The 106,185-nt window shown below is 45.0% G+C and overlaps 6 protein-coding genes across 6 annotated transcripts; all 6 read right to left on the bottom strand.

The window, feature by feature from the left end:
* Positions 1 to 38,262: 38,262 nt before the first annotated feature.
* LOC136472027 (germin-like protein 12-2) lies at positions 38,263 to 39,306 on the bottom strand. Its single transcript, XM_066469770.1, has 2 exons — positions 39,121 to 39,306; positions 38,263 to 38,958 (listed from the first exon to the last, which is right to left on the bottom strand). The coding sequence occupies exons 1-2, from the start codon at positions 39,236 to 39,238 to the stop codon at positions 38,390 to 38,392; spliced, it is 687 nt and encodes a 228-aa protein (XP_066325867.1). The 5' UTR covers positions 39,239 to 39,306; the 3' UTR covers positions 38,263 to 38,389.
* Positions 39,307 to 42,556: 3,250 nt separating this feature from the next.
* On the bottom strand, positions 42,557 to 43,600 carry LOC136472026 (germin-like protein 12-2). Its single transcript, XM_066469769.1, has 2 exons — positions 43,415 to 43,600; positions 42,557 to 43,252 (listed from the first exon to the last, which is right to left on the bottom strand). Exons 1-2 carry the CDS (start codon positions 43,530 to 43,532, stop codon positions 42,684 to 42,686), a joined length of 687 nt encoding a protein of 228 aa, XP_066325866.1. The 5' UTR covers positions 43,533 to 43,600; the 3' UTR covers positions 42,557 to 42,683.
* Positions 43,601 to 56,036: 12,436 nt separating this feature from the next.
* Positions 56,037 to 58,797, bottom strand: LOC136472025 (probable ubiquitin-conjugating enzyme E2 33). Its single transcript, XM_066469768.1, has 6 exons — positions 58,648 to 58,797; positions 58,491 to 58,545; positions 57,368 to 57,406; positions 57,199 to 57,262; positions 56,969 to 57,030; positions 56,037 to 56,889 (listed from the first exon to the last, which is right to left on the bottom strand). Exons 1-6 carry the CDS (start codon positions 58,702 to 58,704, stop codon positions 56,744 to 56,746), a joined length of 423 nt encoding a protein of 140 aa, XP_066325865.1. The 5' UTR covers positions 58,705 to 58,797; the 3' UTR covers positions 56,037 to 56,743.
* Positions 58,798 to 71,517: 12,720 nt separating this feature from the next.
* On the bottom strand, positions 71,518 to 72,006 carry LOC136469062 (uncharacterized mitochondrial protein AtMg00810-like). Its single transcript, XM_066467397.1, has one exon. It carries the CDS (start codon positions 72,004 to 72,006, stop codon positions 71,518 to 71,520), a length of 489 nt encoding a protein of 162 aa, XP_066323494.1.
* A 1,768-nt stretch (positions 72,007 to 73,774) lies between these two features.
* Positions 73,775 to 74,973, bottom strand: LOC136469060 (uncharacterized). Its single transcript, XM_066467396.1, has 2 exons — positions 74,581 to 74,973; positions 73,775 to 74,371 (listed from the first exon to the last, which is right to left on the bottom strand). The coding sequence occupies exons 1-2, from the start codon at positions 74,971 to 74,973 to the stop codon at positions 73,775 to 73,777; spliced, it is 990 nt and encodes a 329-aa protein (XP_066323493.1).
* Positions 74,974 to 99,540: 24,567 nt separating this feature from the next.
* Positions 99,541 to 100,517, bottom strand: LOC136472024 (putative germin-like protein 12-4). Its single transcript, XM_066469767.1, has 2 exons — positions 100,403 to 100,517; positions 99,541 to 100,246 (listed from the first exon to the last, which is right to left on the bottom strand). The coding sequence occupies exons 1-2, from the start codon at positions 100,515 to 100,517 to the stop codon at positions 99,678 to 99,680; spliced, it is 684 nt and encodes a 227-aa protein (XP_066325864.1). The 3' UTR covers positions 99,541 to 99,677.
* Positions 100,518 to 106,185: the final 5,668 nt, after the last annotated feature.

Raw genomic sequence — 106,185 nt, 5'->3', positions numbered from 1 at the left:
GTGCTGCTTCACGAAGAACATCATGATATTCTCCTGTGCTTCAGATACCCATCGTCCTTGACAATAATACCGGTTTTGAATACGATATAAGGATCAATGAAGCCAACACTGGTGTCTTGTATTCTTTGGAGCTCTGACATCTGGAATCTATATAAAATATAAGTTACATGTGAGGATAATTATATACACGTACGCATGGAAGTGAGTTTATTAAATAAAAGTAAGAATCACTTACAAACAAAAGGAGCTAATGATTGATTTGTCCAGAGCGTCCAAGTGGAATAGTTGATGCAATTCTTCGAAACTAATATGTAAGATGTCATCGCCACGGAAGTAATGATGGTCTCTAAATCTGACAAAGATCCACTGCTCACCCCTGCCACACGCCTGCATGTACCACTTGTTGAGCAAGTACATTTGCGTACCCAATTCATTCAGAGCCACAGGGTTGTACAGACTTTTGCCATATTTATAAGTCTTCTAGGTATCAACTTCCAGGTTCTGGATTGGAGCTTTGCCCGTCAATTGATCCAAGGTTAAACCAGTATCTTTAAAAAAAGCATTAAGGGCTTGAACCGACACTTCTCCAGAGTTGTCTGGTCGATAGACTTCTATGTTGGAACCATATTCATTAGCAACAACAAGATTTTGCATTGGTTGCTTCTGCTGTCCGAGCTGTGGGACATCCTTCCCTGATGCTCTTTTCCTTTCTTATCTGATCATGTCCCTTTTTTTACTTCACGAGGGAGAGGTTCATAGTCTGATAGTGGCGAAGGCTACGAAGTTCAATCATCTTTTCTGTGAGCATCGACATTCTGCCTCAGCACATTCGTGGATGTAAAAGTACGGCTTTCCTAAGCTTTGCTTGACTCTGTTTTTGATATCTATAAAAAAATTTTTACTTTTTTGTCTTCTTCAGCTGCTATTTGCTCATCATTCTTTTTAGGAGTATTTCTTGAGAAATAATCTTTTTCTCGGGGTCTTCTTTGCCGCCGGGACTTAGACGTCTTTGTAGTGCGTCGGGGGGTGGGGGCGTTGGAGATCGGCGTGGAGGCGATAAGGGCCGGTGTTGGTGGAGACCGGCGTGGAGACGTTGGAGATCGTTGTGGAGGCGGTGGGGCCGGTGTAGAGTTGGAGATCGTTGTGGAGGCGATGGGGCCGGTGTAGGAGTTGGCGAGCCGTGGGATGAAGTCGTCTCGCCCCCCGCGACTGTGTGATGAGATGGGGAATGAATGATTAGGCTAGGCTGGGTAGAGACCCTGCTATAAAAACAATTTGTGTGTCAATTATTTTTGAAGCCAATAGAAAATTAATGGAAAATAATATTTCATTCACTTTCATTCCGTACCTAGGGTGAGGTAGGGGAAGCAGGTGGCGCCCCCAGGAATGATGATGAAGCGTTTGCGCCATTGAATAATGTTCTTCTCTGTTTCTCCTAGTGTCTTCTCCCATCACGCCTTCAATGTCAAGAGGAACATTGCTGTAACCTTTGAGCACCTCTATCGACCCGAGACGCTAGCATATCCAGGTTGAATAACTGAGCCCATGGATTCTTGGTGTCTTCAGTTCGGTCTATTGGAGATACAACCCCGACAAGCCACAATGATTGATGGCATTACCATCTGGAATGTGCAGCTCATATTTTGTTAGAGGCTCGGTAATGTCATCAACTAGGGAAGCGCAACCCAGCGTCGTCTTGAATAACTGGCAGCTCCGTAGAAGCACAACTGCTTTTCATCTGACCAACGGGCTAATGGTGACTCCCGGCGTTGATTGCGATTGCATTTGACTCATTTGCTAGCTGCACTTGCCTCTTGATCTCCTCCTGCATTCTTGCCTCAAGAGATTTTTTTCGTTCACGTGATTCAAGCAATGCTTGTCGTGACTCATCAACAATTGCTCCAATGCACGAATTCGTTCTGCCTCCTCATCCTTCTTTCTCTGGCGGCTTCTGTAGGTATCCTTGTCTGCTGGGAATGCGTGTAGCCACGGAACCGCCCCATAGCCTCTTGTTCGACCACCATGTTCGGGATTCTCTAGGGCATATGTCAATTCATCCTTCTCTCTGTTGGGCTTGAAAAACACCACTATCAGCTTCTTCCCTAGCACGAGCTAGTCTCTGTGTTGCTCTCTCAATTTTTTGGCCGAAAATTAGCTTGTCAGTGTCTGGGTCTAGGCTTCCCCCCATGAGCGTAGAACCAATTCTTCGCGCGTTGAGGCCAGTTCTTTTCTATTGTTTCAGGTATGATTCCCTTGGCAATAATCTCTGCTTCTAGGTTCTGCCACTTGGGAATAGCACTCCTATAACCACCTGATCCCATGTGATGATGGTATTGCTTCTATCGGGCATTCTGCCGATTCCTCATCACACGTTCCTCACTGTCTTGAGATGTCTTGTATTCTACGAAGGCATCCCAATGGGACTCCAACTTGACAAACGTCTTAGCATTGAAATTCGGCGTAGCATTCTTCAAGATAAACTTTTTATACAATGTCTTCTTCCAACTCTGGAACAATGTTGCCATCTTCTTCATTGTCCAATCCCTCACTAGCTCCTTCAAAGCATCATCTGCTTGTAATGTGAAATGCTGAGTGATATCTCTCCAGCTAGGTTCTTATCACGATCAGATACAAAACTAACATTAGGAGCGGATATCTTCTGCTTCCATTCACGAGCACTAACTGGGATCCTATCCCGTACAATGAACCCACATTGATTGACATATGTCTGAGCATGTGGTCCCAATGGTTTGCCGGTGTCGGTGTCGAATTCCTGATATTATGAAACGGCCCTCTAATGGCTTTTTTGGCCCCTCGGACTTTCCTACTTTTGTCGGTGGTTGATGTAGATCCAGAGACTGGCTACATGAGTAGAAACACAACGATTAATAACAAATATACGTACGCATGCATCTATAAGAGATGATAGATAATCGAATATACCTCGCCAGTATTTTCTTGCGCGACAATTTGTTGATCTTCAACCACCGGCATATTCAGGATATCCTCATAATCAGCAAAGTACTGACTCGTGTCATCTACATCCACATTGGTGCCGGCGTTGATAATATCTTCCATTATGTCATCACTCAAGTTATCATCCGGAGCAGCCATTTGTATCTTCAAGATAACACATAGATAGAATTATTATGGTACATAACATAAGTACATGTGATAACACATATAGAATTACTAAATCCAATTAAATATAATAACACATAATATTTCATAAGGATAAACAATAATAAGGTATAGGCTTTGGAATCGAATCAAAAACACTTTCGATCCAAAAACATGGAAATAAGTACATGTATATATATACACACAGAATGATACAATATATTTTCTCTCTCTCTCTCAACACATAGAAATAAGTGCATATGTCTATATCTCTAGATATGCATGTGATAACACATAGAATGTCTCTCTAGATACAATTTTCTCTCTCTCTCAACACATGAAAATAAGTACATGTATATATACATATAGAAATAATTAAGTACCATATGTATACATATAGAATCTCTCTCTAGATATATATATAGGAGAGACATAGAATATATAATTACTAAATCCAATAAATAAATCTAACATGAAATTAGATAAAGTAGTAATAGATATACATTTTAATCTAACAAATATCAAAAACTATACTAAAAAACTATCTAAAAAAACTATCTAAATAAAGTACTAATAAATTTTAATACATTTTAATCTAACATATATCAAATACTATAATAAAAACTATCTAAAAAACTATCTAAATAAAGTACTAATTAAATTTTAATACATTTAAATCTAACATATATCAAAAACTACTAATTAAATCTAACATTTCAATCTAATATTGGCCGCGCCGGCCGAGAGCAAGCTAGCTCTAGCAGGCTGGGGAGGCGGATGGCGCGGGCCGGCAGGGCGTGCTGGCCGGCCACAGCGCGGGGTCGAGCTGAGCACCTCGCGCGAGGACGACGTACGGCGGAGACGGCGGGGCTCGACGACGAGGCTGGGCGGGAAGCGGTCGACGGAGGGGGCTCGGGTGCGGGCAGAGACGGGATGCGGCCGGGCGGATGGCGCGGCCGGGCAGGGGTAGAAGACGACGGCGGCGCGGCAGAGACGAGATCGACGTATGGCCGGGTGGGGCTGGGGCGACGGAGGCGAGATCGAAGATGGCGGTGGCGGCGGCGATGATCGACGTGTAGATCGAAAGGTAGAAGATGAAACCGTTCGATATATATAGGCCGGGACCCTTTAGTCCCGGCTGGTAACACCAACCGGGACTAAAAACCCTTTAGTGCCGGCTGGTATTACCAGCCGGGACTAAAGGCCCAACCCTTTAGTCCCGCTCGCCTTACAAGCCGGGACTAAAGGGTTTTAGTCCCGGTTGGTGTTACTAGCCGGAACTAAAAGTATTTTGGGCGGGCACCGAAATTGCCGCCCACCCTTTAGTCCCGGTTCTTGGTCTGGGCCGGGACTGAAGGCCTGAAAATTTTGGCAACCCGCCAGCGTAATTGGAAAGACCTGGGATTTTGATTTTGTTTAATACTAGGTTAATCAATTAATTCCATAGCAACTTCAATACTTTGCTATATTTATTTTAAAAAATTCTATTGATGAACTAATTATTTATTGTAAATAGGAAAATTTTGTAACCTAAAGTTTTTAATTTCTTTTATGAATATAGAATATAAATGTTACTAATACTAAGTATTTTGTTAATGCAAAAATATATTTGTAACTTAAAATTAATAAAACTAATATTATTCGATAGGAAATTTATTATCACATTATTGTTACGTCAATGTTTCAATTTTTTTCTCGGTTTTTGACCAAAATTGACAGGAAATTTTTGTTGAACCTATAAAATAAAGAAAATGTAGTATTTTTTGTTCTACAACTTTTTCAAATGAAAAAAATGGTCTATATAAGGATTGTAGATATTGATGATATGAACAAACTTGGTATTCAAAACTTTTCAATTTTAGACAATCTAGGGTTCCGAAAACTAGTTTGTAGGCGTCGAAATTTAAAAATCACAAATTTGAACCGTCCAAACTTTCTCAAATGGAAAGTTGACCCAAACAACAATTGTAGATCTTTTTGAGTTTAACAAACTTGGTATTCAAAACTTTTCAATTCGAAGTCATTTAGAGTCCATAATACTAGAGTCAAAGTGTTGTTTTTTCATTTGACCAAATTTGACTTGGTCAACTTGCTCAAATGAGACACTAAATGACCTCAGATGAAAAAACTCTGAATACCAAGTTTGATCATCTCAGCAAGATCTACAATTGTTACATAGCTCATTTTCCCATTTGAGAAATTTTTATCAAACACTAGTCACAACTTTTCTTATCTCTTATAGACTTTCTAAAACTATGTCACACACTTGTGAAAATTGAACTACATTTTGTTCAAGCTTTCTCAAATGAAAAAATGGTCTATATAAGGATTGTAGATATTGATGATATGAACAAACTTGGTATTCAAAACTTTTCAATTTTAGACAATCTAGGGTTCCGAAAACTAGTTTGTAGGCGTCGAAATTTAAAAATCACAAATTTGAACCGTCCAAACTTTCTCAAATGGAAAGTTGACCCAAACAACAATTGTAGATCTTTTTGAGTTTAACAAACTTGGTATTCAAAACTTTTCAATTCGAAGTCATTTAGAGTCCATAATACTAGAGTCAAAGTGTTGTTTTTTCATTTGACCAAATTTGACTTGGTCAAACTTGCTCAAATGAGACACTAAATGACCTCAGATGAAAAAACTCTGAATACCAAGTTTGATCATCTCAGCAAGATCTACAATTGTTACATAGCTCATTTTCCTATTTGAGAAATTTTTATCAAACACTAGTCACAACTTTTCTTATCTCTTATAGACTTTCTAAAACTATGTCACACACTTGTGAAAATTGAACTACATTTTGTTCAAGCTTTCTCAAATGAAAAAAATGGTCTATATAAGGATTGTAGATATTGATGATATGAACAAACTTGGTATTCAAAACTTTTCAATTTTAGACAATCTAGGGTTCCGAAAACTAGTTTGTAGGCGTCGAAATTTAAAAATCACAAATTTGAACCGTCCAAACTTTCTCAAATGGAGAGTTGACCAAAACAACAATTGTATATCTTTTTGAGTTTAACAAACTTGGTATTCAAAACTTTTCAATTCGAAGTCATTTAGAGTCCATAATACTAGAGTCAAAGTGTTGTTTTTTCATTTGACCAAATTTGACTTGGTCAAACTTGCTCAAATGAGACACTAAATGACCTCAGATGAAAAAACTCTGAATACCAAGTTTGATCATCTCAGCAAGATCTAGAATTGTTACATAGCTCATTTTCCCATTTGAGAAATTTTTATCAAACACTAGTCATAACTTTCCTTATCTCTTATAGACTTTCTAAAACTATGTCACACACTTGTGAAAATTGAACTACATTTTGTTCAAGCTTTCTCAAATGAAAAAATGGTCTATATAAGGATTGTAGATATTGATGATATGAACAAACTTGGTATTCAAAACTATTCAATTTTAGACAATCTAGGGTTCCGAAAACTAGTTTGTAGGCGTCAAAATTTAAAAATCACAAATTTGAACCGTCCAAACTTTCTCAAATGGAAAGTTGACCAAAACAACAATTGTAGATATTTTTGAGTTTAACAAACTTGGTATTCAAAACTTTTCAATTCGAAGTCATTTAGAGTCCATAATACTAGAGTCAAAGTGTTGTTTTTTCATTTGACCAAATTTGACTTGGTCAAACTTGCTCAAATGAGACACTAAATGACCTCAGATGAAAAAAACTCTGAATACCAAGTTTGATCATCTCAGCAAGATCTACAATTTTTATATAGCTCATTTTCCCATTTGAGAAATTTTTATCAAACACTAGTCACAACTTTCCTTATCTCTTATAGACTTTCTAAAACTGTCACACACTTGTGAAAATTGAACTATATTTTGTTCAAGCAATCTCAAATGAAAAAATGGTCTATATAAGGATTGTAGATATTGATGATATGAACAAACTTGGTATTCAAAACTTTTCAATTTTAGACAATCTAGGGTTCCGAAAACTAGTTTGTAGGCGTCAAAATTTAAAAATCACAAATTTGAACCGTCCAAACTTTCTCAAATGGAAAGTTGACCAAAACAACAATTGTAGATATTTTTGAGTTTAACAAACTTGGTATTCAAAACTTTTCAATTCGAAGTCATTTAGAGTCCATAATACTAGAGTCAAAGTGTTGTTTTTTCATTTGACCAAATTTGACTTGGTCAAACTTGCTCAAATGAGACACTAAATGACCTCAGATGAAAAAACTCTGAATACCAAGTTTGATCATCTCAGCAAGATCTACAATTGTTACATAGCTTATTTTCCCATTTGAGAAATTTTTATCAAACACTAGTCACAACTTTCCTTATCTCTTAGACTTTCTAAAACTATGTCACACACTTGTGAAAATTGAACTACATTTTGTTCAAGCTTTCTCAAATGAAAAAATGGTCTATATAAGGATTGTAGATATTGATGATATGAATAAACTTGGTATTCAAAACTTTTCAATTTTAGACAATTTAGGGTTCGAAAAACTAGTTTGTAGGCGTCGAAATTTAAAAATCACAAATTTGAACCGTCCAAACTTTCTCAAATGGAAAGTTGACCCAAACAACAATTGTAGATCTTTTTGAGTTTAACAAACTTGGTATTCAAAACTTTTCAATTCAAAGTCAATTAGAGTCCATAATACTAGAGTCAAAGTGTTATTTTTTCATTTGACCAAATTTGACTTGGTCAAACTTGCTCAAATGAGACACTAAATGACCTCAGATGAAAAAACTCTGAATACCAAGTTTGATCATCTCAGCAAGATCTACAATTGTTACATAGCTCATTTTCCCATTTGAGAAATTTTTATCAAACACTAGTCATAACTTTCCTTATCTCTTATAGACTTTCTAAAACTATGTCACACACTTGTGAAAATTGAACTACATTTTGTTCAAGCTTTCTCAAATGAAAAAATGGTCTATATAAGGATTGTAGATATTGATGATATGAACAAACTTGGTATTCAAAACGTTTCAATTTTAGACAATCTAGGGTTCCGAAAACTAGTTTGTAGGCGTCGAAATTTAAAAATCACAAATTTGAACCGTCCAAACTTTCTCAAATGGAAAGTTGACCAAAACAACAATTGTAGATCTTTTTGAGTTTAACAAACTTGGTATTCAAAACTTTTCAATTCGAAGTCATTTAGAGTCCATAATACTAGAGTCAAAGTGTTGTTTTTTCATTTGACCAAATTTGACTTGGTCAAACTTGCTCAAATGAGACACTAAATGACCTCAGATGAAAAAACTCTGAATACCAAGTTTGATCATCTCAGCAAGATCTACAATTGTTACATAGCTCATTTTCCCATTTGAGAATTTTTTATCAAACACTAGTCACAACTTTCCTTATCTCTTATAGACTTTCTAAAACTATGTCACACACTTGTGAAAATTGAACTACATTTTGTTCAAGCTTTCTTAAATGAAAAAATGGTCTATATAAGGATTGTAGATATTGATGATATGAACAAACTTGGTCAAATGGAAAGTTGACCAAAACAACAATTGTAGATCTCAAATGAAAAAATGGCCTATATAAGGATTGTGAAGTCATAACATATTACATAATATCCGTCTCTAAAACGTAATATATTAAACATGCATCGTTGTATCATGCGGGCACAACAGTGAATTTCTTCTTGACGTATGACCCTTGGTTATGATCTTGTCGTAACCATGGAGTGTCTTCATCATTTAACATGATGCTTGGATCTTTCTTCACTATGAAGGGTGGACATAATTATTTTGTGATCGTACGCAACTAAAACAGACAAATCATTCTTCTGTTGAATATCAATAAGCTTCTCCTGCTGGCTCACTGCCTCATCAGCAGCAGCCGCTACCTCAAGCGCACCCAAATTCTGCACGTATGTAGCATAATCTTCCTCCCAGTACCAACCATCGCATCCATTGCCCTCCCACTGAAATTAAAGCCAAAAAATATTTAGTCAAAAATATTCAAGAAAAGCAGGTCAATTAGCCATAATTATAAAATGCGTAAGAAACTCACATCGCGATCCGGGCACTTGTAGAAAACACGACCCTTGTTGGGTCCCTGTCTCTTGACTCGATACTCCATCACAATCTTCTGCTTACACTTGCCGCAGATAATGAGAGGGAGTTCTGGCCTCAGTCATTTCGCAACCGAACGAGAGGCCGAGGATCCGGTAACAGTTGTCATCTACTTTCTATACTTATTTTTGCAAACTAGTGTAAATTTCATATTTTCTAAAATGATATATTTAAACAAAACTAGTACGGATTTCACATGTTTCAATAAATAACCATCCGTACTAGTTGATCTTGCTTACGTGATCAACTCGGCGAGCATTTCTCCACCGGACGGCACCGTACTTGGCCAAGGAAGAGCTCTGATTCTACGAGAAAGGGAACACGGTCTTCCACGACCATTGCTGCTCTCCCTCATAGAATCAAAGCTCCTCCTTGACGTCCGTTACCGCTCGGCAGAGAACATGCTCGCCGACCTGAACAGGATCCGCAAGTTCAACTAGTACGGATTTTCTACATTTTTCTAACCATTTTCTAAGTTTTTCATTTCATGGAAAATTTAATTCTAAAAAATAAAAGGCATGATTTCTAAGTATTTCATTTCATGGAAAAAATAATTCTAAGTGACCTGCTCGATATCGGCGAGCTCGTGGGCGTTTAGGTTGCCGAGGATAGTAACATTTGTAGATGACATTTGTAGGTCTGAAGTTATCAAATATCCATCAAATTATAGCTCAAAAACATGTTTCAATAAATAACCATCCGTACTAGTTGACCTTGCTTACGTGATCATCTCGGTGAGCATTTCTCCATCGGACGGCACCGTACTTGGCCAAGGAAGAGCTCCGATTCTACGAGAAAGGGAACACGGTCTTCCACGACCGTTGCCGCTCTCCCTCGTAGAATCAAAGCTCCTCCTTGACGTCCGTTACCGCTCGGCAGAGAATATGGTCGCCGAGATGAACACGGTCCGCAAGTTCAACTAGTACGGATTTTCTACAATTTTCTAACAATTTTCTAAGTTTTTCATTTCATGGAAAAATTAATTCTAAGATCACGTAAGCCACCGGGGACGAGGATGGCGCGTGCTCCAGCGAGGACGAGCGAGGTGTGATTTTGATGAACTAATTTAACTTTTGTTTATCCAAACATATATGCAAATCATCATGTGATTTTGAGCTAAAAATGACATATAAAATCATAATAAAGTCCAACATATAAAGTTACACATGCATCTACATCGCAAAATGAGATAAGCTACTAATAAAACATATGAGGATTAAGTTTGTTACCTCCAAAATCGAAGAGCAACACCAATGGAGGGGGAGAGTGCAAGAACAACAGCAAGCTGAAGAACAGAGGCAGTGAGTTTGAATAATGGAATGGCTCAGGCTCGGTGAGGAAGAATTGAGCAGAATTATAGGCCGGGATAATTAGTCCCGGTTAGGGGTCCAAACCAGGACTAAAGATTAATCTTTATTCCCGGGGAATCACCCAAACCAGGACTAAAATCTTTAGTCCCGGCTGGTATTACCAACCGGGACTAAAGGTAAACCTTTAGTCCCGGTTGGTAATTCCAGCCGGGACTAAAGATCCCTGCCCCGTGGACGACCGTTGGGCAGGGACCTTTAGTCCCGGTTGGTATTAGGGTCCTTTAGTCCCGGGGGCAAAAAATGCCGAGGCTAATGCTAAATTGGGACATCGTTCTAAAGTCTGTTCTCTAGTAGTGCATGGAAACCCAAAACAACAATTAATTTGGGACGGAGGTAGTATATAGCAGAAAGAGTCAACTCCTCATGTTTCCAATGTTTACTTGGTCAGCATTTTTTCGGGAGTTAACATAAATGAATGAATCGAGTGGAATGCTTCCGTACCAAGGCTGGGACAAACTTGGTAACGCTTTACTTTTGAGTTAATCTGGTGAAGCTTCTATATCTATCGGTACAAGACCAAACCGTCATCTGTCCTTCGTGCTTCACCAGTGAGATCATCCCATAAGCTAGCCTGCAGCCTGCTATTGCCACAACATTAGCAAAATGTTATTTTTCTATTCTCCAGATCCCAGACTTTTTGATATGACATTGGCCCTTCATTAACGTCTTGCTGCATCGGATAGTGACTTTTTTTTTTGCATCTGATATGATATTGACCCTTCATTAGCGTTTGAATTTCTAAAAATTTAAAATTTGAATTTTTTAAATGACCTCGGATGGACAAATAGCAAAAACGAAAGTTGTAGATCTCAAAAAAAGCACCGTGACCGTGATCCTGCTTCATCAACCATGTTGAAACAAAAATTTAGGTGCATGGCTAAAGAATCACTGCCGGTCTGTGTTACCATTGGGCAATATATGAAAGCTATCCTATCACAACCAGTTGAAGCTACGAACCTTATCCATACCGATTGCAAAGCAGTCGGCAGTGATCGGCCAACAGTGATTGTATACTCTGTGATAGTGGCTTATATATGCTAATATGTCAAGTGTACGCTGTAATATTTGGGATGGTTAGTCATGCATTTAAAGATCACCTCAGCGAAGGCCATGGAGCAATAATGGAGATCATACCTGGAAGACATGCAAAAAGTCCAAAGTAGAAGAAGGGCAGACAAGAAGACATAAACAAACGGAACTAGACGAGTGCTGCACAGGAGCACCGGATAACTCCTGTGATGCCTCTTTTTACAAGCAACGGAGAAATGAAAAGGGCGGTACACAGAAGTAGGCAAGACAAACACCAACAAAACATTGGTGGTTGCGACCAGGGAGGACTGGAGAAAAGGCTAGGACGATGAAGAAGTCTTTGCAAAAGCTTTTATAGGCACCGGAATAATCTGGCGATGGATAGAGAGGGCGGCACCAAAGAAAGTTTTAGGTGCACCGGATTTATTCGGTGGTCACCGGAGAAAGGTCCAATGGTCGGCAATGACTAGCTGACATGGCAGTCACCAGAATTCTCCTGGTGGGGTTAGGCTAGTTAGAAAACCGCTTTAGCTCTTGCATTAGGCTTACTAAAAGTGGTTTGCATACCTCTGAAGATTAGTGCTCGTGCGTGCACCATTCACTACTACAGAAATGAGCTTTAGTCCCGGTTGGGAACTAGCTCTACTCCCGGTTTCCCAACCGGGACTAGCAATCCGGGGCTAAAGGTGTTGTTCTTTAGTCCCGGTTTCCCACAACCGGGACTAAAGATCCTCCCAGCTTTAAAAAAAAATAATGCCTCCCACCGCTGCGCCCTGTGAGATTCGAACCCAAGACCTCATGCACTGCCTCGCGCGTAGCTTACCACCCCACCTACACAACACATCTAACAATGGATGTGATGCTTTCCTTTTGAACTAACCCATCCGGGGACCTTTACCAACCGGGACTAAAGGTTCTACCTTTAGTCTGGGTTGGTATTACCAACCGGGACTAAAGGTTGGAGGACTTTCAGTCCCGGTTTAGCCGTTGGGTAGGGACCTTTAGTCTCGGTTGGAGACACCAACCGGGACTAAATGCCTTCTAGTCCAGGGGGCAAAAAATGCTTAGGCTAATGCCAAATTGGGACATCATTCTAAAGTCTGTTCTCTAGTAGTGATTATTGTACCCTAGCGGCTTCTAACCTTGCGATATCACAAGAACCGCGTTTATGGTGCAGCCACCTCTGGTGTACCGAAGGAACGAGGCCCATGGTGTTTGAGCCGGAAGCTCGATATTGAAGATGGTAGGGAGCAGTCCACGATTGGCCATTTCGAAGACACACTTGCATGTGGGGATGGCCCGGGGACTATCCACGGAGTTATCCAACCAAGATCTTGGCCCGTGCGAGGGGCTCCAACGAGTACACTAGGGGAAGCACGAGCTTCTTGATACCTCGAGAATTAAGCACTACTCAGAGGCGGTCATAAGATAGACCCATGCTCCCCATAAGTCAGGAACCGTGGCGATGTGGCCGATCCTGTGAGACCTGAGCGACAAATTACCCGCGCCACTAATCTTACATTAGTGGCATGTGTTTAATTTCATGTCACTAATTAAGGCGTCTCCTTTGGCTGTTTTGACATAGTGCCTTAAAAACTACCATATATTTGGACGGTTAGACTTCTCGTGTGTGTGGACTTTTGTCTTGCAAAATTTGTATTAAATTGAGCTTAAGTAGTAATACATCGTTGGAATTGGATGTGACCACGTATGATATTTCACTTCTGTTACTATATGCATGTAGTGGAACACATAGGTCGTGTGGCTCCATGGCCTACTTGGTCGATTAAGTTAACCTTCGCTGATGTACCAGTTGATAGTATAATTTAGATACGCACCATATGTGAGCCCAGGAAGTCAAATCTCACATATAGCTACAAATAAAGGTAATATCAATAGACAATGCTTAAATACATTGCATATTAGTATAAAGAATGTAACCTCAGAGTATAGACAATGGAAAGACAACTTCGATCTTCAGGCGAAGACTCCAAATCCACAGGGACAACTGACTGGTTGATCACAAGACTAATTCCTCCAAACTCTAGCAATCTGGTACCCATCCGGGATTTTTCCATATATGTGTAAAATAAAGCAAGCGTAAGTACATATCGTACTCAACAAATATGACATGGGGTTCATGAGGCTCAAAAGGTTGACACTGGTTCAACCGCGATTAGCTTTTAATGAGTCATCTTTTAGCAATTGGTTGGCATCAAATTTATCCACAAGCCCACGTAAACACATGATCAGGTAAACATGAATAATGAATAGCATAAACAATTAACCATTAGTGAGCATCTTCATCATCCATATCATTAGTGTTCATCATCTATTCCGTAAATGTTCCAAGGCCACTCGCGACCGTGAGCACGGCTGATATACTAGTTTTACACTCTGCAGAGGTTGTACACTTTCACTGTGAGTCGTGATTTACCCTTTCGCCCGAGGCGCCCAACATCTTGACCCACTACCAAGGAAGGTCGGCAGGGTTCACTATAATGCCTTTCAAAGGTTCGTCTAACAAGTTAGGGCCACTAGATTCACTCGGCAAACAGATATAGGAATCCCCTGTCGAATGGCACAATTCCATCATGGTTATACACATAAGAGTAGAGGCTGTCCTATACCCGATTCGGCAAGCCATTCTTATGCCAATAAAGGTAACCACTAACAAGCTAGAAAATGTCCTCATACTGAGCTAAAGCCAGAGCCATATAGCCCTCACAGCTGTACTGTATGTCCCGGATAAATCACTTACAGATAAGTCCTTAGAGAGAGAAATCTAGAGCACCATAAAATAGCCCAATGCCCTAGCCCCCTTGTTCCATGTTGCTAAAAAGCATCTTTTAGTGCTTCTTGCATATTACATTAGTCAAGTTACAAGATCATGGTTGAAGTTGAGCACTAGCATCGTACTACCCAGTGCAATACCCCATAGGTAACAAGGCACAAGGTAACAAAGTACTAGGAAATCTTTAGTGGCAGTCAAGGTAGACACATCAGTATGAATTAAGTGATTAAAGGTGTATAGGACAACAAGGAAGATTCCATGCTATACTTGCCTTAAACACCGATACTTCGGTAAGCTTTAATCTTCAACGTTCTTCTTCTTCTTGATCACCACGTATATCTCACCGACTGGACGTAATCATAAAGCTCCACACAAGCATCCATACAATCATACACAAAGCAAACAATAGATCTAAATTAGAACAGTACACCAAACATAAAATCAAGATGAAAAGTTTGTAAAACGAATCTACGTCTCGCTACGTACACATAGACGCGAAAACACGCTAATCGGAGCTACGATTGAAAAGATACAACTACCGAAAAATTTACTTTACACACGAAAAAGAAAACTATAGGCTTCATTTATTTAATTATATAAAAGCTTATATAAATTGGATTGAATCAAATTTGGATTTGAGTTATAAAACTAAAGTAAAACAAATCATATTTTATTTACAAAACCCAGTTGCATAATTATTAATCAAGATATGATTTAAACCATGAAATTTTAGAAATAGTAATATGGTAACCACTGTTGCTAACACGTAGATCTCGTCGCTATGAATCTAACGCAACTTGAATGGGTCAAAACGGATCTAAAACGCAAAAGATATAATTTAAACAAGTTTTCCTTTGATAAAATAATAGATTAAATCTAGTCACGAATTTTAAAAGTTGAAAACACATCTAACAGTAGTATAAACACGTAGGTTATGAAATTACAAACCTAGCGTAAGTTGAACGGATCAAATCGGAGTTAGAACGAAGAAACGGTAAGGATCCATTATTGATTGTAAGTGGTGTATTTCTATAGTATTGTTGGATTTGTTTTTCTATAAGAAAACGGCCATAAAACATATACGTGATGCCATGTGATGTCATCAAGCTAATTGGAACAGAGCAGGGAGCACGCACGGCGCACGGCAACAACTGATGATCGTATAGGAGCTCAACAAAGCTAGCAGGGTGCAGGTCAAGGAGGGAAAACTAACCGGAGGCGTGCGGAGGTCCTCACCGATGCCAGATGAGGAACAGCGATGTCGGCGTTGAAGCAGACAGCGGCGAGATCGGGTTTCACAAGCGGCTCCTCCAACTGATCGGAGATGCTGCATCAATATGATCTAGTGATTGGGTTAACAAGGAAACAGAGACTTCAAAGAGGAGCAGGTACGTACTGCGATCATATCAGACTGTTCCATGAGCGGTGACATACGTGATCTGCATTGCTGCCTGGTTCGTTATGGCCGGTTGATGATTATTGTTCATGGATCTCAGTATTTTCTGGCGTTGACGGATGAGACCATGATGGCCGCAGGGAGCGTAGGGTTCCGGTGGACTGCAGTGCTTGGCTAGTGGATACGTATGCCGATAGCGTACGTGGCTTTCTAGTCATGCATGATGGCTTGCATGCTTCTGCTCGGCACAGGCAACAACAGATGGTAGATCGGCAGGCCAGTCATAGCAACGTACCGAAACGATGCATGGTCTGCATGCACTGCCGGAGATGAAGTTGATGGCAACACATGGATCTCCCCATGATGACGTAGGCAGGGCCGGCGGCGGTCGATGGCAACAGCGCGCAGGTGAGGGCTCGACTTGTTGCAAGAAGAAGATGATGGCCGGGCTAGGCAGCGCGGCGGCGACGGCGACGGCGAGGGAAGGAGGGAAAAATATAATTTACTACACGAGGGATTTCCTAAACTAGGGGCTCCCCATACGGTGGTTTTGGTGTGCTTTGCCAAAGGGGTTGGTAGATATATATAGGGAGAAAAACTTTCCACATCTCCGTCAACTAGCGATATGGTACTAATTGACGTTGCACCATCCGCCTGCACTAATGGGCCTAAATAAACATTAAAGCCCATTAGTAAATAAATGTATGGGCCTTTGAGATTTAGTAGGATTATTGCACATGGGCTTTGAGCGTTGGGAAAAATGAGAGATTTATTATTTTCGGAATTAATTAATTTTATGAATAAAATAATTCTAGAAAAGTCCAGAATTAATATTTAAGCCATGAAAAATACTCCGAGACCTCCAAAAATTTGGAGAAAATTCTCAGAGACACTTTGGAACATGATGAACCCAAATAAAGTATTTGGAGCTCATAAAAAGATTGTTGGGAACTTGGAACATAAAGATTAAGGTGAAGGAGGTAGGAATTAAATTCCAGAAAGAAGTTGAAAAATTCCTAGATATAGATATTCGTCTACAAAACAAAACTTGACTCTCAAGGGAATATAGAGAGATATAAAGCGCGACTTGTGGCAAAAGGCTTTATGTAAAGAGAAGGGATTGATTACAATGAGCCATTTTCTCCAATCTCATGTAAAGATTCCTTCAGAATTATAATAGCATTAATGGCACATTACGATTTAGAATTACATCAGATGGATGTAGAGACGACATTTCTCAACGGGGACTTGGAGAAAAATGTTTACATGACACAACCGAAAGGTTTTGTCATGAAAGAAAAAGAACGAATGGGATGCCGCCTAAAGAAATCCATTTATGGATTAAAACAAGCTTCAAGATAGTGGTACTTGAAGTTTGATCAGACAATAAAGAATTTTGGGTTTTAAAGAGAATGTAGCGGACAATTGTGTCTATGCAAACTTTAAGAATGGGAAGTTTATCTTCCTTGTCCTGTATGTGGATGATATCTTACTTGCTAGTAGTGATGTCAGTCTACTAAAGGAGACAAAGAAGTTTTGTCTTCAAAACTTGATATGAAAGATCTTGATGAAGTCTCGTTCATTCTAGGGATCGAGATTCACCGAGATAGAAGAAAATGGGTATTAGGACTGTCACAAAAGGCATACATAGAAAGAATCTTAAAGAAATTCAGTATGCATAAATGTAGTCCCTCACCTGCTCCTATGGTCAAGGGCGATAGATATGGGAATTTTTAATGCCCCAGCAACCAATATGAGCTCAATCAAATGAAAGTGGTTACATATGCTTCAGCTGTCGGAAGCTTACAATATGCTCATGTATGTACGCGCCCTGACTTGGCATTTGTTACCGGGTTACTTGGCAGATTCCAGAGCAATCCTGGAACAAAACACTGGAAATTGGTAAAGAAAGTCTTGCATAATTTGCAAGGAACGAAAGGCCTCATGATGATGTATAGAAGATCTGATTCACTCCACATAGTGGGAAATTCAGATTCTGATTATGCGAGAGATGATAGAAAATCTACGACGGGATAGTATTCACTCTCGAAAAGGAGAGCTATTTCATGGAAAAGCTCAAATGCAAACCGTCACTACATCGTCCACAATGTATGACAGTTTGTAGCATGATATGAGGCAACGGGGCAGGTGAACTGACTAAAGAAGTTCATACTCGGTTTGAAGGTGGTTGACGACATCTATAGACCACTTAAGTTACACTGCGATTATAGTCTGGCAGTACAGTATGCTCACAACATAAGTCAAGTGATGCTGCCAAACACATTGACATAGAGTATTATGTTGTGATAGATAAAGTCCGGGATCAAGTAATAAGTCTTGAGCATATAAGGACAGAAAAGATGCTCACGGATCCGCTTACAAAAGGCTTACCACCCAACGTGTTCAGAGAACATGTAGGTAGCATGGGTTTAAGAGAAAGCCTAAAATTCCAGGACAAAAGAAGGCCCAAAGATAAGTATCTATTTCAGAACAGGGTAGTGTGTTGTAGCTGTTAAATCTATCGGCAATGGACCGTGACGATGAGACATGCTCTTTGCGCTAATCTGTAATGGAATGAACAAAAGTAAATGATATGAAATTGAAAGATTGAATGAGATCAAGGTGGAGAATGTTAGTTGATCTCCACCAACGGCCTATTGGGCCCTTGCCTCTGCGCCCTGATCGGGGGCGCCCAACCCTAATAGGTTGGTTGGCCCCCATCGCACAACACATATAAAGATAGGTGGGGATCACGGCTCCAGAAACGAGGTTGGTCTGAGCCGCCATGATCCCACCGATAGAAACCCTAATCCGATCTACAGTGTGATGCCAACGACGGGATGCCCACCACACCGCCGTTGCCTCTACAGGGTCTCCACCGGTCCACTGGATCGGCACCTCGCCTCCTCACCACCGTGCCGAGCACCGGCGTCCGCGAGCTGGCATCAGGGCGAACTTGGCGTCTACGTTGCTGCGGCCCAACAACGCTAAGGCGAGGAGCCTTACCCAGATCTACGGTTACACAGAAAGGTACACCACGATCCTAACATTTCATTGTATCTCTCTCTCTCCTCCATTATTTTTCTCCGCCTTATCTCTTGCCGTGCTCTGGTGTGCTGTGTGCTGGTACTCCTCATCTCATCTCTCCTCCATTATTTCTCTCCGAAGTCTCTCTCTCTCACCTTTCTTTCCTTCCTTCCTCTTTCTCCTTCACGCAGCCATGGAGGAGAAGACACAACGCGGCTCCACATGCGTGCCACACGCAACTCCAGGCGAGCGCGGCTAGAGGGGTGTGAGAGGACGGCACCGTTGCCTGCAGCAGCATCGCGGCTGCATGGGCTGGTGTGAGCGCGGCGTGGCGCGAGCAACTTCGGCTGGCGCGACGAATGGAGCGGCTGCGCGGGCTGGTGCGCGCACGGCGTGGCGCGAGCAACTCCGACTGGCGCGACGGCGTGGGATGGAGCGGCTGCGCGGAGTGGTGCGCGCGCGGCGTGGCGCGAGCAACTCCGGCATGCACAATGCAGCGCGGCCACATAGCGCGGCAACGAAGAGCTGGGTGGCACGGTTGAGTAACGACGTCTCGACGAGCCACCGACCGCGTGGCAACGCCATGCTGGCCGGCAGCAGCTCCTGCTTTTTTTTTGTGCGCGAAAGTCATCTTCAAAGTCGGGTTTCTTAAGCTGACCGGCACTGCAAATACATTCAGGGTAGCGGTGGGTCTGGGACAACCGTCCTTGGAGATTTTTTTTTCCGGATCGGTTCACTTAACACAACCTATTCTAGAAATATATTTCTAGAGACGTTAATAATCGGACACTGGAAATGAACTATTTTTATAATCGATGCCAAAGTATTGGTTTTTGCAGCCACTTCTGAAAACCATATTTGACCGTGAGTAAAAATTATTTTTGTACTAGTGATTGTTCATGTAACTTATAACACAATATGCTCCTTAATTAATTTCCCTATGTGTATAATGTGTGTGTATATATGAAAGCGCACCCAATAGAAGGGGGGGGGGGGGGGGGGGGTGGTATGAAGTGTTCCCTCGATTTGTTGGCTCCTGTTATTTTACCTTTCTACGTGGTATCATGAGCCCCCTGCCGATCAACTCCAACGCCACTGTCAATGTCCAGAACTGGATGCCGACACTACTACAGAATGGATTTGTTGTCCCGGGCGGTAACGGCCTTTAGTCCCGGTTACCGCGCCGGGACAACGATCCCAAGACTAAAGGTGGAACCTTCAGTCCCGGATCATAAAGCCGGGACTAAAGAGGGACCTTTAGTCCCGGTTGGTGTTACCAACCGGGACTAAAGGCCCTCCAGCCGAGCAAACCTGGCGCACCCTTTAGTCCCGGTTGGTAACCCCAACCGGGACTAAAGGTTCACCTTTAGTCCCGGTTGGGGTTACCAACCGGGACTAAAGGTTCCTTTTCTTTTTCTTTTTTTTTTGTTTAATTTGTTTTCAGTTCAGTTACACATATTTGTTTAATATATAATATGTTTTTATGTATGTATTCTACGCTGCTAATATAAATACACACACGCATATAAATACATCTAATTCTCATCTCAAGCATTATTCGAATAAAGTATGAAACTATATATATTATAGATATATATGTATATATACAACACTTTCATAATCTTGTTCTCGAAAATAACGATATCAATAAACATTTAATTTACATCATTAGTTCCTTAGATCAAAGTAGAACTCGCCGTTGGGATTTAGCACTTTTTCTAGAAGATATCCTGCTATTGACTCTTGAATTGCTTTCAGATGGTCTTTTTGCATGACCCTTCGTTTCAACCATTCAGTCTTGCATTTGAAATAAAAGGAAAAGTATTAATACATATATATATATAAATATATATATTCATTTAAAAATAAATAAAAAATGATATATACATACTCTGAGGACATCTTCAGGAGTTCTTCTTATGTATGCAGTGATAAATTCACAAACGTAGTATCCACACAAGTTATTATCTGGTTCCTGCCGCAAACACCACTATACGAGAAGAAGATTATTCTCAGCATCTCACACGTAAATTGAAGTACGATATAGTAATTAAACATGTGGGGAAGTATATATTGTACTACTTACTGGTATTTCAACTACATTAAGTGGTGCCTTGCAATCCTTACGGTGTTGCCGAATAAACTCTTTCCAAACCCTGTGCGACCAATAATGTACGATCGTTAATAAATTATGGCAAAGTCTATTCAATAATAGTTGTGCGCGAGAGATCGAAATTACCCCTGGATAATGTCTATCATATCTTGGTATTGTGCTCGCTCTTTTCTCAATGAGTCCAAGATTACTAACTGACTTGAGTTTAACTCAATGACAATGAGTATCTAGTGAAACCTGCATTGGTTTATACACACACACGTACATGCATATAAGTTGTATTGATATTACATAAAATGTGTAGACTACATTATTATTAACACTTACTCAAAGTTGTACGGGAAAAGTATTGTTGTCTTGTCGTGCTGCTTCACGAAGAACATTATGGTATTCTCCTGTGCTTCAGATACCCATCGCTCCTTGACAATAATACCGGTTTTGAATACGATATAAGGATCAATGAAGCCAACACTGGTGTCTTGTATTCTTTGGAGTTCTGACATCTGGAATCTATATATAAATATAAGTTACATGTGAGGATAATTATATACACGTACGCATGGAAGTGAGTTTATTAAATAAAAGTAAGAATCACTTACAAACAAAAGGAGCTAATGATTGATTTGTCCAGAGCGTCCAAGTGGAATAGTTGATGCAATTCTTCGAAACTAATATGTAAGATGTCATCACCACGGAAGTAATGATGGTCTCTAAATCTGACAAAGATCCACTGCTCACCCCTGCCACACGCCTGCATGTACCACTTGTTGAGCAAGTACATTTGCGTACCTAATTCATTCAGAGCCGCAGGGTTGTACAGATTTTTGCCATATTTATAAGTCTTCCAGGTATCAACTTCCAGGTTCTGGATTGGAGCTTTGCCCGTCAATTAATCCAAGGTTAAACCAGTATCTTTAAAAAAAGCATTAAGGGCTAGAACCGACACTTCTCCAGAGTTGTCTGATCGATAGACTTCTATGTTGGAACCATATTCATTAGCAACAACAAGATTTTGCATTGGTTGCTTCTGCTGTCCGAGCTGTGGGACATCCTTCCCTGATGCTCTTTTCCTTTTCTTATCTGCATCATGTGACTTCACGAGGGAGCGGTCATAGTCTGATAGTGGCGAAGGCTTACGAAGTTCAATCATCTTTTTCTTATGAGCATCGACCTTCTGCCTCAGCACATCTCGTGGTATGTAAAAGTACGGCTTCTCCTTAAGCTTTGCTTGACTCTTGTTTTTGATATCTATAAAAAAAATCTTTTACTTTTTTGTCTTCTTCAGCTGCTATTTGCTCATCAGTCTTTTCAGGAAGTATTTCTTGAGAAATAACTCTTTTTCTCGGGGTCTTCTTTGCCGCCGGGACCTTAGACGTCTTTGTAGTGCGTCGCTGTGGAGGGGGTGGGGGCGGTGTTGGAGATCGGCGTGGAGGCGATGAGGCCGGTGTTGGTGGAGACCGGCGTGGAGACGTTGGAGATCGTTGTGGAGGCGGTGGGGCCGGTGTAGGAGTTGGAGATCGTTGTGGAGGCGATGGGGCCGGTGTAGGAGTTGGCGATCGCCGTGGGGATGAAGTCGTCTTGCCCCCCGCGACGCTGTGATGAGATGGGGAATGAATGATTAGGCTAGGCTGGGGAGAGACCCTGCTATAAAAACAATTTGTGTGTCAATTATTTTTGAAGCCAATAGAAAATTAATAGAAAATAATATTTCATTCACTTTCATTCGTACCTAGGGTGAGGTAGGGGAAGCGGTGGCGCCCCAGGAATGATAATGAAGCGTTTACGCCATTGAATAAATGTCTTCTCTGTTTCTCCTAGTGTCTTCTCCCCATCACCGCCTTCAATGTCAAGAGGAACATTGCTGTAACCTTTGAGCACTCTATCGACCGAGACGCTAGCATATCCAGGTTGAATAACTGACCCATGGATTCTTGGTGTCTTCGTTCGGTCTATTGGAGATACAACCCCGACAGCCACCATGATTGATGCATTACCATCTGGAATGTGCAGCTCACATTTTGTTAGAGGCTCGGTAATGTCATCAATAGGGAAGCGCAACCCAGCGTCGTCTTGAATAACTGGCAGCTCCGTAGAAGCACAACTGCTTTTCATCTGACCAACGGGGCTAATGGTGACTCCCGGCGTTGATTGCGATTGCATTTGACTCATTGCTAGCTGCACTTGCCTCTTGATCTCCTCCTGCATTCTTGCCTCAAGAGATTTTTCTCGTTCACGTGATTCAAGCAATGCTTGTCGTGACTCATCAACAAATTGCTCCAATGCACGAATTCGTTCTACCTCCTCATCCTTCTTTCTCTGGCGGCTTCTGTAGGTATCCTTGTCTGCTGGGAATGCATGTAGCCACGGAACCGCCCCATAGCCTCTTATTCGACCACCGTGTTCGGGATTCTCTAGGGCATATGTCAATTCATCCTTCTCTCTGTTGGGCTTGAAAACACCACTATCAGCTTCTTCTCTAGCACGAGCTAGTCTCTGTGTTGCTCTCTCAATTTTTTGGCCGAAAATTAGCTTGCCAGTGTCTGGGTCTAGGCTTCCCCCATGAGCGTAGAACCAATTCTTCGCGCGTTGAGGCCAATTCTTTTCTATTGTTTCAGGTATGATTCCCTTGGCAGTAATCTCTGCTTCTAGGTTCTGCCACTTGGGAATAGCACTCCTATAACCACCTGATCCCATGCGATGATGGTATTGCTTCTGTCGGGCATTCTGCCGATTCCTCATCACACGTTCCTCACTGTCTTGAGATGTCTTGTATTCTACGAAGGCATCCCAATGGGACTCCAACTTGACAAACGCCTTAGCATTGAAATTCGGCGTAGCATTCTTCAAGATAAACTTTTTATACAATGTCTTCTTCCAACTCTGGAACAATGTTGCCATCTTCTTCATTGTCCAATCCCTCACTAGCTCCTTCAAAGCATCATCTGCTTGTAATGTGAAATGCTGAGTGATATCTCTCCAAGCTAGGTTCTTATCACGATCAGATACAAAACTAACATTAGGAGCGGATATCTTCTGCTTCCATTCACGAGCACTAACTGGGATCCTATCCCTTACAATGAACCCACATTGATTGACATATGTCTGAGCATGTGGTCCCAATGGTTTGCCGGTGTCGGTGTCGAATTCTGATATTATGAAACGGCCCTCTAATGGCTTTTTTGGCCCTCGGACTTTCCTACTTTTGTCGGTGGTTGATGTAGATCCAGAGACCGGCTACATGAGTAGAAACACAATGATTAACAACAAATATACGTACGCATGCATCTATAAGAGATGATAGATAATCGAATATACCTCGCCAGTATTTTCTTGCGTGACAATTTGTTGATCTTCAACCACCGGCATATTCAGGATATCCTCATAATCAGCAAAGTACTGACTCGTGTCATCTACATCCACATTGGTGCCGGCGTTGATAATATCCGCCATTATGTCATCACTCAAGTTATTATCCGGAGCAGCCATTTGTATCTTCAAGATAACACATAGATCGAATTATTATGGTACATAACATAAGTACATGTGATAACACATATAGAATTACTAAATCCAATTAAATATAATAACACATAATATTTCATAAGGATAAACAATAATAAGGTATAGGCTTTGGAATCGAATCAAAAACACTTTCGATCCAAAAACATGGAAATAAGTACATGTATATATATACACATAGAATGATACAGTATATTTTCTCTCTCTCTCAACACATAGAAATAAGTGCATATGTCTATATCTCTAGATATGCATGTGATAACACATAGAATGTCTCTCTAGATACAATTTTCTCTCTCTCTCAACACATGAAAATAAGTACATGTATATATACATATAGAAATAATTAAGTACCATATGTACTATACATATAGAATCTCTCTCTAGATATATATATAGAGAGAGATAGAATATATAATTACTAAATCCAATTAAATAAATCTAACATGAAATTAGATAAAGTAGTAATAGATAATACATTTTAATCTAACATATATCAAAAACTATACTAAAAAACTATCTAAAAAAATATCTAAATACAGTACTAATTAAATTTTAATACATTTTAATCTAACATATATCAAATACTATAATAAAAAACTATCTAAAAAACTATCTAAATAAAGTACTAATTAAATTTTAATACATTTAAATCTAACATATATCAAAAACTACTAATTAAATCTAACATTTTAATCTAATATTGGCCGCGCCGGCCGAGAGCAAGCTAGCTCTAGCAGGCTGGGGAGGCGGATGGCGCGGGCCGGCAGGGCGTGCTGGCCGGCCACGCGCGGGGTCGAGCTGAGCACCTCGCGCGAGGACGACGTACGGCGGAGACGGCGGGGCTCGACGACAAGGCCGGGCGGGAAGCGGTCGACGGAGGGGGCTCGGGTGCGGGCAGAGACGGGATGTGGCCGGGCGGATGGCGTGGCCGGGCGGGGGTAGAAGACGACGGCGGCGCGGCAGAGACGAGCTCGACGTACGGCCGGGCGGGGCTGGGGCGACGGAGGCGAGATCGAAGATGGCGGTGGCGGCGGCGATGATCGACGTGTAGATCGAAAGGTAGAAGATGAAACCGTTCGATATATATAGGCTGGGACCCTTTAGTCCCGGCTCTGCTTACAAGCCGGGACTAAAAACCCTTTAGTGCCGGCTGGTATTACCAGCCGGGACTAAAGGCCCAACCCTTTAGTCCCGGCTCTCCTTACAAGCCAGGACTAAAGGGTTTTTAGTCCCGGTTGGTGTTACTAGCCGGGACTAAAAGTATTTTGGCGGGCACCGAAATTGCCGCCCACCCTTTAGTCCCGGTTCTTGGTCTGGGCCAGGACTGAAGGCCTGAAAATTTTAGCAACCCGCCAGCGTAATTGGAAAGACCTGGGATTTTGATTTTGTTTAATACTAGGTTAATCAATTAATTCCATAGCAACTTCAATACTTTGCAATATTTATTTTAAAAAATTCTATTGATTAACTAATTATTTATTGTAAATAGGAAAATTTTGTAACCTAAAGTTTTTAATTTCTTTTATGAATATAGAATATAAATGTTACTAATACTAAGTATTTTGTTAATGCAAAAATATATTTGTAACTTAAAATTAATAAAACTAATATTATTCGATAGGAAATTTATTATCACATTATTGTTACGTCAATGTTTTAATTTTTTCTCGGTTTTTGACCAAAATTGACAGGAAATTTTTGTTGAACCTATAAAAATAAAGAAAATGTAGTATTTTTTGTTCTACAACTTTCTCAAATGAAAAAATGGTCTATATAAGGATTGTAGATATTGATGATATGAACAAACTTGGTATTCAAAACTTTTCAATTTTAGACAATCTAGGGTTCTGAAAACTAGTTTGTAGGCGTCGAAATTTAAAAATCAGAAATTTGAACCATCCAAACTTTCTCAAATGGAAAGTTGACCAAAACAACAATTGTAGATCTTTTTGAGTTTAACAAACTTGGTATTCAAAACTTTTCAATTCGAAGTCATTTAGAGTCCATAATACTAGAGTCAAAGTGTTGTTTTTTCATTTGACCAAATTTGACTTGGTCAAACTTGCTCAAATGAGACACTAAATGACCTCAGATGAAAAAACTCTGAATACCAAGTTTGATCATCTCAGCAAGGTCTACAATTATTACATAGCTCATTTTCCCATTTGAGAAATTTTTATCAAACACTAGTCACAACTTTTCTTATCTCTTATAGACTTTCTAAAACTATGTCACACACTTATAAAAATTGAACTACATTTTGTTCAAGCTTTCTCAAATGAAAAAATAGTCTATATAAGGATTGTAGATATTGATGATATGAATAAACTTGGTATTCAAAACTTTTCAATTTTAGACAATCTAGGGTTCCGAAAACTAGTTTGTAGGCGTTGAAATTTAAAAATCACAAATTTGAACCGTCCAAACTTTCTCAAATGGAAAGTTGACCAAAACAACAATTGTAGATATTTTTGAGTTTAACAAACTTGGTATTCAAAACTTTTCAATTCGAAGTCATTTAGAGTCCATAATACTAGAGTCAAAGTGTTGTTTTTTCATTTGACCAAATTTGACTTGGTCAAACTTGCTCAAATGAGACACTAAATGACCTCAGATGAAAAAACTCTGAATACCAAGTTTGATCATCTCAGCAAGATCTACAATTGTTACATAGCTCATTTTCCCATTTGAGAAATTTTTATCAAACACTAGTCACAACTTTCCTTATCTCTTATAGACTTTCTAAAACTATGTCACACACTTGTGAAAATTGAACTACATTTTGTTCAAGCTTTCTCAAATGAAAAAATGGTCTATATAAGGATTGTAGATATTGATGATATGAACAAACTTCGTATTCAAAACTGTTCAATTTTAGACAATCTAGGGTTCCGAAAACTAGTTTGTAGGCGTCGAAATTTAAAAATCACAAATTTGAACCGTCCAAACTTTCTCAAATGGAAAGTTGACCAAAACAACAATTGTAGATATTTTTGAGTTTAACAAACTTGGTATTCAAAACTTTTCAATTCGAAGTCATTTAGAGTCCATAATACTAGAGTCAAAGTGTTGTTTTTTCATTTGACCAAATTTGACTTGGTCAAACTTGCTCAAATGAGACACTAAATGACCTCAAATGAAAAAACTCTGAAGTCAGTGCAGTTCATCCACTCCCATGTGCACCAAGTTTGGGCTTCTCCATCTGGTTGAGTCCTGTGTGTGTATAATTGGATCTACCACCAGAGCATCACCAACATCTTGCTACACCTTACCGTGGAGCACGAAAAGATGGCGTTTGGCATTTGGACAACCGTCGAGGGCCTCTTCCAGGCCAACAAGCAGTTGCGTGCCATCATCCTGCACCACGAGTTCCACTCGATGGTTGTGGGGACCTTATTCATCAACGACTACTACAAGCCCATGAATGTCTTCACCGACTCTCTATGTGATGTTAGCACACCGTCTCCAAGCCTCAGCTTGTGCTCAACCTCCTGCACAGGCTCAACCCTCGGTATTCTACAACTAGGAACAACATGATAGACAACGCGATTCTGGCACTCCTTCGCCACACCTTGGAACACGCTCATCCTAAAGGATGTATGACTCACCAATGATTTGAAGGTCGCCTGCTAGTCCGTCCTTGTCGCCGCCAGCTCCTTTGGTGGCTGCTACTTGCATGCTCCCGCCGCACCGCTCGCATCCTACACTGGTGGCAGCATCGGCAGTGGCAGTTGCCAGAACCGCCATAATAAGGGTAACCCCCACTAGGGCGGTGGCCAGTTGTACGAGGGCCACAAGCAACAGGCACTCCACGCATCCCGTGTTAGAATCCCGAACCGGCGAGAGGAAGAAGATGAAGAACACACGCAATCACAGTGGACACACGATGATTTGTTGCTGCAAAGCGGCAACGTTTCTGATTGTATTGCCATGCTTAAATAAGCTATTACAAGGAAACTAATCAAGATCTTTGAACACAATCACAATCAGTGATCATGCGCCTAAATAGCTACTAGAAAATATGGTAAGCTAATCTAGCACACAAGGATTACAATCAACAATCTCCTCCTAAGTCTTGTTGTGCGTACTATTTACATCAAACATGCCAATCTTTCCTCGAAGCTCATGAAACCGAACGCGCCCGAGCGCTTCAGTACCAACGAACTTGACGTCGATCAGCTTCCTATCGCAGCACTCCCGGATGAAGTGGAACTTTACATCAATATGCTTACTCCGGTCATGGTGCACATGATTCTTCATCAACGCGATGGAGGACTTGTTGTCCACCTTGAGCTTGGGTGCGAGGACGGCTCCTCCGACGAGCTCAGCCAGCAAGCGTGCCAGCCAAACTGCCTCGCACGCAGCTCCAGCAGCCGCGATGTATTCCGCCTCGCAGAACGACGGCGCAACCACCTTTTGTTTCGCCGACTGCCATGCAATCGGCCCACCGGCAAGGAAGAAGATGAGGCCGCTGGTGCTCTTCCGGTCGTTGACGTCTCCGGCCAGGTCACTATCGGAGTAGCCCAGCAGCTTGGGAGTGCATTCATCTCTTCCTTCCTGGATGATAGTGCAGCCCTAATGCACCATGCCTGCCACGTAGCGGAGAACACACCTCATGGCAGCGAGGTGCTCTTGCCGTGGTGCCTCCATGAAGCGACTGAGGTAACCCACTACATATGCCAGGTCGGGTCTAGAATTGCACAAATACTTGAGGCTCCCGATGAGACTACGGTACTCAGTGGCATCCACACTTGGTGTCGACCCTTCCTTCAACAACTTCAACTTCATCTCCATGGGTGTAGCACTCGAGTTGCAAGCAGCCAGCCCTGCCTTCTCGAGGATCTTTGTGGCATAGGCACTCTGACGGAGTGTGATCCCGTCTGGTCCCTGTGTGACCTCAAGACCCAAATAGTAAGACAGGAGTCCAAGGTCGCTCATGCGGAACGTGTTCCTCATTTGCGCCTTGAACTTGCTTACTGCAACTGCATCCCCACCAGTGATGATCAAATCATCGACGTACACGCCTACGATCAAGCGTCCTCCTCCCTTTCCACGGGTGTACATCCCATGTTCATCCACACAGTGATGGAAACCGAGTGAGACCAGCGAGGCGTCGAGTTTCTGGTTCCATGCGCGTGGAGCTTGACGAAGGCCATACAGTGCCTTGTGGATTCGGAGCACCTTGTGCTTATTCTGGTCGTCGATGAAGCCGGGTGCCTGCTGGACATACACTTCCTCCTGGAGCTCTCCGTTCAAGAACACCGACTTGACGTCCATGTGATGAACACCCCAGCCGTAGTGCGCCGCGATGGCGAGCAGTAGCCGCACCGACTCTAGCCGGGCAACAGGGGCGAACACTTCTTCAAAGTCGATGCCGGGGCGCGGTACGTACCCCTTGGCGACGAGGCGGGCCTTATACTTGGCGATGTTCCCATTCTCGTCGCGCTTGACTTTGTACACCCACTTGAGCCCGATGGCGTGGTGTTCTCGTGGAAGCTCCACCAGTGACCAAGTTTTGTTGTCATGGATGGAGTTCATCTCCTCCTCCATCGCCGCAATCTAGTTTGGATCGCCGCCGGCCTCCTTCAGTGATTTCGGCTCCTCCACGCTGACTGCATGGAGTTCAGCTTCAACGGCGTCGCAGTGCGCCAGACCTAGAACGGCATCCGTTCCGAGGATATTATCCAGCCTCTTGTACATATGCTCCACGTCCTCGTCATCATCAGCGTCGAGGTTGGGATCGTCGCTGAGAGGCGTCGCGAACTCGACCTGCATCCCTGTGGGAGCGATCGGAGTACGTGGCGATGGTGTATTGGTGGATGTAGCAGGTATGGGCGATGTGATAGGCGCAAGGGACTTCTGGGCGATGGACAGTGTTGCAGGTGCAGACAATGACGCATCCGACGGCAGTACGCCAGTAGTACGACGCTAGAGTTCATACCCCTCCTCGATGGTGAAGGGCTCTAGGTCGAGGTCGATGGAGGTGTCTGCCCAGTCCCAGCACGCGCTTTCGTCGAAGATTGCGTCACGCGAGACGTGGACTCATTCCGTCGCGGGGTCGTAGAAGCGGTATGCTTTAGACCCGCTCTGGTAGCCGATGAAGATGACCTTCTGGCCGCGGTTGTCGAGCTTGGTGTGGTGTGAGCGAAGGCACTTGATGTAGGCGACGCATCCGAACACTTTCAGAAAGTGCACGGGGGGTTTCTGGTTCCATGCGCGTGGAGCTTGACGAAGGCCATACAGTGCCTTGCTGTCCCCATGATCATCTGGTTCCGTCGCTCTATAATGCCATTTTGTTGTGGCGAGTATGGCACCGAGAAGTGACATTCAACACCTTCACCTGCACAATATTCAACGAATTCGACAGAAGTAAATTCCCCTCCATTGTCAGTCCGCAGGACCTTCAGCTTCTTGCCCGTCTCACGCTCAACGCGAGCCTGGAACTCCATGATTGCCGCTGGCGCATCTGCCTTGGATCGCAGAAGCGTGAGCCACATGTAGCGGTTCATATCGTCAACCAGCAACAGGAAGTAAGCGTTCCCGGTTGGTGTTAGCGGCGAGATCAGTCCACAGATATCACCATGGACAAGTTCAAGCTTCTCCAGAGCTCGGTACTTCACGGCCTGTAGGAACAATGTGCGTTTCTGCTTTGCCAGGACGTAGTCCTCGTAGACTTGATCTACGTGGTCAATCACTGGTAGTCCTCGCACTATGTCTGCATGCCCGAGCTTGCGCAACGCCTAGAAGTTGAGGTGACCATACCGCTCATGCCAGCGCCATGCCACGTTGCCGACACGCGCGGTGACGCACATCGGAGCGGCGATGTTCATGTCGAGGAAGTACAGCCGACTCACCGAGCGATGTACCTTGGTGAGGAGTTGTCGCTGCAAGTCGTAGAGGCACAAGATCCTAGACTCGATGTCAACCTTGAACCCGTCCTCATCCATCTGCCCGAGGCTGACGATGTTGGTGGTGAGGCGTGGGATATAGTAGACACCGTCGAGGCGATGATGTTCCCCGTTCTTGCAGGCGAAGAGGACGGTGCCCTTTCCCTCGATGGCGACCACCGATCCGTCACCGAACTTGACAGTTCCGGCGACACCGGTGTTGGGCTCGGTGAAGACAGACCGTGACCCCGTCATGTGGTTCGTCGCGCCGGTATCAAGCACCCAGCAGTGAGGCCCCACGGCCTCCTTCTCCTCCTCACTGAGGTGGAGGAGAACCTTCCATTCGACGAGGTGGACGCGGGCCTCAGCGTCCGTGGCGATGTACATCAGCACCCCTTCTTCTTCTTCGGCCTACGTGACATGGGCCGCGCCCTTCTTCTTCCCGTGGCAATCCTTGGCCCAGTGACCACTTTTGCCGCAGTTGTTGCAGAGAGTGCCGGGCGGTGGCTTCCCGCCACCGGTGTTTCCGGCGCCCGTGTTCTGGCCGTCGCGGCCATCGCGCGACGAGGATCCTACACCACCATGTCCGCGTCCACGCCCACGGCGCTTCCCGTGGTTGCTAGAGCTGGAGCCGCCATCGGAGTTCTCCTGCTCACAATATGCCTTGCGGCGGGCTTCCCAGTCTTCCTCGCAGAGCATCAGGCGCCCCATGGTGTCCGTGACATGCTTCGGCTTGGTGCGCTCCTCGAACATGCACAACCATCCAACCACCTCCTCGATGGTGACCTTGTTCAGATCAAGGAACATCTCGAGCGAGACACCAGCTTGGTTCAGCCTTTCAGGGACCACGTGTAGCAGCTTCTTCACTACCTCAGTGTCGGTGATGTTGTCGCCGAGGGAGCGGAGGTTGGTGGCGAGCGCGGTGATGCAGATGCCAAACTCGTTGACGCTCTCCACTTCCTTGAAGGAGAGGTTACCGAATTCCCGGCGGAGCTGCTGCACGCTGGCGTCGCCGATCCACAAGTTCTTGACCGCGTCCCACGCCTCTTTCACCATGCACTTGATGGCGAGGGTGCTCCAGAGCTCGGAGGGCACCGAGCGTAGAATCCCGGCCATCGCCTGTCAGTCGTCGTGGTACTCATCTTCATCGGGGTCCTCGGTGATGCCATGGTGGACAACGTCCCATACTCTGAGGGTTTGGAAGTTCACCTACATGACCAGGGCCCATTCCAGATAGTTTGTCTGGGTCAGCATCGGCCACGCGACGTTCGCTGATGGTCGCTCAATGATGCGCTCGACGACGCGCGACCCGGCGTCCCGGTTACGCGAGCGACGGCTGTGAGAGCGGCCATGGCGACGTGGCGGCGATGTCGACGGCTGGACCTTCTTCTCACCGGAGGCATCACCCGTCAGCAGCTTCTTGGATGGTGACTGTGACATGGCGACGTCGGGACCTGGCTCTGGTACCAGATGTTAGAATCTCGAACCGGCGAGAGGAAGAAGATGAAGAACACACGCGATCACAGTGGACACACGATGATTTGTTGCTCCAAAGCGGCAACGTTTCTAATTGTATTGCCATGCTTAAATAAGCTATTACAAGGAAACTAATCTAGATCTTTGAACACAATCACAATCAGTGATCATGCGCCTAAATAGCTACTAGAAAATATGGTAAGCTAATCTAGCACACAAGGATCACAATCAACATCCCGATCCTTGGGTGGCCTTCAACAAATGGGTGGTCCAGCAGGTAGGTAACTGGACCATGTTGAGTCTAGGCACGGCGTCAGCCCGCGCACTAGGTCTACTCGGGTCGTCGTCGCTGGCCAACATCGCCATAGTGCCACTAAAGTTCTCTCCATGAGCACCGTCTTGGGATCAAGCTAGCCTCATCACAACGCTGAATCATTTGGGCCTTCACCAGTCGGAACAATTAACCTCCCACATGTGCTCAATTGAATTTGATGTCTTTGGCTTCTCTGTTAACGATCTGCAGACCAATGACATGATTCTTCACGGCATAGTGGCGGGGACCTCTACACCTTCCCTCTAGCCGCTGCACCCCTAGTCATCTCCTACCATGTTGCCACCAGTCGCATGCCCCCTTTGGAAGCTTCGCCTTGGTCATCCCTCTCCTATAGCCCTTGCATCTCCTCGAAATTTGCACTACCGGAAACCGGCTATTTGCGGAGTGTTTTTATGTTTGCCGAGTGCATTTCCTCGGGCACTCGGCAAACAAGCCCTTTGCCGAGTGCTGCAAAAAAACACTCGGCAAAATAAATACACTCGGCAAACGATGCAAAAAACACTCGGCAAAGTTCGACACTCGGCAAACTAGAAAAAAAACACTCGGCAAAACTAGGCACCCGGCAAAGAAATATGTTTGCCGAGTGTAACTGTCTAGCACTCGGCAAAGAAATATGTTTGCCGAGTGTAACTATTTTGCACTCGGCAAATAATTTTATTTTTTCTCTTCTGACCTTGAAACTTTTTCTACTCTCAACATACAATATGTGGTATTCCATGTTAAAATTTGGTATATTTATGGATCTGTTTGCTATATTTAATTAATTTATTGTATTTATAGGAATTTTTTTGTATAAGTCAAATTTGAACTGTAAGTGATTCAAATAATAGAATAAAATGAGTAGAAAAATGATATTCATGTTATTGAGTCCAGTGTGGCCGAATGATTTTTAAATTCTAAAAAAAGAACATCTTGTTTAGGAAACACGGCCACGAACGTGTGGCCGAATGATTTTTAAATTCTAAAAAAAGAAAACGAAGTCTAAAACTCATGAGATTTGTCTTGATGTGATGATATCATACGTGGAGGCTGTGGTAAAAAATTGAGAAGGTTTCGCACAATTTTTCACATACGATGTTTACAAACTGAAGCATCTCAGAAGAAGAATCATAGCGTTGAGAAGGAATCGGTAAGATTTGGAGTCAAAGTGACAGTCGAATTAGGGTTTGACTTCAAAACTTTTTTATAGATAATAGAGAACATAGATTGTTTCATGTGAAATTTTGGTAATTTTTGGATCCGTTAGATAATTTTAATTTATTAAGTGCAATTATAGAATTTTAATTGATATAAATTAAATTTGAGTTGTAACTGCATAAAATAATGGAATCATATTCGTAGAAAAATCATATATATATTGTTGAGTCAATTTGACAAGGTATTTTCAAAGTACATCGAACAAAAAAGGAAAAACACGTTATGAAAAACAAGAAAATAAAAAAAATAAATAATATATTTGCTGAGTGCCCCAAACCCTAGACTCTCGACAAAGATTAGTTTGTCGAGTGCTGTGATCTGACACTCGGCAAAGCTAGCTTTGTCGAGTGTCCTCGATCCGACACTCGGCAAACTCAACAGGTTATAAAAGCACCCGGCCGCCACCCCCTCCCTCCCACCCTCCCCTCCCTCTCCCGGCGCCGTTGTCCCCTCCCCTCCCTCCCTCTCCCTTTCCACCCTCCCTCCTGGCGCCGCCCCCCTCCCCTGCCTACCCGCCGCCGCCCCCTCCCCTCCCTCCCGACGCCACCATCTCCCTCACTCTCCCTCTTTTTTTGCATAGGTGTGTAACACCCCGGTGTTACGATCTCGTTTAACACCGCGATTCTGGCCTAAGAAAAAATACCGAAACGATTTTTCCGGATGTTAAAATTTTAAAACCAGCTTTTCGCGTCATCGGTGAAAATTTGGAAGGTATATTTTAAAGCGCGGTTTGTGGTGATTGGTTTTGCGTAAAATAAACACATAACACTTTAAATATTTTGTTCCATGGCTTGGTACTAGTATGAGCTATCGCATACGCTATTTTTTTTGTGAGCGGCGGTGCGCCAGGTCCTTTCTCTTTTCCCCGCTCTATCTCGCGCGCCTGCTTTTCAATGGCTCTTGCCTTGTCTCTTTGCCTGCCTAGCGCGGTCTCATCCTCGCATGTTCTCGACGTCGTCACGTTGCCGGCCGCGTCGCTGTTGCAGTTGACTGTGCGTAGGAGCACCTTTATGGAGCAGTCCGCGCCAACCGACGCGCCCTGCCCTCGTGCGCCTGTCTGCCTCTGTCTCCGATTTCTTTTCCGAGCCGGGCACCAACTTTGGTTGTTTCCGCCGTCGTCAGTTCCCCCAGCGCTGCTCATTGCTGCTGCTGCCGTGTACTACTTTTTACCTGCCTCTGTTGTCTCGTCAAGCCATGTCGTGCTACCTCTGCTACCTGTCTCGGTGTTGGCTCTATCTACCTTGTATCATCTGCATCTGCCAAGCTGAGCCAGACTGGCCTCTCACTCGCTCCACGGCGCTGCCTCCCTCCCTGCTTCCTCCTTCGTGTCATCGATGCTTGTGCTAACATGCGTATAGAAAGAGTCAACTCCTCGCTAATAAAAGATAGAAAGAGTCAACAGTGGGGAAGCCTCTCTATAACACATGTACAATATCTTTATTTACTTCACACCTTGATCACAACTATTTAATAATCTCCATGTCGTCATTCGTGACCACTAGTTGAGTCAAAGTCCCTCCGCCCCAAAATAACTGTTGTTCTCGCTTCCTGAGAAATAACTTTCACGACTAATTTTATATAAAAAGATATAAATATTTATGATACACAATTAATACCATTAGATAGATCTTTAAATCTATTTTCATAATAAATTTATTTGGAAATACAAATGTTGCTCGTGTTTTCTACAAATCTAGTCAAACTTATGGCACGCGGAAACCCAAAACGACAATTAATTTGGGACGGAGGTAGTATATAGCAGAAAGAGTCAACTCCTCATGCTTCCAATGTTTACTTGGTCACCATTTTTTTGGGAGTTAACATAAATGAATGAATCGAGTGGAATGCTACCGCACACGCTTTACTTTTGAGTTAATCTGGTGAAGCTTCTATATCTATCGGTACAAGACCAAACCGTCATCTGTCCTTCGTGCTTCACCAGTGAGGTCATCCCATAAGCTAGCCTGCAGCCTGCTATTGCCACAACATTAGCAAAATGTTATTTTTCTATTCTCCAGATCCCAGACTTTTTTATATGACATTGGCCCTTCATTAACGTCTTGCTGCATCGGATAGTGACTTTTTTTGCATCTGATATGATATTGGCCCTTCATTAACGTTTGAATTTCCAAAAATTTAAAATTTGAATTTTTTAAACGACCTCGGATGGACAAATAGCAAAAACGAAAGTTGTAGATCTCAAAAAAAGCACCGTGACCGTGATCCTGCTTCATCAACCATGTTGAAACAAAAAATTAGGTGCATGGCTAAAGAATCACTGCCGGTCTGTGTTACCATTGGGCAATATATGAAAGCTATCCTATCACAACCGGTTGAAGCTACGAACCTTATCCCTCCCGATTGCAAAGCAGTCGGCAGTGATCGGCCAACAGTGATTGTATACTCTGTGATAGTGGCTTATATATGCTAATATGTCAAGTGTACGCTGTAATATTTGGGATGGTTAGTCATGCATTCAAAGATCACCTCAACGAAGGCCACGGAACAATAATGGAGATCATACCTGGAAGACATGCAAAAAGTCCAAAGTAGAAGAAGCGCAGACAAGAAGACATAAACAAACGGAACTAGACGAGTGCTGCACAGGAGCACCGGATAACTCCTGTGATGCCTCTTTTTACAAGCAACGGAGAAATGAAAAGGGCGGTACACAGAAGTAGGCGAGACAAACACCAACAAAACAATGGTGGTTGCGACCAGGGAGGACCGGAGAAAAGTCTAGGACGATGAAGAAGTCTTTGCAAAAGCTTTTATAGGCACCGGAATAATCTGGCGATGGATAGAGAGGGCGGCGCCAAAGAAAGTTTTAGGTGCACCGGATTTATTCGGTGGTCACCGGGGAAAGGTCCAATGGTCGGCAACGACTAGCTGACATGGCAGTCACCAGAATTCTCCTGGTGGGGTTAGGCTGGTTAGAAAACCGCTTTAGCACTTGCATTAGGCTTAGTAAAAGAGGCTTGCATACCTCTGAAGCTTAGTGCTCGTGCGTGCACCATTATTGTACCCTAGCGGCTTCTAACCTTGCGATATCACAAGAACCACGTTTATGGTGCGGCCACCTCTGGTGTACCGAAGGAAAGAGGCCCATGGTGTTTGAGACGGAAGCTCGATATTGAAGATGGTAGGGAGCAGTCCACGATTGGCCATCTCGAAGACACACTTGCGTGTGGGGATGGCCCGGGGACTGTCCACGGAGTTATCCAACCAAGATCTTGGCCCGTGCGAGGGGCTCCAACGAGTACACTAGGGGAAGCACGAGCTTCTTGATACCTCGAGAATTAAGCACTACTCAGAGGCGGTCATAAGATAGACCCATGCTCCCCATAAGTCAGGAACCGTGGCGCTGTCGCCGATCCTCTGAGACCTGAGCGACAAGTTACCCGCGCCACTAATCTTACATTAGTGGCATGTGTTTAATTTCATGTCACTAATTAAGGCGTCTCCTTTGGCTGTTTTGACATAGTGCCTTAAAAACTACCGTATATTTGGACGGTTAGACTTCTCGTGTGTGTGGACTTTTGTCTTGCAAAATTTGTATTAAATTGAGCTTAAGTAGTAATACATCGTTGGAATTGGATGTGACCACGTATGATATTTCACTTCTGTTACTATATGCATGTAGTGGAACACATAGGTCGTGTGGCTCCATGGCCTACTTGGTCGATTAAGTTAACCTTCGCTGATGTACCAGTTGATAGTATAGTTTAGCTTAGCAATTTGGACGGCTCCATGGAATATTCATCTCCAAATTACGTCCTGAAATCTTGTTTATGTAACGGCATATCATATACATACAATATTGAATAAATTTTATATGATCTCTTCACGTCACTTTAAATATTCAAAAAGAACATGGTGGTATAGCTTGCAGCACAGACACAAAAACAGTAATTGGTTACAACTTCCAATTTATTCAATATTATCGGCTGTAGCATAGCGTAACTGAATAGATACAGGAGTATGCAAAATGCATATAAGCATATCTTCCTATACAATAATGAACTGAGTCTTGATTTACTTAGTAGTGGTTGTTCTCCCAGAACTGAGCTTGAAGCCAATCAATTGTTCCCTTTTGCACCTGGAAGGCCTTGGCCAAGACATCATCTGAGATCGGTGGCTTTGATCCAAAGACTGCGTTCACAATAGTAATAACCCCAGGGTTCTGGCTGCTTAGTGCAGCGATTGCCACAGCCGGCTTGTCATGGACCGGGTTGAATTGGAAGTGTATGAGCCCTTGGGGGAAGACAAACACGTCACCCTTGTTGAGAACCTTGGCGAATAGCTTGTTACCGTTGTCTGTGTTGGAGGTGATAAATCCAACATAAAGTGTACCCTCGAGCACGGTGAGGATCTCTGTGGCACGTGGGTGGGTGTGTGGCGGATTTTCGCCTAATGGTGCGTAGTCAATGCGAGCCAACGAGATGCCCAGGGTGTTGAGTCCAGGCAACTGCATGACATTGATCAAAGTGACATTGGATCCAACCTTGCTTTTCATGGTGTCCCTAGGCTTGTCAAGGTTTGCTGCCTTGAAAAAGTCATCGGCGTTCACTGCCATGGGGTCCTTGCAAACAAATCCATTCACCTTCACTGTATGCATAGACGAGGACAAATAGTTAGATGGAGAACAGGTGATTAGGCCATACCTTGAAATGCTAGTTGTATGTAGATGCTTGTTTTAACAAATGGTTCTTATTTGATTAGTGAATTAGTATAAGAAAACAGCATGACTTAAAGCGAGAGTATGCATACCCGGAGAGTGTATGTCGGCAACACAGAAGTCTTGGAGCGGGCTAGGGTCAGAGGCAGTGGCCTGAGAAATGACCAATGCTACAAAAGCAACGAGGAGGAAGTAGGTGGAGGCAGCCATTTGGTTTTGCACACGCTTTTGTGTTTGTGCTCTCTGAATTCAGCTATGGAGCTTCTTAGCTTGTGGTATTTGTGTCTGTCTTGTTGATGCTTTTGGCATGGGGATGGTGAGGTTATATAGCCTGCCACAGAGCATGTGGCGACGTGTACGTATTAATGGCTTAATAAGTCTTAAGTCGAACCTTTCAGCAGAACTGAAGAAACAGTCTTGGCAGTTGTCTTATATCAACTTCGCACACCTACCTTGCTTTTAATAATTTTTTCACACGCACCATACGGCTAACAAAATCAACGTGCACGGTCTCTTTGCTTGCAGCACAGCATTACGGAAGTGTAGTCTTTGTTTTCTTTTTGTGTTTTTTGGTGTCTGGGTTCAAGCGTACCATCTTTGCTTGTGCTAACATAGGTATAGAAAGAGTCAACTCACAAAAAAATTTACAAATAGTCAACAATGCGAAAGTACATGACCGTCATATAAAATCTTTATTACCTTTTGCACTTCATATAATTATAACTATCCAACAATCTCCATATATTTCGTCATTCCCGACCGGTTGACGAGTCATAGCAGGCGACTAACGTTTCCAATGTTTATTTGGTCACCATTTTTTTTGCTTGTGAGAACTGTGGAATTATATATCTGAAACCAACATCTGTCGTACACGCTTTACTAGATCAAGCACTTGACTGCTTCTTAGTAGCTTTACACTGATACGTGAGGCACAGAAAGAGTCATCGATGCTTGTGCTAACATGCGTATAGAAAGAGTCAACTCCTCGCTAATAAAAGATAGAAAGAGTCAACAGTGGGGAAGCCTCTCTATAACACATGTACAATATCTTTATTTACTTTACACCTTGATCACAACTATTTAATAATTAATCTCCATGTCGTCATTCGTGACCACTAGTTGAGTCATAGTCCCTCGGCCCTAAAATAACTGTCGTTCTCGCTTCCTGAGAAATAACTTTTCACGACTAATTTTATATAAAAAGATATTAATATTTATGATATACAATTAATACCATTAGATAGATCTATAATCTATTTTCATAATAAATTTATTGGGAAATACAAATGTTGCTCGTGTTTTCTACAAATCTAGTCAAACTTATGGCACGCGGAAACCCAAAACGACAATTAATTTGGGACGGAGGTAGTATATAGCAGAAAGAGTCAACTCCTCATGTTTCCAATGTTTACTTGGTCACCATTTTTTCGGGAGTTAACATAAATGAATGAAGAGTGGAATGCTTCCGTACCAAGGCTGGGACAAACTTGGTAAACGCCTAAAGGGTAGCTACCGCACACGCTTTACTTTTGAGTTAATCTGGTGAAGCTTCTATATCTATCGCTACAAGACCAAACCGTCATCTGTCCTTCGTTCTTCACCCGTGAGGTCATCCCATAAGCTAGCCTGCAGCCTGCTATTGCCACAACATTAGCAAAATGTTATTTTTCTATTCTCCAGATCCCAGACTTTTTTATATGACATTGGCCCTTCATTAACGTCTTGCTGCATCGGATAGTGACTTTTTTTTGCATCTGATATGATATTGGCCCTTCATTAACGTTTGAATTTCAAAAAATTTAAAATTTGAATTTTTTAAACGACCTCGGATAGACAAATAGCAAAAACGAAAGTTGTAGATCTCAAAAAAAGCACCGTGACTGTGATCCTGCTTCATCAACCATTTTGAAACAAAAAATTAGGTGCATGGCTAAAGAATCACTGCCGGTCTGTGTTACCACTGGGCAATATATGAAAGCTATCCTATCACAACCGGTTGAAGCTACGAACCTTATCCGTACCGATTGCAAAGCAGTCGGCAGTGATCGGCCAACAGTGATTGTATACTCTGTGATAGTGGCTTATATATGCTAATATGTCAAGTGTACGCTGTAATATTTGGGATGGTTAGTCATGCATTTAAAGATCACCTCAGCGAAGGCCATGGAGCAATAATGGAGATCATACCTGGAAGACATGCAAAAAGTCCAAAGTAGAAGAAGCGCAGACAAGAAGACATAAACAAACGGAACTAGACGAGTGCTGCACAGTAGCACCGGATAACTCCTGTGACGCCTCTTTTTACAAGCAACGGAGAAATGAAAAGGGCGGTACACAGAAGTAGGCAAGACAAACACCAACAAAACATTGGTGGTTGTGACCAGGGAGGACTGGAGAAAAGGCTAGGACGATGAAGAAGTCTTTGCAAAAGCTTTTATAGGCAGCGGAATAATCTGGCGATGGATAGAGAGGGCGGCGCCAAAGAAAGTTTTAGGTGCACCGGATTTATTCGGTGGTCACCAGAATTCTCCTGGTGGGGTTAGGCTAGTTAGAAAACTGTTTTAGCTCTTGCATTAGGCTTAGTAAAAGAGGTTTGCATACCTCTGAAGCTTAGTGCTCGTGCGTGCACCATTATTGTACCCTAGCGGCTTCTAACCTTGCGATATCACAAGAACCACGTTTATGGTGCGGCCACCTCTGGTGTACCGAAGGAAAGAGGCCCATGGTGTTTGAGACGGAAGCTCGATATTGAAGATGGTAGGGAGCAGTCCACGATTGGCCATCTCGAAGACACACTTGCGTGTGGGGATGGCCCGGGGGACTGTCCACGGAGTTATCCAACCAAGATCTTGGCCCGTGCGAGGGGCTCCAACGAGTACACTAGGGGAAGCACGAGCTTCTTGATACCTCGAGAATTAAGCACTACTCAGAGGCGGTCATAAGATAGACCCATGCTCCCCATAAGTCAGGAACCGTGGCGCTGTCGCCGATCCTCTGAGACCTGAGCGACAAGTTACCCGCGCCACTAATCTTACATTAGTGGCATGTGTTTAATTTCATGTCACTAATTAAGGCGTCTCCTTTGGCTGTTTTGACATAGTGCCTTAAAAACTACCGTATATTTGGACGGTTAGACTTCTCGTGTGTGTGGACTTTTGTCTTGCAAAATTTGTATTAAATTGAGCTTAAGTAGTAATACATCGTTGGAATTGGATGTGACCACGTATGATATTTCACTTCTGTTACTATATGCATGTAGTGGAACACATAGGTCGTGTGGCTCCATGGCCTACTTGGTCGATTAAGTTAACCTTCGCTGATGTACCAGTTGATAGTATAGTTTAGCTTAGCAATTTGGACGGCTCCATGGAATATTCATCTCCAAATTACGTCCTGAAATCTTGTTTATGTAACGGCATATCATATACATACAATATTGAATAAATTTTATATGATCTCTTCACGTCACTTTAAATATTCAAAAAGAACATGGTGGTATAGCTTGCAGCACAGACACAAAAACAGTAATTGGTTACAACTTCCAATTTATTCAATATTATCGGCTGTAGCATAGCGTAACTGAATAGATACAGGAGTATGCAAAATGCATATAAGCATATCTTCCTATACAATAATGAACTGAGTCTTGATTTACTTAGTAGTGGTTGTTCTCCCAGAACTGAGCTTGAAGCCAATCAATTGTTCCCTTTTGCACCTGGAAGGCCTTGGCCAAGACATCATCTGAGATCGGTGGCTTTGATCCAAAGACTGCGTTCGCAATAGTAATAACCCCAGGGTTCTGGCTGCTTAGTGCAGCGATTGCCACAGCCGGCTTGTCATGGACCGGGTTGAATTGGAAGTGTATGAGCCCTTGGGGGAAGACAAACACGTCACCCTTGTTGAGAACCTTGGCGAATAGCTTGTTACCGTTGTCTGTGTTGGAGGTGATAAATCCAACATAAAGTGTACCCTCGAGCACGGTGAGGATCTCTGTGGCACGTGGGTGGGTGTGTGGCGGATTTTCGCCTAATGGTGCGTAGTCAATGCGAGCCAACGAGATGCCCAGGGTGTTGAGTCCAGGCAACTGCATGACATTGATCAAAGTGACATTGGATCCAACCTTGCTTTTCATGGTGTCCCTAGGCTTGTCAAGGTTTGCTGCCTTGAAAAAGTCATCGGCGTTCACTGCCATGGGGTCCTTGCAAACAAATCCATTCACCTTCACTGCATGCATAGACGAGGACAAATAGTTAGATGGAGAACAGGTGATTAGGCCATACCTTGAAATGCTAGTTGTATGTAGATGCTTGTTTTAACAAATGGTTCTTATTTGATTAGTGAATTAGTATAAGAAAACAGCATGACTTAAAGCGAGAGTATGCATACCCGGAGAGTGTATGTCGGCAACACAGAAGTCTTGGAGCGGGCTAGGGTCAGAGGCAGTGGCCTGAGAAATGACCAATGCTACAAAAGCAACGAGGAGGAAGTAGGTGGAGGCAGCCATTTGGTTTTGCACACGCTTTTGTGTTTGTGCTCTCTGAATTCAGCTATGGAGCTTCTTAGCTTGTGGTATTTGTGTCTGTCTTGTTGATGCTTTTGGCATGGGGATGGTGAGGTTATATAGCCTGCCACAGAGCATGTGGCGACGTGTACGTATTAATGGCTTAATAAGTCTTAAGTCGAACCTTTCAGCAGAACTGAAGAAACAGTCTTGGCAGTTGTCTTATATCAACTTCGCACACTTACCTTGATTTTAATAATTTTTTCACACGCACCATACGGCTAACAAAATCAACGTGCACGGTCTCTTTGCTTGCAGCACAGCATTACGGAAGTGTAGTCTTTGTTTTCTTTTTGTGTTTTTTGGTGTCTGGGTTCAAGCGTACCATCTTTGCTTGTGCTAACATAGGTATAGAAAGAGTCAACTCACAAAAAAATTTACAAATAGTCAACAATGCGAAAGTACATGACCGTCATATAAAATCTTTATTACCTTTTGCACTTCATATAATTATAACTATCCAACAATCTCCATATATTTCGTCATTCCTGACCGGCCGGTTGACGAGTCATAGCAGGCGACTAACGTTTCCAATGTTTATTTGGTTACCATTTTTTTTGCTTGTGAGAACTGTGGAATTATATATCTGAAACCAACATCTGTCGTACACGCTTTACTAGATCAAGCACTTGACTGCTTAGTAGCTTTACACTAATACGTGAGGCACAGAAAGAGTCATCGATGCTTGTGCTAACATGCGTACAGAAAGAGTCAACTCCTCGCTAATAAAAGATAGAAAGAGTCAACAGTGGGGAAGCCTCTCTATAACACATGTACAATATCTTTATTTACTTTACACCTTGATCACAACTATTTAATAATTAATCTCCATGTCGTCATTCGTGACCACTAGTTGAGTCATAGTCCCTCCGCCCCAAAATAACCGTCGTTCTCGCTTCCTGAGAAATAACTTTCACAACTAATTTTATATAAAAAGATAATAATATTTATGATACACAATTAATACCATTAGATAGATCTATAATCTATTTTCATAATAAATTTATTGGGAAATACAATGTTGCTCGTGTTTTCTACAAATCTAGTCAAACTTATGGCACACGGAAACCCAAATCGACAATTAATTTGGGACGGAGGTAGTATATAGCAGAAAGAGTCAACTCCTCATGTTTCCAATGTTTACTTGGTCACCATTTTTTCGGGAGTTAACATAAATGAATGAATCGAGTGGAATGCTTCCGTACCAAGGCTGGGACAAACTTGGTAAACGCCTAAAGTGTAGCTACCGCACACGCTTTACTTTTGAGTTAATCTGGTGAAGCTTCTATATCTATCGCTACAAGACCAAACCGTCATCTGTCCTTCGTGCTTCACCAGTGAGGTCATCCCATAAGCTAGCCTGCAGCCTGCTATTGCCACAACATTAGCAAAATGTTATTTTTCTATTCTCCAGATCCCAGACTTTTTGATATGACATTGGCCCTTCATTAACGTCTTGCTGCATCGGATAGTGACTTTTTTTGCATCTGATATGATATTGGCCCTTCATTAACGTTTGAATTTCAAAAAATTTAAAATTTGAATTTTTTAAACGACCTCGGATGGACAAATAGGAAAAACAAAAGTTGTAGATCTCAAAAAAAAGCTCCGTGACTGTGATCCTGCTTCATCAACCATGTTGAAACAAAAATTTAGGTGCATGGCTAAAGAATCACGGCCGGTCTGTGTTACCATTGGGCAATATATGAAAGCTATCCTATCACAACCGGTTGAAGCTACGAACCTTATCCTTACTGATTGCAAAGCAGTCGGCAGTGATCGGCCAACAGTGATTGTATACTCTGTGATAGTGGCTTATATATGCTAATATGTCAAGTGTACGCTGTAATATTTGGGATGGTTAGTCATGCATTTAAAGATCACCTCAGCGAAGGCCATGGAGCAATAATGGAGATCATACCTGGAAGACATGCAAAAAGTCCAAAGTAGAAGAAGCGCAGGCAAGAAGACATAAACAAACGGAACTAGACGAGTGCTGCACAGGAGCACCGGATAACTCCTGTGATGTCTCTTTTTACAAGCAACGGAGAAATGAAAAGGGCGGTACACAGAAGTAGGCAAGACAAACACCAACAAACCATTGGTGGTTGCGACCAGGGAGGACTGGAGAAAAGGCTAGGACGATGAAGAAGTCTTTGCAAAAGCTTTTATAGGCACCGGAATAATCTGGCGATGGATAGAGAGGGCGGCGCCAAAGAAAGTTTTAGGTGCACCGGATATATTCGGTGGTCACCGGAGAAAGGTCCAATGGTCGGCAACGACTAGCTGACATGGCAGTCACCAGAATTCTCCTGGTGGGGTTAGGCTAGTTAGAAAACCGCTTTAGCTCTTGCATTAGGCTTAGTAAAAGAGGTTTGCATACCTCTGAAGCTTAGTTCTTGTGCGTGCACCATTATTGTACACTAGGGGCTTGTAACCTTGCGATATGACAAGAACCATGTTTATGGTGCGGCCACCTCTGGTGTACCGAAGGAACGAGGCCCATGGTGTTTGAGCCGGAAGCTCGATATTGAAGATGGTAGGGAGCAGTCCACGATTGGCCATCTCGAAGACACACTTGCGTGTGGGGATGGCCCGGGGACTGTTCCACGGAGTTATCCAACCAAGATCTTGGCCCGTGCGAGTTGCTCCAACGAGTACACTAGGGGAAGCACGAGCTTCTTGATACCTCGAGAATTAAGCACTACTGAGAGGCGTCATAAGATAGACCCATCAGTCCAAAAATTCGGTTAAGTCGGGGTTTCTGCCCCAGGCACTAGAGTTTTGCGCTCTCCTCTTTGTCGAGATAAGGCCCGCAAACCTTGTCGTCTTGGCGCTCAACATATCTAACAAACACCAAGTCAATCAAAAAATTGTCCGGCCATTGGCAAGCCAGCGTTGGTCCACGATAGCCACACTACTACAGAAAACTTTACAGAAGCGGGCAAAAACAGTTTTCCATGGCGGGCAAACTGTCCACCTTAGTGGAAAGGTCTCCATTAGACGGTCCCATTGCCCGCTTGCGTAAATCGTTGTTAACGTAGGCGGCCCTAATGTCCGCCTCTGTAAATCAATCAGGAAAAACAAAAAAAAAAGAAAAACCATGGACAAGCCCGCCAAGCCCATCCATAGACCCGCCATGCCCATCCACACCGCCGAAGCTCGGGCTCCGTCCGTGCGCTGCCGCATGCTCCGTCCACGTGCCACCGCCATCTCCGTCTACGTGACGCCGCGCTCCTCGCCATCTCCATGCCTATCGCCGCTGGATCTGGTGGTGGAGGCCACCGACGGGGGAGAAGGCTGCACGCTGCTGTCGAGATCTGCCTTCTCCCGTCCTCTCCCGCCGTGATCTGCCCTCTCCAGCCTGATCTAGCCTTCGTCTGCTAGGATCTGCCCTCTCCCGCCTGATCTGGCCTCCGGCCACTGGGATCTGGCCTTCGGTGAGAGATAGATAGAGAGAGAGAGAGAGAGAGCTGCACCGTCCTTCACGCCAGCACCGCCTTCTGGAGAGAGCCGCACTGGTCGCCAGGGCACGTGGCCCCCTACTGTAGGGCCCTCGCCATCGCCATTGAGAGAAGTGAGGGAGAGAAGAGCTGCAGGGCTCTCGCCATCGAGAGAAGTGAAGGAGAGAAGAGAGAGATGTGCGAGAGAAGTGACAGAGACAAGAGAGAGACGCGCGAGTGACGGTCGGGTGAGGGAGGGAGTGTGAGCTGACGGGTGAGACGATGGGCTAGCGTTTGTTGTTTATATAGCACGACTAGTTTCCAGGTTGAGATCGGCTTCTAATGGATTTGGCCTCATTAACCGAGCCGGGCCTCTAAAATGGCCTGATTTTTGGAGGCGGACCTCTTAAAAGGCCCGCCTTCATAAATATATTTTGCGAGGCGGACGCCTCCGTAAATAAAATGACCACGTCGTAAATTGATTTTTCAAGACGGACAATTGTAAACGTCTCAGTAAATAAAATGACCGCCTCGGTTAATCGATTTTGTGAGGCGGTTATTTTTTGTGCCTTGTTAAATAAAACGACCGTCTCCATTAATCGTTGGACATTTTACGAGGTAGTTTGTTTTTTTTACCGTCTCGGTTAATAAAAGGGCACCACCTCGCAAAATCATTTGTCTAGTAGTGCCATCCATATCCACAATATTCTTAAAGCAATAATAAACACACAGAGGCTTCCGCTTGATCGCTATCCATGCCTCAATACGATCCCGACTGGTCTGCCATCTCGATGTCAAGATGAAAGCATCACCGGTTCTAATTTCCTCAGGTTTAGACATCGAAAACCCGGGTAAACGCTGTTAGGTTTGATCTCCCACTAGTTAGGCCCAACGGCCTTTTTGGGCCTTGTTCTCGCGCCCTCATCGGGGGCGCCCAACCCTACATGGTTGGTGGGCCCCCGTCGCACAGCGCTATAAAGGAAAGGTGGGGGCCGGGGCTCGCAGTACGAGGTTCACCGCGCCGCCAGTCACCCCACCGACATCCTAACCCTAACCTGATCTTGAGAAGGGGCGCTGCCAGCGACAGGAAGCACCACCGACGCCGGCAACGCCACCCCGACGCACACGTCGCCGCCGAGGACGCCACTGCACCATCTCTCCCTCTCCACCGAACATCGCTGCCGGTGCACAGATGGCGTTCGCCAACGAGACCCCGGCCGATGCTTCGACCACTACGGCCTTCGATGGTTTGCTACATCTCACTCCCCTTCTCTCTGCCTTTCATGTAAATCCCGAACATGTATCCTATTCTATTACTAAGTATCCCGATCTAATGAATATGACTAAAAGAAGAACCCAACAATGGTACCGGAGCTAGGTTTCGAGAAGAAACCGGATCGGGAAAAGAAAATAGAAACAAGAACCCTAGACCTAAATCCTTTCGGATAAGAGAAAACCCTAGACCCAAATCCGAAAGAGGGAAAAAAGGGGAAGAAGAAAGAAAGAAGGGTCGAAACCCTAACCCTAACCCTAGTTTCCCATTCGGATGAACGAAAAAGAAAAGAAATCCAAAAATACAGAAAACTGAATCGGCAAAAATCGAACCCTAACCCTAATTTTTTCCCCATCCCCACCATGGGTTAATCCCAGAAGAGAAAGGACGGGGAAGAAGGTAAAAAGGGGGCGGACTCACCGTCGCCGGCGCGGGAGAAGAAGAGCCGATTCGGCTCGCTGCTCGCTGGGCTCGGCCAAGGGGCGCCGTGGCCAGGCCGCTCGACGGCGGCGTGCTCACCCATTGGGGAGCACGCGCGCCGGCGAGGGGGCCGGCGACGGCGCCATGGAGCGCCCGCTCGCTCGTCGTCGCTCGCTCTCGGTTGCGGTTGCGCTGTGCTGAAGAAGAAGAGAGAGAGAGCAGGCGCGAATGCGCTAGGGTTTCAGGCACCCGCGCGGCGTCGGGGTTTTTATCCGAGCGAAACGAACGCGCGATCGTCCGATCAGAACCAACGGCGCAGATCAAATCGTGCCGTCGCCGGCCCAGGCGGGCGTGAGCGTGCGCGGCACTTTGCCGGCCCAGGCCCAGGTTGCGGCCTGGGTGCGGCCTGTGCGTGCGAGGACAGCTGGGCCGAGTCGGTTTTTGCCATCTTGGGCCGCGCTGGGCTGAAATGAAAGGAAAATTTTGTTATTATTTTCCAGGAGCAATTTAATGCATATTTTTTTGATGAATTTGAATGATTTTGATACAATTTTTCTGTGCAAATTTTATCCAATGATATTTTGCTCAGAAAACAGTGAATTTTTTAGTGCTTCTGGAAAATAATAATATGAAAAGATTATTAAAGTTTCCGCTGTGCATGATAATTTTCGTTCTCTTTTGATTAAATTTGAACCAACGGGATAATTTAATTTTAAGAGAAATGAATTTCTGATAATTTTGATGAGATTATGATGTTGTTATTTTCTGACCAACGTTGTTAATAATAATATTATAATTTTGATCCATGAGAAATTATGCATTAATTTTACTTCTGCCCAACGGTGATGTAAATGTTTGCATGGATGAATTATAAGTTTTAATTTGACCAACGTTGAGTTAAAGCATGAAATTTTATGCATAAATGTTTCTTACTTACTCTGGTGTGATTTCAGGAGGCAAATGCATTGTGAACATTGCCAACATCCCGACACTCAATGGGACCAATCACCATGTGTGGCGGGAGAAGTATGAATTAGAACTTGTGTTGGGAGCGGTCGATTTTGCCATCACCCCACCGTGTCCTACTGAGCCAGAGGACCCGGTGAGAGGTGAAAATGAATCTGACGCTGATTTCGCTGCTCGAAAGCGTGATCATGCTGAAATAAGAATGAAATATGACCTTGAACATAGGCAATGGACTCCCTCCAACCGCAAGTGCCTGTTGGTAGCTAAAGCCACCATAGAAGAACAGATAAGGGGCTCAATCCCTGAATGTGCTACTGCTAAAGAATATCTTGAGAAAATCAAAAGTCAGTTTACTGGGTCTACCAAGGCCACAGCAAGTTCACTGATTAAGAAGCTTATGAATGAGAAATTCACTGGTGGTAGCATAAGAGAGCACATTTTGAAGATGAATACTACGGCATCTAAGCTAAAAGAAATGAATTTGAAGGAGGAGGATTTCCTGATTCATTTGATTTTTGCTTCTTTGCCAAAAGAATATGACACCTTTATTGTGAACTACAATATGTAGCCTGAAAGATGGGGCATAGAAAGACTCATCTCAATGTGTGCTCAAGAAGAGGAGAGGATAAAGTCCTCACAAGGTGAATCCGCTCATTTTGTGAAGGATAACAAAAGAAAGAACTTTAATGGCAAGAATTCTAAACCACAAGGGAAACCTAAGTGGGATAAGGCCTCTTCCTCCAATTCACAGGGAAAGAAACCCCAGGATTCTGAGAATCTGCAGTATGGTGGAGCTGAAAAGGATCAGTGCAAGCACTGCTTCAAGAAGGGACACTACAAGAGGGATTGTCCAGACTTCCTGAAATCTCTGCTAAAGAAAGGTGATGAATTTATTACATTTGTAGATGAATCCCTGTATTTATGTTATGATAAATCCACTTGGTGGGTTGATTCAGGTGCAACTACTCATGTTGCAAATTCCTTACAGGGGTTAAGTGGGACGAGAACTTTGCAAAGAGGAGAAAGAACGATTAAAGTTGCAAATGGAGTGCAAGCTAATGTTGAAGCCATTGGAGTTTTTTCTTTAGAATTGAATAATGGTTTTGTACTTAGACTTAAAGAAGTACTTTATGTTCCCTCTTTGCGTAGAAATTTGATAAGTGTTTCGAAACTTGATGATGATGGAATTGATTGCCATTTTGGTGATGGCAAGTGTAAGATACTGGTAAATAATTAATGTGTTGGTCTTGCCTTCCGACAAGACAAGCTTTATTTATTATCTCTTACTGAGAATGCGAACAATATATGCGATGAGAATGTGAATGATTCCCCATCTGCGGATGTAACTAAGAAGCGGAAGAGAATTGATATTGTCTCTTCGAAATTATGGCATTGTCGCTTGGGCCATATTTCGAGGGGGAGAATGGAACGATTGGTTAAGGAATCAATTCTCCCGCACTTAGAATTTTCAGATTTAGAACAATGTATTGATTGCATCAAAGGAAAGTATGTCAAGAAAATTAAGAAAGATGCCAAACGAAGCACAGGAATTTTAGAAATAATCCACACAGACATATGTGGTCCTTTTCCTGTGAAAAGTGTGGATGGTTATGACTCGTTTATAACATTCATAGACGACTACTCTCGTTATGGCAATATTTATCCGATTAAAGAAAGATCGGAAACATTGGATAAATTCAAAATATTTAAAGCTGAAGTTGAAAATCAGCACAATAAGAAAATCAAGATAGTACGATCAGACCGAGGTGGAGAGTACTATGGGCGACATACCCCATATGGCCAAATTCCTGGACCATTTGCAAGGTTCCTATAGGAAAATGGCATAGTTGCTCAGTACTCCACACCGGGGGAGCCTCAGCAGAATGGAGTGGCTGAAAGACGTAACCGTACCTTAATGGATATGGTAAGAAGCATGATGAGTTACTCCACATTACCGATTAGTTTATGGATGGAGGCACTGAAAACCGCCATTCACATACTTAATCGAGTACCAAGTAAATCGGTGCCTAAAACACCGTATGAATTATGGATAGGAAGGGAACCCTCACTTAACCATTTGCGTGTGTGGGGCTGTCCAGCTGAGGCAAAAGTATTTAACCCAAACATAGGAAAGTTAGACTCCAAGATAGTCAGCTGCCATTTTATTGGCTATCCAGAAAGATCGAAAGGATATCGCTTCTATTGTCCTGACAGACATACGAAGATTGTAGAAACAAGACACGCTGTGTTCTTGGAGGATAACATGATCAGGGGGAGCATGGTAGCACGAGAAATCAGCCTATAGGAGAAGCGAGTACATGTACCTACTCCGATGGTTGAAGAACCATTCTTTACGCTACCTGCTGCTATTGCACCGACAGTGCAGGACACTGTAGTGCCAACACCTGTTGCAAGTTCTCCCGTGGCGACAATGAATGAACATGAAGAACCTGTCCTTGAGGAACCTATCCTTGAGGAACCTATAGAACCAAATGTTGCACATGAGGAAGAACAACAACAGCCCAATGTGGAATAAGTGCCGGAGGCACCTAGAAGGTCTCAAAGAATAAGAAGATCAGCTATTACTGATGACTATGAAGTTTATGAAAAGAAGAATGTCAGATGGGGGATGATCCCACCTCATTTGAAGAAGCCATGAGAAGCGACCACTCATCAAAGTGGCTTAAGGCTATGGAAGATGAATTAAAATCAATGAGTACCAATAAAGTTTGGGACTTAGAAAATATTCCTAAAGGAGCCAAAACAGTAGGCTGTAAATGGGTCTACAAAACGAAATATGACTCCCAAGGGAATATAGAAAGATTTAAAGCGCGACTTGTGGCGAAAGGCTTCACACAAAGAGAAGGGATTGATTACAATGAGACGTTTTCTCCAGTCTCATGTAAAGATTCCTTCAGAATTATAATGGCACTTGTAGCCCACTATATATGATTTGGAGTTACATCAAATGGATGTAAAGACGGCTTTCCTAAACGGGGATTTGGAAGAAAATGTTTATATGGCACAACCGAAAGGTTTTGTCGTAAAAGGAAAGGAAAATATGGGATGCCGCTTGAAGAAATCAATCTACGGATTGAAGCAAGCTTCAAGACAGTGGTATTTGAAGTTTGATAGAACGATAAAAGGTTTTGGGTTTGAAGAAAATGTTGAGGACAATTGCGTTTATGCAAAGTTCAAGAATGGAAAGTACATATTCCTAATTTTGTATGTGGATGATATCTTGCTTGCTAGTAGTGATATCAATCTACTAATGGAAACGAAGAAATTCTTGTCCTCAAACTTTGATATGAAAGATCTCGGTGAGGCCTCGTTCGTTTTGGGAATAGAGATTCACCGAGACAGGAGAAAAGGGGTTCTAGGATTATCGCAAAAGGCATACATAGAAAAGGTCCTGAAGAAATTTAGTATGCATGTGTGCAGTCCTTCACCTGCTCCTATAGTCAAGGGCGATAGGTTTGGGGAACATCAGTGTCCCAAGAACCAATATGAAATTGACCGAATGAAAGCGGTACCGTATGCTTCAGCCGTTGGAAGTTTACAATATGCTCAAGTGTGTACACGCCCTGACTTAGCTTTTGTTACCGGGTTACTTGGCAGATATCAAAAGAATCCAGGAATTGAACATTGGAAATTAGTGAAGAAAGTCCTGCGTTATTTGCAGGGTACGAAAGGCCTCATGCTTACGTATAGAAGATCTGATTCCCTGCAGATAGAGGGGTATTCAGATTCTGATTATGCGGGAGATGAAAGAAAATCCACGTCACGATATGTATTTACTCTCGCAGGAGGGGCTATATCGTGGAAAAGCTCCAAACAAACCGTAACTACATCCTCGACGATGTATGCCGAGTTTGTAGCATGCTATGAGGCAACGGGGCAGGTGAATTGGCTGAAGAAATTCATACCCGGATTGAAAGTGATTGATGATATAAATGAACCACTGAGATTGTATTGTGATAACAATCCAGCGGTACAGTACGCTCACAACAATAGGTCAAGTGGTGCTGCCAAACACATTGACATAAAGTATTATGTTGTGAGAGATAAAGTTCGGGATCATATAATAAATCTTGAGCATATAAGTACAGAGAAAATGCTCGCGGATCCGCTCACAAAGGGCTTACCACCCAACGTGTTCAGAGAACACGTAGCCGGCATGGGTTTAAGGGAAAGCCTATGATTCCCAAACATACGAAGGGCCCAAAGAAAGTTTACATTTCAAAACGGAGAAGTGTATTGTGGCTATTAGTCTAACGACACTAATTGCTGTGACGATGGGACAGTTCTATGCACTAATCTGTGATGAAATAGGATGGAAGCAAGAAAAATATGAATTGAAAGTTTTGAGTATGAAATTAAAGAACGAAGAATAGATGAGAGATCAAGGGGGAGAATGTTAGGTTTGATCTCCCACCAGTTAGGCCCAACGGCCTTTTTGGGCCTTGTTCTCGCGCCCTGATCGGGGGCGGCCAACCCTACATGGTTGGTGGGCCCCCGTCGCACAGCGTTATAAAGGAAAGGTGGGGGCCGGGGCTCGCAGTACAAGGTTCATCGCGCCGCCAGTCACCCCACCGACATCCTAACCCTAACCCGATCTTGAGAAGGGGCGCTGCCAGCGACGGGAAGCACCACTGACGCCGGCAACGCCACCCCGACGCACACGCCGCCGTCGAGGACGCCACTGCACCGTCTCTCCCTCTCCACCGAACATCGCTGCCGGCGCACAGATGGCGTCCGCCAACGAGACCCCGGCCGATGCTTCGACCACTACGGCCTTCGATGGTTTGCTACATCTCACTCCCCTTCTCTCTGCCTCTCATGTAAATCCCAAACATGTATCCTATTCTATTACTAAGTATCCCGATCTAATGAATATGACTAAAAGAAGAACCCAACAAACGCAAGCCAATCAATTTTATCATCTGGGAAACCTTGTGTGAAGCCTGAGTGCGCTTGTTCACCTGGGCACTTTCAACGTCGGAATATGTTGACACTCGGTGATAAAACCAGCAATTTGTCCAAAAGGGCCACTTATTCGGATAAGTAGGGACAATGCTCATAGTGCCCTGAGTTTTCTTGGGCACGAAATTGTAAGCACCAAATACGGATCGGAGTACAGTTCTTCGCCAGTATCCGGGTCCCTAGCCTTGTTCCGATGCAGTTGAGTCTCGTAAAAATGAATAAAAGTATCCGCCAGCAGTTCACAGCCAAGCATTTTCATAGCCATAGCAAAAACTCCAAGCCAAGCGAAAGCGTTGGGTGTCAGCTGATGCGTCTGAATTTCAATCCGCTCTAACACTTCGCCAACGAAGGGAAAATTGCAGACCAGCAACAAAGAAATCTCTACACAACGGCTTCGTACAGTTTCGGTTGAGGAACTTCTTCATCCCCAGAGCCCGAAAGTCTGACAAAAACTCCAGGTTCAGATACCCCAGGTTTACATATTCCTGTATCTGCACGTTCATCACGCAAGATCGACCCAGGCGAAAAGTGCATCTCATCCCGGCTGGAGCCGGCGCGGTGTATACCGACCCAGTAACGGACACTTCGTCGGATGCCTTCACTCCTCAGAAGAAGAGACGAACCACGATCGCCCTCAGCGGCTCCCAACCCCTGAGCGGCCTGCTCACTGCGTCTTTTAGAGCCGAAATCACTTTCGCCGGATGTACCAGTAGCCGAAGAGGATTCTACCGCCGAAGTCATCTAAACACGCGGCGAAATGACAAATGCAACAAAAAAAAGGACAAGCAGGAAATTAAAACCAAAAACAAAATAAGGCGAAAAACCTTAACTTCAAATGAACGAGCTGACAGCGTCACGAAGCAAAGGCTCAAGGCGAGATGCGAAACGCAGCTGGCAAAGGCAGAAAGAAACCGCAGCGAGCGCGCAAATGGCCAAGGGGTAAGCGTAACCACCTCAAGCGCGGCCACGAGCCCCCATAAGGCGCACAAAACGAGAAGGCCGAACCGTGACCACCCAACCGACGTGTCGGTTCACGCGCAAAAAAAAATCAAATCAATAATTTTCAATTCAATAATTACATATAATTAATTCGTTAACTCAAGTTAAAATTAAAATCTTATATCTCAACAAATTATCATAGTTTATTAACAACAGGAACGTCCAGTCGCAGACCCTTCCGCATCTTGGGGAGACAGCATCGGGGAAGCAACAAGGAGCATATTGAAACGACGATACCGACCTTTGGCCCAACGCTGAAGCGGCGCTATCGAGGGGATACTGTTGGGGGATAACCTACCCTTTGGGCATCCCAGTTTTCCCTCCGCCATTCACTACTACAGAATTTAACTGTAGGGACGGCTCTAGAGGCTCTGTAGGGGCGGCTGCGCCAGCCGCCCTTCCCAAGGTGTTCCTACAGAGGGTGCCTCTGTAGGGGCGGTTTCCTGACCGCCCCTGCAATGCCCTCTGTAGGGGCGGCTGGTGTTTTCAGCCGCCCCTACAGTGCCCTCTGTAGGGGCGGCTGGTGTTTTCAGCCGCCCCTACAGTGCCCTCTGTAGGGGTGGCTGGTAATATCAGCCGCCCCTGTAGTGGACTTCTGTAAGGGCGGCTGTATCATCAGCCGCCCCTGCTGTGTGTATTTGTAAGGACGGTTCAATCAAGAACTGCCCCTACAGTGGATTTTCCAGCAAAAAAAATAAATAATTCAAATTCAAATCTGACCGCATATATATATAATTCAAATTCGAATCTGACCGCCACAAATACACATATATACATCCACAAACACAAGACCATTATTTAGAACATCATCACAAGTCATAATTATGCACTGTAAAGTCCATCATTACAACATAGTCTATTATGAAGTCCATCATTATAACATAGTCCATTAAGAAATCCACAAGTTCATATGCAAAACAAAGTCCAAACTGTTCCAAAGTCTGATCCAAACCATACCACAAGTCCACATTGTCATCAACGTCCTAAGGCTAGCCTACCAGTTTCAGTTGTCCCATCTCATGGCAACAGAAGTTGAAATGATTGCGGATTACCACAAAGTAGTGATTTGACTAGCAGAAATTAGAGTCTGTACATTGTACAGTAGCAGAAAAATTGTACACTATGGCTTCAAAAAACACATTACAACCATGTAGCCAGTTATCGGTATGTGCGTACCTTGCAACAGACCACATTGGATTCCAAGATTCAGGATGAACTGCGAAGCATTGTAATAACGAGCATTATTTCAGAGGTAATAACAAAAGGTATGATCCGCAAACAAGTTCAGAACTTACAGTCACTCATTGACATGCATATTCTTTTGTGTGGCGCAAACCTGCCGCTAGGGGTTGTCATGCTGAACAATTAAATAAATTAGAAACAGAAACAAAGAATTAGCATTTTAATCTACATCTGATAAAAATCTTCTAGTTACAGTTTTCAATCTTTACACTTTAATAAGAAGCAACATGCCATTAAAACACAAACATTTATCATGTATTAACAACATTAAAGGTTTCCGCACCAGATACTTGGAGGTTTAAAAGGATAATCCGGTGGGAATTTGAGCTTCCCATAGTAATATCCACCTACAGGTGGGAAATCAAAACATGAAAAACATTGTTAGAGATTATAAGCAACAAAACAAAAATTGGATGTAGTAGATAATGCGGTATAGTATGTATGATCTTTACCTTCAATGGGTGTGCCTTTACTTCCTTCAAGTACATAGTCTGGCATTAAAAGAAGAAAAACACAAGTCAGTACCAAACATGCAAATATAGCACTGAAAGAAAGCAAGAAAATTGGTATTGCATTAAGATAAGCATGACAAATACAGAGCCTTCTAGATACAATCTAAAGAATAAAACGGATTGTAACTATAAACCAAAGCTTCAAATGAGTAAGGACACTTCAGCATCGAGGCATACATGAGGCAAAAAATACAGGGCCAGAGGTATTCTGTTGCCACTGATAAATGCATCACTTATTAAAATCGCAACCATCAAATTCAGAGAAGGTGTAATACCTAAGAAGTACAAACTTCTAACCTTTCCATAGACACCTATAGCAATCACATACAACAACAGCAACAACAACAACAACAAAGCCTAGTCCCAGAGCCATGCACCATAAGCAGAACAAGCACAATCTCTCACATGACTAGATAAGGCAATAGTGCGACTAAACCAGATATCCAAATGATTGTTGAACAAATATCTAACGAATGCATCAAATGTACATTGCACCACAAGCATGCCATGCAAACACCTTGATGAACTATTGTCTATTTTCAGATAGAAAGATTGAAACAAAACAACAATCAATTACACAATTGTTCCCTATTTTCAGAATTCTTGGCACTGAACTTTCTATATGCACAATGATTGACCCTCACAACATGCAGTAGAATTTGAATCTTGATAATGTGTAGTACTGCCAGGAGCTAGTCTATATGAGTGAACAGTATACTCAGTTCACCTCGCTATACAGAACTAAGGCTCACATCCGATAAATTGAACTTTAAACAATAAATTGCTAGGCAGCACGCACTGCTCAGGAACCGTAAGCAGTGAGCTGATGAGCTGAGCACATCACGCAATGCATGGAGCAACCACACATATATAGAAACTTCGAAAAAACCAACATGAACGTAACGCTTTACGCGTTACGCCTAAACCATTATGCCTACACCATCGCTTCCGACAAAATTGAGCACAATCAACCAATCACACCCAGTTCACTGCAAACATTAGCCAACCAAAAGGCGACGAATCGAATCTACAAGTAGCAGGGTCAGCGGAGGAGGCTACTCACGCCACTCCAATATGTCGTTGGGCAGCGGACGAGCCACGATCTGCGGCGGCGGCTCCTGCAATCCAGCCAAACCAAAACCAACCGTTAGAAATCGAGCCACGACGAAGCCGAATCAAAGCAACGCGCACCAATCGACCCCAATCCAACCGAAGCTCACCTTGCAGAGCGTGTGGTCCTCCTTCTGGAGCCGCTTGAGGCAGCCCTTCTCCGCCATGGCAAAACCCTACCACCGCCTACACGGCGACCGCACCCGCCGAAACCCTAAAGCAACCCCCTCGCCCGCCCGAACGCACAGAAGCGATTAGAGAGGGCGCCTGCGCGGCGGCGCTGAAGGGGCTAGGGTTAGGTCTCGCTCACGGAAGCTGATGTTGAGGACGAGGAGCGAGAAGGCCGTGCAAGGATGTCCGGCGGACCCGACCTCCCGAAGTGCGACATCGCGGGTCCTCCTGCGGCGCTGCCTCCGACGACGGCGAGGCCTAGGGTTTATCGCTCCCCCGCGGGGGAGAGGGACAGCAGCGGAGTCGGGTGAATGCAAGTGGGAGTAGGTGGGCTCAGCAAGAGGGAGAGCTTCTTTATCCGCTAGCTGCTAGCCAGTCGCGCGAGAAGGCCGCCGAGGCCTGCTGCCTTTTGAGGCCCAGCCGTGGAAATCACCTGGACGGCAGAACGCGATGGAAGGCCCCGTGTCCTCCGCCTTTGCGGACCAGCGAGGCAGCGACAACGACTTGCGAAATTTTGCCGCGCAAGGAGTGGGCACGGTCGCACGTATTTTTTTTTAAAAAGACACTCAAAACAGTTTATATCTCATCGTATTTTTATCAAGGATAATAAAAGATCTCAAATGAAAATTTGATAAACATCAAAGTTGTTCAACTCATCAAGATCTACAACTTTTATTTTGGTTATTTTGTCATTTGACTAAATTTGAACCTTTCAAATTTGAAATTTTAAAAAATGACATGTTCGAACCAAAATTTGAGAACCAAAATGATTTCAACATAAAAAGTGATGAATACCAAAGTTGTTCAACTCATTAATATCTACAACTTTTATTTTAGTCATCTTGTCATTTGACAAAATTTGAACCTTTCAAATTTGAAATTTTGAAAAAATGACAAGTTCGAACCAAAATTTGAGACACAAATTGATTTCAACATAAAAAGTGATGAATACCAAAGTTGTTCAACTCACGAATATCTACAACTTTTATTCTGGTCATTTCTTCATTTGATAAATTATTAGCACACATTGTTCACTAATCTTACATATGTCTCATATAGTTTATAAAACCTTATGAGAGATGCGTCACATTTGTGAACAATGTCATTACCACTTTATCATATGAAGAAATGACCAATACAAAAGTTGTAGATCTTGATGTGTTATTCAACTTTGGTATTTATCACTTTTTCAGCTGAAATCATTTGGGGTACCAAAATCTTGTCTGAAGTTGCATTTTTTTGAAATTCAAAATTTAAATTGCTCAAACTTTTCATATGTATATATTGACAAAACCAACAAAATAAATTGATAGAGAATGATTTTAGAAAATTGTAGGAAAAAAAATCATCAGATTTGGAGTTAGTATGAGGAAGAAAAACTAGTTACAAAGTTAACCCACAGATTAAAAAGAGAAATCACACTGTTCACTATGATCATGTAAGGATCATCTAGAACAGTGTGATTTCTCTTTTTAATCTGTGGATAAACTTTGTAACTAGTTGTTCTCCCTCATACTAACTCCAAATGTGATGGTTTTTTTTTCCTAAAAAATTCTAAAATCATGCTTCAGCATTTAAGTTTGATCAAACTTGGATGTGACAATGTTTTACACATTTTAAAATTTGAAATTTGAAATTTAACAAGTTCAAACCAAATTTTTAAACCCTAAATAATTTTAGATGTAAAAATGATGAATACAAAAGTTGTTCAACTCATCAAGATCTAGAACTTTTATTTTGGTTATCTTGTCATTTGACTAAATTTGAATATTTCAAATTTGAAATTTTAAAAAAAGACAAGTTCGAATCAAATTTGAGACCCAAAATGATTTCAACATATAAAGTGATGAATACCATAGTTGTTCAACTCATTAATATCTACAACTTTTATTTTAGTCATCTTGTCATTTGATAAAATTTGAACCTTTCAAATTTGAAATTTTAAAAAACGACAAGTTCGAACCAAAATTTGAGACCCAAATTGATTTCAACATAAAAAGTGATGAATACCAAAGTTGTTCAACTCATGAATATCTACAACTTTTATTTTGGTCATTTTTTCATTTGATAAATTCTTAGCACACATTGTTCACTAATCTTACACATGTCTCATATAGTTTATAAAACCTTACGAGAGATGTGTCACGCTTGTGAACAATATTATTACCACTTTGTTATATGAAGAAATGACCAATACAAAAGTTGTAGATCTTGATGAGTTATTCAACTTTGGTATTTATCACTTTTTCAGCTGAAATCATTTGGGGTACCAAAATCTTGTCTGAATTTGCATTTTTTTGAAATTCAAAATTTAAATTGCTCAAACTTTTCATATGTATATATTGACAAAACCAACAAAATAAATTGATAAAGAATGATTTTAGAAAATTTTAGGAAAAAAAATTATCAGATTTGGAGTTAGTATGAGGAAGAAAAACTAGTTTCAAAGTTGACCCACAGATTAAAAAGAGAAATCACACTGTTCACTATGATCATGTAAGGATCATCTAGAACAGTGTGATTTCTCTTTTTAATCTGTGGGTAAACTTTGTAACTAGTTGTTCTCCCTTATACTAACTCCAAATGTGATGGTTTTTTCCTTAAAAATTTCTAAAATCATGCTTCAGCATTTAAGTTTGATCAAACTTGGATGTGACAATGTTTTACACATTTTAAAATTTAAAATTTGAAATTTATTCGTGCGCCATCAGTAGGGGCGGCTGGTGATTCAGCCACCCCTACAGTCTAACTATAGGGGCGGCTGGTGATTGAGCCGCCCCTACAGAGCAGCCCCAACTGTAGGGGCGGCTTAGGTTACTAGCCGCCCCTACAGTGCCATCTGTAGAGGCGGCTGGGCTGCTGGGGCCCGAAGACGCCCACTGTAGGGGCGCCTCCAACCCTAGCTGCCCCTATAGTAAAAATGGCCCCGTTCCTGGTGTAAGAATCTGGCGTAGTGATTCCTCTCTCGTTCCGAGATCAGTATTTGTTTCTGACAATAGAGTGACCTTTCGCCAACAAGCGAAAGGAACAATGCACGGCGGAGAAGCGAAGGGCCTGCCAGCGCCACCAAGTTTGTTCCCCCTTCCCGCCCTGCTACAACAATCATTCTTCGATCCTTGGTGTGGGTTTCATGTTTGCAGATTATCTCCAAGTGTTTGCCGAGGGCGGAAACCAAAGAGATGGCGGAGGGGCGCGAAATGGCGAAAAGGCAGGTGGGATCGGACGCTCCGAGCTGCACAGAGCGAAGGGGGAACCAGAAACAAGGTGGTCCCCCGGCAGCCTCCAGGTCGAGCGCCCAGGCAGGGGCAGGTGCTAAGCTGGGAAGGCGACAACCAAGGGAGGTTGGCGTCGTCTGGACCGAAGCTGCCCCAGAATATCAGAATATACCCTTTGTTTGGAGTAGGTGGAGGGGCATTTTGGGTTTAGGAAAAAGCTACGGCTGTGTATAAATAGGGCCTCAAGAGGACCTTGTAAGGATGATGCATAATTTTAACTACGTTCAATGTGAAACATCCCATTACCTTTCTTTGTCCTCCGCTTTGTCGAGTGTTTCATGTTAGTTGATCTCCACCAACGGCCTATTGGGCCCTTGCCTCTGCGCCCTGATCGGGGGCGCCCAACCCTAATAGGTTGGTGGGCCCCTGTCACATAGCACATATAAAGATAGGTGGGGATCACGGCTCCAGAAATGAGGTTGGTCTGAGTCGCCATGATCCCACCGATAGAAACCCTAATCTAATCTAAAGTGTGCTACCAGCGACGGGATGCCCCACCACACCGCCGTCGCCTCTACAGGGTCTCCACCGGTCCACTAGATCGCCAGCTCGCCTCCTCACCACCATGCCGAGCACCAGCGTTCGCGAGGCGGCATCCAGGGTGAACTGGGCATCTACGTTGCTGTGGCCCAACTACGCTAAGGTGAGGAGCTTTACCCGGATCTACGGTTACACAGAAAGGTACACCACGACCCTAACAATGGTATCGGAGCGAGGTTGCCAGTGTGTAACCCTAACCCTACCGGGTAAAAGCCAAGAGAAAAGGGACCAGGGGTGGCGGACGTCACTGGAACCCCGGTCACCACCGCCACCACGCGGGGAAAAGATGCCGCACCACCGTTCTCACCGGCGCACGGCAAGAACAGAATAGATCTAGTTTGGATCTGAGGAAAGGAGTAAAAGGAAAGAAGAACAGTGGTTCCCCAACCCTAACCCTAACTGGGTGAAGGGGAAGAACAATAGTGAACCTGATTCGGATGAACTAACCCATCCTCATCCCAATCGGAATCAAAACCGTGAAAAGAAATCAAAAGAAAAGGTTCAACCGAACCCTAACCCTAACTCGCATGAAGAAGGGAAGGGAAGCGATTCGGATGAACTCCAAAAAGAAAAGAAATCAAAAGAAAAGTGCAAATCCTGGAACCCTAACCCTAGTACCCCAATCGGTTGAATCCGTAGAAAGAAGCAGATTCAAAAGAAAAGAAGGGGAAGAGGGGAAGGGGATAATCTCATAGATCTCAAATCAAACCAAAAGAAAACCTGAATCAGAGATCTCAAATCAAACCAAAAGAAAACACAAATAGGGTCAACCGAACCCTAACCCTAACTCGCATGAAGAAGGGGAAGAGAAAGATTCGGTATAAATAGAAAAGAACTGATCAAAAGAAGATCCAAACCCTAATTCCCCACACCAGTTCGGAAAAGAGAAGAGTAACTGAAATCCAAAGGGGAAGAAGAAAAGGAAGAGAATGGAAAGAGACCTCGCCATGCACCGGGCGAACCTTTCGCCGGCGCGGGAGAAGAGGGCTGAGCTGGGGGGGAGATGTTTCTGTCGGGCTCGGCCAAGGGGGCGCCGTGGTCAAGGCCGCTCGACGGTGGCGTGCTCACCTATTGGGAAGCACGCGCGCCGGTGAGGGGGCCGGCGATGGTGTCATGGCTGCCGCTCGCTCACTGCGTCCACCGTTTCACCTCTCGTCTCACTCGGTCGCTGCTGGTTGCGCTGAGGAAGAGAGAGGACAGAGCGGCGAAGAAGAGAGAGAAGCAGAGAGTGCGAATGGCCTAGGGTTTCTGGTCGGAGGCCGCGGCCGTGGTTTTGTTCGTGCGAAATCGACGCGCAGCCGTCGATCTCCATCGGACGGCTGAGATTGAACGGGCCAGCAATGCGGCCTAGGCGGGCGCGCGCGGCCGAGCGGCTTTGCCGGTCCAGGCCCAGGTTGCGGCCTAGGTGCGGCCGGGCGTCGCGCAAGGCAGATGGGTCGGGCTGTTTTGAAGGCCGGGCCGAAAGAATAGTGAGCATTTGAGTCATTTTTCGTTTTTCATTTTCCAGTAAAGGTTTTATTTCCTAGAAATTGATTAATGGCTTAAATAAAATAGAAAAAGTAATTTTTCCCTGTGGGTAAAATTGAAGAAATAGAGTATACGTTTTCCACTACTAAAGAAATAGTTTATTCTCCAGTTAATTTGTACCAACGTGATATTTAATTGGAGAAAAAGAAAGTTTTTCCGCTGCTAAAGAAATTATTTATTCTCCAGTTATTTTGAACCAATGTGGTATTTATTTGGAGAAAAAGAGATTTGACATGATTATGCTGTTGTTATTTTCTGACCAACGTTGTTAATAACAATATCATAATTTTAATGATTTATGCATTAATTTTACTTCTGCCCAATGGTGATGTAGAATTAGTGTATGAGAACAGTTGTAAAAGTTAATGATTTATGCATTAATTCTATTTCTGCCCAACGGTGATATAGAATTAGTGTATATGAATAGTTGTATGTTTTGATTTTGACCAACGTTGGAATCGAGGCATGCAAATGGTGTTGTTTTTATGTTAAGAAAAGGTTTGTCCTGGTTTTCATCTTGTCTAAGGTGAACTAGGTAGTCATCTCACCGTGTTCCACTGAGTCTGTGGCACCGGTGAGGGAGACAAACGAGGCTGATGCTGTTTGGGCAACTAAAGAGAGGGATTTTGAATCCCAAAAGATGTTATATGCCCTTGAGCATAGGAAGTGTATCACTACCAACAAGAAATGTTTGGCTGTGATAAAGAACACGATTGAGCCTACAATTGTGGGCTCAATCCCAGAGTGTGACACGGTCATCGAGTACCTCGATAGAATAAAGAGTCAGTTTACTGGCTCTTCAAAGACATATGCTACCCAGCTGATAAAGCAGCTGGTGACAGAGTGTTACTCTGATAATGATGGCATAAGAGAGCTCACGATGCGTCGTCGAAATTATGGCACTGTTGTTTAGGCCATATTTCGAGGGGGGAATAGAAAGACTAGTTAAGAATAATATTCTTCCTCCATTAGAGCTCTCAGAATGCATAAAAGGAAAGTATGTAAAGAAAGATGACAAACGAAGCGTAGGAATTTTATAGATTATTCACACAGATATCTGTGGTCATTTTCCTGTAAAGAGTGTGGATGGTTATGATTCGTTCATAACATTCACAAATGATTACTCCCATTATGGCTATATTTATCCAATCAAAGAAAGAACAGAAGCATTGGATAAATTTAAGATATTAAAGATTAAGATAGTTAAGTCTGACCGTGGGGGAGTACTACGATCGGCATACCCTAAAAGAATAGCATAGTAGCCCAGTATTATACACTGGGCGAACCTCAGCAGAATAGAGTAGCTAAAAGAATCAATCGTACCCTGATGGATATGGTGGGTAGTATGATAAGTTACTCCACCTTACAGTTGAGCCTGTGAATGGAGGCGTTAAAAACCAACATTCATATTCTCAATAGAGTACAAAGTAAGTCGGTGCCCAAAACACCATATGAGTTGTGGATAGAAAGAGTACCCTCACTAAACACTTAAGTGTGTGGGGGAGCCCTACTGGGGCTAAAGTATTCAACCCAAACATTGGGAAGTTAGATCCCAAAATAGTATGTTGCCATTTGTTTGGCTACCCGGAAAAGTCAAAAGTTTTTCGTTTTCTACTGTCCAGAGAGACATACAAAGTTTGTGGAAACGAGACACGCTGTCTTCCTAGAGGATGAATTGATGAGGGGGAGCATGGTAGCTCGAGAAATTGACCTTGAAGTGAAGCGGGTGTATGCGCCCACTCCAATGATTCATAAGCCATTTTTCTCACTACCTGCTGTCGCTGCACCGACAGTGCTAGATACTGTGGTGCCAGCACCTGTTGTTATCCCACCTGTGGCAACAATGAATGACGATGAGGAACCTATTCTTCAGGATCCTATAGAACCTATTACCACACATGAGGGGGAGCAATAGCAGCCTCAAACAGAAGATGTGCCAAATGTGAAGGCCCCTAGAAGGTCTCAAAGAGTTAGAAAATAAGTTATTCCTGCTGATTATGAAGTGTATAACACTAAGGAATTTCAAATGGAGGATGATCCCACCTCGTTTGATGAAGCCATGAGTAGTGATCATTTATCAAAGTGGCTTGAGGCCATGGAAGATGAAATGAAATCAATGAATATCAATAAAGTTTGGGATTTGGATATAATTCCTAAAGGAGCCAGAACAGTAGACTGTAAATGGGTCTACAAAATAAAACTTGACTCTCAAGGGAATATAGAGAGATATAAAGTGCGACTTGTGGCAAAAGGCTTTATGCAAAGAGAAGGGATTGATTACAATGAGACCTTTTCTCCAGTCTCATGTAAAGATTCCTTCAGAATCATAATGACATTAATGGCACATTACGATTTAGAATTATATCAGATGGATGTAGAGACGACATTTCTCAATGGGGACTTGGAGGAAAATGTTTACATGGCACAACCGAAAGGTTTTGTCATGAAAGGAAAAGAACGAATGGGATGCCGCCTAAAGAAATCCATTTATGGATTAAAACAAACTTCAAGACAGTGGTACTTGAAGTTTGATCAGACAATAAAGAATTTTGGGTTTTAAAGAGAATGTAGAGGACAATTGTGTCTATGCAAAGTTTAAGAATGGGAAGTTTATCTTCCTTGTCCTGTATGTGGATATCTTACTTGTTAGTAGTGATGTCAGTCTACTACAGGAGACAAAGAAGTTTTGTCCTAAAAACTTGATATGAAAGATCTTGGTGAAGTCTCGTTTGTTCTAGGGATCGAGATTCACCGAGATAGAAGAAAAGGGGTATTAGGACTGTCACAAAAGGCATATATAGAAAGAATCTTAAAGAAATTCAGTATGCACAAATGTAGTTCCTCACCTGCTCCTATAGTCAAGGGCGACAGAAATGGGGATTTTCAATGCCCCAGGAACCAATATGAGCTCAATCAAATAAAAGTGGTTCCATATGCTTTAGCTGTCGGAAGCTTACAATATGCTCAAGTATGTATGCGCCCTGACTTGGCATTTGTTACCGGGTTACTTGGCAGATTCTAGAGCAATCCTGGAACAGAACACTGGAAATTGGTAAAGAAAGTCTTGCATTATTTGCAAGGAACGAAAGGCCTCATGATGATGTATAAAAGATCTAATTCACTCCACATAGTGGGAAATTCAGATTCTGATTATGCGAGAGATGATAGAAAATCCACGATGGGGTAGTATTCACTCTCAAAAAGGAGAGCTATTTCATGGAAAAGCTCAAATGTAAACCGTCACTACATCGTCCACAATGTATGATAGTTTGTAGCGTGATATGAGGCAACGGGGCAGGTGAACTGACTAAAGAAGTTCATACCCGGTTTGAAGGTGGTTGACGACATCTATAGACCACTTAAGTTACACTGCGATTATAGTCTGGCACACTAGTAGAAAAACGACCTTTGATCCCGCTCGAAATTTGGCTTTAGTCCTGGTATTTTTTGCGTCCGAGACTAGAGAGACCTTTAGTCCCGGTTGGTGTCTCCAACCGGGACTAAAGGTCCCTGCCCAACGGCTACTGCGCTCGGCACAGTGGCAGGGGACCTTTAGTCCCAGTTGGAGACACCAACCGGGACTAAAGGTGGACCTTTACTCCCGGTTGGAGCCACCAACCGGGACTAAAAGTCCTCCAACCTTTAGTCCTGGTTGGTAACACCAACTGGGACTAAAGGTAGACCCTTTAGTCCCGGTTGGTAACACCAACCCGGACTAAAGGACCCTTTAGTCCCGGTTGGTAACACCAACCGGGACTAAAGGTCCCCCGATGGGTTAGTTCAAAAGGGAAGCATCCCATCCATTGTTAGATGTGTTGTGTAGGTGGAGTGGTAAGCTACGCGCGAGGCATTGCATGAGGTCTTGGGTTCGAATCTCGCAGGACGCAGCGGTGGGAGGCATTATTTTTTTTAAAGCTGGAAGGACCTTTAGTCCCGGTTGGTGTTACCCACCGGGACTAAAGGGTCTCTTTAGTCCCGGTTCTTGACCCGGGACTAAAGGACCCCCCTTTAGTCCCGGATGCTTACTCCCGGGTGGGGAACCGGGACTAGAGGGGGTTCCCCACCGGGAGTAAAGCCGGTCTCTGTATTAGTGGCAGTACAGTATGCTCACAACATAAGTCAAGTGATGCTGCCAAACACATTGACATAAAGTATTATGTTGTGATAGATAAAGTCTAAGATCAAGTCATAAGTCTTGAGCATATAAGTACAGAAAAGATACTCGTGGATCCGTTTACAAAAGGCTTACTACCCAACGTGTTCAGAGAACATGTAGCTAGCATGGGTTTAAGGAAAAGCCTAAAATTCCTGGACAAAAGAAGGCCCAAAGATAAGTATCTATTTCAGAACAGAGTAGTGTGTTGTAGCTATTAAATCTATCGGCAATGGACCGTGACGATGAGACATGCTCTATGTGCTAATCACAAAAGTAAATGATTTGAAATTGAAAGATGGAATGAGATCAAGGGGGAGAATGTTAGTTGATCTCCACCAATAGGCCCAACGGCCTATTGGGCCCTTGCCTCTGCGCCCTGATCGGGGGCGCCCAACCCTAATAGGTTGGTGGGCCCCTGTCGCACAACACATATAAAGATAGGTGGGGATCACGGCTCCAGAAACGAGGTTGGTCTGAGCCGCCATGACCCCCCGTAGAAACCCTAATCCGATCCACAGTGTGCTGCCAGCGACGGGATGCCCCACCACACCGCCGTCGCCTCTGTAGGGTCTCCACCGGTCCACTGGATCGCCACCTCGCCTCCTCACCACCGTGCCGAGCACCAGCGTCTGCGAGGTGGCATCCAGGGCGAACTTGGCGTCTACGTTGCTGTGGCCCAACTACGCTAAGGCGAGGAGCCTTACCCGGATCTACGGTTATACAGAAAGGTACACCACGATCCTAACATTTCATTGTATCTCTCTCTCTCTCCTCCATTATTTTTCTCCGCCTTATCTCTTGCCGTGCTCTGGTGTGCTGTGTGCTGGTACTCCTCCTCCATCTCTCCTCCATTATTTCTCTCCGAAGTCTCTCTCTCTCTCACCTTTCTTTCCTTCCTTCCTCTTTCTCCTTCACGCAGCCATGGAGGAGAAGACACAACGCGGCTCCATATGCGTGCCACACGCAACTCCAGGCGAGCGCGGCTAGAGGGGTGTGAGCGGACGGCACCGTTGCCTGCAGCAGCATCGTGGCTGCATGGGCTGGTGTGAGCGCGGCGTGGCGCGAGCAACTTCGGCTGGCGCGACGAATGGAGCGGCTGTGTGGGCTGGTGCGCGCACGGCGTGGCGTGAGCAACTCCGACTGGCGCGACGGCGCGGGATGGAGCTGCTGCGCGGAGTGGTGCGCACGCGGCGTGGCGCGAGCAACTCCGGCATGCACAATGCAGCGCGGCCACATAGCGACGAAGAGCTGGGTGGCACAGTTGAGTAACGATGTCTCGACGAGCCACCGACCGCGTGGCAACGCCATGCTGGCCGGCAGCAGCTCCTGCTTTTTTTTTTTGGCGCAAAAGTCATCTTCAAAGTCGGGTTGCTTAAGCTGACCGGCACTGCAAATACATTCAGGGTAGCGGTGGGTCTGGGACAACCGTCCTTGGAGATTTTTTTTTCGGATCTGTTCACTTAACACAACCTATTCTAGAAATATATTTCTAGAGACGTTAATAATCGGACACTGGAAATGAACTATTTTTACAATCGATGCCAAAGTATTGGTTTTTGCAGCCACTTCTGAAAACCATATTTGACCGTGAGTAAAAATTATTTTTGTACTAGTGATTGTTCATGTAACTTATAACACAATATGCTCCTTAATTAATTTTCCTATGTGTATAATGTGTGTGTATATATGAAAGCGCACCCAATAGAAGGGGGGGTATGAAGTGTTCCCTCGATTTGTTGGCTCCTGTTATTTTACCTTTCTACGTGGTATCATGAGCCCCCTGCCGATCAACTCCTACGCCACTGTCAATGTCCAGAACTGGATGCCGATCCCCTTGAGCTCTAGCATCACATCTACTCCAAGTCGGTGCAGTTCATCCACTCCCATGTGCACCAAGTTTGGGCTTCTCCATCTGGTTGAGTCCTGTGTGTGTATAATTGGATCTACCACCAGAGCATCACCAACATCTTGCTACACCTTACCGTGGAGCACGAAAAGATGGCGTTTGGCAGTTGGACAACCGTCGAGGGCCTCTTCCAGGCCAACAAGCAGTTGCGTGCCATCATCCTGCACCACGAGTTCCACTCGATGGTTGTGGGGACCTTATTCATCAACGACTACTACAAGCCCATGAAGGTCTTCACCGACTCTCTATGTGATGTTAGCACACCGTCTCCAAGCCTCAGCTTGTGCTCAACCTCCTGCACAGGCTCAACCCTCGGTATTCTACAACTAGGAACAACATGATAGACAACGCGATTCTGCCACTCCTTCGCCACACCTTGGAACACGCTCATCCTAAAGGATGTACAACTCACCAATGATTTGAAGGTCGCCTGCTAGTCCGTCCTTGTCGCCGCCAGCTCCTTTGGTGGCTGCTACTTGCATGCTCCCGCCGCACCGCTTGCATCCTACACTGGTGGCAGCATCGGCTGTGGCAGTCGCCAGAACCGCCATAATAAGGGTAACCCCCACTAGGGCGGCGGCCAGTTTTACGAGGGCCACAAGCAACAGGCACTCCACGCATCCCGTGTTAGAATCCCGAACCGGTGAGAGGAAGAAGATGAAGAACACACGCCATCACAGTGGACACACGATGATTTGTTGCTGCAAAGCGGCAACGTTTCTGATTGTATTGCCATGCTTAAATAAGCTATTACAAGGAAACTAATCAAGATCTTTGAACACAATCACAATCAGTGATCATGCGCCTAAATAGCTACTGGAAAATATGGTAAGCTAATCTAGCACACAAGGATTACAATCAACAATCTCCTCCTAAGTCTTGTTGTGCTTACTATTTACATCAAACATGCCGATCTTTCCTCGAAGCTCATGAAACCGAACGCGCCCGAGCGCTTTAGTGAGAATGTCGCCCAGTTGTAGTTCAGTACCAACGAACTCGACGTCGATCAGCTCCCTGTCGCAGCACTCCCGGATGAAGTGGAACTTTACATCAATATGCTTACTCTGGTCATGGTGCACAGGATTCTTCATCAACGCGATGGCAGACTTGTTGTCCACCTTGAGCTTGGGGCGAGGACGGCTCCTTCGACGAGCTCAGCCAGCAAGTGTGCCAGCCAAACTGCCTCGCACGCAGCTCCAACAGCCGCGATGTATTCCGCCTCGCAGGACGACAGCGCAACCACCTTTTGTTTCGCTGACTGCCATGCAATCGGCCCACCGGCAAGGAAGAAGATGTGGCCGCTAGTGCTCTTTCGGTCATTGACGTCTCCGGCCAGGTCACTATCGGAGTAGCCCAGCAGCTTGGGAGTGCATTCATTCATCCTTCCTGGATGATAGTGCAGGCCCTAATGCACCGTGCCTGCCACGTAGCGGAGAACACACCTCACGGCGGCGAGGTGCTCTTGCCGTGGTGCCTCCATGAAGCGACTGAGGTAACCCACTGCATATGCCATGTCGGGTCTAGAATTGCACAAATACCTGAGGCTCCCGATGAGACTACGGTACTCAGTGGCATCCACACTTGGTGTCGACCCTTCCTTCAACAGCTTCAACTTCATCTCCATGGGTGTAGCACTCGAGTTGCAAGCAGCCAGCCCTGCCTTCTCGAGGATCTTTGTGGCATAGGCACTCTGACGGAGTGCGATCTCATCTGGTCCCTGTGTGACCTCAAGACCCAAATAGTAAGACAGGAGTCCGAGGTCGCTCATGCGGAACGCGTTCCTCATTTGCGCCTTGAACTTGCTTACTGCAACTGCATCCCCACCAGTGATGATCAAATCATCGACGTACACGCCTACGATCAAGCGTCCTCCTCCCTTTCCACGGGTGTACATCCCATGTTCATCCACGCAGCGATGGAAACCGAGTGACACCAGCGAGGCGTCGAGTTTCTGGTTCCATGCGCGTGGAGCTTGACGAAGGCCATACAGTGCCTTGTGGAGTCAGAGCACCTTGTGCTTATTCTGGTCGTCGATGAAGCCGGGTGCCTGCTGGACGTACACTTCCTCCTAGAGCTCTTCGTTCAAGAACGCCGACTTGACGTCCATGTGATGAACACCCCAGCCGTAGTGCGCCGTGATGGTGAGCAGCAGCCACACCGACTCCAGCCGGGCAACGGGGGCGAACACTTCTTCAAAGTCGATGCCAGGGCGCTGTACGTACCCCTTGGTGACGAGGCGGGCCTTATACTTGGCGATGTTCCCGTTCTCATCGCGCTTGACTTTGTACACCCACTTGAGCCCGATGGTGCGGTGTCCTTGTGGAAGCTCCACCAGCGACCAAGTTTTGTTGTCACGGATAGAGTTCATCTCCTCCTCCATCGTAGCAATCTAGTTTGGATGGCCGCCGGCCTCCTTCAGCGATTTCGGCTCCTCCACGCTGACTACATGGAGTTCAGCTTCAACGGCGTCACGGTGCGCCAGACCTGGAACGGCATCTATTCCGAGGATATTGTCCAGCCTCCTGTACCTGTGCTCCATGTCCTTGTCATCATCAGCGTCGAGGTTGGGATCATCGCTGAGAGGCGTCGCGAACTCGACCTGCATCCCTATGGGAGCGATCGGAGTACGTGGCGATGGTGTATCGGTGGATGTAGCAAGTACGGGCGATGTGGCAGGTGCAAGGGACTTTTGGGCGGTGGACGGTGTTGCAGGTGCAGACAATGACGCATCCGACGGCAGTACACCAGTGGTACGATGCTAGAGTTCGTACCCCTCCTCGATGGTGAAGGGCTCCAGGTCGAGGTCGATGGAGGTGTCTGCACAGTCCCAGCGCGCGCTTTCATCGAAGATCACGTCACGCGAGACGTGGACTCGTTCCGTCGCGGGGTCACAGAAGCGGTATGCTTTAGACCCGCTTTGGTAGCCGATGAAGATGACCTTCTGGCCGTGGTCGTCGAGCTTGGTGAGGTGCGAGCGAAGGCGCTTGATGTAGGCAACGCATCCGAACACTTTTAGAAAGTGCACAAGGGGGTTTCTTCCCATACCACGCCTAGTAGGGGGTCTTCCCGTCGAGTGCGGCCGTCGGTGCTCGGTTGAGGAGGTACACGGCGGTGTGCACCGCCTCACCCTAGAAGTGTCCGGGCACACCCCGCGCGCGTAGGATGCTCCTTGCTGTCCCCACGATCATCTGGTTCCGTTGCTCTACAATGCCATTTTGCTGTGGCGAGTATGGCGCTGAGAAGTGACATTCAACACCTTCACCTGCACAATGTTCAGCGAATTCAACAGAAGTAAATTCCCCTCCATTGTCAGTCCGCAGGACCTTCAGCTTCTTGCCCGTCTCACGCTCAACGTGAGCCTGGAACTCCATGATTGCCGCCGGCGCGTCTGCCTTGGATCGCAGAAGCGTGAGCCACATGTAGCGGCTCATATCATCAACCAGCAACAGGAAGTAAGTGCTCCCAGCTAGTGTTGGTGGCGAGATCGGTCCACAGATATCACCATGGACAAGTTCGAGCTTCTCCAGAGCTCGATACTTCGTGGCCTGCGGGAACAACATGCGTTTCTGCTTCGCCAGGACACAGTCCTCGCAGACTTGATCTACGTGGTCAATCACCGGTAGTCCTCGCACCATGTCTACATGCCCAAGCTTACACAGTGCCTAGAAGTTGAGGTGACCATACCGCTCATGCCAGCGCCATGCCATGTCGCTGACACGCGCGGTGAGGCACACCAGAGCGGCGATGTTCATGTCGAGGAAGTATAGCCGACTCGCCGAGCGATGTACCTTGGTGAGGAGTTGTTGCTGCAAGTCATAGAGGAGCAAGATCCTAGACTCGATGTCAACCTTGAACCCGTCCTCATCCATCTGCCCGAGGCTGACGATGTTGGTGGTGAGGTGTGGCATATAGTAGACACCGTCGAGGCGATGATGTTCCCCATTCTTGTAGGCGAAGAGGACGGTTCCCTTTCCCTCGATGGCGACCACCGATCCGTCACCGAACTTGACAGTTCCAGCGACGCCGGTGTTGAGGTTGACGAAGACAGACCGTGACCCTGTCATGCGGTTCATCGCGCCGGTATCAAGCACCCAACGGTGAGGCCTCATGGCCTCCTTCTCCTCCTCGCTGAGGTGGAGGAGAACCTTCCGTTCGACGAGGTGGACGCGGGCCTCAACGTTCGTGGTGATGTACATCAGCGCCCCTTCTTCTTTGGCCTGCGCGACATGGGCCGTGCCCATCTTCTTCCCGTGGCAATCCTTGGGCCAGTGGCCACTTTTGCCGCAGTTGTTGCAGAGAGTGCCGGGCGGTGGCTTCCCACCACCGGTGTTTCCGACGCCCGCGTTCTAGCCGTCTCGGCCATCGCGCGACGAGGATCCTGCACCACACGTTCGCGTCCGTGCCCACGGTGCTTCCCGCGGTTACTAGAGCTGGAGGCGCCACGGGAGTTCTCTTGCTCATGACATGCCTTTCGATGGGCTTCCCTGTCTTCCTCGCAGAGCATCAGGCGCCCCATGGCATCCGTGACCTGCTTCGGCTTGGTGCGCTCCTCGAACATGTGCAGCCATCCAACCACCTCCTCGATGGTGACCTTGTTCAGATCAAGGAACATCTCGAGCGAGACGGCGGCTTGGTTCAGCCTTTCAGGGGCCACCAACAGCAGCTTCTTCACTACCTCAGTGTCAATGATGTTGTCACCGAGGGAGCAGAGGTTGGTGGCGAGCGCGGTGATGCAGATGCCGAACTCGTTGATGCTCTCCCCTTCCTTGAAGGAGAGGTTACCGAATTCCTGGTGGAGCTGCAGCGCGCTGGCGTCGCTGATCCACAAGTTCTTGACCGCGTCCCACGCCTCTTTCACCATGCGCTTGATGGCGAGGGTGCTCTAGAGCTCGGAGGGCACCGAGCGCAGAAGCCCGGCCATCGCCTATCGGTCGTCGTGGTACTCATCTTTGTTGGGGTCCTCGGCGTTGCCATGGTGGACGATGTCCCAGACTCTGAGTATCTGGAAGTTCACCTCCATGACCAGGGCCCACTCCAGATAGTTTGTGTGAGTCAGCATCGTCCACGCGATGTTCACTGATGGTCGCTCAATGATGCACTCGAATACGCGCGACCCGGCGTCCCGGTTGCGCGAGCGACGGCTGTGAGAGCGGCCACGGCGACGTGGCGGTGATTTCGACGGCTGGACCTTCTTCTCATAGGAGGCATCACCCGTCAGTAGCTTCTTGGATGGTGACTACGACATGGCGACGTTGGGACCTGGCTCTTGTACCAGATGTTAGAATCTCGAACCGGCGAGAGGAAGAAGATGAAGAACACACGCGATCATAGTGGACACACGATGATTTGTAGCTGCAAAGCGGCAACGTTTCTGATTGTATTGCCATGCTTAAATAAGCTATTACAAGGAAACTAATCTAGATCTTTGAACACAATCACAATCAGTGATCATGCGCCTAAATAGCTACTAGAAAATATGGTAAGCTAATCTAGCACACAAGGATTACAATCAACATCTCGATCCTTGGGTGGCACTACTACAAAAACTTTATTGGAGGCGGGCGTTTTCGGTTTTCCGCGGCGGGCAAAGCCGTCCGCCGCGGCCTAGAGGCCACGGTAAATCGTGGCTTAACCGCGGCGGGCGGCCTTGCCCGCCGCGGTTAACCGATTTACCACGGCGGGCGATGTAACGTGCCCGCTGCGGTAAATATAATTTTACCACGGCGGGCACGTTACACCGCCCGCCGCGGTTAATCGTTTGGAAAAAACAAAAAAAAAACCCAAAGCCCACCGGCGAGCCCAATCCCAAACCGAAACCCTAGCGCCGCCATCGTCGTCCCTGGATCCAGCTGCAGCCGCTGCCGAAGATGAGGCCGGAAAGGAGGAGGGCGCCGAGCAGCCGCGCATCCGCGTGCGCCGCCACCGCAGCTCCGACGTCCGTGCCGGCTCTAGATCTAGGAAAGGGGAGAGGGCACAGTGAGGGAGACGAAGAGAGAAGAGCGAGGGAGACGAAGAGAGACCTGTACCTGCATTGGCAGCGCCACCGTCGCGGCATTCACCGGATTCAGCCGCCCTCCTATAGGATCCGGCAGCCCTCCACCTAGAACCGCACGCCGCCGTCGTCAGGGAGGGATGGGGAGGCCGCCTCCCACCAGATCCGGCCAGGGAGGAAGAAGGGGGCCAGATCCGCACGAGGGAGAGAGAGGAGACCAGGGCGCGCCGCCGGTGGATGTCGCGCCGCCGCGCGAGGAAGGGAGCCAGGTCCCGCGCGCAGAAGCCGACGTGCGCCCCATGTCCCCAGCGCCGCCGGTGGATGTCACGTCAGGAGAGGAGTGGAGAGGTGGAGACGACGGAGTGGAGAGGAGACTGCCTCGGTCTCGCGTGGAGTGGGGAGTGGGGAGGTCGCCTCGCCTCAGACTCAGTCGCGCGGAATGGAGAGGAGGTCGGGCCAACCGGTGGAGGAAGAGAGAGACAGAGGAGTGGGGTAGAAATCGGGCCTTGCTGGGGATTTTGGGCTTGAGCCTTTTCCGAGGCGGGCCATATAGGATGCCCGCCACGGTAAATCGATTTACCGTAGCGGGCACCTTAAGACGTCCGCCTCGGAAAATAGGCTATTTTCCGAGGCGGACGTCTTAAGACGCCCGCCACGGTAAATCGATTTACCGTGGCGGGCACCTTAAGACGTCCGCCTCGGGAAATAGGCTATTTTCCGAGGCGGACGTCTTACGACGCCCGCCACGGTAAATCGATTTACTGTGGCGGGCAAAAGTGCCCGCCTCAGAAAATAAAAAACGTCCGCCTACGTAAATCGACAGGCATTAACCGTGGCGGGCAAAAAGATGCCCGCCACGGAGGCCACCTGGGCGACGTCGCGCAAATTCGATCATGTAGTAGTGTGGCCTTCAACAAATGGGTGGTCCAGCAGGTAGGTAACTGGACCATGTTGAGTCTAGGCACGGCGTCAGCCCGCGCACTAGGTCTACTCAGGTCGTCGTCGCTGGCCAACATCGCTATAGTGCCACTAAAGTTCTCTCCATGAGCACCGTCTTGGGATCAAGCTAGCCTCATCACGACGCTGAATCATTTGGGCCTTCACCAGTCGGAACAACTTCCCACATGTGCTCAATTTAATTTGATGTCTTTGGCTTCTCTGTTAACGATCTGTAGACCAATGACATGATTCTTCATGGCATAGTGGTGGGGACCTCTACACCTTCCCTCTTGCCGCTGCACCCCTAGTCATCTCCTACCATGTTGCCACCGGTCGCATGCCCCCTTTGGAAGCTTCGCCTTGGTCATCCCTCTCCTTAGCCCTTGCATCTCCTCGAAATTTGCACTAACGGAAACCGGCTATTTGCGGAGTGTTTTTATGTTTGCCGAGTGCATTTCCTCGGGCACTCGGCAAACAAGCCCTTTGCCGAGTGCTGCGAAAAAACACTCAGCAAAATAAATACACTTGGCAAACAATGCAAAAAACACTCGGCAAAGTTCGACACTCGGCAAACTAGAAAAAAAACACTCGGCAAAACTAGGCACCCGGCAAAGAAATATGTTTGCCGAGTGTAACTGTCTAGCACTCGGCAAAGAAATATGTTTGCCGAGTGTAACTATTTTGCACTCGGCAAATAATTTTATTTTTTTCTCTTCTGACCTTGAAACTTTTTCTACTCTCAACATACAACATGTGGTATTCCATGTTAAAATTTGGTATATTTGTGGATCTGTTTGCTATATTTAATTAATTTATTGTATTTATAGGAATTTTTTTTGTATAAGTCAAATTTGAACTGTAAGTGATTCAAATAATAGAATAAAATGAGTAGAAAAATGATATTCATGTTATTGAGTCCAGTGTGAGGCCTTACCCGGGAAATGAAAAGAAATTTCGAACATCTTGTTCAGGAAACACGACCACGAACGTGTGGCCGAATGATTTTTAAATTTTGTTTGATAATTTTAATTTATTAAGTGCAATTATAGAATTTTAATTGATATAAATTAAATTTGAGTTGTAATTGCATAAACTAATGGAATCATATTCGTAGAAAAAACATATATATATTGTTGAGTCAATTTGACAAGGTATTTTCAAAGTACATCGAACAAAAAAGGAAAAACACGTTATGAAAAACAAGAAAATAAGAAAATAAATAATATATTTGCTGAGTGCCCCAAACCCTAGACTCTCGGCAAAGATTGGTTTGTCGAGTGCTGTGATCTGACACTCAGCAAAGCCAGCTTTTTTGAGTGTCCTCGATCCGACACTCGGCAAACTCAACATGTTATAAAAGCACCCGGCCGCCGCCCCCTCCCTCCCACCCTCCCCTCCCTCTCCCGGCGCCACTGTCCCCTCCCCTCCCTCCCTCTCCCTTTCCACCCTCCCTCCTGGCGCCGCCCCTCCCCTCCCTCCCGACGCCACCATCTCCCTCCCTCTCCCTCTTTTTTTGCATAGGTGTGTAACACCCCGGTGTTACGATGTCGTTTAACACCGCGATTCTAGCCTAAGAAAAAATACCGAAATGATTTTTCTGGATGTTAAAATTTTAAAACCAGCTTTTCGCGTCATCGGTGAAAATTTGGAAGGTATATTTTAAAGCACGGTTTGTGGTGATTGGTTTTGCGTAAAATAAACACATAACGCTTTAAATATTTTGTTCCATGGCTTGGTACTAGTAGGAGCTATCGCATACGCTATTTTTTTTGTGAGCGGCGGTGCGCCAGGTCCTTTCTCTTTTCCCCGTTCTATCTCGCGTGCCTACTTTTCAATGGCTCTTGCCTTGTCTCTTTGCCTGCCTTGCGCGGTCTCATCCTCGCCTGTTCTCAATGTTGTCGCGTTGCCAGCCACGTCACTGTTGCAGTTGACCGCGCGTAGGAGCACCTTTATGGAGCTATCCGCGCCAACCGACGTGCCCTGCCCTCGTGCGCCCATCTGCCTCTATCTCCGATTTCTTTTCCAAGCCGAGCACCAACTTTGGATGCGTCCGCCGTCGTCGGTTTCCCCCAGCACTGCTCATTGCTGCTGCTGCCGTGTACTACTTTTTACCTACCTCTGTTGTCTCATCAAGCCTTGTCATGCTGCCTCTGCTGCCTGTCTCGGTGTTGGCTCTATCTACCTTGTATCCTTTTGCATCTGCCAAGCTGAGCCAGACTGGCCTCTCACTCTCTCCATGGTGCTGCCTCCCTCCCTGCTTCCTCCTCTGTGTTTTGGAGCCGCCCATCCGAGCAACCAGCCAGGGCCACGCCACCGTTGCCCTGCCTCCACCACGCGCGCTGCTCTTTCGAGTAGGCCGCCTGTTGCACGGAGCCGCCCTACCGGCGCCGCAGCTCCACGTCGCGCCTGGAGCATAGTCCCCTCTACGGACCGGTTGTAGCCATGCATCTCACCATAGCCACCCCGTCGCTTGGCTTTCCCACGCGTGCACGTCCTCTATCCACGCCGCGTCTCCACCATGGCCACGCCCGTCGGGGCCACGCCGTGCCAGTGGCGTGCCATAGCGGCACGACGCCCGCGCGTGCCCTCGGTCCGCTGCTGCCACGCCCATGTGCCGCAGGACCCGCCTGGGCTGGGTGGCCGCGTCGTTCCATGCCGCAGCCACCGAAGCACCTCACGCTGCCGGAAGTTCTCACTCCCGCTGCTCGGCCATCGTGCGCGAGTGCGCGAGCCCCGCCGCGCCCATGTCGTGGGGCTCGGCTGGACACGACACGTCCGCTGCGCTGCCTGACCGTTTTGGTTCCGCCGATGCCGTTGCCGCCTGGTGCTCCCGCCAACGGAGCCGCAGCGCCCCCGCCGTGTCCCGTGCTAGACCGCAGCCATAGCTTGCCTCGCCGGCGTTCGCGCCGCCCCCACCTCTGAGCGCGAACTCCACGCCGCCACCGTCGTCGCATGCGCGCGTGCACGCATGCCCCGTGGCTGTGCCGATGCTCTGCTCCGGTGTCTGTGCCTCCCGTGTGGCCACGCCGTGGCCCGCTACTCCGGGCGCCCTTCTACCGGACCGCAGCAGCCGCCAGTCGCCATGCCCTCCCCAGGTGCTCTGTTTTTGTGAGAAGAAAAGGTGAGGAAGGGTGAGAAATCCAAGAAAAATAATTATACAGGGTTTTATTTGTGAAATACGCGACTTGAATGAATAGTACCTACTGGACTGTGTTTTAGTTTTGAGGTAGTACAAGGGCCATTTTGCATTTGTGCCGCGCCACCTGCCCATGCTGGGCCGCCCTGTGGCCACCCGGTTGGGCGCTGCTGGTGCTTGGGCCACGCGCTATGTGCTGGGCCGTGAGCCCGCCTTGGGCCTCTCGCGCCCTGCCCTGTGTTGGGCCGTGCTCACCTCATGTTGGGCTGGTCGGTTCCTGCCTGCTTAGGCCGCCGCGCCGCTGGGCCGCTTGCGCCAGCGCGGGCGCCGTGGGCCAAACCGCTGCAGGGACGGCCACCGCGCCTGGGCTGCGTGTGCGCGGACCACTGTCTTGGGCTGCTAGGCCAAGTAGGTGGTTGCTAGAATCTTTATTTTTTAAGCAATTTCTAAATTCACTTATAAGGCAAAACTATAAAATCAATATAAAACTGTGTAGTGATCCAAAAATTATGAAACTAATTTTATTAGGTTTATAAAATCAGGATCTACTTGTTAGTATAATTTGTTCACCTAGTTTTAAGATGGTTCTAGGGTTGCTCTAATTGATTTAGAATGCTTAATATTATGAAAATGTAAACTTGTAGGAATTGTTATGGTAAATTGGTAATAGGGTTGAATCTAAAATTTGTACAGTAGGCTCCTAGCAATATTAGGTACCCACCGTAAATTTTGTAGCTCTAGAATAGTTGATTCCTTGATAGATAATGATGCCCTATTTCGAATAATGGTTAAATCGATCGGATAAAATAAAGAAACACCTTGGGTTATATAACTGAAATAATTGTTGGGAAATAACGCCTTATCCGACAACGTGTATATGTAGCCTAAGTACGGTCGTTGTTAGAACTAGCCATTAACTCGAGAGGCGTACATCGTATTTTATGAGTCACGATTGCAGTTGATTAATTACATCCTTGCATTGCTTCGCATGCATGTCATATAGGTACGATGATGGATCAACGGGCCAATCAAAGGATGATTGGGAATCCGAAGATGGTGTAAGGGTATTCTCTCCAGGAGCTGATGCAATGGGCTTTCTATCCAGTTGAGGGTGGATGATCTGAAGATGCAGATACTAACTTTTTAATATATCTTACCCAGGCAAGCCCCGGTGCATAACCCCTACTTTCTACGGTTTAAATTATATTTGTGCATTAAGTTTTAAGGAGTTGAATGAAACCCACTTGCATATATATATATATATATATATATCTTTATCCTATTAGTCTTACTAGTATGACAGGATCATGTAGAATGCTATGCTACAGGACTCCGGTAGAAGTTGAGTGATTGCCTGTCACTCACGAGATATAGAAAATATATTACTGCATTATTATCACTTGGAAAATATAAATGGTGGAAATGATAAATGGTGACCGGGCAAGGACATGGTTTGGGTATTGGTGGGTGCAAGAGGTTGTGTCACCGTGGATGCGGGGCATGGCTTGGATACACTGTTTTCCCTGTTTGTGTCAATTAAGGACCGGTCATTGCGTAAGGCTCTAGGCAAGTCACAGACTTATTATCCCGAGCACATACTTGGGTATGGGCGCTTGGAAGACTTGTTGCTCTCTTGTTGTGGATCCGGCTCTTTCAGGACCGACTGTCAGGGTTTTAATTTGGTGGAGGAGGTCCTTGCACCGCACTGAGTCTGGGACTCAGGGGCGGGGGCTTGGAGTCCCAGTTTGGATGGGGACCTAGACACCCGAGACAGGAGAGTGATGGGTTGGTCCTGCTTGTGCCTGGGGTACAAGCGTGGCGTGTGTTTTCGGGGTACCCAGCTGGGGGCATTGATTCGCGAATCGCCAGGCAATCCGGTACGGCTTGTTTCGTGCCTAGCACCGTAGTAAGAACTGAAAGATGAAAGATGGAATGGAAAAGGAAGTCTGATTGCTTACCCCCTGCTTGAAAGTAGCACATGTGCTTACATAGAATGGTTAGCTAATGAACCAATGCGGCTATTAATAAAAATCGAATATAAGGACGCACACTTAGTAATGCTTCCTACAAATGCAATAAACCCACAAGCCAGATAGTCTTGCATATCCTTAGAGTCTTTTCTTTCCTCCTATCGCGTAAGTCTTGTAGAGTACAATTGAGTACTCAGAGTTTTATTCCCCCTGTTGCAGGTGACAGGTGGATGCTAAAGCTGACTCTTGTGTGTGGATTCCTCCTGGTGGGCTCAGCGAGGATTGCTTTACGCTGCGATCGTAGTTGTTATTTATAACTCTCACCAAATACTTTTATAAATGAAAGTTTAATAATCTGTTGTTGTAGTTTATATATCAACACTTCACCATGTCATTAATAGATGTTTATTTCCACTGTAACTCTGATCATATGTTTATATTCCGTTGTTCAATTAAATTGTTTATAACTCTGATAATATGATTTCATTCCGCTGTTATATTAATAAATATTATACACTGATGTTGTATTAAAAATGATGTAAGAAATGGTTCATAATGATGTAAGCTTTATTCTCTCATTTGTGATCCTGATGGCAAAAATGTGGATTTTCGGGTTCTGCCACGGGGTGTGCCCGACGGAACCGAGTAATTTAGTGTTCTCCTTTGGGTGCTTAGTGTCTAATGGAAAACAAGCACTCCTGGGAGGCATTAGATTAGGCGGTTCTGCCATAGGTGGTATCAGAGCGCAAATGAGGAAATAAGGCTTTGAAAACCTTTTCTAAACTAAAATTTGACAACAAATTCCTTTCAAAAAGTTAGGACGTTTGTATGCGAAGTTATATAAGTAGCCCTATTACTATGGTTATGTATCCAGGGTAGATGGCACTCTACTGACTTAGGTAGGCTTAATCAAGTTTTCTGCAAGTACACTGACTCGAGCTTAGTCTGATAGTATCGACTAGTTACAGGGACAGAACGATGTGCCAAAAATCTGAGAACGGTTGCCCTATATGCTGGCAACAGTGGAAGGATGTATAGGACGTGCATTCATGCATATCCCATTGGTGCATTGTAGCACTCGTATTGCTTGTAGATACGCCATCCATAGGTGTCATATGTGTCGTATTGTACACGACGGACTTGTTCCTATTCCTGAGTTAGGTCTGCACTATGGCTTCGTGTTTCATGTTTGCCCGTGGTTCGCGCTGGTCGTGACCCACGTCTCCCCGTACCCCCTTTTTTGCGCTCTTATCGAACATTTGCCCTGCAGTCGTACTAGTCAGTAATAGCATTGCACGTCGCTCACCTCGAACGCGCGGAATTTGGTCGATTCATCGTAGTGATCCCGCGTGGGAACCCTGGTGAACCGCGACAGGACCACTGAATGTTCTACCTTTATAAGTAGAGCCTGGCTTAGCCATTGGTACCACCACTCGGTGCACTTTAGCTTGCTTAGCTTTTCTTTTGAGCCAGCTTTTCGCTCAGCCTTCCTTGCAACCACCGCCAGAGATGGCAGGAGCCTGGGTTAGTACTATTGCCTAAATGTTGAGGGTTTCCCCAAAATCCTGCATGCCACCGTGCAAAAGCTCGGAGTCAAAGATCGTCCCGAGTATGAGGGCCGTGAGTATGAGGAGCATGGCACCGAGCGGTTTGAGGTTCCGTCTACATCGGGAAGAGTGAAGAGTTCCCCGACCTCACTAAAGCCTAGAGTGTGACCGCAACTGGGTTTTGCTTCATCGACACCTACCAGGTTGTGGCCCACAAAGCCTTGCGGTATCTCTGCCAGATCTATAAGGAGCCCATTGCTCGTACCCCCATGCGGTTCTTTCCTCCTTTGGACAAGAATTGGTGGGCATGGAGGGCTCGCATGGAGGCTTTGCAAGGGTGGGATGCGCAAGAGGACAGTCCCACCATGGTGCACTTGACCATGTACCTACTCGCTCTAGATGAGCAGTATGACCGGCAAGCCTTAGAACTGAGGAGCTGCCTCCATCGAGCCGAGGAAGTTGAGATCTTCAACCGGATGCTCTAGGTGCAGCTCGCTGAAGCGCATGCTAGTGCTGCAGCTGCTGAGAGCCGGGAGACTGCCATGTCGGAAGCCCTGAAGGAGGCTGGAGATTGGCATGTCCATCAGCTACGGGTGGCCTATCTTGTCACCAGGGCCGAGCGGAGGACGTTGGCTGCTGAAAGGCAGGATGCCCCGATCTTGGAAGGGATCCCTATCCACTCGCCAGAAAGAAGAAGAACTGGTGTTGCAGCACCGCCAGCACCTCCACCCTCAGAAGTGTCAGAAGTCGAGCCCTTGATTCCTCTCACTCAGCCATTGCCACGAGAGGATGTAGATTAGTTGACTTGGGATGCTGTACCCGTAGTAGTAGTGTTTTTCGTTACTGTCCCCCGATATTGTACTCTTGCCGTTGTTGTCATCCGTAGTTGTTGAGCTCATTCGACCATAGGAGAATGTTGTGTCGTGAATCAGAGCCTAAATGCCTATACGTTGTACCCATATAAGACCATTCGGAATATGCATTTTGTTTATTTTGCTATGTTTATTGCATTCATCTACCCTCAGTTCGTTAGGCGCGCTTAAAGTTTTCCAGGGTGATATTAAGTGGGTTACAAGAGAAGTTGACATTCAGATGCTAGCAGATTAGCCGTGATTGGATAATATTGGACACTGTATCGACTAATTATGGATGTCCCAGTAGAACACTTGAATCTCTTTAAAACAAATCCGCCGTTGAATTTGAATTCCTTGTCCCTTGTTGTGAAGGGAACCCTTGTTGCTTGATTTTTCCCTTGCAATACTCCCCTTATTCTGTGGTCTATGACCCCACTGCCTTCATGGCGTGTAAGTTGGTGATAGTTGCCTGGTTAAAACTTTATGGTGCCATGATGAAACCGAGGCCTCCCTGTGGAATAGCTGCCACATGGTGACGCTGCTCGCCACGCGCTGGTATCGAGGTTGTTGACCAAGTATCTTTACCAAGTTACACTGCCATACCGCTTTGTTACAAATAATTTCCTTGGAAATGTTCAGGTGTTTAAACAGGAAATCCACAACGGGTCGGTGCAGAAGCGTTCTCTGAAAGTCAACACAAGGAGGTGGTTTTGGAGGAAGAAAGTAAGACATGGTCTTAGTCTACATGAAAGACGGATGTTGACAAGGAAAAAAATAAGAGTAGTAAGGAAGGTTAACCGTGGGTAGTCGTAAAAGCCTGAGTGGACGTCATGTCCCAAGCCCTGTGTTTAGTTGACCACACTACGCATGCTGGGTCATTTCGCTGCGTGCCCTACGAACGTTGTCTGTATCAGGCCCTTAGCTCCCCATTTTCGCGTGGCCACAGCATCGTGCCGCACTCGCCGTCCTTGTGCACTGTGTGCTTTTCCTTTTCCCAACATCCGGTCGGCTCTCGACTCTCATGCCTCGTCCCTCGTACCGGACCCCCCATTTCCCTTCCTTTCTTTCTTCTTTTTGTGGACACGACCGCCCGCACGCCTATCTCGCCGAGTGGACCCCCTCTCCTCTCCTTTATTTCCCATCCGCTCGCTTGTGCAGGGAGCGCACTAGGGCCATGTTTATCCCCACAGCATGAAACGTCTGTGTATCCCATCCCCGCCGCATCTACTTCCGATGTGTTGCACCCCACCTCCGTTCGCCTCTATAAAATACCCTTGGTCCTTGTTCTTCTTCTTCCTCCCCATCCACTTCAATCCGAGCATAGCTATGAGATCCAGCCGCCATTATGAAGCTAGGTTCGTTAGTCTGAGGTGATGGTGTAATCTAAGGAGAAGAAAGGATCTGGTTTGTTGAAGAAGTTCAAGTTCCCATTTTGGGTAGTCAATCTTAGGGTTCATGATGTTTTACTTCTCAGTCGACTGTTTCTGGATCTGTTGGTGCTACGCCGTGTTTTGGATAATCATCTTCCTGTTGTTTTTTCCATTGTCCTCATCTATCTCGACTTCTGGAGTAAGTCTCGGTTGTACCAAGTTGCTCTTAACCATGTATCCCTAGATTCCCGTGTGGTTTAGTATTCGAAGTCGTGTAATCTTTCGTGTAATCCCTGATCTACAAAATGTAATCGCGTTTCCCCTCTTCTGGTTCTTGCTTAGAATCTTGGGACGAGATTCTTTTTAAGGGGGGTTGGTTGTAGCACCCCGGTGTTATGATCTCGTTTAACACCGCGATTCTGGCCTAAGAAAAATTACCGAAACGATTTTTCCGGATGTCAAAATTTAAAAACCAGCTTTTCGCGTCATCGGTGAAAATTTGGACGGTATATTTTAAAGCGCGGTTTGTGGTGATTGGTTTTGCGTAAAATAAACACATAACACTTTAAATATTTTGTTCCATGGCTTGGTACTAGTATGAGCTATCGCATACGCTATTTTTTTTTGTGAGCAGCGGTGCGCCAGGTCCTTTCTCTTCTCCCCGCTCTATCTCGCGCGCCTGCTTTTCAATGGCTCTTGCCTTGTCTCTTTGCCTGCCTTGCGTGGTCTCATCCTCGCCTGTTCTCGACGTCATCACATTGCTAGCCGCTTAGCTATTGCAGTTGACCGCACATAGGAGCACCTTTATGGAGCTGTCCGCGCCAACCGACGCGCCCTGCCCTCGTGCGCCTGTCTGCCTCTGTCTTTGATTTCTTTTCTGAGCTGAGCACCAACTTTGGCTGCGTCCGTCGTCGTCGGTTTCCCCCAGCGCTATGCATTGCTGCTACTGCTACCGTGTACTACTTTTTACCTTCCTCTATTGTCTCGTCAAGCTTTGTCGTGTTGCCTTTGCTGCCTGTCTCGGTGTTGGCTCTGTCTGCCTTGTATCTTCTGCATCTGCCAAGCTGAGCCAGACTGGCCTCTCACTCTATCCATGGCGCTGCCTCCCTCCCTGCTTCCTCCTCTAGGTTTTGGAGCCGCCCATCCGAGCAACCAGCCAGGGCCGCGCCGCCATTGCCCTGCTCCACCATGCGCGCTGCTCTTCCGAGCAGGCCGCCTGCTGCACGGAGCCGCCCTGCTGGTGCCGTAGCTCCACGCCGCGCCTAGAGCGCAGTCCTGCACTTGGAACGCCACACCACGCATGAGCGCCGTCCATTTTCCTTCCCCGCTTTGGACCGGTTGCAGCCGCGCATCTCACCGCAGCCACCCCATCGATCGGCTTTCCCACGCGCGCATGTTCTCGGTCCACGCCGCGTCTCCACCATGGCCACGTCGTGCCAATGCCGTGCCATAGTGGCACGCCGCCCGCGCATGCCCTCGGTCCGCTGCTGCCGTGCCCATGTGCCGTAGCACCCGCCTGGGCCGGGTGGCCGCGCCGTTCCATGCCGCAGCCACCAAAGCACCTCACGCCATCGGAAGTTCTCACTCCCGCTGCTCGGCCACCGTGCGCGAGTGCGCGAGCCCCACCGTGCCCGTGCCACAGCGCTCGGCCAGACGCGACCCGTCCGCTGTGCTGCTCGGCCGTTCCGGTTACACCGATGCTGTTGCCGCCTCGTGCTCCCGCCACCGAAGCCATAGTGCCCCCGCCGTGTCCCGAGCTGGACCGCAGCCGTAGCGCGTTGCCGGCGTTCGCGCCGCACCACCTCCGAGCGCGAGCTCCGTGCCGCCGCCACCGTCACGTGTGTGCACGTGCACGCATGCCCCGCGGCCGTGCCAGTGCTCTGCTCCGGTGTCCGTGCCTCCCGTGCGGCCACGCCGTGGTCCGCTGCTCCGGGCGCCCTTCTGCCGGACCACAGCAGCCGCCGGCCATCATGCCCTCCCCTGGTGCTTTGTTTTTGTGAGAAGAAAAGATGAGGAAGGGTGAGAAAGCCAAGAAAAATAATTATACAGGGTTTTATTTGCGAAATACACGACTTGAATGAATAGTACCTGCTGGACTGCGTTTTAGTTTCGAGGTAGTACAAGGGCCATTTCGCATTTGTGCCGTGCCAACTGCCTATGCTGGGCTGCCCTGTGGCCACCCGGCTGGGCACTGCTGGCGCTTGGGCCACGCGCTGTGCGCTGGGCCACGCGCCTACCTTGGGCCGCTCGCGCCCCGCCCCGCATTGGGCTGTGCTCACCGCACGTTGGCCCGGTCGTTTCCTGCCCGCCTAGGCCGCCGCGCCGCTGGGCCGCTCGCGCCAGCGCGCGTGCCGTGGGCCGAACCGCTACTAGGACGGCCACCACACCTGGGCCGCGTGTATGCGGACCACTGTCTTGGCCGCTGGGCCGAGTAGGTGGTTACTGGCCTCTTTATTTTTCTTAAGCAATTTCTAAATTCGCTTATAAGGCAAAACTATAAAATCAATATAAAACTGTGTAGTGATCCAAAAATTATGAAACTAATTTTATTAGGTTTATAAAATCAGGATCTACTTATTAGTATAATTTGTTCACCTAGTTTTAAGATGGTTCCAGGGTTGCTCTAATTGATTTAGAATGCTTAATATTATGAAAATGTAAACTTGTAGGAATTGTTATGGTAAATTGGTAATAGGGTTGAATCTAAAATTTGTACAGTAGGCTCCTAGCAATATTAGGTACCCACCGTAAATTTTGTAGCTCCAGAATAGTTGATTGCTAGATAGATAATGATGCCCTATTTCGAATAAAGGTTAAATCGATAGGATAAAATAAAGAAACACCTTGGGTTATATAACTGAAATAATCGTTGGGAAATAACGCCTTATCCGACAACATGTATATGTAGCCTAAGTATGGTCGTCATAGCTTGCAAACCATTTTACCACATCCGCATAGTTGTAGCTTGCAAACCATTCACTTGCTTGTGGGACGGGGATATCACCAGCATTCAAAGCAATTGCCTTGAAGTGCGAGAAATCAGGCACATCATAGCAAATACATCGAAGAGCCTCTAAACAGATGCGCACGGCACTTAATTGGGCGTTTATCACATCCGGGCTCTGTATTCCCGTCCCGTGGATACGGTTCCGATGATTTGAACCCCTCACGGGGATGAAAAAACTAAGTTCACACGTCCATAGCCAACCACTTGCATTAGATGCCGTGTTCTCGACGATGTTCGAGATAAAGAACCAGCTAAGTGTTGTTCGCAGCCAATCTATTGGGGATATAGTCTGCGACATATATGCATGCAACAATGATATTAAACTAATTACACTTATTTGTTAGCATCAAAAAAATAAAAGATGTTGGAAAATATTTCATACAATAGCTGGAACAGGGAACCGTGGAATGGCCACATTAGGAGCGAATGGCTCATCGCCAGGGTGAAAACCTGGTTCTTGTGGTGGGGTAGGTCCGTTGTTCATACCACCTGATCGATATAAAATGCAAAAAAAATATGAACATAAAATATATGCACAAAAAAATTCTTCCAAGTAAAATGTGGCAACATAATTAAATATAGATCGAATGCAAGGAATAAGAATATATATAAATGTAGAATGCAAAGAAACATGAATATAAATATAGATCAAATGAATATAGATAGAATATTGGAGAAGACAACATATTAATACCATTAAAAAATGCAGGAGCCATGACCAAATTACTTAGAGAGAGAGTGGATGTCTTGAGAAGTGAGAGTGAAACGTGAGAAATGAGACTGAGAGAGTTCATGGGTGGGTGGGATCGATGTATGTGGCCAACAATTTGTTTTATATAGGGGGGCATGGACATCACTGCCAGTTTTTAAATAGAACCGATAGTGAAGGTGACTATCACTGCCGGTTTCTAAATAGAACCGACAGTGAAGGTGCAACATATGTAAAGGATATATTTATTTAGATACTATAGTGGGAAAGTTTTAACAACGATGATATATTTTTTTAGATAGTAATGAAATACATCAAAAAATTACAAAAAAAATTAGAAATAAGTTACATATACGATAACAAAGACCTTACACTAAAATTCCATATACGATAACAAAGACCTATTTGCGTACAGGTCAATGTTACCATCAATGTGTATCAACATATTATAATTTAACCACCTCAGTAGCATTCTTCTAGCACCAACTAGGGTCAAACAACAGCACCGAGGTGGTCTACGAGCTATACCAGTTGGAGATGATAAGGTGGCATCGATGAATCCATGCCTCTACAGTACATGGCCTTTTTCTCGGTACAGACCAGAGCACATCGGATTCAGCTCGGCACCGCACCGATGAACCAATGCCGCTCCGGGGCAGGAAATTGCCCAGAGCACACCAGGTCTCTCTGGACATACAGTCCAGAGTGCACCACAGTGGATGGCTCTGTGAACCTCATGGCATCTCCAATCTTTGGCGTTGCTCTATCTTTAGTAGCATTCTTCTAGTACCTCATGTGTGTGCCATTTTGGTGGACTACGATGCATAACGATATCTGTGGTTTGTTATGAGAGAAAAATATTGTATCATGGCTGATAAGGCCTGGCTGAAACCAACATGCATGGAGAGACTAGCTCCTGTTTGAGTGCCATTTTATAGGGGCTAGCAGTTGTGGTACATTTTTATTTCTGAACTAAAGTTGTCGGGGTAGGTGGGAGCAGTGTTCCAACTGTTGTGGTCATGGGAGCACTGTTGGCATGTGAGAAGCATCTACACATCACTGTCGGTTTTAGTTTAAAAACCGACAGTAAATTAGGCCTTCTGTGTCGATTTGAGCAACCGACTATGATAGAAGCTATCACTGCCGGTTTTAAAACCAAAACCGGCAGTGAAGGGCCCTACACCCATCTTTTAGTAAAAAAATAAAATAAAAACACTGTCGGTTTGGAGCCTGCCATCGCAGCCTTTTTGTAAAAAATATAAAAAAGTTTGGCCCGCCTGAGATTCGAGCGTGGGTCGTGGGGTCGTGAGTGCGCGGCCTTAACCGCTGAGTTAGGATAGGGAGTTCGGTTAGAATGGTTTTATTTTTTCTTTTATCCCATCGTAATGCACTACTAAATAATAAATGCAAAATCAAAAAAAGTTTGGCCTGCCTGAGATTCGAGCGCGGGTCTCACAGTACAGAGTGCGCGGCCTTGACTACTGAGCTAGGATAGGAAGTTTGCTTAGATTGCTTTTCTTTATTTATTTATTAATAGAAATAATGCAGTTAGTTTATATTCTAAAATAACACAAAAATTTGTGTCTTGATTATTTAATTCTATGATAATTAATTAATGGTCTATAATTATCAAATAATAGTGTTTGTGAACATCATCTTAATATTTGATTACATAGTCAATAATTAAATTGTAGAGATGCGCATAAAATATAAATTAAATATTCAGTACGAATTATTGATACAACGTCTGCATAATTATTGATTCTGGAACTCCGACCCTTTTGATGTCTAGATAATATGTGCAGAACTCAATGGCCTCCTCCGTTGACCATCCTTCAACCATGCCCCCTTCTGGCCTAAATCTGTTCCTAACATACCTCCTAAAAACTTTCATCAATCTTTCGAAAGGAAACATCTGATGCAGGTACATTGGGCCAAGGGCTCTAATTTGGTCAACAAGATGAATGAGCAGATGCAATGAGATATCAAAGTAAGTTGGCGGGAAATGCATCTCAAGCCTAACGAGAGTTTCGGCTATGTCCCGCTGTAGCTGCTCTAGCGTGGACACATCAATGACCTTTTTTGAGATCGCGTTGAAGAACGAGCAAAGCTTTATGATTGGGGCGCGGACCTTTGGGGCGAGGATACCATGCAGGGCAACAGGGAGCAGCTGAGTCATAATGACATGACAGTCATGGGCCTTCATAGGGCCATAGTTGAACTTGAGTTCTCTCATGTTCACTAGCCTCTTCGGGTTCGCACAGTAGCCCGTCGGGACTTTGAGTTCATTGAAGAAAGAAATAAGCGCACGCTTTTGTTCCTTCTTCAATGTCCATGACGCAATCGAAAGTTTGAACTGGCCATTCTCTAGCTCCACGGGATGCAGCTCCTTCCTGATTCCCAAGTGTTGCATGTCCAGGCGTGTGGCTAGTGAATCCTTCGATGTCCCCCGGTGTCCATCAAGGTGTTAAGAGTGTTAGTGCACACATTTTTAGTGATGTGCATAGGATCAAGACAGTGGCGTACACTCAGAAATGCCCAGTAAGGTAGTTTCCAGAAAACCAATTTTTTATTCTAAACGCTCCCATCAGGCGCTGCTACTGCATTGTCCCCTTCCCAAGGACAACCTCTAGTTTGTTGAGTTCTCGAAGTATCGCAGGCCCGTCCTGATATTTTGGAGCTAAGCGTTTCTCAATAGTACCATTGAAATCTTTTATATTCCTACGGTAAGGGTGATCCTTAGGTGGGAACCTACGGTGTCCCATATAAACTATCTTTGAGTTATTTGGCAGATTTACCGCATTGGTGTCGTCCAAGCACTCGACACATCCAGTATAGGCTTTTGTCTTCTCTCCGGACAACGAACCTCGACCTGGCAGGTTGGTGATTGTAGCGATAAGTACTCCCTTGATCGTGACATCTTCCTTTTGTACTCGTCCCAAACATCCGGCACACCCTTTTCAAACATCTCCACTAGTTCATCGATCACTGGTTCCAGAAACACATCGATGTCATTCCCAGGCTATCTTGGCCCTTGGATCAGTAGTGGCATCTGGATGTACGACCGCTTCATACAGACCCAAGGTGGAAGGTTGTATATACAGAGCGTCCCTGGCCAGGTGCTATGATTGCTTCTAACCTGGTCGAAAGGATTCATCCCATCTGTGCTCAAAGCAAACCAAAGGTGCCTTACCTCTCCACCGATGTCCTTATAGAACATAGTATTGACAGTCCTCTAGTCATGCCCATCGGCGGGGTGCCTCATCATTGTATCTTTCTTACGCTCTTCACCATGCCAGCGCAACAGCTTGGCTGACTTTGCACATGCAAACAGCCTATGCACCTGGGGAGCTATAGGGAAATACCAAACGACCTTTACAGGACCTCCTCTGGTCTTGGTACCCTCATCTGACGGCCCTTCCTTGTACCGTGGAGCTTCACACTTGGGACACTTGTCCAAGTCTTTGTATTTTTCTCCATGGTACAATATGCACTCATTGGAACAAGCGTGGATTTTTTTAACCTCGAGGCTGATGGGGCAGATCATTTAGTTGGCCAAGTATGTCTTTTCTGGCAACTCATTTTTTTTTGGGAGCATTTTCCTTATTATACCTAACAACTGATCAAAGCCTTTATTGCTCAATCTGTTTGTCGATTTGAACTCTAACAGCATCATGTCGGCTTCTAATTTGCTCATTGGACAATTCCTATACAATGGTGTTTTGCCATCTTGTCTCATTTTCTCTAGCTTTCGCAGCTGTCTTTCACTAAGACATCCGGTCTCTACATTACGTAGCAGTTGAGAAATGCCATCGTTATCCTCGATGTCGTCAGCTAGCGTGTTCCTAAACACATTATTAACTGTGGCCATAGGTTCCGTGTTGATACCGGGTTCCTCGTCAGCATCGTGGATGGCTATGTCAGACATGTCCACATCATCATTGTTTTCCCGCAGAACATTCACACCACCCTCGCCATGCATAGTCCATATCGTATAGTTTGGCATGACCCCCCTGGTAATCAAGTGCGATCGTATAGACTCAATTTGATGAAAGTTCCTATGATTCTTGCAATCTTTGCATGGGCAGAAGACAGGGTTCCCATTCCCAGCATGGGCTTTGGCATCGGTGATAAACTAGCTGACGCCATGCATGTACCGCTTGTCTGTTCGGGACAGATGCATCCATTCTCGATCCATCTCTGCACAAAAAAAATACTGAGATAGTAATTACAAAGATTTAATAAGAAATCGAGCTTCATGAACAACAATTGTAGCTCGAAAGTACCATTTTTGGAAAACATTATTGTACACTAATTATTGAAAAATTAAAATTGGTAGCCCCGGCCCTGTAAATTGAAAATCGTAGTAAAAACAATTATTGCACAATATTGAAGAACAACTATTCTACTCTACTTCTAAGAACTAATTATAGCATCACATACTAACAATGATGATCTTGACCACCCTGGAATAATTAGCTAGGAATTTAAATGTGTTCATAGACACCAACCTTTTGGATGATGGATTCACCATAATTTGAGCCTTGCACAAATGTCTAATTGGAAAAGTGCTCTCTAGAATGGAGAAAGAACTAGAATGAGAATCAAGCAATGTAGCCATCAAAATAAAGCTAATTAAGCAACAAAATCAAATGAGTGGATGTTTGTTACTAACCTTAAAGCAAAAAGGTCAAGCCATTCTTCAAAATCCAAGCACTAGCTTCATGGTGAAGAGCAGCCGCAGCAATGGAGGGAAGGGTCTAAACGCGCGCCTCTGTTCTCGGGATGGAAGAGAGGAGGAAGGAGAGGACGGCTGCAGCCTTTTGTGTTGTAGGCTTATCACCGTCGGTTCTTAGCTAGAACCGACAGTGATAAAGCACAATCACTGTCGGCTCTTGGCTTAAACCGGCAGTGATGAGTGTTCGCCAAAACACTGCCGGTTCAAGCCATAAACCGGCAGTGATGTGGTCCTTCACTGCCGGTTTTAGCCCAGCCCCAATCATTTTTTTCATTTTCAAGCTCATAACCGGCAGTGAAGGTACATCACTGCCGGTTCTCACAAATCCGGCAGTGATGATGCCGGCAGTGATGTGCAAATCTAGCGCAGTGATAGCCTGCCACAACTTGTGCTTGTGGCGACGTGTACGTATTAATGGCTGAATAAGTCTTAAGTTGAACCTATCAGCAGAACTGAAGAAACAGTCTCTGGCAGCTTGAACCTGCTGATGGAACAATACAGTTATCTTATCAACTTTTCAAACCTACCTTGCTTTTAATATTTTCAGACGCACCATACGACTAACAACTTCAGCGCCGTGCATGGTCTCTTTGCTTCTAGCACAGCATTAAAGAAAGTGTATTCTTTCTTTTCATTTCTGTGTTTTGGGGTGGCTGGGTTCAAGCGAACTATCATTTTAAAAATAAATTTTTGAATTTTTGAAAGTAACCGTAAAATGAAGATTTATAGTGATTAATCACATAGTCATCCAAATTTTAAAATGTTTGGAAGTATACCGCAAAAATGAAGGATTCATCAATGGATATGAATTTGAATAAAAAATAATTGAACATCCATTTCTACCCCTGTCGCAGATGACAAGGCACAGGTATAAGGGCGTTGCTGATGGTGGACAGCGATAGTTGCGTAAACAAGAAATGTGGTTCATTGACCAACCTATGCTTGTGCTAACAAACGTATATAGAAAGAGTCAAGTCACAAAAAAAATATAGAAATAGTCAACAATGCGATAGTGCATGACCATCGTACAATATCTTTAATTACTTTTTCCACCTCATATAATTATAACTATCCAACAATCTCCATATTGCCATTCGTGACCACTTGAAAGAGTCATAGCAGATTAATGTTTCCAATGTTTACTTGGTCACCGAAATTTTTTTTGCTTGTGCAAAATATCAGTCAGTTCCACACCAAACCAGCATGTGCGTACACGCTTTACTAGATCAAGCACTTGATTGCTTCTTAGTAGCTTTACACTAATACGTACGTGAAGTATAGGGATGGTTTAGCATGCATGATTTAAAAGAGAACTCATATAAAATAAAGACCAATTTTTTTCCTTGTCAAACTTTACTTTGTTGCTTGATATTTAATTTACTAGCTTATGGTCTGACGGGTTTTCTTAATTTGTTGCATTTCATCACCATTATTGGTTCCGACATCCGAGTGGATTCCATTCTGTAAATATTTAGACACAGTCACTAGCTAATACACATATAAGGTGCTGGTGCATTTGGATTTAGTGATGTAAACTAAGACGAAATTAAATTTTATAAAAATGAATTGTTTTGGGCCTCTCCGACGTGCATAACCATGATCCCACAAGGTTATTATTAGACATTTATATATGTTTAATTCACATTCTTCATATAACTTGTAACACAATATGCTCCTTAAATAATGTCCCTATATATGTATATATATGAAAGGTCACCAGAACCGCCTTAATAAGGGTAACCCCCGCTAGGGCGGCGGCCAGTAGTACGAGGGCCATGAGCAACAGGAACCCAATGCATCCCGATCCTTGGGTGGCCTTCAACAAATGGGTCGTCCAGCGGGTAGCTAAACTGGTCTGTGACATCCGACCCAGTTTAGAATTTGGCCCATAGTGGCCATGTGCATGTTGATGAGATATTGTGGCGGGTTTAGTCCCACCTTGGTTGTTTAGGGTGGGTTAGACCAATATATAAGGCTTCTAGAGTCAATCCCACCAACCCCGGGTTAATTCTTTTACGCGAAGCGAGAACGAAAGCGTAAGTGGGATGGTGGTTGATGTGGTTTACTCAGCGTGCAGAGTGGATTTGAGCCGTTTGGACTCTTGGGCACTACAAATGCTATCAAAGCTGACCTTCGCAGCCACGGGCGCATGCGGCTCAGGGGCGTGGACATGGTGCTCATTGTGCTTGTAGGCCCTGCGGGGTGCACGGCATGGCACATGTGCCGGCACTGGACGCACGGCTGCGTGTGCTAAGAGGGAACATTCCTGGTTATTGTTTGCCCTGGTTGTGGGTTTGTGTTGGGCCAACGAGGATGTCGGGTCCTTTGAGAGGTGGGGGTGTATGTGACCTCCGACCCAGTTTAGAACTTGGCCCATAGTGGGCATATGCATGTTAATGAGATATTGTGGCAGGTTTAGGCCCACCTTTGTTTGTTTTGGGTGGGTTAATCCATCCCACCATCCCCGGGTTAATCCTTTTACGCGAAGCGAGGACGAAAGCGTAAGTGGGATGGTTGTAGCGCGCAGAGTGGATCTAAACAGTTTGGACTCTGCGGCGTTTCATGGGTCCTGTTGGGTCAAGGCATGGCGTCGGCCCGCACTATGTCTACTTGGGTCATCGTCACTAGCCAACACCGCCATAGTGCCACTACAGTTCTCTCCATGAGCACCGTCTTGGGATCAAGCTAACCTCATCACAATGCTGAATCATTTGGGCCTTCACCAGTCGCAACGGCCTCCCTAGGTGATGCACCCCGGTGCTACCGCCCAGATGTGTTTTTATTGAATTTGATGTCTTTGGTTTCTCTGTTAAGTATCTGCAGACCAGTCACATCATTCTTCATGGCAATAGCGGTGGGGACCTCTACACCTTCCCTCTAGCCCCTGCACCCCTAGTCATCTCCTACTATGGTGCCACCGCATGCCCCCTCTGGAACCTTTGCCTTGGTCATCCCTGTCCTATAGCCCTTGCATCTCTTCAGAATTTGTCGGTCATCAGTTGTAATAAAGAAAATTACTCTCTATATTAATTATGCTTATCAGCTTGGCCATGACAGACAACTAATTTGTGACATGTTCCATTTACCTGCATCACTAATCTTACGTTAGTGACGTGTTTTAATTTCATTTCATCGGTTAAGGTGTCTCATTTGTGCTGTTTTGGCATAGTGCCTTAAACTACCGTGTTTCGACTGTTAGACATTTGGTGTGTGTGTGAACTTTTGTAAAGTGAACTTAACTAGTCTTTACATTGTTGGATCAAATTGGATGTGACCACCTATGATATTTGACTTCCGTTATTATATGCATCTAGTGGAACACACACCAGTCGTGTGACTCCTAGGCCTACTGGGTCGATTAATTTAATCTTAGCTGATCTACCAGTTGATAGTTCAGTTTAGCTTAGTAATTTGGATGTCTCCCTGCAATATTTGTCTCCAAAATACCGTCCAGAAATATTGTTTATGTAACAGCATATCATATAAAAACAATATTCAATAAATTTTGTAGGATCCTCACGTAATTCAGTTCAAATATTCGAAAAAGAACATGGTGGTATAGCTTGCAACAGAGACACAAAAACAGTGATTGGTTACAAATACTTCCCATTTATTGTATTATATCTCGACCGTAGCATGTCGTCATAACTAAATACACACAGGAGTATGCAAAATGCATATAAACCTATCTTTGTACAACGAAGTGAGTATCAATTTACTTAATAGTGGTTGTTCTCCCAGAATTGTGCTTGGAGCCAATCAATTGTTCCCTTTTGCACCTGGAAAGCCTTGTCCAAGACATCATCTGAGATCAGTGGTTTTGATCCAAAGACTGCGTTGGCAATAGTAATAGCCCCAGGGTTCTGGCTGCTCGTGCAGCTATTGCGACAGCTGGCTTGTCATGGATCGGGTTGAATTGGAAGTGTATGAGCCCTTGGGGGAATACAAACACATCACCTTTGTTGAGAACCTTGGCGAATAGCTTTTTCACCTAATCCCTGACTTTCAGATGATATCTGCACTTCATTAATGTCCTGCTGCATCTCGTAGTGACCTTTTTTGGATCGATCAAACAAGCATTTGGCTGCTCACTATACCCCATATAACCAGCAGTCACTGCTGGGTCGAAATCAGCAATCACCACCAGATTTCGATCCAGTAGCGAGTAACCGGCAGTGTTGATGTTGGTGTTTTGCTGCTGTGATGTCTAAATCAAAATATATAAAAAAAGGAAAAAAAAAACACCGGGACTGCGCCCCTGCCCCCACCGCAATTAATTGTGTTGATACAAAAATTCAGGTCCAGGGACAAAGAACCACCACCAGTGCCTGTTACCAATTGGCAATGCCTGGTAGTAAAATTTCGAACGCATGGTTGATATGTGCTCATGTGTGATGAGTGATGAGTGATTGTGTAGAGCTAATACCAAATGAATATATCCATATTGTATAGTTACAAGTGAGTGTGTTGTGGTAGGCAAGGATGTCAGATGGAGAAACAACCAAAACAAAAGTTGTAGATCTCGAAAAGTTATACAACTTGGTAGATCACACCTTTTTTATTTAAAGTCGAATTTTGATGCCGAAATATTTGATTCACAAGATTGTATAGAGTTGATACCAAAGGAATCCATATTCTCTATAGTCACAAGCGAGTGTGTAGTGGTAGAGAACGATCTCAGATGAAGAAACGGTCAAAACAAAAGTTGTAGATCCCAAAAAGTAATGCAACTTTGTAGTAGACAATGTTTTGATTTAAAATCATTTATCCAAGGAAAACTACGTTTGAATGTTCTCATATTTGAAATTCAAATTCTTCAAACTGCCTCGGATGGAGAAATGATCAAAACCAAAGTTGTAGGTCTCAAAAGTTATAATTTTTTTTGTTGACAACTTTTTCATTTGAATTTGTTTAGGGTCCCAAATACTCATTTCAAAACCAGATGAACATAAAAGAGGGATGACGAATATCCCAAATGGACACAAGTGTCTTACGGGCAGAGTGGTTAGGGGACGAAAACGAGCAGAGCCTGAGGTCGTGGGTCCGAGCGCCGGCGGCCACGAAGCACGCGTGTTTCGCACGAAAAAACACGTGACTTGTGACTTTTTTTATTAAGGTCATGGTGGTAGAGTGGCAACAGGGACACAATTAAAATTATAGTAGAGAAATACTGACCATTTATTTTATTATAAGTAGTAGCATAGAAATAATAAATACATACAGCTGTATGTAAAGTGCAAATAAAGCTCTATATTCCCATACAAATTATTCCAGAACTCATACAATGCCCAAACATGATTTATTTAGTTGTGGTTGTTCTCCCAGAACTGAGCTTGAAGCCAGTCAATTGTCCCCTTTTGCACCTGGAAGGCCTTGGCCAAGACATCATCTGAGATTGGTGGCTTTGATCCAAAGACTGCGTTGGCAATAGTAATAACCCCAGGGTTCTGGCTACTTAGTGCCGCGATCGCGACTGCTGGCTTGTCATGGACCGGATTGAATTGGAAGTGGATGAGCCCTTGGGGGAATACAAACACGTCACCCTTGTTGAGAACCTTGGCGAATAGCTTGTTACCATTGTCTGTGTTGGAGGTGACAAATCCAACAAAGAGTGTACCTTCAAGCACGGTGAGAATCTCTGTGGCACGTGGGTGGGTGTGTGGCGGATTCTGACCTAGTGGTGCGTAGTCAATGCGAGCCAACGAGATGCCCAGGGTGTTGAGTCCAGGCAACTTCATGACATTGATCAAAGTGACATTGGATCCGACCTTGCTTTTCATGGTGTCCCTAGGCTTGTCAAGGTTTGCTGCCTTGAAAAAGTCATCTGCGCTCACGGCCATGGAGTCCTTGCAAACAAATCCATTCACCTTCACTGCATATACAAAGCCAAAGAAAAATAGGTACACATCGATCAGAAATCACTAGGACAAACATAAAAATACAGTGTCTGTTCTGACAAATATTTCTAATTTGATCTGTAATTTATTACAAGAATATAGCGCATTATTTAAAGTGAGTGCATGCATACCTGGAGAGTGTATGTCGGCAACACAGAAGTCCTGGAGCGGGCTAGGGTCAGAAGCAATGGCTTGAGAAGTGACCAATGCTAGAAAAGCAATAAGGAAGTAGGTAGAGGCAGCCATTTGGTTTTGCACTTGCTTTTGTGTTTGTGCTCTCAGAATTCAGCTATGGAGCTTCTTGGCTTGTTGTGTTTGTTTTTCTCTTGTTGATGCTCTCGGCATGGGGATGGTGAGAATATATAGCCTGCCACAGCTAGTGCTTGTGGCGACGTGTACGTATTAATGGCTGAATAAGTCTTAAGTTGAACCTATCAGCAGAACTGAAGAAACAGTCTCTGGCAGCTTGAACCTGCTGATGAAACAATACAGTTATCTTATCAACTTTTCAAACCTGAGCATGTTCTCTGCCGAGCGGTAACGGACATCAAGGAGGAGCTTTGATTCTACGAGGGAGAGCGGCAACGGTCGTGGAAGACCGCGTTCCCTTCCTCATAGAATCGGAGCTCTTCCTTGACCAAGTACGGTGCCGTCCGGTGGAGAAATGCTCGCCGAGATGATCACGTAAGCAAGGTCAACTAGTACGGATGGTTATTTATTAAAACATGTTTTTGAGCTATAAATCCTGCTGGCCGTCTTCTTCCTCCCCGAGCCCGCCCGAGAGCTTAAGTTCAAATTTAAGCAGTGTTCTTGCTCTTTCTCCATCCATTCTTCGATTCCTCCATTGATTTCTTCGATTCCTCCGTCGATTCTTCGGTTCTAAATGTTACCAACTTCATACTCTCATGTTTCATCATTGTCTTATCCCATTTTGTTCACTATATATATATGGTTCTTTATTGTGGTTTTTTTTCATTTGTAAGCAATTTGAGCTCAAAATCACTTCAAGCTTGCATATTTACATGAAGGAAGGTTAAAGTAGCTAGTTGAACTAGCGGACCGTGTTCATTTCGGCGAGCATGTTCTCTACCGAGCGGTAACGGACATCAAGGAGGAGCTTTGATTCTACGAGGGAGAGTGGCAACGGTCGTGGAAGACCGTGTTCTCTTCCTCGTAGAATCGGAGCTCTTCCGTGGCCAAGTATGGTGCCGTCCGGTGGAGAAATGCTCGCCGAGATGATCACGTAAGTAAGGTCAACTAGTACTGATGGTTATTTATTCACACATCCCGATATCGTCGCAGTAGTCTGTCAATCACCGTACACAAATGTAGTATATATATAAATATAAACGATAATCGATTGTTATGTGTGTACACTCCCATTCTTCTGTTAATTTGCGGAAATATCATGTGAATTACTTACTTGCCGCAATAAAAGACGAGAACACAATGACCATTAAAAATATCATTGTTTAGAGATATAGATAATTTTATAGTTTCTTAATTTTATTTGTTTATAAAATGAGAAATTTATAGTGTATTAAAAAATGAGTATAGAGAGTAGATGGCAACTGCTTCCGGGTCCTCGGCCTCTCATGGGTTTCCAAAGCGACTTAGGCCGGGCCTCCCTCTCATTCCATGCGGCAAGTGTTGTGATGAGACGAAGATTGTGATGGAGTACCGAGTGAAGAAGGAGGGTCCCAACAAGGATCGTATCTTCTACAAGTGTCCGGATCGCAATGTGAGTTATTTTATCGTATTTAATGATTATGGTTAGTTTATACCTATTTTCATGATGGTTGTGATTAAAGTTCTAATTTTTTGTTTTAATTTTAGTGGGATGGCAGTGGACGATGTTTAGGCTTCTACTGGGAGGAAGAGTATGTTGAACTCGTGCAAAAATATCTTGCACAATAGGCAGATACGGCGGCTAATGAGGCAGTGATCCAGCCAAAGAAGCCCAAAGATGTTGCACAATCAGGGGATCTGTCTGTTTTAGTTGAGATTAGTCGCGAAATCCTTGTGCTCCTGAAATGTATTTTAGCTTTAGTTCTTTTAGTGGTAGTTGGGATTGTCTACATTGTAGCAATGCTTTCATAAATTTGTACCTTTTGTGGTGGCACACATGTTGTATAAATAATTAATTATGATCTAGGTTTTAATATGGTATTTATGTCATATAATGCAGATGAGCCGGCATTGGATGTACAATGCTGATCGCCGCTCCCAAGAGTTCATTGACGGCGTGCATTCTTTGTTACGTGCGGCCGAGGCAAACAAACGCGACGGTTTCATGTGCTGCCCATGTGCCATATGTAAGAATACGGTGGAATATCCTTGCTCAAGGACTCCTCATTCACACTTGTTCAAGTCGGGTTTCATGCCAAACTATATTTGTTGGACGAAGCACGGAGAAACCGGCATTGTAATGGAAGAAGGTGAAGAAGAACAATGGGACGACAATGATATTATTCCCGATGGTGCGTGCTTCAATGATACTGCAATGGGAGAAGCTAAAGAAGAGGTAGCCACAGAAGATGAGCCTGCTGATGATCTTTGTCAGGTCATTTGTGACGCACAAAGAGAATGTGAAAGTGAAAAGGAGAAGATCAAGTTCGAGCGGATGCTAGAAGATCACAACAAATTGTTGTACCCAACTTGTGATGCAGGGCAGAAAAAGTTGGGAACCACACTAGAATTGCTGCAATGGAAGGCAAAGAATGGTGTATCTGACAAGGGATTTGGAGAGTTACTAAAAATCCAAAAGAAGATGCTTCCGAAGGACAATGAATTGCCCGCCACTACCTACAAAGCAAAACAAGTTGTCTGTCCTATGGGGCTAGAAATCGAGAAGATACATGCATGTCCTAATGACTGCATCCTATACCATGGCAAAGAGTACGAGAAATTGGAGCATGCCCGGTATGCCATGCATCGCAGTATAAGATCAGGCGAGATGACCCTGGTGATGTTGAGGGCGAACGTCCACGGAAGAAAATCCCTGCCAAGGTTATGTGGTATGCTCCTATAATACCATGCTTGAAACGTCTGTTCAGAAACAAAGAACATGCAAAATTGTTGCGATGGCACAAAGAAGACCGTAAGGTAGACAATATATTGAGACACCCTGCTGATGGGTCCCAGTGGAGAGCAATCGACAAAGAATTCCTGGAGTTTGCAAATGACGCAAGAAACTTAAGGTTTGCTTTAAGTACAGATGGTATCAATCCTTTTGGAGAGCAGAACAGTAGTCATAGCACTTGGCCTGTTACTCTAAGTATCTACAACCTTCCTCCTTGGTTATGCATGAAGCAAAAGTTCATTATGATGCCTGTGCTCATCCAAGGCCCGAAGCAACCTGGCAATGACATCGATGTGTACCTGAGACCACTTATTGACGAACTTCTCATTTTGTGGAATAAAGAAGGTGTACATGTGTGGGATGAGTACAAACAGGAACACTTTGATCTGCGAGCATTGTTGTTCGTAACAATCAATGATTGGCCTGCTCTAAGTAATCTTTTAGGATAGTCAAACAAGGGATATAATGCATGCACACACTGCTTCGGTGATATTAGAGGTGTATTCTTGAAAAAATGTCAAAAGGTCGTGTACCTTGGCCATCGTCGATTTCTTCCTGCAAATCACCCCGTAAGAAAGAAAGGCAAGCATTTTAAAGGGAAGGCAGACCACCTGACCAAGCCTCGCAACCAAACTGGTGAGGATGTACTCGATATGGTCAATGATGTGAAAGTCGTCTTTGGAAAAGGACATGGCAGCCAACCTGTTCCGAACGACGCTAACGGTCACGCACCCATGTGGAAGAAGAAGTCCATATTTTGGGACCTACCCTATTGGCAAGTCCTAGAGGTCCGCAGCTCGATCGACGTGATGCACCTGACGAAGAATCTTTGTGTGAACCTGCTAGGCTTTATGGGTGTGTATGGAAAGCCTAAGGACACATTTGAAGCACGACAGGACCTGCATTGTTTGAGAGAAAGAGACAACCTGCCACTACTACACAAACTTTAATGGAGGCGGGCGTTTTTGATTTTCCGCGGCGGGCAAAGCCGTCCGCCGCGGCCTAGAGGCCACGGTAAATCGTGGCTTAACCGCGGCGGGCGGCTTTGCCCGCCGCGGTTAACCGATTTACCACGGCGGGCGGTGTAACGTGCCCGCCGCGGTAAATATACTTTTACCACGGCGGTCACGTTGAACCGCCCGCCGCGGTAAATTATTTTACCGCGGCGGACACGGTACACCGCCCGCCGCGGTTATGTTCGTTAGCCGTGGCGGGCATTATTATTTGCCCGCCTCGGTAAATTATTTCCTGAATTAAAAAAAATACAGCAGCATATAATTAAATTCAAATTCAAATTCAAATTCAAATCACATCTAGATTTTACAGATTAAACTTAAAAAGTATGCAGGCATTACACATGAGATAATATACATATATATACATTCACTTAGTCGTTCTTGTCATCGTTAATTCATTACATTTACATATTAAAGTCGTTATACATGCCCTAAGGAGTAATCTTGCGGACGCATCATCGTGGGCCATTTCCTCAGCCTCTCGTACTCCGGTAAAATCGCTAGCTGGCTGTTCTCATTGAAGAACGTGCTCCCTTCAAGCACGCATTTGTCTAAGACAAACTTACATATGTCCGCCTTTGTCTGCTTGAAGGAGTGTTGGGTGCTCTGCACGTCTCTCCACCAGTTCAATCCATTCTTGAGCACCCTCCAACTGCTGCTGTACTGCTTGCACTCCCTCAGGTACTCACAGACGTAGAAGCCACAGGTTTGTGATCCTACCAGTTGTTTGGCACACTACATGATCGATACACAAGCATTAGAATACAGGCATTAGAACGCTTATGAACAGAAAGCACAATTAAACCTTTAAAATACTTACCAGAAAGTTGCATCTGATTTTGATGCGGTTCTTATGCTTAGCCTTAAAATTCTCTGTTCTTCGATCATAGCATTTAGGATCCTTCACGTACTCCTTATAAGCGCTATACGAAATGTACTAGTATTAGGCAGGGCATTAGAACGCATATGAGAAGACAGTTCAGTCACTTACACTCTGAGGCAATCTTCAAAGGCCTTGTACCCTTTTAAGTTTGGCATTCTCAACGAATCAAATACGCAGGCCCTGCCATCCTGAGGGTAGATGATAATTGCAACCCAGTGACCCTCGAGGCCTTGGCTGCGCCATTGAAACAAAATATAGGTTACAATGAGAAATAATAATACTAGCTAGCTACCCACTTATCTCTACAGGCATGTCTTCGACTTACCCAAAGTGGTAGGCAGCTACGATACACCCATTTCTCCTGATCTTCTTCATTGCTCCTAGTATGCACCTTGAAATGTTCAACTTCTCATTGTCCATCAGTTTCTTCCTGTGCGCCTCTCTCTGTCGCTTGGTCAAGCCTTTCATGGTTGGATGATTGTCATCTAGGTGGTAACCAATGATGACTCTTTGAGCAATATGCATTGGAGATAGATAGATAACATCAAGTTTTAGTTCCTTGGATATATAGGCCATCAACCTGCAAGGACAAGCCATCGTGGCATATATAAGTAGTCTTGACTGATTCAAAGGCAGGTGATATGTGAAACTCGCAATTCATCGCTTACATAGAGAACAAGGTGACTTGGGCGATGTCAAGGTCTTGTTCCTGTAGTAGTCTGCACATGTCGTGGAAGTCCACGGGGAGTTCTACATCATTGCCGGGCAAGTGGAAGTACTCCGCCACAACCTTGACTAGAAAACCATGTAGGCCAGCTTTTGCCGCTTCCATGTACCAGAGATGAAACCTCCTTGTCTCCCACCTTTCCTCGTCGACGAGCTGGGCCTTGGTTATCATGAACTTCGATGGGTTGCCGGATGTCATCGACGGGG

Source organism: Miscanthus floridulus, chromosome 8, assembly GCF_019320115.1.
Source record: "Miscanthus floridulus cultivar M001 chromosome 8, ASM1932011v1, whole genome shotgun sequence".
Taxonomy (NCBI): domain Eukaryota; kingdom Viridiplantae; phylum Streptophyta; class Magnoliopsida; order Poales; family Poaceae; genus Miscanthus; species Miscanthus floridulus.
This window is presented reverse-complemented; position numbering and strand designations above follow the sequence as displayed.

Bases quoted from the DNA above. Each gene is read 5' to 3' on its own strand.
- LOC136472027 (XM_066469770.1), bottom strand. From the start codon at position 39,238: ATGGCTGCCTCCACCTACTTCCTCCTCGTTGCTTTTGTAGCATTGGTC. The intron at 38,959-39,120 runs GTATGCATACTC...CTATGCATACAG, and splicing joins TGCCGACATACACTCTCCGG to TGAAGGTGAATGGATTTGTT.
- LOC136472026 (XM_066469769.1), bottom strand. From the start codon at position 43,532: ATGGCTGCCTCCACCTACTTCCTCCTCGTTGCTTTTGTAGCATTGGTC. The intron at 43,253-43,414 runs GTATGCATACTC...CTATGCATGCAG, and splicing joins TGCCGACATACACTCTCCGG to TGAAGGTGAATGGATTTGTT.
- LOC136472025 (XM_066469768.1), bottom strand. From the start codon at position 58,704: ATGGCGGAGAAGGGCTGCCTCAAGCGGCTCCAGAAGGAGGACCACACG. The intron at 58,546-58,647 runs GTGAGCTTCGGT...GCTGGATTGCAG, and splicing joins AGGACCACACGCTCTGCAAG to GAGCCGCCGCCGCAGATCGT. The intron at 56,890-56,968 runs GTAAGTTCTGAA...AATGCTTCGCAG, and splicing joins ATGCATGTCAATGAGTGACT to TTCATCCTGAATCTTGGAAT.
- LOC136469062 (XM_066467397.1), bottom strand. From the start codon at position 72,006: ATGTACACCCGTGGAAAGGGAGGAGGACGCTTGATCGTAGGCGTGTAC.
- LOC136469060 (XM_066467396.1), bottom strand. From the start codon at position 74,973: ATGGTGAAAGAGGCGTGGGACGCGGTCAAGAACTTGTGGATCAGCGAC. The intron at 74,372-74,580 runs GCATGTCATGAG...CACTGGCCCAAG, and splicing joins ACAGGGAAGCCCATCGAAAG to GATTGCCACGGGAAGAAGAT.
- LOC136472024 (XM_066469767.1), bottom strand. From the start codon at position 100,517: ATGGCTGCCTCTACCTACTTCCTTATTGCTTTTCTAGCATTGGTCACT. The intron at 100,247-100,402 runs GTATGCATGCAC...TTGTATATGCAG, and splicing joins TGCCGACATACACTCTCCAG to TGAAGGTGAATGGATTTGTT.